The 107,871-nt window shown below is 43.1% G+C and overlaps 3 protein-coding genes across 3 annotated transcripts; 1 reads left to right on the top strand and 2 right to left on the bottom strand.

Moving 5' to 3' along the window:
* The first annotated feature begins 11,017 nt into the window (after nt 1-11,017).
* On the top strand, nt 11,018-17,119 carry LOC121531932 (small EDRK-rich factor 2). The gene is made up of 3 exons (XM_041837502.2): nt 11,018-11,132; nt 15,840-15,945; nt 16,626-17,119. The coding sequence occupies exons 1-3, from the start codon at nt 11,126-11,128 to the stop codon at nt 16,696-16,698; spliced, it is 186 nt and encodes a 61-aa protein (XP_041693436.1). The 5' UTR covers nt 11,018-11,125; the 3' UTR covers nt 16,699-17,119.
* On the bottom strand, nt 16,797-27,786 carry LOC121531931 (ras and EF-hand domain-containing protein). Its single transcript, XM_041837501.2, has 17 exons — nt 27,294-27,786; nt 26,972-27,124; nt 25,866-25,956; nt 22,658-22,753; nt 21,163-21,240; nt 20,939-21,054; nt 20,763-20,831; nt 20,481-20,562; nt 20,288-20,352; nt 19,983-20,178; nt 19,788-19,898; nt 19,521-19,665; nt 19,347-19,428; nt 18,702-18,816; nt 18,041-18,154; nt 17,873-17,949; nt 16,797-17,780 (listed from the first exon to the last, which is right to left on the bottom strand). The coding sequence occupies exons 1-17, from the start codon at nt 27,602-27,604 to the stop codon at nt 17,678-17,680; spliced, it is 2,004 nt and encodes a 667-aa protein (XP_041693435.1). The 5' UTR covers nt 27,605-27,786; the 3' UTR covers nt 16,797-17,677.
* An 8,366-nt stretch (nt 27,787-36,152) lies between these two features.
* LOC121531930 (semaphorin-4B) lies at nt 36,153-100,156 on the bottom strand. Its single transcript, XM_041837498.1, has 15 exons — nt 99,971-100,156; nt 72,642-73,068; nt 59,244-59,404; nt 55,370-55,432; nt 54,695-54,793; nt 53,324-53,435; nt 52,656-52,772; nt 52,139-52,296; nt 41,018-41,199; nt 40,505-40,655; nt 39,707-39,917; nt 39,480-39,595; nt 38,952-39,109; nt 38,492-38,583; nt 36,153-38,202 (listed from the first exon to the last, which is right to left on the bottom strand). Exons 2-15 carry the CDS (start codon nt 72,760-72,762, stop codon nt 37,427-37,429), a joined length of 2,517 nt encoding a protein of 838 aa, XP_041693432.1. The 5' UTR covers nt 72,763-73,068; nt 99,971-100,156; the 3' UTR covers nt 36,153-37,426.
* Between the last annotated feature and the right edge of the window lie 7,715 nt (nt 100,157-107,871).

Here is a 107,871-nt window from a genome sequence, read left to right as displayed (position 1 = left end):
CCTTGCTGTCGGTCTCTCCGATTTCAATATTGAAATTCGATCTCCAGCTGTCCCATAGTAATGAACGTGTCGGGAGTCGGGACGAGACAGACAGGCAGGCAGCTTTTCTTAGCCAGTGTAAATCATGAATCAGCTGCCATCATTTTTATGGATGTATAAACTCAGCAAAAAAAGAAACGTCCTCTCACTGTCAACTGCGTTTATTTTCAGCAAATTTAACATGTGTAAATATTTGTATGAACATAACAAGATTCAACAACTGAGACATAAACAGAACAAGTTCCACAGACATGTGACTAACTGAAATTGAATAATGTGTCCCTGAACAAAGGGGGGGTTAACCATAGACTTAGATAGACATCATATCATTGTATCTGTCCCATTATGGCGTCTGTGAGCGCATAGGCAGCGCCATTGAGACCATCTCCATTTTGAAGTAGTCCATTTTCTTCTTCTACTACTTCTATGAGTTGGCAAACAAACAAAGGGTGCACATCGGCATATCTATTTATTGTGGCCATCGAGATGTTAGCTATTAAAATCAGATCCAACAATAATATCAGGGGATTAGAAATCCAGGGCTTAAAAACAAAGCTGTCATTGTACGCTGATGATTCATGTTTTCTTTTAAATCCACAACTAGAATCACTCCACAGCCTCATAGAGGATCTAGATCCATTTTCTAACCTCTCTGGATTACAACCAAATTATGACAAATGTACTATATTACGTATTGGATCAATAAAAAATACAATTTTTACATTGCCATGTAGTTTACCAATAAAATGGTCTGATGGTGATGTGGATATACTCGGAATACATATCCCAAAGGAAATAAATGATCTCACTTTAATAAATTATAATAGAAAGTTAGCAAAAATAGATAAGATCTTGCTACCATCGAAAGGTGGGTGCCTGTCAATTTGTGGAAAAATCACCCTGATTAACTCTTTAGTATTATCCCAGTTTACCTATTTGCTTATGGTCTTGCCTACACCTAGCGAACAGTTTTTTAAAAATTATATACGAAAAAAATATTCAATTTTATTTGGAACGGCAAGCCAGACAAAATTAAACGGGCCTATTTATGTATATATATATAGCATTAGACCTATCACTAAAAGCTTCAGTCATACAAAAGTTATACTTAAATCCGAACTGGTTCTCTAGCAAATTAGTAAGATTGTCTGACCCAATGTTCAAGAATGGCCTTTTTCCCTTTATTCTGTTATTTGAAAAGGAAATAATCTCCCAGATATCACTATTTCTAAACAAGCCATAGAAAGTTGGTTGCAATTTCAATTTAATCCCCCAGAAACGACAGAACAAATAATGCAACAAATATTGTGGTTAAACTCAAATATACTAATTGACAAAAAAACTTTTTCTTTTGACAAAATTTAAAAAAAATGTATAATCTTCGTAAATGATATCATCGGTAGGACTTAAGAGAGTTATGTCGCACATGCAGCTAACAAAAACATATGGAAATGTCTGCTCTACCCAAAATTACAACCAAATAATTGCAGCCTTACCGCAAAAATGGAAGAGGAAAGTAGAAGGAGGAGAAAGTAAGGAACTTGTCTGTCGGCCTTGCATTAAAGAACATACAGTGGGGAAAAAAAGTATTTAGTCAGCCACCAGTTGTGCAAGTTCTCCCACTTAAAAAGATGAGAGAGGCCTGTAATTTTCATCATAGGTACACGTCAACTATGACAGACAAAATGAGAAAAAATAATCCAGAAAATCACATTGTAGGATTTTTAATGAATTTATTTGCAAATTATGGTGGAAAATAAGTATTTGGTCAATAACAAAAGTTTCTCAATACTTTGTTATATACCATTTGTTGGCAATGACACAGGTCAAACGTTTTCTGTAAGTCTTCACAAGGTTTTCACACACTGTTGCTGGCCCAATTTTGGCGCATTCCTCCATGCAGATCTCCTCTAGAGCAGTAATGTTTTGGGGCTGTCGCTGGGCAACACGGACTTTCAACTCCCTCCAAAGATTTTCTATGGGGTTGAGATCTGGAGACTGGCTAGGCCACTCCAGGACCTTGAAATGCTTCTTACGAAGCCACTCCTTCGTTGCCCGGGCGGTGTGTTTGGGATCGTTGTCATGCTGAAAGACCCAGCCACGTTTCATCTTCAATGCCCTTGCTGATGGAAGGAGGTTTTCACTTAAAAATCTCACGATACATGGCCCCATTCATTCTTTCCTTTACACGGATCAGTCGTCCTGGTCCCTTTGCAGAAAAACATGATGTTTGCCCCAAAGCATGATGTTTCCACCCCCATGCTTCACAGTAGGTATGGTGTTCTTTGGATGCAACTCAGCATTCTTTGTCCTCCAAACACGACGAGTTGAGTTTTTACCAAAAAGTTCTATTTTGGTTTCATCTGACCATATGACATTCTCCCAATCCTCTTCTGGATCATCCAAATGCACTCTAGCACACTTCAGACGGGCCTGGACATGTACTGGCTTAAGCAGGGGGACACGTCTGGCGCAGCAGGATTTGAGTCCCTGGCGGCGTAGTGTGTTACTGATGGTAGGCTTTGTTACTTTTGTCCCAGCTCTCTGCAGGTCATTCACTAGGTCCCCCCGTGTGGTTCTGGGCTTTTTGCTCACCGTTCTTGTGATCATTTTGACCCCACGGGGTGAGATCTTGCGTGGAGCCTCAGATCGAGGGAGATTATCAGTGGTCTTGTATGTCTTCCATTTCCTAATAATTGCTCCCACAGTTGATTTCTTCAAACCAAGCTGCTTACCTATTGCAGATTCAGTCTTCCCAGCCTGTTGCAGGTCTACAATTTTGTTTCTGGTGTCCTTTGACAGCTCTTTGGTCTTGGCCATAGTGGAGTTTGGAGTGTGACTGTTTGAGGTTGTGGACAGGTGTCTTTTATACTGATAACAAGTTCAAACAGGTGCCATTAATACAGGTAACGAGTGGAGGACAGAGGAGCCTCTTAAAGAAGAAGTTACAGGTCTGTGAGAGCCAGAAATCTTGCTTGTTTGTAGGTGACCAAATACTTATTTTCCACCATAATTTGCAAATAAATTCATAAAAAATCCTACAATGTGATTTTCTGGATTTTGTTTTCTAAATTTGTCTGTCATAGTTGACGTGTACCTATGATGAAAATTACAGGCCTCTCTCATCTTTCTAAGTGGGAGAACTTGCACAATTGGTGGCTGACTAAATACTTTTTTCCCCCACTGTAATTGGTTCAGGAAAACTGTGATAAATAAAAAAGTATATCAGTTTCATTTAAGGACCAAAGGATTGACAGCCGTCCCATATAGATTGCAAAATAGTTGGGAAGAGATTTTTGACGTATCGATCCCATGGCATAGTGTTTATGAACTGATACGCAAAACGACACCAGATTAAAAACTTAGAATCTTTCAATTTAAATTATTATATACAATTCTTGCTACCAATAGAATGTTATTTATATGGGGGATACAATCTTCCCAGCTCTGCAGGTTTTGCTGCGAAGAGACAGAATCATTAGATCATTTGTTTTGGTACTGTCCATTTGTAGCTTGTTTTTGGACACAGGTCCAGGAATGGCTAAAGGATTGCAATATTTACCTGGAGCTAACCCTGCAGATAGCACTACTGGGTGATCTGAAAAGTCATAGTCAATCGATCAATAACATAATAATACTATTAGCAAAAATGTTTATTTTCAATTCACAATCTGTAGAAACAATGAGAATAGAAAGGTTCAGAACTTTTGTAAGACATCACAGTACAGTTGAAATATATATGGCAAATAGAAATCCTATATGGATGGTGTTAAAAGATAGATGGGAGATGTTGAATGGAATTGAAGGATGGAACTAATAACAACTAACAACAAACAATAACAAGATAACTAATAATGTAGGCACGCTGTGTCCATAATAAGTGTATGGGTTGTAGGTTGGGAGCTTTTGTGAAGGAGCACAGTTAGAAAGATATGGCATATAGAAGCAAACCGGATGGACATCATGAAAATGACCGGAGAGGTTGAGAGTAGAAGAAGTTCAGGAGAAAGAACAAACAAAATGTAATTATTGTAAAATTGACTGTGTCCATAAAATGTAGATAGTGGGTATGGGCTGGAAGTAGAAGCCTAGGCGTTGTTGTTCACTAGTTTACTCCAAGTGGGAAAAGGGTGGCAGGGTTGGAAAGTAATAAAGGGGAATATATATACAGTGGGGAGAACAAGTATTTGATACACTGCCGATTTTGCAGGTTTTCCTACTTACAAAGCATGTAGAGGTCTGTAATTTTAATCATAGGTACACTTCAACTGTGAGAGACGGCATCTAAAAGAAAAATCCAGAAAATCACATTGTATGACTTTTAAGTAATTCATTTGCATTTTATTGCATGACATAAGTATTTGATCACCTACCAACCAGTAAGAATTCCGGCTCTCACAGACCTGTTAGTTTTTCTTTAAGAAGCCCTCCTGTTCTCCACTCATTACCTATATTAACTGCACCTGTTTGAACTCGTTACCTGTATAAAAGACACCTGTCCACACACTCAATCAAACAGACTCCAACCTCTCCACAATGGCCAAGACCAGAGAGCTGTGTAAGGACATCAGGGATAAAATTGTAGACCTGCACAAGGCTGGGATGGGCTACAGGACAATAGGCAAGCAGCTTGGTGAGAAGGCAACAACTGTTGGCGCAATTATTAGAAAATGGAAGAAGTTCAAGATGACGGTCAATCACCCTCGGTCTGGGGCTCCATGCAAGATCTCACCTCGTGGGGCATCAATGATCATGAGGAAGGTGAGGATCAGCCCAGAACTACACGGCAGGACCTGGTCAATGACCTGAAGAGAGCTGGGACCACAGTCTCAAAGAAAACCATTAGTAACACACTACGCCGTCATGGATTAAAATCCTGCAGCGCACGCAAGGTCCCCCTGCTCAAGCCAGCGCATGTCCAGGCCCATCTGAAGTTTGCCAATGACCATCTGGATGATCCAGAGGAGGAATGGGAGAAGGTCATGTGGTCTGATGAGACAAAAATAGAGCTTTTTGGTCTAAACTCCACTCGCCGTGTTTGGAGGAAGAAGAAGGATGAGTACAACCCCAAGAACACCATCCCAACTGTGAAGAATGGAGGTGGAAACATCATTCTTTGGGAATGCTTTTCTGCAAAGGGGACAGGACGACTGCACCGTATTGAGGGGAGGATGGATGGGGCCATGTATCGCGAGATCTTGGCCAACAACCTCCTTCCCTCAGTAAGAGCATTGAAGATGGGTCGTGGCTGGGTCTTCCAGCATGACAACGACCCGAAACACACAGCCAGGGCAGCTAAGGAGTGGCTCCGTAAGAAGCATCTCAAGGTCCTGGAGTGGCCTAGCCAGTCTCCAGACCTGAACCCAATAGAACATCTTTGGAGGGAGCTGAAAGTCTGTATTGCCCAGTGACAGCCCCGAAACCTGAAGGATCTGGAGAAGGTCTGTATGGAGGAGTGGGCCAAAACCCCTGCTGCAGTGTGTGCAAACCTGGTCAAGACCTACAGGAAACGTATGATCTCTGTAATTGCAAACAAAGGTTTCTATACCACATATTAAGTTCTGCTTTTCTGATGTATCAAATACTTATGTCATGCAATAAAATGCAAATTAATTACTCATACAATGTGATTTTCTGGATTTTTGTTTTAGATTCTGTCTCTCACAGTTGAAGTGTACATATGATAAGAATTACAGACCTCTACATGCTTTGTAAGTAGGAAAACCTGCAAAATCGGCAGTATATCAAATACTTGTTCTCCCCACTGTGTATATATATAAACATGGGGGATTGGAAGTGATGCAGACAATTACATTGATGGAAGTTACAATCTATCTGCAATATTAAGATGATCTACTAGCTGGCCATAATATTATGCTAAAACGAAGAATCGTATTAGTGGAAACAAAAACCTCCCTCAGAACTCTGCGTCGCTGATTGGTCAGTTTACAGTGCTGTTAAACCCTAGTTTCTGATTGGCTAACTTCACAAGCCTGTTGCAAGATGGCGCCGACAGATGAGGCAGCTCTGCTTCTAGCTCCTAAGCAACTTTGCAGTATTATTATTTTTTTGTGTGTTATTTCTTACATTATTAGGCCAGCCGGAAAGAACTCTTGGATATCAGAGTGGCGGTAACTCACCAGCATTAAGACCAGGAATTTCCCGAATTGGATCCTTTGTTTGTACCCCCCCAGGGCAAATGAACTAATTCCAGAGGCTGATCCAAAACACTGCCGGTGGAGAAGAGGTATCCGGAGTGGACTTCTAGTCCGACTCAGGAGGCGCGCACACCATCCACCGCTTCCGAGTATATTACTCGCAAATGTTCAGTCTCTGGATAATAAAGTAGACAAGCTCAGGGTGAGAAGGCGGGGGTGTTTGTTTCATGATTAACTACTCATGGTGTGATTGTGATAACATACAGAAACTCAAATCCTTTTGTTCACCCGACCTAGAATACCTCACAATCAAATGCAGACCGTATTACCTTCCAAGATAATTATCTTTGGTTACAGTCACAGCCGTGTATATTCCCCCTCAAGCCGATACCACGATGACCCTCAAAGAACTACACTGGACTTTATATGAACTGGAAACAACATATCCTGAGGCCACATTTATTGTAGCTGAGGATTTTAACAAAGCAATTTTGAGGAAAACGCTACTGAAGTTCTTCCAACACATTGACTGCAGCACTCGCTCTGAGAAAACAGACCACTGCTACTCAGCTTTTCAAAATGCCTACAAGGCCCTCCCCCGCCCTCCCTTCGGCAAATCTGATCACAACTCCATTTTGCTCCTCCCTTCCTATAGGCAGAAACTAAAAACAGGAAGTACCCGTGCTAAGGACTATTCAGCGATGGTCTGACCAATCGGAATCCATGCTTCAATATTGTTTTGATCATGCAGACTGGGATATGTTCCGGGTAGCATCTGAGAATAACATCGACGAATACACGGATACAGTGACTGAGTTCATCAGGAAGTGTATAGGAAAGGTTGTACCCACTGTGACTATTAAAATCTACCCAAACCAGAAACCGTGGATAGACGGCAGCATTCGCGCAAAACTGAAAGCACGAACCACCGCATCTAACCATGGCAAGGTGACTGGGAATATGGCTGAATACAAACAGTGTAGTTATTCTCTCTAAGGCAGTCAAACAGACAAAACGTCAGTATAGAGACAAAGTGGAGTCGCAATTCAACGGCTCAGACACGAGACATATGAGGCAGGGTCTACAGACAATCACAGACTACAAAGGGAAAGCCAGCCACGTCGCGGATACCGACATCTTGCTTCTGGAAAAGCTAAACACCTTCTTTGACCACTTTGAGGATAACACAGTGCCACCAATGCGGCCCGCTACCAAGGACTGTGGGCTCTCCTTCTCCGTTGCCAATGTGAGTAAGACGTTTAAGTGTGTTAACCCTCGCAAGGCTGCTGGCCCAGATGGCATCCCTGGCCGCGTCCTGTTTGCGGACATATTCAATCTCTACCTATCCCAGTCTGCTGTCCCCACTTGCTTCAATATGTCCACCATTGTTCCTGTTCCCGAGATAGCAAAGGTAACTGAACTAATTGACTTTCTCTACCTTACCTGACATCCTGGACCCACACTTCAATTTGCTTCCCGCCCCAATAGATCCACAGACTATGCAATCGCCATCACACTGCAAACTGCCCTATCCCATCTGGACAAGAGGAATACCTATGTAAGAATGCTGTTCATTGACTATAGCTCAGCATTCAACACCAGAGTACCCTCCAAGCTCATCATTAAGCTCGGGGCCCTGGGTCTGAACCCCGCCCTGTGCAACTGGGTCCTGGACTTCCTGACGGGCCACCCCCAGGTGGTGAAGGTAGGAAACAACATCTCCACTTTGCTGATCCTCAACACAGGGGCCCCACAAGGGTGCGTTCTCAGGCCCCTCCTGTTCTCCCTGTTCACCCATTACTGCGTGGCCACGCATGCCTCCATCTCAATCATCAAGTTTGCAGATAACACAACAATAGTAGGCCTGATTACCAACAATGACGAGACAGCCTACAGGGAGGCGGTGAGGGCCCTGGGAGTGTGGTGCCAGGAAAATAACCTCCCACTCAACAAAACAAAGGAGCTGATCGTGGACTTCAGGAAACAGCAGAGGGAGCATGCCCCTATCCACATCGACGGTATCTCAGTGGAGAAGGTAGAAAGCTTCAAGTTCCTCGACTTACACATCACTGACGATCTGAAATGGTCCACCCACACATATAGTGTGGTGAAGAAGGCGCAACAGCGCCTCTTCAACCTCAGGAGGCTGAAGACATTTGGCTTGGCAACTAAAATCCTCACAAACTTTTACAGATGCACAATTGAGAGCATCCTGTCAGGCTGTATCACCGCCTGGTACGGCAACTGCACCGCCCGCAACCACAGGGCTCTCCAGAGGGTGGTGCGGTCTGCCCAACGCATCACCGGGGGCAAACTACATGCCCTCCAGGACACCTACAGCACCCGATGTCACAGGAAGGACAAAAATATAATCAAGGACAACAACCACCCGAGCCACTGCCTGTTCACTCCGCTATCATCCAGAAGGCGAGGTCAGTACAGGTGCATCAAAGCTGGGACCGAGAGACTGAAAAACACCTTCTATCTCAAGGCCATCAGACTGTTAAATAGCCATCACTAGGAGGCTTCCACCCGGTTTCGTAACCCTGCACCTTAGAGGCTGCTGCCCTATACAGGAAAAAAGTATTTGATCCCCTGCTGATTGTGTACGTTTGCCCACTGACAAAGAACTGATCAGTCTATAATTTTAATGGTAGGTTTATTTGAACAGTGAGAGACAGAATAACAACAAAAAAATCCAGAAAGACGCATGTCAAAAATGTTATAAATTGATTTGCATTTTAATGAGGGAAATAAGTATTTGACCCCCTCTCAATCAGAAAGATTTCTGGCTCCCAGGTGTCTTTTATACAGGTAACGAGCTGAGATTAGGAACAAACTCTTAAAGGGAGTGCTCCTAATCTCAGTTTGTTACCTGTATAAAAAGACACCTGTCCACAGAAGCAATCAATCATTCAGATTCCAAACTCTCCACCATGGCCAAGACCAAAGAGCTCTCCAAGGATGTCAGGGACAAGATTGTAGACCTACACAAGGCTGGAATGGGCTACATGACCATCGCCAAGCAGCTTGGTGAGAAGGTGAAAACAGTTGGTGCAATTATTCGCAAATGGAAGAAACACAAAATAACTGTCAATCTCCCTCGGCCTGGGGCTCCATGCAAGATCTCACCTCGTGGAGTTGCAATGATCATGAGAACGGTGAGGAATCAGCCCAGAACTACACGGGAGGATCTTGTCAATGATCTCAAGGCAGCTGGGACCATAGTCACCAAGAAAACAATTGGTAACACACTACGCCGTGAAGGACTGAAATCCTACAGCGCCCGCAAGGTCCCCCTGCTCAAGAAAGCACATATACAGGGCCGTCTGAAGTTTGCCAATGAACATCTGAATGATTCAGAGGAGAACTGGGTGAAAGTGTTGTGGTCGGATGAGACCAAAATGGAGCTCTTTGGCATCAACTCAACTCGCCGTGTTTGGAGGAGAAGGAATGCTGCCTATGACCCCAAGAACATCATCCCCACCATCAAACATGGAGGTGGAAACATTATACTTTGGGGGTGTTTTTCTGCTAAGGGGACAGGACAACTTCACTGCATCAAAGGGACGATGGACGGGGCCATGTACCATCAAATCTTGGGTGAGAACCTCCTTCCCTCAGCCAGGGCATTGAAAATGGGTCGTGGATGGGTATTCCAGCATGACAATGACCCAAAACACACGGCCAAGGCAACAAAGGAGTGGCTCAAGAAGAAGCACATTAAAGTCCTGGAGTGGCCTAGCCAGTCTCCAGACCTTAATCCCATAGAAAATCTGTTGAGGGAGCTGAAGGTTTGAGTTGCCAAACATCAGCCTCAAAACCTTAATGACTTGGAGAAGATCTGCAAAGAGGAGTGGGACAAAATCCCTCCTGAGATGTGTGCAAACCTGGTGGCCAACTACAAGAAACATCTGACCTCTGTGATTGCCAAAAAGGGTTTTGCCACCAAGTACTAAGTCATGTTTTGCAGAGGGGTCAAATACTTTTTTCCCTCATTAAAATGCAAATCAATTTATAACATTTTTGACATGCGTTCTTCTGGATTTTTTTGTTGTTATTCTGTCTCTCACTGTTCAAATAAACCTACCATTAAAATTATAGGCTGATCATGTCTTTGTCAGTGGGCAAACGTACAAAATCAGCAGGGGATCAAATACTTTTTTCCCTCACTGTATGTGTTAATTGTTGGGGTGCCCATGTGGCTGGGGATCCGAAATGTCCGTGGCGAGAGAGGCAGGTTGAGGTTTCTAGGGTTAGAGTTGTGCAGAAGTTGTCATATGCTGAGGCAGTGAAGAAAGTAGAGGAAGATGGGTCAAGGGGGAGGGATCCTGAGAGGAATGGTGTGAGTAGTAGATATTTACCAGTACAGAGGGATAAACCAACAAGTGATATGTTTCAGTAAGATTGGATTTTTGGCATTTATAGCAATGGTTATCAACTCTACTGCAGTGATGGAACGTAAGTTGCAGAAAATAGAGGTTGTGGTGGCAGCTGCAGAGAGGTATTTGGGTGTGCGAGACTTGACATCAGAAGAGGTGTGTTAAGTGGTGGTGTCCCATCCCTTCAGGCTGTTGGCCTGAAGTAGGAATAAATAGATTGAAATAGTGGAGTAGGGTAGTTATTATATATATATATTTGTTTTAAATGTGAGTGTAGTATTAGATGGTAGGGTATTTGTCGTATTTTTTTAAGCAAAGTATAAGGGAGTTATACTCCAGTCTAGTAGGTGGCGGTAATGTAACATTTATTGGATGCCAACCGCCGTTAAACCTCATCGAAGAATCCTCTATAGCTACTCTCGCGATGTCTTGTATCAACGCGTTCACTTACCGTGACGTACATCGAAAATTGTCGGTGCACAGCTGGCAGGCTTGGTTGCTTGGCATCCTTCTCCACGCCGTCAGCTAGAACCCATAAACAACAAAATGACAAGTGAGTAACGTTATAACCGGTGAAAAGTATATATATTTTTATGATTATGTATTACTTGGCTAACGTTGTGCTCGTTGGTAGTTTGGCTAGCTAGCTACGCATCTCGCTTTGTTTCTTGCGGCCTGTCAAGCAATGACTTCGGAGACAACGCTACTGTAGCTAGCAAACTGTTTTAAAATGGATACGTAAACAGTTAGCTAGATAAAGTATAGCTAGTCTAACATGGTTTTGTAGTTAGTGTTACCATACACTATTTTTTTTTAAATTAATGCCATGAAATGTAGCTATACTTTTTCGATAATGACCTGCTGACAAGGCTCTGATTTGTATAGTTAGCTACAAGGATACTGTAACTAGTAGAAGAGTTACACAAATATTCGGTCGTTAGCTGCCTAGTAAGTTAGACCATTCAAGTGGCAAGCACAATAACAAACCTTGCTGAGCAGTGGCCTAGCGTTATGCTTCCTCTCTCCCTACATCATAGATTAAACCATTATTTTCGTTTTATCTAACTATTAGGCCAACTACTGTAGTAGGTTAGCTAGTTAAGTTAGCTACCAAACTGTCAATAACGTACAGGGTTGTAGTAGCCACTAGTTTACCACACTGCCCGCGTTGCAAAATAAATGTACATGCTGTCTTTTTTCCTGGGTCTTTGTAGAATGTTTACCCATTTTGAATCACACAATCGTGTGTTCTCTACTCCGAGATTTAATCCACAGATAAAATGGGAAACTAATAGTTTATAGTAAATGTCCATGAATGTTTAATGTATTTCGACCTGTCCCCAAATTAATATGTACGTTAGTTGGTTACGAGTTCGTTTTGATATTTCAACCTGCATGTCCTGATTTGCGTCTGGTGTTGATGGACAAAATGTGTGTAGTCAGCATGTAATGCTTTGAGTTGCTGAGTAAACTCAAATAAGTCCATATCAGTAGACATGTATATAGCTAGCTAATCAAATCAAATGTTATTGCTCACATGCTTGTGTTCCTAGCTCCAACAGTGCAGTAGTAGCTAACAATTCACAATACACACATCTAAAAGTAAAATATTGGAATTAAAAAATATAAATATTAGGAAGAGCAATGTCGGAGTGGCATTGACTAAAATACAGTAGAATAGTGTGTATATGTATATGTACAGTGGGGAGAACAAGTATTTGATACACTGCCGATTTAGCAGGTTTTCCTACTTACAAAGCATGTAGAGGTCTGTCATTTTTATCATAGGTACACTTCAACTGTGAGAGACGGCATCTAAAACAAAAATCCAGAAAATCACATTATGACTTTTAAGTAATTAATTTGCATTTTATTGCATGACATAAGTATTTGATATCAGAAAAGCAGAACTTAATATTTGGTACAGAAACCTTTACATTTACATTTTAGTCATTTAGCAGACGCTCTTATCCAGAGCGACTTACAGGAGCAATTAGGGTTAAGTGCCTTGCTTAAGGGCACATCGACAGATTTTTCACCTAGTCGGCTCGGGGATTAGAACCAGCGACCTTTCGGTTACTGGCACAACGCTCTTACCCACTAAGCTACCTGCCGACCCTTTGTTTGCAATTACAGAGATCATGCGTTTCCTGTAGGTCTTGACCAGGTTTGCACACACTGCAGCAGGGATTTTGGCCCACTCCTCCATACAGACCTTCTCCAGATCCTTCAGGTTTCGGGGCTGTCGCTGGGCAATACGGACTTTCAGCTCCCTCCAAAGATTTTCTATTGGGTTCAGGTCTGGAGACTGGCTGGGCCACTCCAGGACCTTGAGATGCTTCTTACGGAGCCACTCCTTAGTTGCCCTGGCTGTGTGTTTCGGGTCATTGTCATGCTAGAAGACCCAGCCACGACCCATCTTCAATGCTCTTACTGAGGGAAGGAGGTTGTTGGCCAAGATCTCGTGATACATAGCCCCATCCATCCTCCCCTCAATACAGTGCAGTCGTCCTGTCCCCTTTGCAGAAAAGCATCCCAAAGAATGATGTTTCCACCTCCATGCTTCACGGTTGGGATGGTGTTCTACTCATCCTTCTTCTTCCTCCAAACACGGCAAGTGGAGTTTAGACCAAAAAGCTATATTTTTGTCTCATCAAACAACATGACCTTCTCCCATTCCTCCTCTGGATCATCCAGATGGTCATTGGCAAACTTCAGACGGGCCTGGACATGCACTGGCTTGAGCAGGGGGACCTTGCGTGCGCTGCAGGATTTTAATCCATGACGGCGTAGTGTGTTACTAATGGTTTTCTTTGAGACTGTGGTCCCAGCTCTCTTCAGGTCATTGACCAGGTCCTGCCGTGTAGTTCTGGGCTGATCCCTCACCTTCCTCATGATCATTGATGCCCCACGAGGTGAGATCTTGCATGGAGCCCCAGACCGAGGGTGATTGACCGTCATCTTGAACTTCTTCCATTTTCTAATAATTGCGGCAACAGTTGTTGCCTTCTCACCAAGCTGCTTGCCTATTGTCCTGTAGCCCATCCCAGCCTTGTGCAGGTCTACAATTTTATCCCTGATGTCCTTACACAGCTCTCTGGTCTTGGCCATTGTGGAGAGGTTGGAGTCTGTTTGATTGAGTGTGTGGACAGGTGTCTTTTATAGAGGTAACGAGATCAAACAGGTGCAGTTAATACAGTTAATGAGTGGAGAACAGGAGGGCTTCTTAAAGAAAAACTAACAGGTCTGTGAGAGCCGGAATTCTTACTGGTTGGTAGGTGATCAAATACTTATGTCATGCAATAAAATGCAAATTAATTACTTAAAAATCATACAATGTGATTTTCTGGATTTTTGTTTTAGAGTCCGTCTCTCACAGTTGAAGTGTACCTATGATAAAAATTACAGACCTCTACATGCTTTGTAAGTAGGAAAACCTGCAAAATCGTCAGTGTATCAAATATTTGTTCTCCCCACTGTATGAAGAGTAAAGCAGTATGTTAACATTAAAGTGACCAGTGATTCCATGTCTATGTACAGTGCCTTCGGAAAGTATTCTGACCCATTGACTTTTTCCACATTTTGTTACGTTACAGCCTTATTCTAAAATAGATTAAAAATCCTCAGCAATCTACACACAATACCCCATAATGACGAAGCGAAAAAAACATTTAGAAATTTTGCAAATTTATTAAAAATAAAAACAAACCTTATTTACATAAGTATTCAGAACCCTTTGCTATGAGACTCAATTGAGTTCAGGTGCATCCTGTTTCCATTGATCATCCTTAATGTTTCTACAAATTGATCAGAGTCCACCTGTGGTAAATTCAATTGATTGGACTTGATTTGGAATGCACACCTGTCTATGTAAGGTCCCACAGTTGACAGTGCATGTCAGAGCAAAAACCAAACCATTAGGTCGAAGAAATTGTCCATAGAGCGCAGAGACAGGATTGTGTTGAGGCACAGATCTTGGGAAGGGTACCAAAAAAGGTCTGCAGAATTGAAGGTCCCCAAGAACACAGTGGCCTCCATCATTCTTAAATGGAAGAAGTTTGGAACCACCAACACTCTTCCTAGAGCTGGCCACCTGTCCAAACTGAGCAATCGGGGGAGAAGGGCCTTGGTCAGGGAGGTGACCAAGAACCCAATGGTCACTCTGACAGAGCTCTAGAGTTCCTCTGTGGAGATGGGAGAGCCTTCTAGAAGGACAACCATCTCTGCAGCACTTCACCAATCAGGCCTTTATGGTAGTGACCAGACGGAAGCCACTCCTCAGTAAAAGGCACATGACAGCGCACTTGGAGTTTGCCAAAAGGCACCTAAAGACTCATCTCAGACCATGAGAAACAATATTCTCTGGTCTGATGAAACCAAGATTGAACTCTTTGGCCTGAATGCCAAGCGTCACGTCTGGAGGAAACCTGGCACCATCTCTACGATGAAGTATGGTGGTGGCAGCATGCTGTGGGGATGTTTTTCAGCGGCAGGGACTGGGAGACTAGTCAGGCTCGAGGGAAAGATTAACTGAGCCAAGTACAGAGTTCCTTGATGAAAACCTGCTCCAGAGCGCTCAGGACCTCAGACTGGGCCTAAGGTTCACCTTCCAACAGGACAACGACCCTCAGCACACAGCCAAGATAACGCAGGAGTGGCTTTGGGACAAGTCTATGAATGTCCTTGAGTGGCCCAGCCAGAGCCTGGACTTCAACCTGAACAAACATCTCTGGAGAGACCTGAAAATAGCTGTGCAGCAACGCTCCCCATCCAAACTGACAGAGCTTGAGAGGATCTGCAGAGAAGAATGGGAGAAACTCCCCAAATACAGGTGTGCTAAGCTTGTATTGTCATACCCAAGAAGACTTGACTGTAATCGCTGCCAAAGGTACTTTAACAAAGTGCTGAGTAAAGGGTCTGAATAGTTGTAAATGTTTATTTTTATAAGTTAGCAAAAATGTCTAAACCTGTTTTTGCTTTGTCATTATGGGGTATTGTGTGTAGAATCCATTTTAGAATAAGGCTGTAACGTAACAAAATGTGGAAAAAGTAAAGGGGTCTGAATACTTTCCAAAGGCAGCAGCTTCCAAGGTGCAGGGTTGAGTAACTGGGTGGTAGCCGGCTAGTGATGGCTATTAACAGCTATGGACTAAGTTTAGTGTACTCACTACTCAGCAAGGTTATGATTTTAAAATTAAAAATGGACATTAACAATCACTAACAGTACTCACCTGGGTCTTTCAAATCGATTGCTTTGCAGGGGGAAATCAGCGTGACCTTGCTCGTGCTAAAAATGCCAAAAAGCAAGGGAATGACAAGGGAAAGAAGGCAGATGATGGCATGTCTGCAGCTGCGAGGAAGCTGAGGTAAGTCGTGTTTGTAGTGAGCAATAAACAGCCAATTGTTACTAGTTTTGTTTATTAGGACGTTTTCCTGGTATACTAAGGGGATGTCCACAATTGAGACTAGCCTGAAGACCGGACATTGAATTGCATAGAACTATGTCAGGCAGAATTTGGCTTTTGGATCAGGAAAGTTTCTTTCACAACCTTTACAAGCCAGAATGCTGAATAAAATCACTTTACTGGTTGTGTGTGGTTGGTCCTTTTACAGGTAGGAATGTGAGACTATATATCCACCGTAAAGTAAATTACATCAACTTTTGAAAGCGCTGGTAGTGCATTCGGATTTATCACCTGAAGCATGAGCACAAGATGAAAATACATGTACTAGACACATGCATAGTTGTAGAACTCATGCACATGTTTACATGGTTCTGCTCATGCTTCAGGTGATATAAATCTGAACACACTACCAGCGCTTTGGAAAGTTTAATTATATTTTCCGGTGGATTTGTCTCACATTCATATCTGCAAAAGGACCAACCGCGTGGACAACCGGTAAAGTACGTTAATCATTTTATTCAACATTGTCTTGTCAAGCTTGAGGACATTTTCCAAACAAATATGACAGACTGTGAACCAAAGGTATCAGTCTGTCAGACACATTTTTAACATGGATTTCATTTTGTTTTTGTCTTCCTTAGGGATGCAGAGATAATGCAACAGAAGCAGAAAAAAGCCAATGACCCTAAGCCAGGCGATGAGAAAGCCAAATAGCAGCAGGATACAGAGCCCAAACACAACTATTCTCAGATCAAGATGTTACCTATTATTCAAAGATGACCAGTTATTTTTTTGTCCCATGCTGTGGGGTACAGAACCAGTTTGTAATCTTTTGTGGTGGAGGTTGTACTGTATAGTTTGAGAAATGAATGGTTTTGAATGACTAATGCTTAAGCCTATTTCAATACAGGTCTAATGTTAAATCAGTATTTACAATGTAAAGAGCAGAAATGTCAAACTTCACTACTTAGAATTACAAAACAATCATATTTTTGTATCCCTCCTAGATTTTAAATAACTCATCTAGTGATTTTGTTAATGGTTGTCTATACCATGTTTATTCTTACTTTTATATTGAGGATGGGATATACAGTGCTGTAAGATGATAATCAAATAAACAAATGAAAGGATTCAATCTGGGGAACTTTTATTTAACAAATTATAATTCACACCTGTACAGAAACTTTAATCAATAAAAACACAAAATCAGCTAAAATGAAATAAATACTAAAAGCACCTAGGTGTAAAATGTGCTGATTAATTTCTGCATGTTTCTAACCACAGCAAGGGCATTGACCACTGCAGTCTCTTGACTGAGCTAGAACAACTTCAACTGTGCTTTTCTTCAATATATGAATGCAGTCAATTCCTGATGAGTGTACAACAGTCCCATCTCTGGAGATCTACATGCTCCAGACCAGTTATGTGCAATATTCAGGAGAGTCCAGGACTATTACATTTATCAGGAGTTGACTGTATTGCTAAAGATTGGACAATTATTAGATTAAAATACATTTAGTTAACTTTACAGTAATCTCAATTTGTTATACATTTTTAGCTACTCATTGCAGAACTACTACACAAAACAGATCTCCATCACAAAAGCTGTGGCGCTAAAATAGAGCCCCCATCCTCCCTAGTCTCCAGTCAGTAGATGCATTTCCCAATTCCATTTGGTGATGGGCCTCCATGGTTATACTCTGCAGCAGTTAGTCAGAGCTTTCTTTGGACCGCTTAAACTCAACTTTACCGGTGAGTCTGATTGCCGTCTCAGTTTCACATTTTTTTTAACTTCTCTGTTAGGAAAAAATTAAGTTCTTAGTTATAGTTTAGGTATTCGTGGTAGGGAAGTGGAGGGATTGGATGGAAGGGGTTTTAGGATTCTTACCTTGCCAGGTGAAGTACTGCCTCCACTACATTAGTTCCCACTTTGGCACTAGTTTCACAGAACAGGGCATTGTATGTCTGAAACATATGGTAATATTGTGATCAATATTTAGTTGATGGACCCATGAACATCTTGTTATTTTGACTGAAGAAAAAAAAAAAGTTGTACCCTAGCCAGCCTTTCCCCGTCGACAGTGCTGACACAGCTTCCCTCCGGTCGATCTTCTCGCAGGTCCACTTTGTTCCCAATCACACACATTGGGAGTTGCTCATCCCTGCATTCCTGGGATAAGGGAAGTTTGTTCTTCAGTAAGTTCCTGATTTATGCGTAATTGTTCTTTTTATATTGTATATTTCAGCAATAAGGTTTGTGGTATATGGCCACTATACCACGGCTAAGGGCTGTTTTTATGCACGACGCAACGGAGCGCCTGCTGGATACAGCCCTTAGCCATGGTATATTGGCAATATACCACAAACCCCCAAGGTGCCTTAATGCTATTATAAACTGGTTACTAATGTAATTAAAAGAGTACAAATAAATGTTTTTCATACCCGTTGTATACGGTCTGATATACCATGGCTTTCAGCCAAATCAGCATCCAGGAGCCAAACTACACAGTTTATTTTAATTTTACTTGACTAGTCAAGCCAGTTGAGAACAAATTATTATTTACAATAATCCTGCAAAGACCATTATGGCCTCAAAAAAATGAATTAACTCATAAAATCTGCCTATAATAAGACACCCATTTAGCAATTATTTTGGAATCCCATTCCAAGTTATTTAAATCCCAAGGACCATAAAACCCCTCAACTGTGACTGGTACCTGAATCTGGCCCATCCACTCTCTGACATTAAGGAAGCTGCTCTCAGAAGTGACATCATACAGCAGTAAGACTCCATGGGCTTTACGGAAGTAAGACCTGGCAATACTGCGGAACCTTCAGTAACAGGGAAATCCCATTTAGTTATTGACATTACATGATCATTTGGAATCTGTGCAGCACTTCAGATTAACAGCCACATCACCAAGACATTATGGGACCACACATTTAAGGCTTTTAGTATGTCAATGTGTCACAGCACCAAGTCAAAGCTATTCGCTGCTCTGGCACCCCAATGGTGGAACAAGCTCCCCCACGACGCCAGGACAGCGGAGTCACTGACCACCTTCCGGAGACACTTGAAACCCTACCTCTTTAAGGAATACCTGGAATAGTATAAAGTAATCCTTCTCCCCCCCCCAAAAAAAGTGGTTGTCCCACTGGCTATCATAAGTTGAATGCACCAATTTGTAAGTCGCTCTGGATAAGAGCGTCTGCTAAATGATGTAAATGTAATGTATTTTTTTTGCTTGACAGTTCAACTGAAAGGTGTGATTATTTTAAATCTGTCCAGCATTTGTTTAATTAGAGCAACACCATAAGGACTGTAACCAAGGCTTTTAGAATGTCAATATACAGAAACATACCGCTCTTGTCCAGCAGTATCCCATATCTGGAGGTTAGTTTTTTCTCCATCCACCAACATCTTCTTGATTTGGAAATCAACTCCTAAGAACAACATTATGTAATGGTAAGGGCAATGCACTTTCTGCATTAATTCTACCACTTTAAAAAATAAACTGTCCTGTTACTGTACTTACCCAACGTCGTCTGAATATCTCCCCTGAACTCATTGAGACTCAACCTCAATAGAAAGCTGGACTTCCCTGATCCTGCATCTCCCGCCAAAACTAACCGGTACATGTGAGCAGAGCCACCAGTGTCAACGATGTCTGCTTCGGTTGGCTGAGGACCAAGTAGCATCACATAGTTATGAAGAATAATGCATATGCCAATTCCACATAAACCTCCCTATACAAAATGTCTTCCTGCGCATCAAAACTGAATATCTCAGTTCATTGCCTTACCTTTATGGGGAAAGCAGACAAGCGTCTCCGAATGGACGAAGCGATGGAGCTAGGTTTTCTGGGAGCTACAGACAGTGTTGCCTGACTTGCATCTGATTTCACGTCTGATATCTGGTACAGAAATAGGTAAATTCATGTATTAGCATGTGAAATGTACTAATAAAATAGTTGGTCAAACCTTTCGGTTACCCTTACCTCAATGTCTGAGGGCACATATGAATAACTGTGGTGTACTGTTTCTGTAGAGACATCACTGTCAGACTCGCTGCCTGAGCTTTCAGTAGTGTCCATAGGCAGGGACACACCACTGTCCAGGTATCTATCAGCCCAGCTGGTTACATGGGAGTAGGTTGTTTTACTGGAGTCTACAGCTGTGTTCTCTCCCCCTGAACTGGACCAAAAATAGGAATGAATAAATAAGAACATGAGTTAAAAGTGGTCAATTCACATGATCAAATCAATAGGTCCAGATTTATAGGATAACGATATAGTATGTGTACTTTATAAGCGTGCTTTGTCGAACTGGCTTCATTCTTCGAGCTGCGATTTCACTGTTGGGGGATAGCTGTGGGATGATTTATAACACTTTTGTAAACAAAGAGAAACTAAAGCATTGTAGAGATGCCTTATAAATGCAAATGTAAGGGGAAATGTGAGTCTAACTTATCTTGAGTGAAAACAACCAAGACTTACCCTCCTTTTACTTGATGCCACATCATTGACTAAGGCAGAGCGCAAGTCATCATTGCTGTCATACAGCTTTTTGTTCATGACCCTAATAGGAAGGAGTCAATGTAGAGAACATGTCATATGCTTTACTAATCTTTTAGCCTGTCAACTTCTATTAACAATGAGCATAAGGTTTGCACTGCACGGATGTGCATGCATGACTCAAAGCTATGCTTTACTTCGATACAACAAAAACAATTGTCATGAAAGGACATACTAACCGACAATCGGGTCGGACAGACTTACTGGAGTATTTCAATGTGACTGGAGTAAGACTGGTACTCGATTACCATCTTTTTCAGGTCATCACTTTCTCTGGGAAAACAAAAATTTACAAATACATTTGTGCCCTGTAATCAACTAGTCCGTATTAACTGAGTTGGACTTGATCCATTGGACCTGAGAATGAAGTCTGATCTCACCTCTCATGTTGAAGTTTCTGGTCTGCATACATGTTCTTCAGCTTGTCCATCTCTACCTGCAGAATGGAGATGTTTGTCTGAGCTTTGACGAGAGAACTCCGTAACTGCTCATTTTCCTGAGGAGAGCATGCAATATGTAGAATATTACTGGAAAGTGTACAGGAAATAATGTAAATGGGACTCAACATACAGTTATGTGTCTATCTTGAATTGATCCAACGTACCATAGTCAGTCCACATATTTGTTGGTGTAGTTTGTCAACATCCTGCCTGGAATTGTTGAGTTCAGATTCATCTTGGCACTACAATGAAAATGTTTCCATTCATTTCAAATGAATAATAAATATGATTATTTATCACCTGAAATCACATTCACGCTTAAAACTGCCTGAAACTACATTGCTCAAAAAAATAAAGGGAACACTTAAACAACACATCCTAGATCTGAATGAATGAAATAATCTTATTAAATACTTTTTTTCTTTACATAGTTGAATGTGCTGACAACAAAATCACACAAAAATTATCAATGGAAATCAAATGTATCAACCCATGGAGGTCTGGATTTGGAGTCACCCTCAAAATTAAAGTGGAAAACCACACTACAGGCTGATCCAACTTTGATGTAATGTCCTTAAAAACAAGTCAAAATGAGGCTCAGTAGTGTGTGGCCTCCACGTGCCTGTATGACCTACCTACAACGCCTGGGCATGCTCCTGATGAGGTGGTGGATGGTCTCCTGAGGGATCTCCTCCCAGACCTGGACTAAAGCATCCGCCAACTCCTGGACAGTCTGTGGTGCAACGTGGATGGAGCGAGACATGATGTCCCAGATGTGCTCAATTGGATTCAGGTCTGGGGAACGGGCGGGCCAGTCCATAGCATCAATGCCTTCCTCTTGCAGGAACTGCTGACACACTCCAGCCACATGAGGTCTAGCATTGTCTTGCATTAGGAGGAACCCAGGGCCAACCGCACCAGCATATGGTCTCACAAGGGGTCTGAGGATCTTATCTCGGTACCTAATGGCAGTCAGGCTACCTCTGGCGAGCACATGGAGGAAAGAAATGCCACCCCACACCATGACTGACCCACCGCCAAACCGGTCATGCTGGAGGATGTTGCAGGCAGCAGAACGTTCTCCACGGCGTCTCCAGACTCTGTCACGTCTGTCACGTGCTCAGTGTGAACCTGCTTTCGTCTGTGAAGAGCACAGGGCGCCAGTGGCGAATTTGCCAATCTTGGTGTTCTCTGGCAAATGCCAAACGTCCTGCACGGTGTTGGGCTGTAAGCACAACCCCCACCTGTGGACGTCGGGCCCTCATACCACCCTCATGGAGTCTGTTTCTGACCGTTTGAGCAGACACATGCACATTTGTGGTCTGTGGTCACCACCTGCAGAACCACTTCTTTATTGGGGGTGTCTTGCTAATTGCCTATAATTTCCACCTGTTGTCTATTCCATTTGCACAACAGCATGTGAAATGTATTGTCAATCAGTGTTGCTTCCTAAGTGGACAGTTTGATTTCACAGAAGTGTGATTGACTTGGAGTTACATTGTGTTGTTTAAGTGTTCCCTTTATTTTTTTGAGCAGTGTATGTAAATAGAGTAGTGTAAAAGGATAAGATTGCCAAACATCATAACTTTTCAACACCAACAAAAACAGGTCAATAAGTGAAATAGGTAAAATAACCTGTTTCAAAGGAATGACACCTACCTTCAACAACCTGTCCACAGCAGTATGCAGATCTGCCACTTCATTATCATGCCTTCTCCGGAGTGTATCCATGACTCCCTCCATTTTCTTACGCTCCTACAGACATGAAACCCAAGGAGAGAACTTTGCTCATTGGCTCTGGATTAAAAAAGGGGCTTTCACAAAACTATATAGAGGGGCCTTTGTAAGTTTGAGCTGGCTGTTCTCCCTCTCCCTGTTACTTCCTCTACCACATGTGGATAAACACCTGTGCCGAGGCAAGGAGGAATGCTGCAGAAAGGAGTGTCCCTGGCCTAGCCCCTCTCTTTAAATGAAAACAGTTTCATCTTTATTTCCAACATACACTATACAGTGCACTCAGAAAGTATTCAGACCCCTTGACTTTTTCCACATTTTGTTACGTTAGCCTTATTCTAAAATTGATTAAATTGATTTTTCCCCTCAATCTACACACAATACCCCATAGTGACAAAGCAAAAACAGGTTTTTTGAAATATCACATTTACATAGCACCTTTGTCAGTGATTTCAGCCTAGAGTCTTCTTGGGTATGACGCTACAAACTTGGCACACCTGTATTTGGGGAGTTTCTCCCATTCTTCTCTGCAGATCCTCTCAAGCTCTGTCAGGTTGGATGGGGAGCATCGCTGCACAGCTATTTTCAGGTCTCTCCAGAGATGTTTGATCGGGTTCAACAGGAAGTGTGTTGGTGGTTCCAAACTTCCATTTAAGAATGGAGGCCACTGTGTTCTTGGGGACCTTCAATGCTGCAGAAATGTTTTGGTACCCTTCCCCAGATCTGTGCCTCGACACAATCCTGTCTCAGAGCTCTACGGACAATTCCTTCAACCTCATGGCTTGGTTTTTGCTCTGACATGCACTGTCAACTGTGGGACCTTATATAGCCAGGTGTGTGCCTTTCATGTCCAATCAATTGAATTTACCACAGGTGGACTCCAATCAAGTTGTAGAAACATCTCAAAACAGGATGCACCTGAACTCATTTTCAAGTCTCACAGCAAAAGGTCTGAATACTTATGTAAATAAAAAGGTATGTTTTTAACTTTTTTATAAATTTGCTAAAATTTCAAAAAACCTGTTTGCGCTTTGTCATTATGGGGTATTGTGTGTAATTGATTTAATACATTTTAGAATAAGGCTGTAACGTAACAAAATGTGGAAAAAGTCAAGCGGTCTGAATACTTTCCAAATGCACAGTATATACAAAGTGATGTGGACACCCCTTCAAATTAGTGGATTCGGCTCTTTCAGCAACATCAGTTGCTGACAGGTGTATAAAATCAAGCACACATTTACATTATTTAGCAGACGCTCTTATCCAGAGCGACTTACAAATTGGTGCATTCAACTTATGATAGCCAGTGGGACAACAACTTTTTTTAATTATTTTTTTATGGGGGGGTGTAGAAGGATTACTTTTATACTATTCCAGGTATTCCTTAAAGAGGTAGGGTTTCAAGTGTCTCCGGAAGTTGGTCAGTGACTCCGCTGTCCTGGCGTCGTGGGGGAGCTTGTTCCACCATTGGGGTGCCAGAGCAGTGAATAGCTTTGACTGGGCTGAGCGGGAACTGTGCTTCCGTAGAGGTAGGGGGGCTAGCAGGCCAGAGGTGGATGAACGTAGTGCCCTCGTTTGGGTATAGGGTCTGATCAGAGCCTGAAGGTAAGGTGGTGCCGTTCCCCTCACAGCTCCGTAGGCAAGCACCATGGTCTTGTAGTAGATGCAAGCCTCAACTGGAAGCCAGTGGAGTGTGCGGAGGAGCGGGGTGACATGAGAGAACTTGGGAAGGTTGAACACCAGACGGGCTGCAGCGTTCTGGATAAGTTGTAGGGGTATAATGGCACAGGCAGGGAGCCCAGCCAACAGCGAGTTGCAGTAATACAGACGGGAGATGACAAGTGCCTGGATTAGGACCTGTGCCGCTTTCTGTGTAAGGTAGGGTCGTACTCTACAACGAATGTTGTAGAGCATGAACCAGCCATGCAATCTCCATAGACAAACATTGGCAGTAGAATGGCCCATACTGAAGAGCTCAGTGACTTTCAACATGGCACCGTCATAGGATGCCACCTTTCCAACAAGAGTTCGTCAAACTTTTGCCCTGCTAGAGCTGCCCTGGTCAACTAAGTGCTGTTATTGTGAAGTGGAAACGTCTAGGAGCAACAACGGCTCAGCCGCAAAGTGTTAGGCCACACAAGCTCACAGAACGGGACCGCTGAAATGCTTAGCGCGTAAAAACCGTCTGTCCTCAGTTGCAACACTAAGCCTAAGATCACCATGCACAATGCCAAGCATCAGCTGGAGTGGTGTAAAGCTCGCCGCCATTGGACTCTGGAGCAGTGGTGAATCACACTTCACCATCTGGCAGTCCGACGGACTAATCTGGGTTTGGCAGATGCCAGGAGAACGCTACATGCCCCAATGCATAGTACCAACTGTAAAGTTTGGTGGAGGAGGAATAATGGTCTGGGGCTGTTTTTCATGATTTGGGCTAGGCCCCTTAGTTCCAGTGAAGGGAAATCTTAACACTACAGCATATAGTGACAGTCTAGATGATTCTGTGCTTCCAACCTTGTGGCAACAGTTTGGGGAAGGCACTTTCCTGTTTCAGCATGACAATGCCCCGTGCACAAAGCGAGGTCCATACAGAAATGGTTAGTCGAGATCGGTGTGGAAGAACTTGACTGGCCTGCACAGAGCCCTGACCTTAACCCCATTGAACACCTTTGGGATGAATTGGAACGCTGACTGCGAGCCAAGCCTAATCGACCAACATCAGTGTCCGACCTCACGAATGCTCGTGGCTGAATGGAAGTAAGTTCCCGCAGCAATGTTCCAACATCTAGTGGAAAGCCTTCCCAGAAGAGTGGAGGCTGTTATAGTAGCAAAGGGGGTGGACCAACTCCATATTAATGCCCATGATTTTGGACGAGCACAGGTCCACATACTTTTGGTCATGTAGTGTACCATATGCCCCAATATAAGCCCTATTACTTAACTTTTTCTCATTCCTTTTTAAATTTTCCAAAGGTATGTTTTCAATTAAACCAATGCATTCTTAATGACTCAGCTCAAGTTATTTGCTTGCTTTGTTTTTATAGTTCTTAAGTTGATATAGAGCAAATTAAATGTTTAATTTCTAGCACTGTGTACTATGCTGATGTAATGCAGTCCTCAGAATGTCACTTACCTCTTCTCTCACCCTGTCCTCTACACGGGAAAGCTGCTGCTGCATGTTCTCCTCCAGCTTTGTCAACTGACTTGTGTTGAGCTCCTCTGTTCTGTCGGCACACAGAGATACATACCATTTACATGTCTGCCCTGGATGCCATCAAGTGCAAAACAACTGCCCAAACACTAGTTCAGCAAAAGTGATGAGTCAGAAAATGAAGTTGAGGCATTGTTTGCAAGCCTTCAAAAACAGCAACACGGCACATAGAAGTACACCTTTAGGTTCCAATCATATCTGGTCCATTTGTATCCATTGCCCATGTGTTTTCATCTAATGGTCTACTTTGAGCGGGCAGGACTCACTACTCAGTTAAATGTGTTCTGTCATAATCAGGTGACAACACTTGGTCCAGCCAGTCATGAGTCAGGCGAGGCCCCCTAGGAGGCAAATGCCACAGGTTCACAAGACTGGGCTCTGCATAGTTTGAGATTTAATGAATGACAAATTGATTAAACATCTATATTTGTGTCAGAATTTTGGGTTTTACAGGCACATTCATTTGCATAAGTGAAGGGAATAGGCCTGAATGGAAATATATAAAGGGACAACTCAGTTTACAAGGAGATAATGATGAGATCAGGCAGAGCAACTCATTTAAGATTTCCTACTTCCTTGAGAAATGTAATCCCTATCTAATGAAATGCAGCCTCTGAACCACAAAACCGACTCCACCCCATCTAAGGTTACAATTCAGTAGTTGAATTCAGTAGTTGGAAACATGCAATTATGTGTGATGATCACTTTTCTGTGGGATGCATAGGTTACTGGCACAATCAACTCACATTTGTAAAAGTAAACTGATTAACAGCACAGGCCTGCTCTTGATTGGATCATTGTTGCACGGATATCCCACAACATGAACATTACATATGTGTATCCAGTAACACAAACAGACAAATGACCGAATTAACTGATATAAATATGTTCCATTCTTTGGAACCCAATTAGAGGGAGAAGATAACATATTCAGGCAATACATTTGGTAGATTTTTTCTCAATTTAGTGTTTCCCTCCACCCCCTGTGGAATCTGACCCAAGGTATGCTGCTATGACTGAATTGCTACCTTCTTAAACTGGTTTCCACCTGCTCGCTCTCAAGCCTGTGGTCCTTGCTCTCAGTGACAAGAGCATCAATAAATCCCTCATATTGTTGCAACATGAGAGGTTCTGAGGTGGAGTAAATGGCTTGGTACAGCTCAGCCAATTGATCACGCAGTCTGAAAGAGAAGAACGAGACTATGGACAACAGTAATTTCAAAATGTTACATATTTATAAAAATCAGAGGGATTAACGAATATCTACATATTGCACCCACATAGTCTACTGTAAGAGCAAGTCCAAATTTGTCAAACTATTCACACCAACCAACCACCAGACAGATTTACCTTCCTGAGAGGAGACCTGTTACATCGTCCATCCTGCTCTGGAACTCGTCCCAAGGACTCTCTTGACTTTGAGGAGACGCTCCAAAAGAGGCTAAATCCAATGTTTCTGAAACCTCTTGAAACCGAGAGGAGAAATTGCTGTAATTGATACATCCATCTGCACTAGCACCGAATTTGTTGAATAAAGTTTTGATTTCGTCTTCAGGCACATTGAGCTCTCGACAAACAACCGTAAAGTCTTCGAATTCAATCACACCAGATTTGTTAATGTCACACGCTGAAAACACTCTTTGGAGGCTGGCTTTGTCCATGGCTTCGTATTTCGAGTTTAAAAGTTACATTAAGTCCGCCTTGGGAAATCGATAGGCTAGCAACAGCTTGGACCATTTGATCCCCACCTTTATTTGTATAATGTTATCCAGCACCAGCATTCAGAATTTCCGCCCGACACTTGCCAGAGGTGAGAAGAGGAGGCGGTAATACTTTTCCCATGCTAATTATGAACTCTATTCACTACCGTACAATCAAAAGGCCACTGATTGGCTCAGCTGGCTCAAAATGGGCGAGACTGCGCAAGCATACCATACTTGCGTTGCGTTGTTTTGCGTTCATAACCAAGTGGGAAGTTACCATATACGACTGGGGAAAATCCAATTAAACGCCCCTCCAACTGGCAATTACTAGTGGGAAACTTGTCTATGATGAAATGTAACCTTTTATAGAATGGGTGGTTCAGAACCACTGGTTCTAATCCTGAATGATGATTGGTTAAAACCGCATTCCAGCAGTGGCAATTCCACAAGTTACCACCGGCTAAATCTATTACATTAAAATGCCTATTTACTCTGTTCCAGCTGACTGCGCAATCCATTGTCTCATCAGCCCAGCCAGGCAATTTATAAACTTGATCTCCACTATAAAACGCATCCAGACATTATCTCACATTTCTTTTAAACTAACATTTAGTTTTCAACAGCATTTGTATAAACCTTGTTGTCAGTCTCTCCTACATTTGCAACATTGTTTCAATATTCAAATTAGATCTCCAGCTGTCCAATAGTAATGAACATGTTTGGCAGTCTGGATGAGACAGACAGGCAGGCAGCATTTCTCAGCCAGTCAAAATCATGAATCAGCTGGCATAATTTTTATGGATATATACAATGAAATGTCAATTGAAAAAAGGTGAAACAAAACGGAGTGCAGATAGTTTGCAGTCTTTCCAGCTTCAGTTTGAAGTTATTGTGTTAGCTGTGTTGTTGGCTAGTTCCTCTGAACAAGTGAGCACATTTTCTTTGCCAGACGAAATCGCGCCTCATTAGCTCATTGTTATGTATGTTTCCAAATAATTGTCACTAGTAAACAGCTTGAACAAATGCAAATGCAGCTACTTTGCTGTTATTCTGGCTGCACTTTTTGACGTGACTGTAAATTAGCTGTAGTTGGCTAGCTAGCAAGCAATGGATAACGTTGCCAGCCAGTATGGCAATGGAACATTTAGAACGAACGACTGGGTCGCGTCCATAGATACAGAACAAAAAGACTGAAGGACTGGGTCATGTCTCTGGCAACCGAAGGATAGAAGGAACGACCAGTCGGCTTCGGTAGCAACCCTAGATTTGTGTCAGGACTATATCTTGTGAAAGGATGAAATAGTATGAATCAATTCATAAAAATAACGTTTTTAATGAAAATATGTCAATCCTTATTTTAATATGTTGGTAACCCGTTGTATAAATAGTAGGCTATATGATGCATTTGCACAGTCGGGAAGATTCTTTTTTTTATCCATTGGTAGGATATGGCAAGGATATGGCAAGGATCCTACCTATAACCACGTTTCCATCCACACTTTTTGTGAAAGTAAAGTCATCCCATATAAAAACATTTTTGCTACAGCTGTGATGGAAACAAGAAGTTTCGGTCCAATTGTATGAATGCCGTCATAATTTGGTCGTTGGACATGGTATCTTTTTGTGTTGGTAAAATTAATTACGTGAGAAATGACGGTGGAAACTCCTTTATGCGTAAATCTTGATATAACTAACCATCATATCGAAGTAAACTTGGAGTCACGCGATGATATGGTGTGTGGTCCTCCCACTACTACCACTCTGGAAACAATGCAATTTATTAGGCTACAGATGAAATAACGTATGATGAACTTCGCAGGGTGGTGAAGTGCATGGTGATGTTGAAGCTCCTTTCCAATAAATATCGAGGGTCTGATTCTGGTGACATGATATGATCGATGCTTGACTGCCGTTTGACAAATACAAATATTCTCACTCTTATCCATAATAATCTCATAATGTAGACTAGCCTACCCACACTGTATCTGCAAGCTGTTGGCTAGAGTTGAAAATGCGATGGAAACACATTGAACTTTAGAATATCCATCATTGAACTTTAGATTTATATTCGATACATGAAAACGTAAACGAACAATTACATTCATGTGCACTACATCATCACTCACAGATTTTTTTTTTCATCAACAAGTATTTTAGGTGGAAACACACCACTGGTGGGAAAATGCGCAACTTCTCTTTATGCGGATTTGAGAATATTCGCATGAAAATCTGTCTCCAATAGGATGGAAACCTAGCTTATTACACTAAAGTAGACTCTTTATCTATTGTCCTTTCAGGTGTGGACTGCACTCTTTATCAAGAATACTTGCCTGCCTGCCATTGTTGCACTGTGTGCATACGGTAATTAACTCCACCCTACCATGTGATATCCCTAGCCATACTACAGTTCCATGCCTTCACTATTGTGACAGAAACAGCTCTACAAAAAATACCGAACTAAATTATTGGCCTATTTGTTTTACATGACAATGCAAGAATTAGGCTCAAATAAAGTCTGAACATGTTCTTCGCTGTTCTTCACAGATGTTTTTATATGAGTCTGGTAGAATGCGTCAGCAAACACTGTTCTCCGCCTTAATGTGACTAATGTGTTGACAGAGAACACAGTCACTAACCACGTTTCCATCCACAGTTTTTATGTGAGTAAAATCATACCATATTTTTTAAAAATTAAGACAGCTGTGATGGAAATAGGAAGTTTCGGTACAATTGTATAAATGCCGACGGATCATTTGTTTGTTCGACATGGTGGGATCTTTCTGAGTCAGTACAATTAATTATGTGATAAATGACTGTGGAAACACTTCTATACGCAAATATTGATAAAGTAACCATCATAACAAAGTCAACTTGGAGTCACGCGATGACGTTGTGTGATCCTCCCACTACGACTAGTCGGGAAAGCATGCACTTTATTAGGCTACAGATGAAATAAGTTATGATGAACTTCACAGGGTGGTGAAAGTCAGGGGTCCCCCCCAGGGGTCCCCCCCACACACACACACACACACATTCTGAAATTGCATTTTTCTCCCCCCCCAGTTTTATCATTGGAATGTGATTCAAAACAAGGCAACGGTGTGCTTTAGGACCATGGGGACGCCTCCGAGCGGTCGGGTAGGCATTATGGAGTGTTTATCCAACTGGATAAAAAAAATATTAATAATAATATTGTGGCCACACATTGATAATGTAATAGCAGAATCAGGCAAGTCTGGAACTAGTCTGCTACACCAAGATCTGGATCCATTTAGCAATGACTGACCCTTTATATTATATAATTCGTTTGATGGGTGCTTGCTTTACAAACAAGTGCTTAAAGGCCCAGTGCAGTCAAAAATGTGACATTCCTGTGTTTTATATAACCTGAGTGTACAAAACATTAGGAACACCTTCCTAATATTGAGTTGCACCCCCCTTTGCCCTCAGAACAGCCTCAATTCCTCAGGACATTGACTCTACATGGTGTCAAAAGCGTTCCACAGGGATGCTGGCCCATGTTGATTCCAATGCTTCCCACAGTTGTCTCAAATTGGCTGGAAGTCCTTTAGGCAGCAGTGTTGCAGTTCTTGACACACTCAAACCGGTGCGCCTGGCACCTACTACCATACCCCTTCAAAGGAACTTAAATATTTTGTCTTGCCCATTCACCCTCTGAATGGCACACACACAATCCATGTCTCAAGGCTTAAGAATCCTTCTTTAACCTGTCTCCTCCCCTTCATCTACCCTGATTGAAGTGGATTTAACAAGTGACATCAATAAGAGATCATAGATTTCACCTGGATTTACCTGGCCAGTCTATGTCATGTAAAGAGCAGGTGTTCCTAATGTTTTGTACACTCAGTGTATATTTCCACACTATGAGGTTGGAATAATACTGTGAAATTGTGAAAATGCTCTAATAGTGCAAGAGATGTTTGAAAAGACCACCTGAAATTTCAGCCTGTTTAAGGGGGAGATGGAGTTTTGGCCTGCCAGAGGTGCATTCAGTTCGCTTAAACATTTGCTATGTTGCAGAACGGTTTGTACTGAATGACATGTTTCCCCAAAATGTTCTTGTACGTTCTTTAACATGCTTTGAGGTACGTTTGCTCCCGTCTGATGGTTGTGGCGAGGTGTGGCTTGAAGCAATAAGTGACGTATTTAAAGGGCAGTCGCCATGCTGACAGCGTTCCTCAACCTACACATCAACCCCTCCCAAGTTTTCAACTGGTCGTTCAGTACAGCACCGTTTCCGTTCAATTGAATGTTCTAGAACGTAAACACATACTGAATGCAGCCCTGGTGACATCACCATACAGTGCATTATTTAATAGACCAATAAGAAAGAGTTCCAAAACTCTCTGCCAATAACAGCTAGTTTTACGTTTTCCCCTCCCCACTCAGACCACTCCCAGACAGTCCTAGATAAATTCTTGCTTGAGTAATTGCTCTTTGCTAAGAAGCTATTTTTGTTTCATTTTGGCCATTTTAATTGAAAACAATCACAGTAAGGTACTTAATTGTTACCCAGAAATGATTTGATATTGAGATAAAAAACAGCTGCATTGGACCTTTAAGACCAATGTGACAAACACCATTTGTGTCCTAGATTCTTATTCTTTCTACATTGAGGTTATTCTATTATGCATTATAACTTTAGAGTTCATTAACCATATAGGAAACTAAATGTAACCATTTATCTTTATTTGAAAAATTAAAATAAGGTGCTTTTATGTACAGAACAACAAAAACAACTGAAACAGTAGTGATGTACAATACAAAAAATACAGTTCACAACAGCTTTTTACATTGGCAGCTCAATTTACAAAACATTTTTACATACAAACTTACAAGACAATTTGACACGAGTCAGAGAAACCTGGTGCACTGTCACAAATAGAAGGCTTGACTGAAGTGGTTCTTCAACTGAAAGAGGTTCCTTACTGCAACTCAGTAGAAGCTTATTACTAGTCTCAAAAACCTTATGCAAGTATATATCAATTTGGAGCAGTGATCAAACAAAATAGATTTGTATGCTGCATGTCTGAGCCTATTATGGTAGATATTCAGGTTGATTTTGTTCTGAGTTCTGCTAATGTATTATTGTTTAGATTTTAGATAACAACCACTTTACTCAACAGATCCAAGCTGCCATTTCTTCTTGCAATGTTTGTAACAAAATACAAATCATACATTTGAAATTCAGTTGTAAAGACAGCATTTCAAATTCTTCCCCTCAATTGTTTGTTACAACTGGAGTCTTTGAAATCCTGATGGAGCTCACAAGAGTTGTATAGACATTACTAGTATGATATTTCTGTACAGGTTGAGACTATAATTCAAAATGTATAGTCAAAAACAATGGTTTGCAATAGTGTCAACACATAAATACAAGGTGACTGAGGTTGAAGCCATTCTAACATAATTATTTGTACAGATACTGATCATAAGTGTTTTAATATCATTGTTGGGTATGCCCAGTACAGTTCTACAGTCTATTCTGTCGCACCTATCATGCAGGTGATGCTGCTGCTACCTGGTTGTCCATGTGATTGAGTAATATCACAAGGTCAGGCGTACACATTTTAGAACCCCAAGAGGCACAACTCTTGATTCCTGAATTTAGCTTGAAGGCATGAAAAAAATGAGTTGAATATGTAATACATAATTCTCAACAAAACCCCCATCTGTGTTCCAAACTAAGGCTTTCCAACATCCTGTGCAAAAAAAACGCATTCTGAGTCGAGATGTTTGCTGGTTCTGCACTTTGATCACAATGATACAACTTTCACTAGTCCACTCAACTACAATACAAATGTACATTATATACACTCAGCCACCATGGCAGTCCTTTAGCAGTATGCTTTTTTCACAGCTACTTTGTCAAAAATTGTGAAATTGTAAGGCCCTTGTACAAATGTCAATAAACTTAAATAAGACAACATTGTTTTACTTAGAAATAGTTTTGGAATAATTGTATCACTACATTCACACAACGCAATGTTGCAAGAGTTTACCATAATTTTGCACTGACATAGCTACATCTTTGGAATATGAAATCTATATTCTTAAATTGTACCTTTAGAATTATTATATCTTTCCAATCATGAACAGCTGAAAACGTATACCTGTTATTAGGTAATGCCTCAATGAAAGCCCTTGCTTTTGGATGAATATTTCTGCAGGTTCCATCCTTTCACAATATCTGTTTATTTTTGTTTTTAAAAGCCATTCCTCCATTGACTGGTCCATAACTGCTGTGATAGCCTTGGCTCCATGTTAGTAAAACCCAGTTTACAGTCATTAGTGTCATTAAACCAGAGGTGATGTTGGTAACAATGGCAGCTTTCATATACACTGAATGGCTACGTTATGAATGGTTTGATACATACTGTTTGATACATGCAGAATTAGTCAGGCCCATTAAACATAAGACATTGATTTGACATGACAGTTGTGTTGGAAAGGATGAAAACAGAATACACATTTTGGCACAACATAAATGAACACAGAGCATGGTTTCCTCTGGGTGTGAGTCACAATCATCAACACCAACAGCACCATACTCCACTGGCTGACTCTGTTGTGTTGCCACACTCTACATGTGGTTCTTCTAACCTCTGCTGTCTACTAGCCTCTGAATCACAGGGAAAGAGCTATCTAAGCAACGTGGTGAACAGGTTTTCATACAGTCTCAGCCCACTTTAACTCGGTGTCTGATGTGACTGAATTTGGATCGATGGAATCAGTTTCTGACTGACAAACTCTGAACTAGTCAGCAACCATTTTATACCAGAACCTCAGCCTGGCTACAACAACTCCAGGCCTAGTGATAGCCTCTCTCTCATCCCCTGCCTCGGACACAGAAAGGGCTCAAAATATTTTGCATACTAAATTGTATGTGAGTATAATGCCTCTGAATCTCAGTAATCAAGATTGTGCGGACACCTACAGTGCCTTGTAAAAGTATTAATCTCCCTTGGTGTTTGTCCTATTTTGTTGCATTACAACCTGTAATTTAAATTGATTTTTATTTGGATTTCATGTAATGGACATACACAAAATAGTCCAAATTGGTGAAGTGAAATAAAAAATAAAACTTATTTCAAAAAATTAAAAAAAAAAAATAACGGAAAAGTGGTCCGTGCATATGTATTCACCCCCTTTGCTACGAAGCCCCTAAATAAGATCTGGTGCAACCAATTACCTTCAGAAGTCACATAATTAGTTAAATAAAGTCCACCTGTGTGCAATCTAAGTGTCACATGATCTCAGTATATATACACCTGTTCTGAAAGGCCCCAGAGTCTGTAACACCACTAAGCAAGGGGCACCACCAAGAAAGCGGCACCATGAAGACCAAGCAGCTCTCCAAACAGCTCAGGGACAAAGTTGTGGAGAAGTACACATCAGGGTTGGGTTATAAAAAAATATCAGAAACTTTGAACATCCCACGGAGCACCATTAAATCCATTATTAAAAAATGGAAAGAATATGGCACCACAACAAACGTGCCAAGAGAGGGCCGCCCACCAAAACTCACGGACCAGGCAAGGAGGGCATTAATCAGAGAGGCAACAAAGAGACCAAAGATAACCCTGAAGGAGCTGCAAAACTCCACAGCGGAGATTGGAGTATCTGTCCATAGGACCACTTTAAGCCATTCACTCCACAGAGCTGGGCTTTACAGAAGAGTGGCCAGAAAAAAGCCATTGCTTAAAGAAAAAATAAGCAAACACGTTTGGTGTTCGCCAAAAGCCATGTGGGAGACTCCCCAAACATATGGAAGAAGGTACTCTGGTCAGATGAGAATAAAATTGAGCTTTTTGGCCATCAAGGAAAACGCTATGTCTGGCGCAAACCCAACACCTCTCATCAGCCCAAGAACACCATCCCCACAGTGAAGCATGGTGGTGGCAGCATCATGCTGTGGGGATGTTTTTCATCGGCAGGGACTGGGAAACTGGTCAGAATTGAAGGAATGATGGATGGCGCTAAATACAGGGAAATTCTTGAGGGAAACCTGTTTCAGTCTTCCAGACATTTGAGACTGGAACAGAGGTTCACCTTCCAGCAGGACAATGACCCTAAGTATACTGCTAAAGCAACACACGAGTGGTTTAAGGGGAAACATTTAAATGTCTTGGAATGGCCTAGTCAAAGCCCAGACCTCAATCCAATTGAGAATCTGTGGTATGACTTAAAGATTGCTTTACACCAGCGGAACCCATCTAACTTGAAGGAGCTGGATCAGTTTTGCCTTGAAGAATGGGAAAAAATCCCAGTGGCTAGATGTGCCAAGCTTATAGAGACATACCCCAAGAGACTTGCAGCTGTAATTGCTGCAAAAGGTGTCTCTACAAAGTATTGACTTTGGGGGGGTGAATAGTTATGCACGCTCAAGTTTTCTTTTCTTTTGTCTTATTTCTTGTTTGTTTCACAAAAAATATTTTGCATCTTCAAAGTGGTAGGCATGTTGTGTAAATCAAATGATACAACCCCCCCAAAAATCCATTTTAATTCCAGGTTGTAAGGCAACAAAATAGGAAAAATGCCAAGGGGGGTGAAAACTTTGGCAAGCCACTATATGCGCCTGCACAGTCTCAAGATGAGATTCTCGTTTGGTGTGACCTTGCACCCCACTTTACATTATGTGCTTTGCATAGTCTGTCGGCTCCATAATGAATAATATGTTAATACCTGGTCTAGGGTCTTCCCCAATGTCAGGGGTACACTTCAACCCAATGAATGTCAATCGAACACATAACTTAGGCACCATATCCTCCAATTCCTTGGGATGTACACACCCCTCTCCATTTGAGGGGATAGTGTTGTTTTTTCTCTATCCTCCATCACAAGACATGTTAGTCATTCAAGACTTAATCCTGTAAATTCCTGGTGGAGCAGAGCAGAGCAGAGGACCTCGACAATAACACCTCTCCAGTATTCTGTTATTCTGTTGTGTGCTCTTTTTCCACACCTCATGCCAGTTGGTCCCTACCTCTTTAATTCCTTCCTCATTGGTTCCTCTCCATGTCTCTCTGGGATGTTCAGCCCTCTCTTGACCAGTTGATTCCATTATAATGTCTGTCTGGTTATGCTGCATTGAGGTCTATCCACAGTTTAAACTACTTTGAATTAATATCTCTTAGACTGCTGTTATAACTAAGTCATCAGTGAAAGGCCTAATGATCTACTTACTATAGTGTTTGAATTAGAGGTTGTTTGTTATTCTACTATCCTCCATGCACTGAGTCTGTCGAATGTCTCAGTGCAGGGCTAAGCGCACACTAACTGTGGATGTAGGTGGGAGAGTTAAGGGTCAGCTGTGGACCCACAGAGTATCTCTCTACTTTCAACGCAAGGCCAACAGAACATTTGGACGGACTGAGTGGCAATGCATAAAAACAACATATAAAAACTGTTAAGAAGGACAATATCAGCTGTATGTGTCCAATGTCCACCATAAGCATCATTCCACAGTTTCAGTAGTCTGAAGGCAATCTGTATCAGCTTCCTCTTCATTGTGCTTCAGGTGCACCAGAGAAAGAGGAGTGACAATAAGGAAATGAGAACTGACCACAGGGACTAAATAAAAAAAACAAAAGTGCAAAAGCAGTGTAATGAAATGTCCCTCTGCAAAGAAGTTAACGTTTTTCAGTGTTCCTTCCTTTTGTGTTTTTATTTTATTTTAAGTCCCTCTTTCCTTACGGCTAATAGTTAGTCACTCCACATTAGGGTTTTATCTCCTGCTCAAGTTTATCAAAGCCGTCCTCACACAATGGAGTCTTTGATCTCTGAGCCCAGTCTCACCCGAGGCCGCGGGCAGATGGGCGAGATCTCTACAGTGCTCTCCTTCAAGTTCAGAGGCCTCTTTTCGGACTCCGAGAAGCTCTTGCTGTTGTCTGGTGACGAGCACTCGTGCGGCGGTGTGCTGCAGATGTAGTTGTCATTGAGGGTCTGGTAACCCTTGTGGTCTGACACAGACGCTGGCACTGTGCTGTTGCCATTCAGAGGCAAGTTTTCTGCTGGATTCACCACTATCCTGGGTTTCTTCTGCTGCATGTTGGGGCACTCACCCTCCTTTAGCATGGACTTCATGCGGTCGTGGTTCCTGTAGACCGCAAACAGGGAAAAGACCACCAGGGAAAAGCCCAACAGGGCACACACTACAATGAGCTCATTCCAGTAGGTCTTGGTGTTGATCTGTGGGGAGCGGGTCTCTCCAGGTAGGATGATTGGCTCCTCCTGTGAGACCAGAGGGGTGTGTGAACGGCCAATGAGGGTGGTGCTCTCCTTCCTGGCCTCTCCCCTCACACAGTAGTTGGCCAGGAGTTGCCTGAAGCCCTCCTCTACTGACCAGCACTCATAGGTCTCCTGTCTGTCAGCCTGGGCCACCACCACTAGACCTCCCTCAGGACTTGGGTACAGGAAGTGACCTGCACTCTCACTGTACTCCCACCTCCTCTCAGCCAGGTTGGAGCGCAGCTTACAGGGCAGCACTTTGAACATGTTGGCTGGGATCATTATCACCTGGCATGAAGACATCCCTGCGGACAACAAGAGAAAGGGCTTTTTCATTTGTGAAAGCAAGTCCATCTCAGGTAGATAAAACAAACTGCATTATTATATCAGTGTGGTATCTGAGTAGGACTGTGATGAGAATTAACAAATTAAATTAGCTTGGAATTGATAATCATGGTAGGGAACATTGGAATAAAATGTTCATCAAAATGTAAATGTGGCGTTTGCAGCAGTCCCAGAGTAGAGCACAGTGGTACAGTTTAGAGCTGAGAGGATTTAGTCCAGCAGGAACTAATGGTGTGGTACAGTACTTACGTGTGGGTGGGGGTTTAGCAAAGCGAGGGCTGGGCTGTGTCTTATTGCAGATAACGGATGTGTCTGCCTTGTCCACGTCCTGCTGCCAGTGGCTGAGAACACAGACACAATGGTAAATCAGACAAATGGGTGTCTCAGAACTGCTCAGAACCTCTAACTGACACCATCAATCTACACATAGCAGGTCTTAACAGACTACAGTGGGAGTCTGCACATACAGCATGTACTGTAAGCAGACAGTATTGAGCATTGTGCTGTATTGTCACTTTTTCTTTGGTGTGCTCTAATGTTCCGAAAAGTTATCAGTCATTATGAGAGCTTAGCATCTAACTAGTTTATACCATTATCTGGTATCATGCTAATACAAGGCTAGTATCTCTTTGATGAGCAACACCTACATGTCCATGAGTGGACCATGGAAATGTAATGTATGGAGGCTGGTGGTCTGGGGCAAACATACCTATCTGGTGGAGCCAGCCTGACATTCAGACACTGCCTCCCTTCCCAGGCACAGTAAGGGTCTCTGGACAGGACACACTCTCCACAGCTCTGGTAGTTGGAGCAGTTCGCCACAGGGACCTCCACCAGGCCAGAGTAGGAGGACACAAACAGCAGGTCCTGTAGAGGAGAGACCACCAGACAGTCAGTCAGGGGCCAGGGAGGAATAGGTATCTGGGTCACATATTCACAGACAGTTACCTCTCTTTAACACAATATCAACACCGTACCCTCGACGAACCCAATGCTGGAGGAACAAACTGAGCAACAATATAGAGTAACACAGGACCTAATTTCTTTCAGTTCCCCTGAGAGGAAGTTGCATGCAATTATCTCAATGAACGTGAGCTGAGCTCCCCTTTAGGCTCTGGCTCTCTTCACGGCTCATGGGACCCCTAAGCTGCCAGTGCTGACATTTAGTGAGCTCATTATTACTCCCACTATGATGACATGCTCCAGAAATAAACTGATTTCCTGCTCTGTACTGTACCTTTTCAGAATCCAGTTCAATGTGTTGTACAGGCTGGGGGTCAGTGAAAAGCACCATCTCTTCAATGATGTGCATCTTGTTGTTGACATTAATGGCTTTGTGGAGTCTCCCGTCATCTGCCAGAGACATATGATAGAGCAGTGGATGGTTAATGTATGCTATAGCTCTGCCTCTCATACAGAACAGGAAAGGGGATAAGTTATGTCGACTGAGCCTGTTTACAGTACCTGTTCCAATGAAGAGCACATTGTAGTGTTTGTGGATGGCCTGGACCCGTTGGACAGCTATCTGGGTGTAGCGGATGCTGCGTTTCAGCAGGAGGGGCTGGCTGCGGATCACACTGTCCATCAGGAAGTGGTCCTTGACGAAGTTCAGTACCTTGTCAGGCATATGCAGAGAGGAGGGGATGCCCTGCTCCCGGACTGCATTAGTGATGCACTGTACAGGGAACACAGGGAGTCTCATAAGCACACACTGGGCAACAATACACACTACACAAGCTTACTACTCGCCCCTGCCTATCCTCATCAATATGTGTTTGTAACCTTCAGTTGATTATTTGATTTGATGTGTCCGTGATAAGTCTGCCAGGAAATGAAAGCAGCCGTAGCAGCAGCAGCTTTGATAACATCAGGCCTTCTGGGAAGAGGTCTGCTAGTGACAGCAGAGAGACAGATAGCTGCTTAATCACTGATGTTCAGTCCAGATTGGTGATGTGACTGAGAGGCAGGCTAGAACACATCCGATCTGCAAACACATCGTTGGCTTAGTTTAGCCTCCTGCAGGTTACTTATACCAGTGGTTCCCAACCAGGGGTACTGGGACCCCTGGGGGTACTTGGCCTATCCACAGGGGATACTTGAGAAGACTCATGAGACCATACGCCTAATGGTAAAATGCACGAGGAGGTACTTTAGGGGCACTCCGGGAAGAGCAAAATTCAGTTGGTGGTACAGTGACCAAAAGGTTGGGAACCACTGACTTAAACTGTGTAAGCTGCCCAGCAGAGGGCAGTGGTAACTCACCGCTCCAGGCTGTGGCTCGGGGATAGGGTGGTTGTAGGTGTACCACTGCTGGGTCTCCCGGTTGACCTCCCGGTAACGGCCGCTGAAGGCCCTCTCCACCTGGTCCATGGTGAAGGCACACACTGCTGAGCTGCCAGAGGCCCCTTTATACCTGGGATAACACCACATCACACAGGAGTGAGGCTACTACATGTTCTTCTTCCCCCAAATCGCTTTCCCAAAGTCATCCTATTCTTTACTCTGACAGTGGTGCTGAACTAATATGCAGTACTTGATTAATAATGTCTCAAATACACCAAAGACGAACTGAAGGAATGGAGATGTGGCTGTTTGCCCATGACTGGGTCAATAATAATCTGCTATAAACTGACAGTGAGCTGTTGTTGTATAGAGAAATGTTTATGTGGAGATGAGTGAAATATTAACTCAGACACTGAAGCTTTCAATACCCAAAGCAATGGGCCTATACACTCTTGCATGCTGTGTAAGTGATCATGTTAACTCTGTCCTCACCACTGTGAAGTGAAGACCCCGTAGAACACAGTGTTCTTCCAGTCTTCTGGGCTGGGCGTCAACACAAACATGTCCTGGATGATGTTGAAGGGGAAGCCATCGTCAGGCAGCGAACACAGGAGCTGGGCTTTAAGGAAGGTGGTCCATTTCTTCTGCAGCACCCTCTCTCCTCCTTTGTCACCCTGTAATACAATTAGAGCTCTGTTACATGGACCCGCAGTCATAGTAACCCAGTGTCCAGTAGAGGGCACAAGCATGTATGTTTAAACTGTAAAAGTAGTGGAAATGGTGAGAATGCATAATAATCCCTACTGCAATAAACATCGGTCTGAATGATGTCATTGCAACCAACATGCCTAAAATTATTCTACACCCTGTTGTTTACCCCGAAACTAAACAAACAATGTACACAAACAAGGCACTGTTTGAATTGACTTAAATGAGAAACAATAATCCTATAGTTAAACCACCAGACTGAGTACAACAGATTGTGGACATAATACACATACCCCTGGGGCAATAGAATTATAGGTCAAGAAAACAATATAAGACATCACAACTGGATGGGAGGAGAACACTGGGGAGACCAAATGCTTTTCAATGAGAGAGAAAAGGACACTGCTCATACACACTACCTCTCCACTGACACTACTACTCTGAACATGTGCCTGTGGCACTACCCTGCCTGGTGGGCTGTGGTCATCTATGGGCGCATGATACCGGGTTGGCTTGAGATGCAAATAGAGCAGCACAGCTTTTCCATTAAGAAATATTATGCCTATACTTTTCACAGATAGCTGGCTGTACAGGAATTGTGTGGGGACATGCAATTGAAAAAATATATATAATTTGTCTGTTTACATACACTTGAGTCTGTGGCTCAGATTGCAGCAATTATTCCAATTCTTGTCTGGGACATAGATCTAAGGAGATTCAAAAGGCTGAGGGAGCAACGGTAAGTCATCTTCACAGAGCACTGTTCAGAGGACTAAAAAGAAACATAAAGAAGTCTAAATCTACATAACCCAGAGCCCTTTAACATGTGCCTTCATCCGAGTCCCCGTCAGCCCAACATTCATTAGAGGAAATGACATCGCTGAATGGGAAAGGGAAATGACACGTGACTAATGCTGAGTTTCTGAAGCCATTACTTGCTGTAGTAACCCAGCCAGATAATGAGCAACATATATTCCCTGCTCTGCTCCCCCTGGTCTACCTAGTTATTATTTTATACCAGAGAGAGTGTGTACCTACAGTCTCTTCCTGAATATTGGCCAGAAAGCACTCCATTTATTAACCCCTTACATAAGCCTCCCTTTCCAACACAGATGCATTGAGGGCCAGGTAGAATTTAAAGAATTTCAATAGTACCAAAGCTTGTTGTGTTTTTCTGTTTTCCACACAGCTGTATATTATTCCATAGCTGGCCTCACTGGAGCAGCACTTCTACTCTAAACACCTGAATAAACATCAGAGAAGGGACTGTGGCCAACAGAGAGAGTCAACTAAAGACAGAGAGAGATGGACTTTAAGTAATGGAAGATGCTCATGAGGAAGATGCAGTGTTGGTGGGGCTTACTATAAATGATGGGGCCAATGTGTGACACTGGGATATCTTTTTCAAAATGGTTTGAAACAAAAATAAAAAGCATTTTCATGCAGTTCAACATGTGCACTTAGAGGAATACAAGTGAATATATGAAAACTGGGTCATAACTCCACCTATACATCAACATAGGCCTAGGACTATACATCCTTTAAGCAGGGTTCATACAGACATTGGCAAGTCAAATTCAAGGATTTTCAGGGACTTTTCCAAGCACTTCATTGTAATTTTCATGGACCTCTATATTATACAATTGTATAATTTATATAACTGTCCTTATAGGGCCTAATATAGAACCAAAAAACATGCAAAAAGTGTCAAGAAAGTAGGCCATTACAACTTTAAGAATACATTTTTTTTTAGGCCTTACCAATGCATTGATATTCAAATTATTATTACATTGTAAAATGTGTGTGAATAATGAGGACATTACCTGACTAAATAGATTGGATGCATGCATGCCGATTTTTCTGTAGCCTATGTGGCCGAAGCAGGCACACAGTAGGCTTATAAAGCCATGAATAGTGGTAACATTAATCTCACCATCTCTGAGAAAGTGACCAAAAACCAGGTTCCTTTTTTAAAGGAAGGATTTTTATGGAAAGCCAAGTTGAAGTTGTCGTCCTCATAATAACCGCATGTGGTTTTACCGCAACAGAGTAGCGCAACACCCTTCAATTGAAGCGGCTGGAAACAAACTAAGTTCGCTGACGACACAACAGTGGTAGGCCTGATCACCGACAACTATGAGACAGCCTATAGGGAGGAGGTCAGAGACATGGCAGTGTGGTGCCAGGACAACAACCTCTCCCTCAATGTGAACAAGACAAAGTAGCTGATCGTGGACTGGAAAAGGAGGGCCGAACAGGCCCCCATTAACATCGACAGGGCTGCAGTGGAGCGGGTTGAGAGTTTCAAGTTCCTTGGTGTCCACATCACCAACGAACTGTCATGGTCCAAACACACCAAGACAGTTGTGAAGAGGGCACGACAACACCTTTTCCCCCTCAGGAGACTGAAAATATTTGGCATTGGTCCCCAAGTCCTTAAAAAGTTCTACAGCTGCACCATCGAGAGTATCCTGACCGGTTGCATCACCGCCTGGTACGGCAACTGCTCGGCATCTGACCGTAAGGCGCTACAGAGGGTGTGTACGGCCCACTACATCACTGGGGCCAAGCTTCCTGACATCCAGGACCTATATACTATGCAGTGTCAGAGGAAGGCCCAAAAAATTGTCAAAGACTCCAGTCACCCAAGTCATAGACTGTTCTCTCTGCTACCGCACGGCAAGCGGTACCGGAGCGCCAAGTCTAGGACCAAAAGGCTCCTTAACAGCTTCTACCCCCAAGCCATAAGACTGCTGAACAATTAATCAAATGGCCACCCAGACTATTTACATTGCCCCCCCTTTGTTTTTACACTGCTGCTACTCGCTGTTTATTATCTATGAATAGTCATTTTACAAATTACCTTGACTAACCTGTACCCCCGCACATTGACTCGGTACCGGTATCCCCTGTATATAGCCTCGTTATTCTTATGTAATTTTCTTGTGTTACTTTTGGATGTTTTAATTTTTTTTACTTTAGTTTATTTAGTAAATATTTTCTTAACTCTATTTCTTGAACTGCATTGTTGGTTAAGGGCTTGTAAGTAAGCATTTCACGGTAAGGTCTACACCTATTGTATTCAGCGCATGTGACAAATACATTATGATTTGATTTGATTTGACATTTCTCACAAAAACGTATAAAAAATGAAATTATGGATAAGGATTTGGACTTATTTAATTATTTGTACTGGCCAATGATTATAACGGCGATTCCAACACGATTCTTGCCTGAGAGGATAGAAGTTCAATATGTAGCAAGATGTAGTAGGCTAATGTTTTTGTTTTTGGTATCTTTTAGTTGTCACTGTACTATATTAAGCATAGGTGAGTTATATGTGAGAAAAAAATAACAGAAAAAAAAAACATATGGGGGATTGGAAGTGATGCAGACAATTACATTGATGGAAGTTACAATCTATCTGCAATATTAAAGCTGATCTACCCCCTATAAAAAAAAAAAAAAAAAAAAGCATAGGTGAGTTGATGATGTTGAACTGTTAAAGTTAAATGGTGCTGGAATATTGGAGGCAGCTCCTGATTTCTTTGTGAATTGCGGTAGCCTAACTCTCCATGGTTCTAAATCAATAGTTGTTTAATACTTCGAAACTGTTGGAAGCATTAACTTGCTTGACCATGCTGTAGGTCATGTAACTGTTTGTGGAATTCACCAGACAGATGTTGCTCTCTGGTTTTGTGATGAAACAAAGGTGTGGTTGAATTTATTCTGCCACAGATTTGTCTTTGTCTCGGCCTTAGGACTACAGTGCATTCTGAAAGTATTCAGACACTTTCCCTTTTTCCACATTTTGTTGCGTTACAGCCTTATTCTAAAATTGATAAAATAAGTGTTTTTCCTTATCAATCTACACACAATACCCCATAATAAAAAAGTGAAAACAGGTTTTTAGAAATTTTAGCAAATGAGGTGTCACTACAGACCCGGGTTCGATCCCAGGCTGTGTCACAATCGGCCATTATCAGGAGTCCCATAGGGCGGCGCACAATTGGCCCAGCGTCGTCCGGGTTAGGGGAGGGTTTGGCCTGGGGGGCTTTACTTGGCTCATTGCGCTCTAACGACTCCTTGTGGCGGGCCAGGCGCCTGCAGGCTGACTTCGGTCATCAGTTGAACGGTGTTTCCTCCGACACATTGGTGCAGCTGGCTTCCGGGTTAAGCGGGCGGGTGTTAAGAAGCGCGGTTTTGCGGGTCATGTTTCGGAGGACGCATGACTCGACCTTCGCCTCCTGAGCCCATTGGGGAGTTACTTATTTACATAAGTATTCAGACCCTTTGCTATGAGACTCGAAAATGAGCTCAGGTGCATCCTGTTTCCATTGATCATCCTTGAGATGTTTCTAAAACTTGATTGGAGTCCACCTGTGGTAAATTCAATTGATTTGACATGATTTGGAAAGGCACACACCTGTCTTTATAAGGTTCCACAGTTGACAGTGCATTTCAGAGCAAAAACCAAGCCATGAGGTCGAAGGAATTGTCCGTAGAGCTCAGAGACAGGATTGTGTCGAGGCTCAGATCTGGGGAAGGGTACCATTTTTAAAAAAACTTCTCAGTAAAAGGTACATGGCAGCGCGCTTGGAGTTTGCCAAAAGCCAGCAAAAGGGCTCTCAGACCATGAGAAACAATATTCTCTGGTCTGATGAAACCAAGATTGAACTCTTTGGCCTGAATGCCAAGCGTCACATCTGGAGGAAATCTGGCACCATCCCTACAGTGAAGCATGGTGGTGGCAGCATCATGCTGTGGGAATGTTTTTCAGTGGCAGGGACTGGGAGACTAGTAAGGATCGAGAGAAAGATGAACGGAGTAAAGTACAGAGAGATCCTTGATGAAAACTTGCTCCAGAGCGCTCAGGACCTCAGACTGGGGCGAAGGTTCACCTTCCAACAGGACAACGACCCTAAGCACACAGCCAAGACAATGCAGGAGTGGCTTCGGGACAAGTCTCTGAATGTCCTTGAGTGGCCCAGCTAGAGCCAGGACTTGAACCCAATCGAACATCTCTGGAAAGACCTGAAAATAGCTGTGCAGCGACGCTCCCCATCCAACCTGACAGAGCATGAGAGGATCTGCAGAGAATGGGAGAAACTCGCCAAAAACAGGTGTGCTAAGCTTGTAGTGTCATACCCAAGAAGACTTGAGGCTGTAATCGCTGCCAAAGGTACTTTAACAAAGTGCTGAGTAAAGGGTCTGAATACTTATGTAAATGTGATATTTCAGTTTTTGATTTTCTTATAAATTTGCAAACATTTCTAAAAACCTGTTTTTGCTTTGTCATTATGGGGTATTGTGTGTAGATTGATGAGGGAAAACGTAACAAAATGTGGAAAAGTCAAGGGGTCTGAATCCTTTCCATATGCATTGTATATATCATGGTGCCAAGGCATACAAACTAACAGGTTATAGAGCAAACAACACAATTATCACAATAACTTATGAAGCACCAAATTTAGGAAATGTCCGATTATCAAGGTAGGTCTGTTCCAGTACTTGAATTTCTGAGATCCAAATTAAAGTTCAAGTAGGCTACTTCAAGCCCCTTGTATTGTTTAAAATAGCAGGTCTAACATGGAAAGCAAAACGTATTTGTCATGTTATTTCATTACCAGATCATATTGTGAATAAGCCCACTAGGCTATGTAATTTGTTGTCATTATATCCAGAATAATTAACATGAACAGCGTTGGGTGTTGCGCAATAGTATATCCTACACAATTGCGCACAGTAGACTCAGGGCTCTATTTTAACAAACTTATGACAAAGGTACATCTAAGTGCAAGCAGTAGCGTTATAGGTTCAGGGGTGAGTCAGAAATATTTGTGCTATTTTCACTATCACAACTATCGGCGCACTTGCTGGCGTTGGCGCAAAAGGGATGGGTTTTGGCCCTCACTGGCCAATCCGAAATGCTCCATGGCAAAATATGTGGTTGCTTCAAGTTGTGTATTGACGGTCTTTTATGTATTGACTTGGAATCAACTACAACTACAATAATTTCTCCCCGTGGGCATATAATATTAAAACAACGCAGACATCCAAACTTTTCACAGTAGCTGGACAAAGATCCAATATAAAGAGAAAGGGAGAATGTCCACTCACTGTTATACTGCTCCCACCTAGGCCTATGTTTTATGAACATAATCGGAATCACACATCTCCAGAAGTTGCATAGCATGCACTCCACGGACATTGTAACCATAAAACCAGGAAGGTAAATAATTCTAATAAGATTGGTTGTAATAAAAAACAAGCAATCAAATGTTTGAAACAACAACAATAAATAGGCCTAAATAAATAAATGTAATGATATCATAAAATCACCAGGATAAAAAAGACAAACATTGCTGAACCAGCCTTCGTTATAGCAGGCCTAAGGGATGGCTTGTGTTTTGAACATATGAAACGCAAAACAAGCTATTTTTACAGATCACTTCTAAATACGAGGTTCACCGGTATTCACCAAGGTTCTCATCTCTCGTTTCATGATGGGCATGGGCACTTAGCCTACATCATGGAGGGGGTTTTACGCACATCCAAAACGGGACCTGCATGGCTAAAATAATGTGGGCCTGCCTACAGTGCATACATAAAAAGGAACATCAGCCTACTGTTTTAGTCCTCTCAAACTTTGTATTTTAATAAAGCTTTGGTGATTAAGATTTCTCAGGAGCCAAAACGTTTATCGACAGTCTTGACTACTTCGCGATTGCATTGGGCAGGACAAAAAAAGCCTTAATTGAGTGGAGGGGAGGCTACGCTTGGTTTTTAACCAAATAAAACAAAATGGGAAAAAACATTAGATTTCTATGTTTCTAAATACGTAGTATACAGGCACCAAAAGCACATTAGGCTACTCTTGTTCCATGCGCAGATGGGCAGTGTGCGTCACGGATGGATAGGCTGCGTTTCGTTTCGGCTGTCAAAATTCATGCCATAACCAACTGCGTTACCGCTAAAACCATTTTTTGGTTGGTCTTAAATATCCCTTTCAGCGCTGCATGTTTTTAAGGACACATCTCAAATATTTCCACCCCACCCATTCTGAGCGCAAGCGAGCTGATAAAAGAAAGGGAAATTGCCGTACCTGGCATTAGGGCTGAAAAATGCCAGTGCGCCAGTTTTTACATGACAAAATTGCAAACTAACATGCGTTTGACACTAGCGTCGCCTTAACACCAGCCGGAAATAGAGCCCTTGGTGTCCAATCCGAGGCACAAAAACATGAAACATTTGGAAAAGTCCTTCCTGGATCAGATGATGATGTATGAAAATATTGCGGCATTACTAATTAGCTGGACACCAAATGCGCCTCCAACAAGTATTATGCATAATTATTGAAGAACCACGTTAATGACAGTATCAGTTTAGGTTTTAAGTATCAAGGTAAGGTGACTCTTTCGGTTAGAAGCATTCGATTTTGCAAGGCATAGATTATTTGGGATTTGTGTACCCATGAAAACTGTTTTCACCCTGTAACATAAGGAGACACGAAATGTTACGTAGTTACATCTGATATCTCTATACAAAAACTGTCTGACAGCTAGATCCAGGATTCTTAAAGGGTTCAAGTTCAATGTCTAATTTAACTGATTAATGCTTAATATAACGACAACTTACACTGCCATAAATGCAAGGTCAGAAAAGCAATGTTTTATGTCACATGATTTCATCAAGAACCATGACCAGCCATGATAAAGTGTTAAACATAGGTATTAAATCAACTCTTGAATTGTATTGAATATAGCTATGATCCCCCTTATATCTTAATGTAATGGCATGAACAAAATTATTATCAATGACTTATCAACAGCTGTAACAAGTTCTCCATTGTAGGAAATCCTCACTGGTACCCTAGTTTATAGAAAGACCCTGTTACACTGTAGGAAAGTTATTGTATGTGACCATTTAACTTACATCCACAATTCTCCACCCATCAAAAGTGCTATTTTCAGTAATATTGTAATTCTGTATTTTTTTTTAACAGTTTCTTGTCTACAGTTTCACCAACACATATTGCACCACCCAAACCTAAAGATTTTAAAGGGGAACTCCCTAACATACACACTATAGTGTCTTGTATGGTGTGAGGATAGGACAGGAGCTAAGATACTCTGTACTCAGAGTTCAAACCTACCCTGTGATTGACAGCTGGCCTACCCACCACCATCCTGTGTTTTATTTCAGAGGAGAAGGAAGGGTGTGTCCTGCAGCCTCACTCTGACAGTGTCAGACACACTGGTGTCCATTTCACTGTCACTCAGTGTCAAGACAAACACCTGCAGATAGACTGTTACTGTAGAGAAGCCTTTCTGCTTGCAGCCTGCAGAGCCTGGAATGGATAGGCACTTTAGGTCGACAAAATTATATTACTAGGAGCTGTCTCAGCCAGTGTGTTACCTGTTTGAAAAACATAAACAAGGAAAAATATCCCTCCATTGGAACTGCAACATTTGGAGCCTCTTAACATGCAAAAAAACATGCCTCTGCTTAAATTTGTTTAGTGCACGTGTGATAAAGGAGGAAATTACATTTAAAAGGCACAGATGCAATTGAAAATGACTTGTGAGCTGGCCCAAAAGCAGAGCTCTATTTCACGTCTCCACATGGTTAAAATTTTCTAATTCAGTTTGATAATGGCCGTTGGTGAATTCATTACGCTTGTTTGCTATATGAAGGATGACAAGGTGCTGTCTGCAGGAGCCTTGAACTCAGTCACACAGCTCCTCCTTTCACTGTATGCCCCTCACTCTGTCAGCACTGCAATGGTACTGCTTATATCTTCATAAATTAAAAAACTAAGAAATGCAATGTTACAAGACACACATAGCCAAACATGACGCCAACACCATCATTACGTTTGCTGACGATACAACAGTGGTAGGCATGATCACCGACAACGATGAGACAGCCTATAGGGAGGAGGTCAGAGACATGGCAGTGTGGTGCCAGGACAACAACCTCTCCCTCAATGTGAGCAAGACAAAGGAGCTGATCGTGGACTACAGGAAAAGGCGGGCTGAACAGGCCCCCATTAACATCGACGGGGCAGTAGTGGAGCGGGTCGTGAGTTCCTTGGTGTCCATATCACCAACAAACTATCATGGCCCAAACACACCAAGACAGTTGTGAAGAGGGCACGACAACACCGTTTCCCCCTCAGGAGACTAAAAAGATTTGGCATTGGTCCCCAGATCCTCAAAAAGTTCTACAGCTGCACCATTGAGAGCATCCTGACCGGTTGCATCACCGCCTGGTATGGCAACTGCTCGGCATCTGACCGTAAGGCGCTACAGAGGGTAGTGCGTACGGCCCAGTACATCACTGGGGCCAAGCTTCCTGCCATCCAGGACCTATATACTAGGCGGTGTCAGAGGAAAGCCCAAAAAATGGTCTAAGGCTCCAGTCACCCAAGTCATAGACTGTTCTCTCTGCTACTGCACGGCAAGCGGTACCGGAGCGCCAAGTCTAGGACCAAAAGGCTCCTTAACAGCTTCTACCCCCAAGCCATAAGACTGCTGAACAATTAATCAAATGGCCACCCGGACTAGTTACATTGACCCCCCCACATTTGTTTTTACACTGCTGCTACTCGCTGTCTATTATCTATGTATAGTCACTTTACCACTACCTACATGTACAAATTACCTCGACTAACCTGTACCCCCGCACATTGACTCGGTACCGGTACCACCTGTATATAGCCTCGTTATTGTTATTTTATTGTGTTACTTTTTATTATCTTTTACTTTAGTTCATTTGGTAAATATTTTCTTAACTCTTTCTTCAACTGCATTGTTGGTTAAGGGCTTGTAAGTAAGCATTTCACGGTAAGGTCTACACCTGTTGTATTCGGCGCATGTGACAAAAATTGTTTGATTTGATTTGATTTGACATCAGCAGCCAGCTTTCCCTGAAGATTGACTGCTGGAAATGCAAAGCCTGGAAGGAGGGGTGGATACTATAAAACTGTCATCTATTATTTCACGCTGTCTTTGGATGGATTGGCCATACTACAGCTGTGATAAAGAAGAGGCCATGACCATGCTGTCAAAATGAGGGGAGATTCTCGGGTCACAGAGAATAGATGAGGTTCATGTTTAGACTGATCATATAATGATTGGAAACCATTCCTTTTAGGTTAAAATACTGGAAATTGTATTAAATGTTTCAGCTGCTTGTAGCATCTATCTAATGCGCAGGTTGACGTTTATTGGGATGAATCTTGTCCTGGAGGCCGAGTAGAGCGATTTCCACTAGATTGGCCAGCGGCAAAGTCAAAATCGTCTATATCGTAAAAAACATATTTTGGGTCTTAATTTAAGGTTAGGGATAGGTATAAGGTTAGCAGTGTGGTTAAGGTTAGGTTTGATGACTTTGTGGCTGTGCCAGCTAGTGTCTACCATGCAGAGCTGCCTCCAGTACAACACATCCTTGTCTGCAGGTTGGTGTAGGAAAAAAAGTGGAAAAGGAGAAGCCATTTTAGGTCTGCTTTGAATCCTGGCTGAATGCTAATGATTGTTGAAATGTGATAAGAGTGGAGTGGAGGAGTGGAGGAGGAGATGTGGAGAGGAGGGCCCAAACAGATGGAACTCACAGGAGGAATGTTTTTCTGTAACACAAGCCCCTGTGTCCCTCCCAGACAAGCCTGTGAACACAACCGCTCCCTCCCACACTTAAATCCCTCACCTCACACACACATGAACACACCACACAGAAGTACACACACACACATAAACTCACACACCCTTCTCCCGCTCTGATAGCTTCCAATAAAGTGAGTGGAAATGGGTGGGGGAGGTGAAGATGGGTGGCGTTGCTGGAGAGCCTTGCTCAAGGGGAAAAGACACTCTTTAGATAGGCCATCTCCGTTGAAGCGTCACTCACCTTACACACGCGAGCGATACGCGACACAATGGTGTTGTCAAAGAAATCAAACTCCTTTCCTGCTTCGCTGAAGAAGAAGTAAATCTTATCATCGTCGCCCACTGGGTTGCCTCTGGGCAGGCTCTCCTGGATGTAGGCAGAGCCCACAAAGGCTGGGTCTGGAGGAACAACAAAGAAACCACAGGGTGAAATGTCAACCTAGAACCATGTATTCTAGGACATGGACATGCCTTTTACATCCACAACGTCTTCTGGTGATTTCGTAATTTTGTAACAGGAATTCTGATAACTTCTGCATGTTGAAATTGACAAAATACCATGGGACACCTATATTTCTTCAGAGCTCAGGTCATTTTCATTTATCATGTCCAGCCTTAGGTCTTCAAATACTGATTGCATATGTTTAGGGGAAAACTGTTTACGCATGTATGTTTATCTTATCAGCTATGTATACAAACAGTAGAACATGGCATGAAGCAGCTACAAGATAGCTAGCTACCTGAAGACCTGAACTTACCTTGAAGCCAGTTCAAGGAGTTTTCTGTTTTTAGGGCTGCGCCTTGTGCCTGGCTCTTGTAAATAATAGGTTCATTTCCTTGGAAATTACTGACTGTCCCAGCATACAGCTCTCCATCTATAATGTAAGGAAGAATAAAATGAAGACAAACAATATCTGGACCAAGAGACAAGGAGCCTCTGTGTCACTCATAACATACCCTGGAATCTAGAATGAAAGGGTTGTCTCCTAATATGTTTACAGTATGGAACACACAATAATTAACTTTTGTAAGATATACATTCCAGCTATATAAACGTTGTTAACATTGATATATCTGTAATTAAGTATGTCCACAGTGTGTTGTCTATTATGTTTATGTATATATTGTATTGTATACAGTATGTATTGTGTACAGTATGTATTGTATACAGTATGTATTGTGTACAGTATTTATTGTATACAGTGTGTATTGTATACAGTATGTATTGTGTACAGTATGTATTGTATACAGTCTGTATTGTGTACAGTATGTATTGTATACAGTATGTATTGTGTACAGTATTTATTGTATACAGTCTGTATTGTGTACAGTATGTATTGTATACAGTATGTATTGTGTACACAGTCTTATGGAAGCCAAACATATTTCCCTGACAGTAAATAAGTGACCCTTATAGTGAACCTACCAGCCATGATGGCGGTGGACTTGTACTCAGGGTTGAAAGGGCAGCGGTTGCGTCCGTCCTCTGTCACTATCTCCCCAGTCTGGCTCCTCACCAGAGTGAAGTCAGCTGTGTTCTGGAGAGGACAGACAGAGAGAGAGAGAGAGAGAGAGAGAGAGAGAGAGAGAGAGAAAGAGAGAGAGAGAGAAAGAGAGAGATAGAGCGATACAGAGAGAGAGAGAGAGAGAGAGAGAGAGAGAGAGAGAGAGAGAGAGACTTGAGGAAAAGTAGGGCTGTAATCTACACTGACACTGATCACTGCCTGCTGGCCAGTGTTCTCTACTGCACTGTGGCCCAAATGATGGGGAGGGACACACTGGTTGGTCGCAGCTGGTCCCTTTGGGGTGGTTCAAACCAGGGTTGTTTCGAAAAGTGGTTTTGTCAAATTGTGTGGTCACAATGCAAAAAAAGCTTGTTACTACCCACTGCTATAGAGACACACTTGATAAACAGTATCTCTATTTAAGTAAATGTTATTATATGATTCCATTTAGAAGTGATCTGGTGATGGGGAAGATGAGGAGGGCTGCTTAGAGAAGGGATGGACATGACTGTCTGTATAAAATACTGTATATCTCTCTGTGTGGGCTGAGACTCAGTGGTTTTGATAAGAGAGACAGAAGGGAGACTTGGGAGGAGACGCTCAGGAATCCTGGTTCACAACCTAAAGTTCTGCCAAGAGACTTTCCCTCCTCCCTTAATGTTTTCTTTCCCATATTGAATTATTGCAGAGGGGATTTGAGATGTTCTTTGACTGTCAATATTTCTAAATGGAAATGTCAATGTTATTCTGTATTGCCTCAGAGATTTGTCTGCTCCATCAGCTGAACACATTTAAAGATGCACTTCCTCTCAAATGTGTGCTCCGAAAAGTCTTAATACAACTCAGAGCCACTCATGCTCACTAAACATCTGTAAAGGGTATAATTGCAATACACTGATTTGAGGAGAAATAAAGTGCAGTCTCCAGGGAGGAAATACTGTAACATAGAGAAGAAAAGCTGTACCTTGATTGACAGAGTGAATTATATGACTAATTACATCTCTCTACAGCACACAGGCATGGTGGTTCTCTCTACAGCACACAGGCATGGTGGTTCTCTCTACAGCACACAGGCATGGTGGTTCTCTCTACAGCACACCGGCATGTTGGTTCTCTCTACAGCACACAGGCATGGTGGTTCTCTCTACAGCACACAGGCATGGTGGTTCTCTCTACAGCACACCGGCATGTTGGTTCTCTCTACAGCACACAGGCATGGTGGTTCTCTTTACAGCACACACAGGCATAGTGGAACTGTATGCTGTATGCTAAGATATCAAACACATACTTACTATGTATGCACAGGTTGGACTGAAGGCGTAGGTTCCACACACGTATAGATGGGTACTGTTAACACGCAGTAAAATCTTGATGTAATTGAAGCAATCAGTCTGCATTAAAGACACAGGAGAGGAGAGAACATCGTTAATATGACTCATAGGTCCCCACAAACCATTCTGGAGGGAAAGTTCCTCAAGTTGAGTGGAGTAGCTCATTGGACGATCCTCCAAGCATATTTCCACATTACCAGAATGAATTGCTTTCAAATAGCCTGGGAGGCCTGTTGCCAGCAGTGTCCCAAACGTCTGAGTGACTGTCTCACACAGAAAACTGATTAGTGTCTTCATCAAGATCCTGGTCTATGAGCCTTTGTCCCCCAACCAATCAATCAAACCATAAATGAATCATATAATATTGCCATCTGATAATATACTGTACTTCTCACAGTATTGAGGTTTCACTACAATCACAGAGGGGTTGGTTAGATGGGATGCATAGCAATTTGTCTGGCTAAAAAAAATTAACTCAGGTCATCACTGCTGAATGGAAATGTACACCTTAAATGGAAACTTCCATTGCTACTGACAGTTCATTTTCAGTACTACGGCAAAAAACGAGCTTGAGAACTGGCATGGAAGTGTAAACATTGTCACTGGAGTTCCACACATACAGCACAATGTACTCACCTGTAGGTCTTTGCCTTTGAAACTGCACTCATCTCTCTTCCTCTCATGGGTGCTCCATGTAAGCTAGAGGAGAGGAGAGGTGTCAAGATACATTACAGACACAGCACAGAGCTGTAAAGAACACAGCTGTAGTCCTCTGTAGCTCACTTGGTAAAGCATGGTGCTTGCAACGTCAGGATAGTGGGCTTGATTCCCGGGACCAAGTGGGTAATCTGCCTCTACCATCAGTCCTATTAGCCAATGTACAATCATTGGATAATAAAATGGATGAGCTCCGATCAAGAATATCCTACCAGTGGGACATTAAAAACTGTAATATCTTATGTTTCACCGAGTCGTGGCTGAACGACGACATGGATAACATACAGCTGGCGGGGTTTTCGGTGCATCGGCAAGATAGAACAGCTGCCTCCGGTAAGACAAGGGGTGGCGGTCTGTGTATATTTGTAAATAACAGCTGGTGCACGAAATCTAATATTAAGGAAGACTCAAGGTTTTGCTCGCCTGAGGTAGAGTATCTCATGATAAGCTGTAGACCACACTATTTACCAATATTTTTTGTATCTATATTTTTACCACCACAAACTGATGCTGGCACTAAGACCACACTCAACAAGCTGTATAAGGCCATAAGAAATAAAGAAAATGCTCATCCAGAGGCGACTGTAATGCATGGAAACTTAAATCCATTTTACCTCATTTCTACCAGCATGTTAAATGTGCAACCAGAGGGAAAAAAAACTCTAGACCCCATTTACTCCACACACAGAGACGCGTACAAAGCTCTCCCTCGCCCTCTATTTGGCAAATCTGACCATAATTATATCCTTCTGATTCCTGCTTACAAGAAAAAACTAAAGCAGGAAGCACCAGTGACTCGCTCAATACAGAAGTGGTCAGATGACGCAGATGCTAAGCTACAGGACTTTTTTGCTAGCATAGACTGGAATATGTTCCGGGATTCTTCCGATGGTATTGAGGAGTACACCACATCAGTCACTGGCTTCATGAACAAGTGCATCGATGACGTTGTCCCTACAGTGACCGTATGTACATACCCCAACCAGAAGCCATGGATTACAGGCAACATCCGCACTGAGCTAAAGGGTAGAGCTGGCGCTTTCAAGGAGCGGGACCCGAACGCTTATAAGAAATCCCGCTATGCCCTGTGACGAACCATCAAACAGACAAAGCGTCAATACGGGACTAATATTAAATCGTACTACACAGGCTCCGACGCTCGTCGGATGTGGCAGGGCTTGCAAACTATTACAGACTACAAAGGGAAGCACAGCTGCGAGCTGCCCAGTGACACAAGCCTACCAGACGAGCTAAATTACTTCTATACTCGCTTCGAGGCAAGCAACACTGAAGCATGCATGAGAGCATCAGCTGTTCCAGACGACTGTGTGATCACGCACTCTGTAGCCGATGTGAGTAAGACCTTTAAACAGGTCAACATTCACAAGGCCGCAGGGCCAGACAGATTACCAGGACATGTACTCTGAGCATGCGCTGACCAACTGGCAAGTGTCTTCACTGACATTTTCAACCTGTCCCTGACTGAGTCTGTAATACCAACATGTTTCAAGCAGACCACCCTAGTCCCTGTGCCCAAGAACACTAAGGTAACCTGCCTAAATGACTACCGACCCGTAGCACTCACGTCTGTAGCCATGAAGTGCTTTGAAAGGCTGGTCATGGCTCACATCAACACCATTATCCCAGAAACCCTAGACCCACTCCAATTTGCATACCGCCCCAACAGATCCACAGATGAAGCAATCTCTATTGCACTCCACACTTGGACAAAAGGAACACCTATGTGAGAATGCTATTAATTGACTACAGGTCAGCGTTCAACAACATAGTGTCCACAAAGCTCATCACTAAGCTAAGGACCCTGGGACTAAACACCTCCCTCTGCAACTGGATCCTGGACTTCCTGACGGGCCGCCCCCAGGTGGTAAGGGTAGATAAATCGCTCTGGATAAGAGCGTCTGCTAAATGACTAAAATGTAAATGTAACAACACATCTGCCACGCTGATCCTCAACACGGGGGCCCCTCAGGGGTGCATGCTCAGTCCCCTCCTGTACTCCCTGTTCACCCATGACTGCATGGCCAAGCACGACTCCAACACCATCATTAAGTTTGCTGATGACACAACAGTGGTAGGCCTGATCACCGACAACGATGAGACAGCCTATAGGGAGGAGGTCAGAGACCTGGCCGTGTGGTGCCAGGATAACAACCTCTCCCTCAACGTGACCAAGACAAAGGAGATGATTGTGGACTACAGCAAAAGGAGGACCGAGCACGCCCTCATTCTCATCGATGGGGCTGTAGTGGAGCAGGTTGAGAGCTTCAAGTTCCTTGGTGTCCACATCACCAAGAAACTATCATGGTCCAAACACACCAAGACAGTCGTGAAGAGGGCACGACAACGCCTATTCCCCCTCAGGAGACTGAAAAGGTTTGGCATGGGTCCTCAGATCCTCAAAAAGTTCTACAGCTGCACCATTGAGCGCATCCTGACTGGTTGCATCACCGCCTGGTATGGCAACTGCTTGGCCTCCGACTGCAAGGCACTACAGAGGGTAGTGCGTACGGCCCAGTACATAACTGGGGCCAAGCTTCCTGCCATCCAGGACCTCTATACCAGGCAGTGTCAGAGGAAGGCCCTAAAAATTGCCAAAGACTCCAGCCACCCTAGTCATGGACTGTTCTCTCTGCTACCGCACGGCAAGCGGTACCGGAGCGTCAAGTCTAGGTCCAAAAGGCTTCTTAACAGCTTCTACCCCCAAGCCATAAGACTCCTTCAAATGGCTACCCGGAGAATTTGCATTGTCCCCCCCCCCACCCTTTTTACGCTGCTGCTACTCTCTGTTTATTATCTATGCATAGTCACTTTACCTCTAGCCACATTTACATATTACCTCAATTACCTCAACTAACCTGTACCCCCTGTATATAGCCTCGCAACTGTTTATTTTACTGCTGCTCTTTAATTATTTATTTATTTTTATCTTTTTTTTTTACTTATCACTTATTTTTCTTAAAACTGCATTGTTGGTTAAGGGCTTGTAAGTAGGCATTTCACTGTAAGGTCTACACCTGTTGTATTCGGGGCATGTGACAAATACACTTTGATTTGATTTGATTTGACCATACGTAAAATGTGCGCACGCATGACTGTAAGCTGCTTTGGATAAAAGCATCTGCTAAATGGCATTATATATATATATATATATATATATATATATATATATATATATATATATATATATATATATTCATATTTATTACTATAGAGCATTGTCAAAAAGAGCAGTGTACACAAGATGTCATACACCAACCATGTACATTATATAATTCCACACATCCTCACCCTTAGGTTACTGTTCATGCACACACACACACGCACGCACAAGCACACACACACACACAGTACAGTACAATACAACACTGTTGTGAAGTGTATCTGAGAGCAGAGGGTATTACATACCACCTCTAGAAAAACAACAAATATGTTTCAATAGTTCAGCTAGGGCTGCTGGGCTGTTGTGTCTACTTTGATTTGCACAATGTTTAGACTTACTGTGGTGAGCTGAGGTGGTGGCTGAGCGGAAGGTCAAGTCCTAAACCACCTCCGCTATATGAGATAATTATTTAGAGGTGCCATTCATATGCCATGTTGATACTCATTTCATTATGCATGTTGATTATTCGTTTTGAAGCAACTCCCAGATTAAACTTTTTTTTTTCTCACAGAAATCGTATCAATTAGGACTATGTCTAATATCCATTATTTATGAAAAAGAGGCTACCTCTTGTCTCTCAAAACACACAGACACACACTCATGCCCACTTACATTACGTTGTAGCTTGACTCTGCTGATATCCGAGAGGTTGAGGGCGAAAAGCTGCTCTCGTGCTCCAACATAGAGCATGTTATCTTCCCTACTGAGGAGCAGAGAGGTATAATTGAAGACCCCTTCCACAGAGAATCTCTTGGCTGACCTCTCATTTGCATCTGAGGAGAGAGAAAAACAGAAAGTGGAGAATAAATATTAACAAACTGAACGTTCTACTGCAATATGAGCCCCTAGAAAGCATTAACAGATTTGCCTGGACAAGAATTTAACGTCAAAATGGTAATAATGTCGGTGTTATTTTGTTTATGCATACATGTGTATCTACATGCATGTACCTGTATTTGTGTGTGGTCACATATCTTAATGTGCAGGATGAAGAAAGATGTTGTGTCTTAATCATTGTGGCTGCTCTCTGCTCCCATGACAACAACACTGTCTGGCCTAGCAGGCTGTCTATCTTTGCTGACTCCATCGCTACAGGGGAGCTACAATAGGAGAGATGGACAGAGCCTGGGCTCCTGAGCTCATAATGATGAATAAAACCGATCCAACCACAGGATGTATGGACTAAAAGCAGCAGCTGGAGGAGTGTGTGTGTGTTCAGCCTCCAGTCCTGTCCCCTCTCTCATCACCTCTGGGGAGGGCTTTCCTGACACCCGTTCAAAAGCCCACCCTCTGCCTGCAGCCTGCAGCCACATGTCACATCATTGACTCTCTCTCTAAGCCTTTAGCATTGGTGTTAAAGCTCCACATTCAGCACACTGTTGCAGAGTGGAGGTCTTCTGAGCTGGCCAGTCCAACATAAACAACATGGAGAACATTTTGTTATGAAAACATATGGTACTTTATATAAACGCCTACTATGTGATTCTCTGAAGACATCGCTGCCTTATGAGTTATGAGCCAACTAAAGATTTACTTTAATTTCAATCAATCAATTTACAGACTCAACATGAACTACTGAGTTTATACTATACATTTCCAATGCAAGATTTATAGTTTTAGCTTATCCGAGAAGATACAGTAGTCCTACCTCTACATTTCAATACAGAAACACATTTTAATATTTGAACATTTTTCCCATCGAACGGTCTATGTATTCTGAGTAGGGTGTGTGTGTGGTTACCTCCCGGCCTGCTAACCCCACCACAGAGGGCAGGTGAAACAACAAGCTAATAGCAGTGCTTCAACCCAGCAACAGGGGACCTTGTTACCGCAAAATCCTGCTATAAAACCACAAGAGGATCTTCTCTAGTGTACATAGCAAAGACCAAACCCACCAGGACTGCCCTCTCTCTGTCCGTGATCACAGGATGAAGTAGAGTGCTGCTTCATGCTAGTGAGCCATTTCCCCTCTCTCCTTTCCTCCATCTTCCCTCTCTCTTGCCTCCTTTCCTCACCTCTCCCCTCCTTTCCTTCCCTCTTCCCTCTCTCCTCCTTCTCTCCTCAGAGCTTTGGGCAAATTTAACAGTGATTTACCCATACAAAGACAAAGGCTGGAGCTTGAACCAAAACAAGGGCTTAGAGGGATTTCCACAGAGGAGGATATCTATACAATTACTCTCTTGAGTCAGATCACCACTGTCATATTCTCTGAACACTGCTGAGGGAGACACAATGAGGCGGGTAATTGTGTACCATTAAGGGAATCCATGTGGGTTTAGTAGTGTGATAATTTATTTTCATAGTTTCAACCAGTCATTAGTCAGGTTTCTATTTCCATTGTATCAAGCTATAGTGATAAGGTTTGCATACAGTGTTGTATAGCCTAACAATACTCCACATGGTTGTCCATTTACACTCCATGTCTGCCCGTTCCATAACATTGTGGTCAATATTACAAGGATCTGTGTGCCCAGAATAAAATTATTTTCATGCATCAGATGGCCTGCATTTATTAATTATTCTTGGCACAAACCAAAATCATTGCTCATAAATCCAAGATAATAATATAGACTGATCCAAGAAAATGTACCTGTAAAATGTATCACAGATTTGAGCAATTCAACACGTTTCCAGGAAACTGTAACATATGGAATGTGAGGCTTTTGGAAGAAGAAGTGCAGCTGCGAGGAGAGCTGTAAAAAAGGTCAACTTTTATTTGAAGAGTGCTTAATAACATCAGTTCATCTGGCACAAAAAATATCAAGAAAAATAAAGAAAAATATATCAGATAAAGATATAATACAATATATAATAAATATATTTTTACTGAAAACAAGTTAGGAATGGAGAGAAAAAGTGAATTTACACTCCAACGACAGGATTAGTGCCTTATTAATCATAAGGAGCCTGTCTGTCTGTCTGTCTGTCTGACAGAATGTACTGGTACTGCTGTTAAGGATTCTGTTTAAATGTGCTTTTACAATGGCATCATTTAGGAGGTAAAGATAACATGATTGCTGATCTCAAAGGGAAAACATATTAATTTATAGCCCTGGGACCACAAACCTCAATAATGAACAGGAATAGCTGTTGGTCAGTCAGTCTGTAGACTGTCTCCCCCAGGTCTCCATTACAGGGCCCTCCCTGTGTGTCCCATATGACCCTACTACCCTCCACAGACAGACAGACAGACAGACAGACAGACAGACAGACAGACAGACAGACAGACAGACAGACAGACAGACAGGCAGGCAGGCAGACACCAAAGTCTCTTTCAGACAGACTCCACTCCATTGTTGTTAGAGCGTCTGAGGTTGATTCCTGGGGGCCATCCCATGACAACGCAGGCAGCCATGGAAACGCTGTGCTGTAGTGTAATTTGGGAAGAGAAGAGCCCTGGCCTGTTTAGTGTTCAGAGGAATCAGAAGCACTCAAGAGCTGCTAGTGTCTATTGGAGATGTGGAGAGAGGGGGGTGTCTGCCGGAGCTACAGGGGGAGAGGGTGTTAGGGAGGGCAGGCAAGTGGGCACGTTGTAATGAGTGAAGAGGCACAACATATCATAACTAGTTTACCCTCACCTTGTTGAGCCCCTACCCCTCCCCCTCTCCCTACCCTGCAGGCCTGTGCTACCCTGCAGTCCTGTTCCCGGCAACCAATAGCTCCACACTGCTTTTATCAAAGGGACATCTCATTTATTCAAACAGCAATGACAAACAGCGGAAACCAAGCTAATAGAGGCTGGGTTCGAATAGCAATACACTTTCGTTGGAGAGGAGACATAGCTATCTAGGTTAACAACGTGTGCAAAGGGAACTGCATTGACAGAGGTTGTTAAAATGATCACAACACTGTTTTCTACTATCACTGCAGGGTTTGTCACTGTTTTGAACATTCATTTGGATAGACTCAGTCCAAGGACAACATTCTCTCCTATCACAGCTCCAAGTCTCCGCATTCAACACAGTCCTATTTAACCTGCTGGCTCTGACTGAAAGACACAGCCTCTGCCTGACACAGCTGCCAGTCACACCTTTCTCTTCCTGTCTGAGTGTGCCAGCTCTCTCACCGTATCGCTATACCCAGGCCCCCGTCCATCCATCCTTCCATCCATCCATCCATCCATCCATCCATCCATCCCACACCCTCAGAGAGAGCAGCTTTGTATGGCAGGGAGCACTTCCTGTTTGACCCCACACACCAAACCACACAGACACACCACACGGACACACCAGTGCTCAACCACGGCGGCTCAACCACGGGCAGCTGTAAGCAATATGAGATCATTACCATCATTATGTAATTAAATGTCATTTTTGCAAATGCCACTGCTAAATGGATTGTAATATCCACCCTGCCTTGTTCACTAATCCATTTAGGGGCAAATTAATGATGTGGGCTTTTAGGGAACCCTAGTCTACATTTTCTTGCAGTGGATTTCCCAACGGCTCCGAGTTCCAACAGCACAAAGTTAATTAGAAGCACAGAACATCCTGTCTAAAAGGCAAATGTGGAGTAATCTGTCCTTCCGTCAGGGAGATCAAAGTGCTTCATTTTGTAGGGCATCCAACTACGGCAGCCTGATTCACTAAATGGCCTCTCCTGTGAAGGGGTATCGGCTTTCTCAGCTGTGGGGTGAGGGGTTTGAAGTTTGCATTCCTCATTAGAGACACATGTTGTTCTTGTTTACTTGAATGATGTAGAACTAGCGGGAAACAGTGTTGGCCACTGGCAAGCCGTATATCTCCAGTACACATCACTGGATGGCACTGGAACAATACACAGCGAACTGAGCCAGATTCTGTTTATTTATGTTTGAGAAATCTAACAACAAAACCAGTATCCTAACAGAGGCCTTGAGTGGAGAAAAACGTTATATTTCAACATGATGAACGCTTTTCCCATTATTCAAATCATCACCCTTTCTCCTACTCAGGACCTTATTATTTGAGCAAATAGTTTAAAATAAGTGACAGCTCCCTATTGCTGCAATAAGATATGCTGTCTGTTCAAACAGCCATTAATTTGGTGCATGTCATACCAGCAGATGACCTGGAAACAATCTCATCCCCCTTAACTGAAATCAAGCAGCATGCTATAAAACAATCTTGAAGGGGACGTCTGATGCACCATTTCCAGCCGTCTGTCTAGAAACATGCCCTAGATTCTCCTGTGGAGGGAATCATGAAGAGACTTCTATGGCAAGAGGCCACTTTGGACAAAAGGGCTGAGCGTACTGTAAGCAGGGCAGAACAAGTATATTAGCAGCAGAGAGTTGAGAACAGCCCCACAGTCCCATAGCACAGCCACAGCCCCATAGCACAGCCACAGCCCCATAGCACAGCCATAGCCTAGTAGTGCAAATGGGAGCTGGGCCTATCGCTCACACACAGAGAGAGCACAACTCCACAGCCAAAACATACTGGAGCACAGGTCTCTGCAGCACACACCATATGGAATCTGTAGGACTACATAAACTAACAGGGCCTCCACAAGATTCAAGAGCTTATGGGGTTACATAAAGTTGACCCAAAAGATGTATATACACAGGCCACTTTGGCCATATCTCAGTAACAACTAATTGCAAGCAGATGATCAGGCCTCTGCTACTGTATTTCAGAGCTGGCATCGCAGTCTCAGGAGACCATAGATTTCTTGTGCCTTGAGGGGTTAGGTTTTAGCACAGTGTCTGCTGTGGCTGTGCTGTGTAAGCCATAGGAGAAAACTGTCACTATTGAACACATGCATAACAGGTATATGTCCATGAAGTCAAATGAAATAATAAGGCAGCTTAAACAAACACAGATAACAGAGATGAAAAACACTAACATTTGCATGCATTGTGTTCGAATTTTGCAGAGAGGGTAGTGTTTTATTATTATTTTACCTTTATTTAACTAGGCAAGTCAGTTAAGAACAAATTCTTATTTACAATGACGACCTACACCGGCCAAATCCGGACGACGCTGGGCCAATTGTGCGCCGCCCTATGGGACTCCCAATCACGGCCGGTTGTGATACAGCCTGGAATCGAACCAGGGGGTCTGTAGTGACGCCTCTAGCACTGAGATGCAGTGCCTTAGACCGCTGCGCCACTCAGGAGTGTAGTGGGAGTATGTTGAGTGAGTGGGGTTAATTGAGGATTAGGCTATAAGCTTTGGAAGGTGGAGTCATAGTGAGTTTTAAAAGAGAGGTTAGAGAGAAAACAAGGGCGTGGATGGCAGTGAGATAGTTTTACCACAGTCAGACCAAAGAGGACAGAGTATCATAAGGGCCTGAGTCTTTCTGTTCCACCTGTAGCAGACACACTCACTGCACTTTCATCTCACATCTCCACACCTATCTCATGTCTCTATCAAATCAAATTAAATTGTATTTGTCACATGCTTCGTAAACAACAGGTGTAGACTAACAGTGAAATGCTTACTTATGAGAGAAAAACAATAGAAAAATAATAACATGAGGAATAAATATTACAAATAACAACATAAGGAATAAATAAATACACAATGAGTAACGATAACTTAGCTATATACACGGGGTAAGAGTACCGAGTCGATGTGCAGGGTTACGAGGTAATTGAGGTAGATACAGTGCATTCGGAAAGTATTCAGAGCCCTTGACTTTTTCCACACTTTGTTACGTTACAGCCTTATTCTAAAATTGATTTTTCTTTACAAATATTCTAAAAAATCTACACATAATACCTCATAATGTCAAAGCGAAAACAGGTTTTTAGAATTTTTTGCAAATGTATTAAAAGTAAAAAATGTATTCAGACCCTTTTTCCATTGATCCTGTTTCCATTGATCATCCTAGAAATGTTTCTACAACTTGATTGGAGTCCACCTGTGGTAAATTCAATTGATTGGACATGATTTAGAAAGGCACACACCTGTCTGTATATGGTCCCACAGTTGACAGTGCATGTCAGAGCAGAAACCAAGCCATGAGGTCGAAGGAATTGTCCATAAACCTCAGAGACAGGATTGTGTCGAGGCTCAGATCTGGGGAAGGGTACCAAAAAATGTCTGCAGCATTGAAGGTCCCCAAGAACACAGTGGCCTCCATCATTCTTAAATGGAAGAAGTTTGGAACCACCAAGACTCTTCCCAGAGCTGGCCGCCCGGCCAAACTGAGCAATCGGGGGAGAAGGGCCTTGATCAGGGAGGTGACCAAGATCCCGATGGTCACTCTGACAGAGCTCCAGAGTTCCTCTGTGGAGATGGGATAACCTTCCAGAAAGACAACCATCTCTGCAGCACTCCACCAATCAGGCCTTTATGGTAGAGTGGCAGACGGAAGCCACTCCTCAGAAAAAGTCACATGACAGGCCGCTTGGAGTTTGCCAAAAGGCACCTAAAGGCCTTTCAGAGAATAAGAAACAAGATTCTCTGGTCTGATGAAACCAAGATTGAACTCTTTGCCCTGAATGCCAAGCATCACGTCTGGAGGAAACCTGGCACCATCCCTACGGTGAAGCATTGTGGTGGCAGCATCATGCTGACTGGGGCGAAGGTTCACCTTCCAACAGGAGAACGACCCTAAGCACACAGCCAAGACAACGCAGGAGTGGCTTTGGGACAAGTCTATTAATGTCCTTGAGTGGCTCAGCCAGAGCCCGGACTTGAACCCGATCGAACATCTCTGGAGAGACCTGAAAATAGCTGTGCAGTGACGCTCCCCATCCAACCTGACAGAGCATGAGAGGATCTGCAGAGAAGAATGGGAGAAACTCCCCAAATACAGCTGTGCCAAGCTTGTAGCGTCATACCCAAGAAGACTCGAGGCTGTAATCACTGCCAAAGGTGCTTCAACAAAGTACTGAGTAAAGGGTCTGAATACTTATGTAAATGTGATTTTTCAGTTTTATTTTTTTTATAAATGTGCTAGCATTTATAAAAACCTGTTTTTTCTTTGTCATTATGGGGTATTGTGTGTAGATTGATGAGGAAAAAATACAATTCAATCAATTTTAGAATAAGGCTGTAACGTAACAAAATGTGGAAAAAGTCAAGGGGTCTGAATACTTTCCAAATGCACTGTATGTGCATAGGTAGGAATAAAGTGAGTAGGCAACAGATAGATAATAAACAGTAACAGCAGCGTATGTGATGAGTCAAAAGATTACACACACACACAGCTCATAAATCTGTGTCATCACCATACTTGTTCTTACAGGATCCTCTGTTTCTTTTCAGATGGATCTGACCCAATATAAAAGAACAGATACAGAACATTCAATAACATGTTGTTCTACTCACAGAGGAAGTGGTCACCACCCAAATCCTGGGAAACAGTACCAGTAACTCCTAACACAGATAGAACTGAGCAACCCTTCCCACCTTCTAGAAACCACTTTCCCAATGTGGACAGACCGAGCTAGGAGCAAGGTCAGGTCACAACTTCCTCTTTCTTCCCATCGAATCCTATTCTCTGTGGACAAACAGCAGGAAGACCAAAACCACCACAGACCCAGTTCATTGTGGAGGAACACGCATGACATCAACATAACTAGAGTGGGAACTGAGTCATGCTCTGGGACCTGGTAGAAGTTATGATTACTATCCTGCTGAGGTGAAAAAGAAACATGAACTATGAGTGATAGAATGGTGCAGGGCCATGGTAGAGCAGAGACTGGGGCATCTGGAGAGCATTAAGACATCAGATCCACCAGGAGATTCATTAGGCAATCTGTGAGCCAGCTGTTTGTTTAGGTAAAGGCTTGGGTCTTGGCTCTCTCTGGTTAGCAGGAGACAAGAACTAGGCTACAACTCACACATGGTAGCATGAAGAAAACACCATGGTGATGCTGAGAATGCTGGCTAGTGTACACACAATCTATGTGAAGAGGATGCTGGTTGCCACAAGAGTGAACTGAAGATGTGCATATTCATGGATTGAAAGCTCAGTAGGCCATCTACAGAAAAATATAATTTTGCCTAATGAATAGCTTGGTATTCACTAGGCAAAGAGGGGCATAACAGATTTCATGGGAACCATAGCAACATTTATTAGGATAAATAATCTAATTAAACTGCTTATTTAAACAGGGAAGTGTTTCCAAAAGTCGTAAAGCCTGCAATTTGCAAACAACGGTGCACCTCGGCTATAATTAATTTTATTTCCACAGGAAAATAATGTTGTCCTTTCATGATCCTGGACCAGGTCTGCTGGTCAGATAGAGCATCCTGCTGTATGCTGCTGAGTGCTGCTGCTGACCCCGGTTCATCCTCAATATGGTGCTCCACTCCACAATGTAAACCAGCCTTGGCCTCAGGCTTTCAGGCTCAGGACCTCCTCATGACCCCTGCTGCACTACAGGGAGAGGCTGAGCATCAGCACCGTGTCATGACCTCATGTAGTCAGAGTCCTTGATGTGAGAGGCCAGCAGGGGGCTGATAAGACTGGCTGGCATGACTAGGCTACATACTGAGACGAGCACTTCACCAGACTAGACCAGACAGTGTGATGGGGTATCCCTTCCCACAACACAGGTAAGGAGATGAGGGAGGAAGAGGAGAAGGTGAAGGAGGAGGAAGAAGAGGAGGAGGGGGAGGATGAGGTGCAGCCATGAGGGTGTTTTCACAACAAGGCCTGTCCAGGGTGATTTATGAGCAGCTCCCTCCCTGGTGGACTGGAGAAAGTGGCTGTCTCTCATAAACACTAGTAACATCAACATCAATGTTCTTCTATTTATAATGCTATTAACAAACAAATACCACTGTGCTGCAACATCTAGTCTAGACTTTTGTATGAACAGGTAAAACAGCATGTTATCACACATTGTCACTAATAAAATATGGAAAACATCCATCATGTATCTCTTTTCATGGATGACATAATAATCAATGTGATATCTGTGGTCCAATTGGCTAGCAGTGTTCTTTCAAGAAGTGTGATATACCGTATCTAGACAGAAGCTCAGATGGCTCTCCATACTAAAGGCCTTTCATGGGCAGTCTGCATGTCTCTGCCAAGAGGCTGTGGTCTAATGGAGCATGTCTAAGCACCTACGACCAGACCCCTCCCATAGCAACACAGTCCACAGCCATGGACGGCCATTTCATGCATACATAAAGAAGAGTACGGTATAGTAGTTACATTGTGCTTGGTAGATTCCTTATCTCGCTTGACAAGATTGTCATTTTCAATCACTTCAACATGAGTGGCTCAACAGGCCTAAACACTGTCCTACAGGACAAGAATAAAGCACATTCTGATATACATTATGTGCTTAGCTACTTTCAAATGAATGATGTTCTTAAATTATTAGTGCTGTGGGCATGGCCACTACATGCTGATCTCTACCGTGACTGGCTGCACTGTGTTTAACTAACAGAGGGCTGAATAGATCAACAGGGACAGAGAGCCAATATAAACCACATATAGGTGTCCCTTTAAATAGCATTCTAGCACACTAAGCTTTCCGGCATGTTCTGCATTAAAGCCAGGAACAAAAGAGGGGGGCAAAGCAGATGTAGGCTCTCCTCCCTGAACCCATGATCCGTCCTGATAGGTGCATAATGAGAACCAGACCAATGTTCACACCATAACACACACAAATCCCCTTTCATTATTCATGGAAGTTTAGCCACTTCATTAAGGCGGAGAGTGGGACGGAGGGGGAGGGGAGAGGAAGGCTGTCCAGGATAATGTTGCTGCTGCTGGGCTGAGGAGGGACTGGGGAGGTCCTGGCTGGTCTGACCGCACCACAGACGTAAGGCTAGCAGGCTCACATATAACCAGACAGGACTGAGAGGTAGAGGGGGGTTCTGTATGGCCCAGATCCCTGAGGCTCACGGCATGGAGTGTTGCTTTGATACAGTAAACATAGAGTGACACAGCCCTTCAGCGGGGGGCCTGAGAAATGCCATCACACCGGCACTGACGTTAGCAGGCAACGGCAGCTCCCATTGTCAAGCCACTGGCAATCAGCATCCCTATCGCCATGAACACTTTGTTTTCTGTTCATGAGTGTTTGCTTACCAATTGAAAATATGTCACTACTGGTCACTAACATTTGCCTATTTCAATCCTTCTCCCAAATCTATGTTGCTGCAGCTGGTAAATGGTTAGGCCTACATGACTGTAACTGTTTCATAAGCGGAGAGCCAGTTTCTTTACTACTGAACCTCTCAAAGTTTTAAGAGCTGTAAGTTACTCCTGCTGTAGTTAAAGTAGGCCGTTGACCCGTTGAGTAAAAGCATGGCTCATCAGTAGAACAGTGGCAAGACTAAGAGGTAAGAGGTACAGTAATGTGATACTAATTACCTTACAGCTCAATTTAGCCACCGACTGGTTTATTCCTAATGGATGCTTCAGAAACAACGTATTTTTCCCCCTTTAAAAAACAAACAAAAAACGACTTATAGAGTACAGACACAAGAAAGAAAATAGAAACTTGTGCCTACTGTATATTCAGAATCTTGATATAATGTAGGCATCTTGACATGACTGACTAGGAAAGTGACATTTGGGTCTTACATGTTTTATGGTGTTCATTCAAGATTAGTGATTAACCCAAAACGCAAATCTTTTTTCCAGTCCAAGGAGACGTGTGAAGGAGCTGAAACTGCCTTTTCAGGTTGTGAATGTTGGTGTTTGCTATTGTGAAACGCTCCGTCAGGGCCGTGCTGGAGGCTTTGTGGAGGCTGGCAGGTGAGAGAGATTACCTGGGACTATAGAGGTCCAGCAAGAGAAAGCCAGGATGCAGGCTGGGACAGGCAGGACAGGCAGGACAGGCAGGCAAGTCTCCAAGCTGAGGCCTCCATGACCCATTTCAATCGTCTCCTCTCCTGGCCTCAGAAGAGCACACACTGGCTTAATCTAGTGTAGGTGTAGATATTATGACAACGCAATCTGAGCACACTGTTTCTATGCCAGTATGTGTTTAAAGACTATAGGCTGATCCTAAAAGGTGAGTCATTGGGATCAACAGTAAACTAACCCTACATGCCTGAATGTATGGGCTTGCATTACTACTATCCCATGTAAATAGCCCTAAAGGTTTTGTACTCCTATGAAAACAAATATTATACAGATTGATGAAAAGTGTAGCCTAGGTGGATTTCTAGTGCTGCCCTCTACAGAGCTGGACCCGCTGCCCCCCAAATGGCCTGTAAGACCTAAGACCATGTGTACTGTGATGAATTGGGTGGTAAATTACATTATCAATAGTTCACACCCAAGGGCATGTGAGCCATCCATAGCTTTAGCATTATGTGCACACTGTCATCAACCCTGGCAGAGCATTGGTACGTTGACAAATGGGCTGTATTGCCATTACATATCCTTTGCTTCCTTCTTCCAAAACCACAAATCAGGAGCCATTTTGAGGTCAGATAATGAGAGAGCACAAAGTCATACAACTCATGATCCCTACACTTCTTAGTTAAACATGCACTGCACTGACAGAATACATGTTTTGAAGAAATGTTTTGATATGGATGGTGTAAGTTTATCTTGCAAACAAATTATTAGCTACTACTTAAGTTAACTGTGTAAACAAACCATTAGATAAGAGGATGGCTGCAGAAGAGCAATACCTCCCGTGTTGATGGAAACTGTGTGTGTGTGTGTGTGTGTGACATTGTCCTGAGTAAGACAGAGTACAATGACCTGGTTCATGTTGTAATTACCTCTGACCTGCTATGATTTAACAGACCCACCCTGATGGAGCTGCCATTCATGCTCTGGGATTTAGCTGGCTTTCCTGCCATTAAGTTCTAGATGTGGGGTAGCACACAGAGCAACACACCCAGTCAAATGCATGGATTGGAATCCTTTCATACTGCTGAGCCATCATGAATGTTCCTTCATGGAACTGTCATTGACAGAGTAACTGCTATGGAATGTATTGAAATGTCTTACAATGATAGAATAAGTTAATCAACGGAAACACAAAAGCATTAAAGCAAAATGTAAAACCACTGACAGGAGCATAATTCTCACAATAGGTTACTACAGTATCTTGTACTGAGTAACAATCTATCACTAATACCTTGCAGAACATGTTTTCTCTCCCTTTCAACAGGAGAACCATTGGTAGTGTGTGAGGCACTGTCCTGAAATATAAGTTACTTTCCGGGAGCATGTCAGTTAGTGAAGGGGGAAAAAAATCTATACACTTAGTGTACACATTGGGATATTATTTTTGACAATATATCGTATTGTATCGTTTTGACAGTATCGCAATATAATTTTTTGCGCTAGTTGGCCGCACCTGTACCAAAACTCCAGTATTTTTCCTTCATAGCTTGTTCTCCATCTTCTTTTTAAATAGGGAGCCAATTTGTTTTCAGCACTTTAATTTCCATGACTGATCAAAACTCTTTCTCATGGCTCTCTCTGGTCAGCAATATGTTTGAAACATCGAATCGCAATAAAATCACAGTATCCAATCGCAATACATATTGTATCGGCACCTATGTATCGTGATAATATCGTATCGTGAGGTCCCTGGCAATTCCCAGCCCTAATGGCAGCTATGTAAATGCTGTGCTCCACACACTAAGCTCCTCCACAGGGCCACAGAGCTGGTTAGAGAGGTACAGCCTTGCTCCCATTCGTCTGTTTATCAACACCTTGCCAAGCGTCACTGTGCATGTTAGATATCCCTCAAAGCCTTGCCTGAGCCCCTGGCCCCTCCAGAGCTCTCCTCTCCTTAAGGCCAGATGGTTCTTCAAGATGTTAAAACATTCATCGATGACCAGCAGGGTCAGTGGTTATAGAGGGTGCAACAAATCAGCACCTCAAGAGTAAATGTCAGTTGGCTTTTCATAGCCGAGCATTCAGAGGTTGAGACAGCAGGTGCGGGAGAGAGAGTGACAGCAGGTGCGGGAGAGAGAGAGAGAGAGAGAGAGAGAGAGAGAGAGAGAGAGAGAGAGAGAGAGAGAGAGAGAGAGAGAGAGAGAGAGAGAGAGAGAGTGAGAGAGAGAGAGAGAGAGAGAGAGAGAGAGAGAGCCACAGCTATTCTAACAGTCAGGAAGGAAGGCGATGGATGACACTTACTGTAAGTGAAGCTGAGTCGTGGAGTGACATCGTCCTCGGTGGCAGCTGCTTGGACAAAGGCGTAGGCCAGTAGGAGAGTGAAGGCCGGGAGACAGAGCTGGGCCATGCTTATTGTCCACATGGCTCCCCTCCTCACGACTGCCAGCCAAATCACACTGTCTGTCTTTCACGATTTTGGGGAATTCATGAAGAGCGTCTTTTTCTCCCCTGTGTTTATTTCCTCTCCCTATCTTCCTGTAGGTCTGGGCTCCCTGAATGGGAGACTGGTGCTCTGTTGTGAAAGTGAAGACGGGCAGCTCCTCCGGGGCTACAGATGACTCTGGGCTCGGAATGATGACCTTTCACCTCACAACGAGCCTTCCAGAATGGACAGCCGCCTCTAATCAGCCTCCATGCACTCACACCACCCCAGGGGCTCAGCTGAGATCTGCACACATGGACAAAAGAACATTCATTAACATTGGTGTACAGACAGTGCAACACAGCTCACATGGTTCTTCTCTTTATCATGGAACATTGGTTTGGAAAAATACTCCATTCGCGCACATGTCTCAGGTCTAACAAAGGCTTTAGCCATAAGGCTACTAGCTACATTGGAGTTACTTTAGGCTGAGTGCTCTTCCCTGTGTTTGTATTTGTTGGGCATAACTGGATGGACGTAGATTCATTTCACAGCCTGTGGCCATGTCTGTCTGTTTTCAACTGGGCAGAGTGCATTCTTTACCTGGACCAACAAAAACACATCATCTGTCCTCTTAATGGGCACATCAGATCATATCTGACAGACTGAGACAAATGGAGCTGAGACAAAGACTCTCCTCTCTATGGGACTCTGACCTTTTCACTACATGATAATATCATAACATCACTCAGCATGTATGAGCTTTCAGTTTTTGTTTCAATTTGTAAACAAATAGAATACACAAAGAGAGATGGTTTGGTAATGATTCCCAAAATACTAAGCCATAAATTAGCTCTGCCCTAAGGCATGCATTTTTCTGTGTGCATGAGGTACTGAGTGAGGTCAGGTTAATTGAATGGTGTCACCTCCTGACAAAAAACCCTCAAGCTCCGAAAAGTGGTATCTCCATACGTATTAGTGCTGGTTGTTTGCCTGAGTGGTGCATAAATGCAACCAGAGTAGGCTATTTCTTGGAAACATTTGTTGCTGTGGGTTATAGTCCAAGACAAAGAAAAGGTGTGTCCGTATCAGATATTAGCTCATATTGCAGTTACGGTCAGAGGCATGGTGCACCTGAGGCACTGTCCAAGCATTGAGATTTGCTCATATCACACCAGAAAGGTTTTTCCAATTCATAATTGAAGTAAGCAGCAATATGAAACCACCCCATATTCTGGTTATATTGGTTGGAGATATGTTTAATTTGCATCTGCTTAATTTCAAGGAGTCAAGACACCCAGTAGCAGTAGTCAGTGAGAAAAGAGGCCTTGTGTTTATTCATAATTGATCATAAGATGTTCTGGTTTTCACTGTACATTAAAGCCGCTCTGCTTTCAATTATGTCCTCTTGTAAACTGTATTAGAGTAAATTGGAACAAGTGAGGAGTTTTGACAGCCATTTGTGGTGGGGTTTGATGAAAATGAAAGGACCAAATACCCACAGGAGAGGAGATGCCTTAGTGATTATACATGGTTGAACATAGCTACAACACTCCTCAACTCTCTATGGATCAATGATATTACATCTTTAATGTGCTTGCCAAGACCATGAGTGGACACCAATGATTTAGATTTATATATAAACTAGATGACTGACTGGAGCACTGTTTTGAAGCAACTGCGCCTCCATCTTGGCACTCCCCCACGTTGAGAAAAATACAGTATTTTGGAAGCTTTTGAAATGAATGTATTAATGTCTACATTTGTTTTTGCCATCTTTATTATATTACAGACACCTTAATGCATACTTTAAAATGATATTATGTGAGTTAAACATAAAAATGTAACATTCTAAAATATATAAAAACATTTTCCTTAAAGTATAATTTTTGGAAAGTATGTTACTGTCCGCACTACAAAAACAAAATACTTAAATACATGTATTTTTGGCCTTGAAACATTTTATTGATATACTGTAGAATTCCATTCATTCCTATGGAAGACTACTTCTTCTAGGGAGTGCCAATATGGCCGCCGGTGGCTTCAAAGCCTCTCATTGGCCAATACATAGTATCAGCAATCCAGGGTTTACATACAGTACATCATTGGTGGACACTGACTACCTTGTATGCCCACAGCTTGTCAATATGACATTTAAAGCATCAGGACAAAACCACAAAGCAGCTGTTTAAGAACATTATAAATGTAATGTGAACCACTGAAATTGAGAGTGTGGCAAAGGGCAAGGCCTCTATGGTAACAGAATGTAATGTGATACAGTATCCCAATTACGTTTAGGCCTACACAGCAGCACACTGGAGTGGTCTCCATTACAGCTCCGCAGCCACAAGGGCCAGCCCTTTAAATACTACCAAGACTCTAGGAGATTGAATTACACTTGAGGTCTGCCAGTCAATATAAAAAATGAGTAAAGTTATTGTTGGTTTATATTCAAGAGTCCCAGTCGATAATTTGCCTTAATGCCAGTCTAAGGCCCAAGCATCTGTCTATGTGGAACAGGTGAATGACAGTCAGAGGCAGAATACAGATTCAGAGACTAAGCTAAATCAAGAGGGAAATAAAAAATGGGGTTAATTTTACTGCACACCTGTGATCACACACTTGAGATTCCCACAGGGGAATCTTTTGCTTGAATCTCAAATTACATTTATTTTGGAATAGCACTGACACCACGGCTATAACTACAGCAAATGAAGTTATGAAGTTCCTTCTTTCCTGCTTGTGGCATTTGTCATCGTCTTAGTGTTAAACTGCTGTCATTATAGTTGTCGAGAGGCTTTGTTTACAAGTGGTGCTGAATAACAGATGATCAAAATGTATCAAATGTCAGAAAGCCCCTCAGGTTAAGAATATCTCACCACCACCTGGGAGCAGTGGTGTAAAGTACTTAAGTAGTACTTTCAAGTATTTTTACTTAAGTCGTTTTTTGGGGTATCTGTACTTTACTTTACTATTTATATTTTTGACTACTTTTACTTTTACTTCACTACATTCCTGAAGAAAATGATGTACTTTACTCCATACATTTTCCCTGACACCCAAAAGTACTCGTTACATTTTGAATGGTTAGCAGGACAGGAAAATTGGCTAATTCACACACTTATCAAGAGAACATCCCTGGTCATCCCTACTGCCTCTGATCTGGCGGACTCACTAAACACATGCTTCATTTGTAAATTATGTCTGAGTGTTGGAGCATGCCCCTGACTATCATATTGACTATATAATGAATTAACCAGGAGCATCTGGATGACACAGTATACATGTTTTACTCCAGGTGTCAACACTGCGGAAGGTGTCCCTTTTCCTGTTTCAAACGTATGTCTATTTTATCACCCAACTAAATCACTCAACTGTAAAATACATGCACAAATGCAAATATCTACTCATTTTCAAAACTCCAACCCAGCTATATTTCTCTCTAACCCCTTGTAGAATCCTAATTTAAAAAACTGGTTGATGAAAGAAAATAGACCACTGAAATTCTAAAGAGCACAAAAAGAGAAGCGTCAGAGAGTTGTGATGGTCTGCTTGGCTACACTGTAACTGTAGCTCCTGCCAAGTGCCCCTGTCCTTTGTGTGGACTGTTGCGTGCCATAGACAGGGCCATTACAGTGAGGGAAAAAAGTATTTGATCCCCTGCTGATTTTGTACGTTTGCCCACTGACAAAGAAATGATCAGTCTATAATTTTAATGGTAGGTTTATTTGAACAGTGAGAGACAGAATAACAACAAAAAAATCCAGAAAAACCCATGTCAAAAATGTTATAAATTTATTTGCATTTTAATGAGGGAAATAAGTATTTGACCCCCTCTCAATCAGAAAGATTTCTGTCTCCCAGGTGTCTTTTATACAGGTAACGAGCTGAGATTAGGAGCACACTCTTAAAGGGAGTGCTCCTAATCTCAGTTTGTTACCTGTATAAAAGACACCTGTCCACACAAGCAATCAATCAATCAGATTCCAAACTCTCCACCATGGCCAAGACCAAAGAGCTCTCCAAGGATGTCAGGGACAAGATTGTAGACCTACACAAGGCTGGAATGGGCTACAAGACCATCGTCAAGCAGCTTGGTGAGAAGGTGACAACAGTTGGTGCGGTTATTCGCAAATGGAAGAAACACAAAATAACTGTCAATCTCCCTCGGCCTGGGGCTCCATGCAAGATCTCACCTCATGGAGTTGCAATGATCATGAGAACGGTGAGGAATCAGCCCAGAACTACACGGGAGGATCTTGTCAATGATCTGAAGGCAGCTGGGATCATAGTCACCAAGAAAACAATTGGTAACACACTATGCCGTGAAGGACTGAAATTCTGCAGCGCCTGCAAGGTCCCCCTGCTCAAGAAAGCACATATACAGGCCCGTCTGAAGTTTGCCAATGAACATCTGAATGATTCAGAGGAGAACTGGGTGAAAGTGTTGTGGTCAGATTAGACCAAAATCGAGCTATTTGCCATCAACTCAACTCACCGTGTTTGGAGGAGGAGGAATGCTGCCTATGACCCCAAGAACACCATCCCCACCGTCAAACATGGAGGTGGAAACATTATGCTTTGGGGGTGTTTTTCTGCTAAGGGGACAGGACAACTTCACCGCATCAAAGGGACGATGGACAGGGCCATGTACCGTCAAATCTTGGGTGAGAACCTCCTTCCGTCAGCCAGGGCATTGAAAATGGGTCGTGGATGGGTATTCCAGCATGACAATGACCCAAAACACACGGCCAAGGCAACAAATTAGTGGCTCTAGAAAAAGCACATTAAGGTCCTGGAGTGGCCTAGCCAGTCTCCAGACCTTAATCCCATAGAAAATCTGTGCAGGGACCTGAAGGTTCGAGTTGCCAAACGTCAGCCTCGAAACCTTAATGACTTGGAGAAGATCTGCAAAGAGGAGTGGGACAAAATCCCTCCTGAGATGTGTGCAAACCTGGCGGCCAACTACAAGAAACGTCTGACCTCTGTGATTGCCAACAAGGGTTTTGCCACCAAGTACTAAATAATGTTTTGCAGAGGGGTCAAATACTTATTTCCCTCATTAAAATGCAAATCAATTTATAACATTTTTGACATGCGCTTTTCTGGATTTTTTTATTGTTATTCTGTCTCTCACTGTTCAAATAAACCTACCATTAAAATTATACACTGATAATTTCTTTGTCAGTGGGCAAACGTACAAAATCAGCAGGGGATCAAATACTTTTTTCCCTCACTGTATGAGGGACACATCAGCAGGGGAGGCAGCCACAAGCATCATTAGCCTTCTTTGTGAGGAGCAAATTGGAGTCAAGTCCCATCTGACCAATGAGCAGCTGCTGCTCCATTAATCCTTCTGTTGTGTGACAGGCAAAGGTAGAGTCCTACACTACACTACTGGCCCACATGTATCAGTCTGAGTTTTGCTGAGGCACGCCAACAGTTCAACTCAATGGGAGTAAGAGAAGGAGGCCCTCTCTGACAGCATAGAGATTGCAACTCTGTATTTCTCTCTCTAGTATGGTTTGAATGTACTGAATCATCTCATTGTCTCATCATCTCTTTCACAGAAAACACCATACAATTTGCTCTGGTCAAGATACCACCGACCATAGCAAACACATATGATACATCTGAATAAAGGATTTCATTCACATAAACATAGCCTACAGCTGTTTCTTTTTGAGTCCCTTTTCATTCAGATACAATCAGGTTGGAGGAAACCTTTCTGCTACTGTAGTAAATGTCAAGGTTGTGGCATTTAGGTTGGAATAACATCTTTGGCATGTCTCCTTGGACACAATGTAGAGAAAATAATATATCTTAGCAGAAACGAAAACAGCAGAGTCAAAAACATTCAAACACTTCACTTTCCAAAAGGAACAAAAACAGACATTCATTCTCCTTCCTCTCTATGCAGATGATGCCACGGTTCATTGTTGAGGTGGTAAGTGAGCAGGTCTACATTTTCTACTAGGCTACAAGTTTTCAAAGGCATAAAGATGCTTTCCTTCCAATTCATCACCAGTCTATCGTCTGCATGAGTACTAGTAATAGTTTTGGCGGTCCGGTCAATGCAATGGATTAGTGCTGAGCGATTAACCGAAATTCTATTTTTTTTGTGGTTATTAAACAACTAATTGACAGACATTGGTTCAGTTACTTGAATTCCATTTAGTTCAGGGTTTTTTTTCTCTAGAGGGAAATCAAATAATTCTCTAGATAAATCATGTCAAGAACTATGTGGGACGCTGGGCTAAAGTGAGTTGTAGTTTTCATTAAGCACATATTCAACCTAGTTCAGCGCAGAAACGTGGTAATGTACTACAATGACCATAGCCTGTTCTATCCAGCTCAGATAGAGATGGATAAACTTTTTACGTCTGCTACATTAGGTTAGATACACACAGACCGCATGTGAGAGGAATGTACACAACACAATGACGAGAGAAAGGAATAGAGACAGTTTGTGAATGTAAGCCTTATCTACTTTGAAGAACTAGTAAAATGATTTCGTCAGACAGCTCTAGAGGCATACTAGGAACACTAAAGACAGTACAGTATGGGGAGCACAGAGATACCATTGTCTGGATGGCTGGCTGCTACTGCCTGAACAGAGATGAGATGATGACTTTAAGGAATTAAAAATTATAAAATCATACAAATATATAAAAAAGTTATATACACAATAAATATGGAATGGAAACCGACCCGACTTAAAAAAACATTAATCGCTCAGCACTACAATGGATTAATTGGGAGAGGAGGTGACCCATTAAATGAACTGGAATTTCCCAGTCACCATCAGAGTCACTCGACTGGCCTTCCTAGTTACTGCCAGTCACTTTACTGGCCTTCCATCCTGGTCTCAGAGCATTTTGGTTAGGGTTAGGGGAAGGGTTAGCTAACATACTAAGTAGCTGCAAAGTAGTTAAAAGTAGTAAGTATTTACAAAGTTACTAATTAGCTAAAATACTAAAATTGTCCTTGATGAGATTCAAACACACAACCTTTGGGTTGCTAGACATTCGCGTTATACACCCACCCATCCACCCTCTTTTAGATATTGTCTTAAAGCTGCGACCAAATGCACATAGAAATGTGAGTTATAGATCTGTCATTCTCATTGAAAGCAAGTCTAAGAAGCGGTAGATCTGTTCTATGTTTTTGTGTCTTTTACTTTCAGTTTTGAACACCAGCTTCAAACAGCTGAAAATGCAATATTTTTGGTTATGGAAATGATATTTCACAGTGGTTTAAATGGTTCAATGATTCTTTACACTATATTTGCTTGTTTTGTCACATAAACTGAAATTCGGCAAAAAATTGCAACCAGGAAATGGCGGAACGATTTCTGCATAGTGCATCTTTAAGTAACCTTCTGTCTTATGTAACCATACCCAACATAACATATCATAGTAATTTGAGTGTCCCAGATTTACATTTACTATGTTACGTCTAGTCTATGAGACCAAGCTGGGCCTTCCTAGTTACTGCCAGAGTAACTCTACTGGCCTTCCCCTGCCCAGTTACTGCCAGAGTCCTATACTGGGAGAAACCAAAGCATGTGAGAACTGATTCATTCACAAGGCTGAGATAAAAATAAAACCAAGGCCCGTTGCAGCAATCCAATAGGGATGAGTGCTTATAGGGAGGCTCAGCTGCATCATACAGTGACGTGCCATTGTGCCAGGCAGCCACCATGGAGTTTCTTACTGGAATTGTTTATGGAAACATAATGTTTCAATTGCACTGTTACAGGGAGCTGGTGAAGTGGTTGAATGACAGGAGTTTATTCAAGGCAGAGCAAAGCCTTGAGGTAATCTAGACACATTAACTTTAACATTAAAAGGGTAATAAGAGCTATGACAAGTTCAGAGCAGGATAAACTGCTGCAATGTTATCTTTCCCACACTGAATTTTTTTTGCATAGAGGGGTCTGACGCAAAAGAGGGACAATTCCCAATACTCGGAATCAGTCATATCTGTCACGCTCTGGCTCCGGGACTTTGTATTTTGAGCCAGGGTGTGTTCGTTTGGTTGTGTTTTGTTTGGTTGGGTTGTCATTGGTTGTGTTTTCCTTGTTTGGTCAAGTGACTCCCAATCGGAGGTAACGAGTGTCAGCTGTCGGCTCGTTATCTCTGATTGGGAGCCATATTTAAACTGTCTGTGTTCACCTTGTGTTTGTGGGTTTTTGTTCCTTGTCAGTCATTGTCTGAGGACGTTACGTATCGTTTATTGTTTTGTATTCGTGTTTGCACTTTACTATTAAAGTATGTTCGCTCAACACGCTGCGCCTTGGTCCTCTCTAACCAACGATCGTGACAGAAAAACCCACCAAGACCAGAACAAGCAGCGTGTCCAGGAGCCATCGCTAATAGATCTCCGTGGCAGCTTCGACTGGGTCAAACCCATTGAGGAGCTGAGTGACGAGGGTTGGAGACAGAGGAGCGAGAGGTGGGCGAGAATGTTGGAGGCCTGGTCCACGGGGAGGAGAGACCCCCAGAGGATTTTTTTGGGGGGGCTCACGACGTCGGGGCAGCAGGAGGACGCTATGGAGCGGTCCAGCGGGGGTTGCAGAGGAGGCCGCCAGGTTACGGGGGCCACTGGTAGAAGAGGGGATGGAAGGTGTAGAGGCACGGCGAGAGGTACTGGCGTGTGTTGCCAGTCCGGTCCGGCCCGTTCCAGATCCCGGTGTAGAGCCAGTGGTGTGTGTCCCCAGTACGGTCCGGTCTATTCCTGCTCCCCGCACCAAACCTACGGTGTGCGTCGACAGCCCAGCCCGGCCCGTTCCTGCGCTCCGCACCGAGTCTGTGGTGCGCGTCGCCAGCCCAGCCCGGCCTGTTCCTGCTCCACGCACAAAGCCTACGGTGTGCGTCGCCAGCCTAGCCCGGCCTGTCCCTGCTCCACGCACAAAGCCTACGGTGTGCGTCGCCAGCCCAGCCCGGCCTGTTCCTGCTCCACGCACAAAGCCTACGGTGTGCGTCGCCAGCCCAGCCCGGCCTGTACCTGCTCCACGCACAAAGCCTACGGTGTGCGTCGCCAGCCCAGCCCGGCCTGTTCCTGCTCCACGCACCAAGCCTACGGGGTGCGTCGCCAGCCCAGCCCGGCCTGTCCCTGCTCCACGCACAAAGCCTACGGTGTGCGTCGCCAGCCCGACCCGGCCTGTTCCTGCCACTCGCACCAAGCTTAGGGTGCGAGTCGTCAGCCTGGTCCAGCCTGTTCCTGCTACTCGCACCAAGCCAAGGGTGCGAGTCGTCAGCCTGGTCCAGCCCATTCCTGCTACTCGCACCAAGCCAGGGATGCGAGTCGTCAGCCTGGTGAGGTCCGTTCGGCTCCACGCACCAAGCCTAGGGTGCGTATCGTCAGCCAGGTCCGGTCCGTTCCTGCCTCACGCGCTAAGCCAGGGGTGCGCGTTGTCAGTCCTGATCCAGCCAGCTGGGTCAGATCGGATCGGGGCCATTACGGGGGGATTGAAGTAGGGTGGTGGTCAAGCCCGGAGCCGGAGCCGCCTCCGAGGAGCAACACCCACCCAGCCCTCTCCTATTTGGGGTTTTGAGGCGGGTCGCAGTCCGCGCCTTTAGGGGGGGGTACTGTCACGCTCTGGCTCCGGGACTTTGTATTTTGAGCCAGGGTGTGTTCGTTTGGTTGTGTTTTGTTTGGTTGGGTTGTCATTGGTTGTGTTTTCCTTGTTTGGTCAAGTGACTCCCAATCGGAGGTAACGAGTGTCAGCTGTCGGCTCGTTATCTCTGATTGGGAGCCATATTTAAACTGTCTGTGTTCACCTTGTGTTTGTGGGTTTTTGTTCCTTGTCAGTCATTGTCTGAGGACGTTACGTATCGTTTATTGTTTTGTATTCGTGTTTGCACTTTACTATTAAAGTATGTTCGCTCAACACGCTGCGCCTTGGTCCTCTCTAACCAACGATCGTGACAATATCCTGTAATACAGTTCCTGTTGTAAACCCTGGTGTACTGTATATCACTGTATTGCAAAGTCAGTCAAAGGATAGTTCTAGATATAAACGTGTGTGACTCATATAAATAGTGGTGCTTGTAGGCCTACTACTTGAACAGGTGCTATGACTATCAGGTTTGCAATTCGAGCAGCACGGGAGGGGTCAAGGCTTCCTGAATTCCACTGTGGAACTGTTGACTGGAAAAGTGTTGATTGATATAAATAGCTAAGGTCCCCCTTGGCATGCCCATCATCTATAAACACACACACCTGTAAACACAGGCACTGGCCACCTGCGTCACACACAAACTGTACACCACCTGGGCAGCCTGGGTCACATGCTCCCAGATGTGTCCTTCAGCCTGTGTTGGCTCCTCCCCCCTCCAGTACTTTGCTCTGGTAAAGCAGGTTCAGATGTGATGTGTGAAGGAGCAGATGGGATGTGTGAAGTGGAGGATGTGATGTGTGACGGGGATGATGTTATGTGTGACGGGGAGGATGTGTCATCTGTCAAGAGGGGCTTTAATGGGAGATCGGGAAGCAGACACATAGTATGGACCCTGGGCCTGATTCATTGGCCATCAAGCTAGGAGGCCAGGGGAGCAGTGTTGACACAGTCCTACAGCAACACGCATAGGTTATGTCACAACCAGTCACACAGATCTAAAGATACCACAGTTGAGGAAGATAAGGAGCTGCAGAAGCACTTCCGAGTAGAGCTGCAGAGCTCCAGTATCGGAGCCATAGTAACTAACTGACAAAGCAATTTAGGAATTTCAACAGAGAGGGAGATATCGTCACATTATCCTCTGGAGACTACTTCCATTCCGCTGTAGCACATCATCGTTGCTGTTGAGATTACCCTCTATAGTTCCGTTAGTGAATGGGAACTCTGCAGCCAGCCAGTCTGTGTGATGAGGTGACCGAGGGGCCTGGAAAGGCCACATCTCTCTGCCCATTTCAAAGTCTTCTCCCCAGGCCCAGTTTAGAGTAATTAATGGCTCATTCCTGAACGAACCATCCAGCAGTAATTATGACCATATGCTATTTCAAAGACCTTTAATTGCCTAATTAAAATCGTATTAAACTCCTGATCAGAGATGGGGACATTTTGAACTTCAGGTAAAAAAATAAAATAAAAGAATGTATGCACTCACTAACTGTAAGTCGCTCTGGATAAGAGTGTCTGCTAAATGACTAACCACGGCGTCTTATCACAGGAACTCCTGACACATGGTCAGTAGCTGGTCATTTCATCACTGCTGACTGGATGAAATGCCTACTTTGTTAGGAGGATATCAGATGTGATATCTCTGTGAGCTCAGCTCATTGATAGATTAATGTAATATATGGCTGTGAAAGTGGATGAGAATATTTCATCACCTCTGTCTTTGAAACCTACGTAGCAAACTGCCTAAATCAACCAGCTCTTAGAAGTGAAACTATTTGAAATGGTATTCCATTTCATATCTGTGCTAAATATCCATAACAGATGTGGAGCCAGCAGAAGCACCTAGCTGGCTGATGAAATGTTAAGTAGCTGTCTGTAGCCAACCCTGCTATCACTATCATGGCTGTACCTACTGCATTAATACCCTACTCTACTCTACTGTAAAGTGGGGGAGGGAAGGAGAACTAGAACTCATCTACCTGAAAGAGGAGAGCAGTATGGCAGACTGTTTCCCCCTTTAAAGGTGAAAGTATCCAATGTGCTGCCTGCAGAAGACATCATCATGACATTCACAACGCCAATGTCTAGGCATATTCCTTGTTTGAGTAATGACAATCATATCAGTAGATCTTAGGAGTCATTTCTTGTCAGTTCTGACTTGAAAAAATAAACTAGTTAATATTGAACATCCGGGAAAATAAACTATATTCCATTGAGATGTGTGGTTTTGTCAATTTTGTGCTGTGAGCTGTGAGCTGTGCTGGCCTAACTGAGTGCGAGAGAGCTGGTGCTCACAGCCTCCCTCCTTCTTGCAGCCAGGACTTTTTTTCCGGGCACTGGGGCCAAATCTCCCTGTCAAAACACATCAGTCAGGGTCTAAACCAGGCGTATTCAAACCTCTAGTGTGTTGTCATGAAGAAAGTTTCATAAGACGGTGAATGCAGAGGGATTGAGGAAAACTTGAAAAGTCAAACAGAGACCATTTCTGTATTCGTTCTTCAACTACTCTTGAAGAACTCTACTGTAAGCTCATCTACTTTTAGGAGGCCCCTGTTGATTCAGTTGAAGTCTCCTGATTCTTTTCTACAGTATGTGCTGCTCTTGTCACACACTGTATTGTGCATAGGAACACCTCTACTTCCGCCTCACTATATCACATTATATACTGAAAAAATATATAAACGCAACATGTAAAGTGTTGGTCCCATGTTAAATGAGCTGAAATAAAAGATCCCCCAAATTTTCCATATGCACAAAAAGCTTATTTCTCTCAAATTTGGTGAACAAATTTGTTTACATCCCTGTTAGTGAGCATTTCTCCTTTGCCAAGATAATCTATCCATCTGACAGATGTGGCATATCAAGAACCTGATTAAACAGCATGATCATTACACAGGTGCACGTTGTGCTGGGGACAATAAAAGGCCACTCTAAAATGTGCAGTTGTGTCACACAACACAATGCCACAGATGTCTCATGTTTTGAGGGAGCATGCAATTTGCATGCTGACTGCAGGAATGTCCACCAGAGCTGTTGCCAGATAATTTAATGTTAATTTCTCTACCATAAGCCGCCTCCAACGTCGTTTTAGAGAATTTGGCAGTAAATTTCAACCAGACTCACAACCGCAGACCGGGCAGATGGCAGACAGAGTGTATGGCGTCATGTGGGCGAGCGGTTTGCTGATGTCAACGTTGTGAACAGAGTGCATTTTATCGATGGAAATTTGAATGCACAGAGATACCGTGACGAGATCCTGAGGACCATTGTCGTGCCATTCATCCGCCGCCATCACCTCATGTTTCAGCATGATAATGCACGGCCTCATGTCGCAAGGATCTGTACACAATTCCTGGAAGCTGAAAATGTCCCAGTTCTTCAATGGCCTGCATCCTCACCAGAAATGTCACCAATTGAGCATGTTCAGGATGCTCTGGATCGACGTGTACGACACCGTGTTCCAGTTCCTGACAATATCCAGAAACTTCGCACAGCCTTTGAAGAGGAGTGGGACAACATTCCACAGCCCACAATCAACAGCCTGATCAACTCTATGCGAAGGAGAACTTTCGCGCTGCATGAGGCAAATGGTGGTCACACCAGATACTGACTGGTTTTCTGATCTACGCCCCTACCTTTTTAAAAAAGGTATCTGTGACCAACAGATGCAGATCCATAGATTAGGATCTAATGAATTAATTTCAATTGACTGATTTCCTTGTATGAACTGTAACTAAGTCAAATATTTGAAATTGTTGCATGTTGCGTTTATATTTTTGTTCTGTGTATATGGGACTACTGGGGTGAGAGGAACAGTCCAGTGGGCTTTCCGGAAGGTGATTCTGAGAGCACATAGGGGGATGATAATCATTGTAAAGATTATCCTGGGTGTTAAGGATGCACTGTGAGTTTAACATGGGAACACTGCCTTGTTCAAAATCCATCCACAAAAGCAAACCAGTGCAGGGCTCTTCAGGAACAAATGAGATTCCTCACTTAATATCCAACACTTGAGGGATTACATGCTCTATCCACAGATCTCACTATTATAATGCATGGCAGAGTTGTTATTGTTGTCTTAGCAGTGTATGGTTAGTAGGACCCCTGAGAAAGCTGAAATAAAATGTTTACCATACATAATTGCCTGGGTAAATATTTCATGCTGACATTTGCTTTGATACACAATGCAAGGAGAATACGATTATACTGTTAACAACTTTACTAATGCAAGGGGACTGTATAATAGGAATCAGATAAATTAATGAATGGTTGAGAGGAGTTGTTCAGAACCAGACACAGGAGACTACTCAAACACAAATATACCTTGATTAGATGCATATTCACCCCCCTGAGTCAAAACATGTTAGAAAGATCTTTGGCAGCGATTACAGCTGTGAGTCTTTTGCGTAAGGCTCACCTGTATTGTGCAATATTTGCCCATTATTCATTTGAAATTCTTCAATCTCTATCAAGGTGTTGGGGATCATGGATAGACAACAATTTTCAAATCTTGCCATAGATTTTCAAGTAGATTTAAGTCAAAACTGTAACTTGGTCACTCAGGAACATTCCCTGTCTTCTTGGTAAGCAACTCCAGTGTAGATTTAGTCTTGTGTTGTAGGCATTACAGAGGGTAGTGCGTACGGCCCAGTACATCACTGGGGCCGAGCTGCCTGCCATCCAGGACCTCTATACCAGGCGGTGTCAGAGGAAGGCCCTAAAAATTTTCTAAGACTCCAGCCACCCAAGTCATAGACTGTACTCTCTGCTACGGCATGGCAAGCGGTACCGATGCACCAAATCTGGAATCAACAGGACCCTAAACAGCTTCTACCCCCAAGCTATAAGACAGCTAAATAGTTAGTTAAATAGTTAACCAATAGCTACCCATACTATCTGAATTGATCCTTTTTGCACATAAAGTATATTTCTTTGCCATGTTTTTTTCCTCACTATTACTTTAGAATATTTTTATTCTGTATATTTATATTATTCTTTTCACTCTGTCATTTAGGTCATTATTGTGGAGTCACTACAATGTTGTTGATTCATCCTCAGTTTTCTCCCATCACAACCATTCAACTCTGTAGCTGTTTTAAAATCACTAATGGTCATTGTGACATCCCTGAGCAGTTTCCTTCCTGTCCTACAGGTCAGTTTAGAAGGACGACTGTATCTTTGATGTGTCTAGGTGATTTAATACATCAACCTCAGCAGAAATATTAACTTGACCATGCTTAAAGAGATATTCAATGTCAGATTTGTTATTGTTACCCATCTACCAATCACTGCCCTTCTCCATGAGGCTTTCGAAAAGCTCCCTGGTCTTTGTAGTTGAATCTGTGCTTGAAATTCAATACTTGACTGAGGGATCTTACAGATGTTGTATGTATGGGGGACAGAGGTCGGGGCAGTCATTCAAAAACCATGTCAACCCCTATTATTTCACATAGAGTCCATGTAACTTATTATGTGACTTGTTAAGCCAAATTTTACTCCTGAACTATTTTAGGCTTTCCTTAACAAAGGGGCTGAATACTTATGCAACAACTATATTTTTGCTATTTAATTATTCTGTAAAAATGTTGAGAATTTTCTATTCACTTTGACATTATGGAGTATATTGTGTAGATCAATGACACCAAATCACAATTCAATCTATTTCAATCCCACTTTGTAACGCAACAAAATATGAAAAAATCAAAGGGGAGGTGAATACTTATGATACCCACTGTACATCATTATCAACAGCTGTTAGAGAAGTCATAACACTTCCATCACAGAGGATCTGTTGAGCCTCCTGGCTCCCAGCACACACAGGGCTGCTCCACATGCAATTGCACAGGGCTGCTCTACATGCATATCATCCCAAATGTGTTGCACAAGTACTGTTGGGACAATCAGGAGATACAGTACTGTATGCTAAGTGCTGGGGTGGGTATACGCTCAACCCAGGCAGTCCTCCCTTCTCTCCCCTCTCACTCTATTATTGACTTGCCCTTGGAGCAGGGTTTTGTGTGTGCTGAATGGAGACAGATCCTGACTATCTAATTATGTGGACACCCAGTAATGAGATGCACATGCAGCCCTGACAGTGGGATGATGTGCAGTCTTTTCCATTACACATACAGACAGGGAGCCTGCAGGATGACTCACAGGGGTGCTGCTGTCTTCATTACAGCCTAAAGGAGACCCTCATATGATTACAGTCACACCAGCCTGGCAGGCTGCCGACACGCTTAAACACCTCCTGGACCATTTGAGCTTGAATGTCACATATTGGAGCATATGAAAGAAAAATTCCAGAAAATATAAATAAGCAAATACAGATGTTGGGTACTATTTGGATTTCCATTAGGAAAACAGTACAGAATGGCATCCATTTAACTATACAATCCACTCTGAAATGTGCTACTGCAGAATAGTTCTCGAGCCCACTGTCAGCGAGCTGTTTAAGATATCAAGCCGTGCTCTGTTTATGAGGGGTCACAACGTCTGTGAGACACAGGTGAGGAGCTGTAAAAGTCATGGCTGCTGAAAGTAGGTCAGAGCAGTCCAAACTGCTCCCGCTCTAAATGTTTCCAATTGTTTGGAATTATCTCACTGTATCCTTCTTTGTGCATTTACTGCTGGGGCAATATTGACCCTGATACGCTAAGCACTGATAAGCTTGTTACAATCTGCATGACTTTGTATCTCTATCTAGTTTCTGTTTTGCTTCAGTTCTGTCTGCATGTGGTAGATTGTTTTTTAATGGAAAGGGCCTATTATTGTTAGTTCAAAAGTACACTGTGGATGTATGCCTTATAAATGACTAACACATCAGGTTTTACGAATACATAGCCTAAGTGCTTTCATTAACATTTCGTTCAGTTGTTTAATTTGTAATTGAATGGTCACACAAACAATCAATAGTGCATAGATAACATGAAGACATTTAAATGATTCTTTAACAAAACTCCCTTGAGACTAGGAGAAAACTATGAGGTAAAAGCTTTGCAAATATAACACATAGAAAAACATGTGAGACTAGAAACAAGCAGACTAGGCTATTTCAGAATGTGAGTGAATAAGGGTGCATGCCCCAGTGCTCTATTTGAATCTCTATTTGAAATCACCAACTTGATTCAACCAGCTGGAAAATGTATTCAGATTGAAAATCGTTTAAGATGGTCTGAATTCTTGAACTGCTGTAAACAATGGTGTGTGGTTGTCCCCTCTGGATGTCCATAGAGAAAGGTTGCACGCATTCCAATAGCTTAGAGGCTTAGACAGATGCTCTGAGCGCTGGCCAGTGCAGGGCAGTGTGCTCAGCCCATCCATCCATCACTGTGTAGGGCCGATAAAGGGCTCAGAGTCACTGCTCCTACACACTGACACACAGCCCCCATAGTCAACCACATCTCCTTCTCCTCGTCCATCCCCTCCCCCTCCACCCATGACCTGTTACTGTTACTGACAGATGCCTGCACCCCAGGGTCCCTCAGAGAGCAGGTCCGAAAGCCCTTACCCTCCCCTTGCCCATCACTCTCCCTCTTCCCAATCTCTTCTCTATGCTGCGCTCTGGTCAGCAGCACTGCACATCACCTTCACTCAATATCAATCACTGAGCCCAACACATCTCCTATTAATGCCGTGTCTCAGTAAATGTCTGTACAGGGACAGGAGTCTATCAATGACAGGGCACTCCTCCTACATTGTTATCTGCGTGTGTGTATTGTTCTACCTTAACATCTAATAGGCTACTTGTGGCCAGCTCATAGCAAACCCTGCACACGTTTACACATAGCTTACTGTATGAAGAACAGAGAAACGGGCTACAACTCTAAATGCATTATGCATAATATGACCTAGAGCAGTGGTTCCCAACCTTTTTCGTTTACTGTACCAACAGCTGAATTTTGGTCTGCCCGGAGTACCCCTGAAGTACCCCTTAATGTGCATTCTACCAGTAGGCATATGGTCTCATGAGTCTTTTCAAGTACCCCCTGTGGATAGGACAAGTACTCCCAGGGGTCCTAGTACCCCTGGTTGGGAAACACTGACCTAGAGGATAACATTGATTATTTATCCTACATGTCTGAGAGGAGCAAGAGGAGATTATGCATACGAAGTAGTCATAAAACTGGCCTCAGTAGAGTACCAGAAACAGGAGAAAAAATCTGCAAGCAATAAATACATACATTCAAAACTGATGGCGATAACAGCCAACTGGGGGGTGACATTAACGTTGTCCCTCTTTCATGTACTTCATAGCTGCTCACTATTTGACTGTGACCATGACGTTCATCCTACAGGCTTGCCTGTGGTCTACCTCTTCCATGCACCAGTTTGTATGTAAGCTGCTCTTATTTGATATGGGAAGATTGTAAATTGATATTTCAATGCAGGGTTTGTACCAGTGTTGTGGAAGCTACTCTGAAATCGTAGTTTACCAAACTACCAATTACTTCACACAAGAATAAGTTAAGCTACTCTAAAGCTACCCTTCAGAAAAATATAGTTTACTTTGAAAAAGTAGTACACTACATCCAAGCTTCTTTGTGAAAAATGATTACATCTAAATCTGAAATGTCATAGACAGAAAAATTGCAATAATAGATGTCTCTGGGGTCAGGTGTTAACAGAATGTGTAATTTAGCCTATTAAACACAAACTATGTTTCAAGTGAGAATTAGGCAGGTCTGATGCAAAAGAATAAAAGGACATTCTCGCCTACTTCACCCATATTTTCTCATCTTTTGCAAATAAAGTAGTGTGTAGTTCCAGTAGTTAGCTACACCGCTACATGGCAAAAAAGTAATTAACTACTGAAAGAACCACCAAGATTAGAATTTCGTTCAACTACCACCAAACTACAGCAAAATGTAGTTGAATTACTAGTTGAACTACATGTAGTTCACTACTCCCCAACACTGGTTTGTACTGTAGTAAACCTTAATCTGAGCATCCGTTTAGCGCATTTGCATACTGCAGAAATGGCATAATGATCATTACGGCAGTAATACTAAATATCATAGGTCTCCCAGTTCAAACTGAATGCAGAGGTTGCCTTAACATGCAGACTGCTCTGCTCTACCTTTGTAGTCAGGCTGTGCTCTGTGTGATAAGAGCCTTCTCTCTGGGCTGCAGACGGGAGAAAATGCTCCCCAAACATTTTGAGGTGGAATTCTAAACCCTGTTACAGTGAAAAGATTGCCTATCTGATATTCTTTTGCCAATCAGGTTAACAAAATCTGTTTTACAGAGATATGTAAATCAAGTGCTACTGATCCTGGGGCAACAGCAGCAGCAGACACTGACTTGCTGATGCCTGTGGTTCCTCAAGTTCCTCTTCTTGTCTCTTAGCCTTGAAATGAGTGGGGGATGATACCAAGTACCAACCAAAGCCCTCTGGTTGTCTTTATCTAGCTTTATCTAGCAGACAGACCTTTTTTTTTTTGTGGCGTGTCACTTGCAGTGACTTAAAGTCGGAGTGATCGATAGCCTGCTACTTATTCCTAAAGAGTCACCAAGGCATTGGAATCCCAGTCATCCCAGCCATGTCATCAATCCTTTAGAACACAGATATTTAGGGTACATTCCAATCAGTGGCACCCAATCAACCTAGACACTCTAACACACACATTCTTTTTTTGTTGTTGTATTGTTTGTATTATTATTATTATTGTTTGTGTATTGTTGTATTTAAAATGTGTGTGACTGTCCTTGTCTATCAGTGTCTTAGTGTTTTGTTACTTGTCAAGTTTTGTGTTTTTTGTGGACCCCAGGAAGAATAGCTGCTGCCTCTGCACTCTCCGAGTGTCAACCTGATAGCCATGGAACGCTAAAGCGTAACACAGCTCCTACTGTAACTTCTGTTTAAAGCTGCCATATATAACTTTTTGGGCAATCCGACCAAATTCACATAGAAATGTGAGTTATAGATCTGTCATTCTCATTGAAAGCAGGTCTAAGAAGTGGTAGATCTGTTCTATGTGCGCTATTTCTATGCTTCCTGTTCTTAAGTTTAGTTTTTGCTTCTTTTACTTTCGGTTTTGTAAACCAGCTTCAAACAGCTGCAAATACAATGTTTTTGTTTATTTTGATATTTCACGGTGGTTTAGATGGTACAATGATTCTCTATTGCTTGTTTTGTCACAAAATGAAATTAGGCGAACTATTAGAATTTTTGCAACCAGGAAATGGCGGAGCAATTTCTGCATATTGCACCTTTAATACTAAAATGTATAATTTTTGGTCTAATTGACGATCATCTCCAAAATGACCTCTTCATATTGGAGGGCTTGTTCTATGAAGTTTTCCCCTGAACCTGTTTTCTTCATATTTCTCAGTAAAAAGTTGTGCTGGGCTAGATAAGTTAAAGTAAGGCTGACTGACTGCCCGCTCTATTTAACCAGACAAGCATAATAAGGGGATTAACAGCCTATCAGATGACACTGTTCAGTGCAGCTGATTGTAGGTACATACAGACAGATCTCTTATGTGACATGGTGCGGTTAACTAGCACTCTGAAGTAGTACAGTGCAAATGAAACTTAATGTCTGAGAAAAAGGGTAGAAATTACATTTCTGCTTTTCATTGTCTCCAAGCAAAGATACATACATAACGTGCATTAAAATGCATAAGTTGATCAACTTTATATCACATTTTTGCTAGTGGGAGTTAGCTTTCAATTCGCTTTCACTGGCTCTGCAGAGGATTGTTGGTTAATGTAGTACGGAGTGAAGTGAACTTCAAAAGGACCCTTGAAGTTCCTGTGGCCTTTGTTTGCAGTGAAGGGCTCAGCCATACAGTGCAGTGGATGATGCGTGTGAGATCCAATCAGAGTCCTGACACGTCCATACAGCTCAGGTCTGTGAAGGGCCCTGCGGCTGCAGGCATGGAGGTGAGAGCTGATGTCATGGAGAGATGGCAGTGAAATGATCTGTTACAGGAAAGCTGAGCCTCTTCAATACCATATTAGAGCCAAGCCCACATAGAATTTCCTCAGCCATCTTCACCTACTTTCAAAACATAGGGGTCAGGGCATGTCATACAACAGGTCAAGCCCTCTGATGCAATCTCCTTTCCAGACATGAGCAGAGAAAGACAGATGCTGATTTAGTGTCAGTCTAGAAATATGAAGAAGGAAGGTGTGTAGCCATACATTTCCAATATACACAGAAGATGATGTGCAGAACTGGAACAATGATAACCTATTTTATTATCTGAGACATTTTGTAGGTTAATCTATGAGGTAGACTAAATGCAGCTGGGTAGACTAGACGACTATCAGGTTGTAAAGAGCTTGCTTGACCTTAGAGCTGGGTCTGAACAAACCAAAGGTTTTCTTTTTGCCTGGATCTAGAGTAAACTGATTAGAGAGAACAGCAGGAAGACAGTCATTTGAAGAAGACATCATTCAGACAATGAGCATAACATATCTCTCAGGAGCCATATAAGGTAATCTCCCAAAATACCGTGCAACTTCAGGGTGAACTGTAACTTGAAAAACTAGGCTCTACTGCTTTGTTGTTCAGTACAAAAGCAAACACACAGAGTAGCTCTTTCTTTTGGGCAACCCCATCGCAATAAATAATACAGCATCCTCCAAATAAAGCACAAGAAGGTCCCTTTCCCTACTTTATTAATTCAGGAGCATGAGGAGCAGTCTTTTACAGACTAAAGCAGAGCTGTGTAGATGGACAGCATGAAAATATCTATATGACCTGAACCAATTAACCAGCAGCCCTCTTTCTGTTCCTCTGTCCCACCGACCATGCTGGCAGCAGTGGGGAAAATGAGCATCAATGCATCAAAAGCGTTAGTTCCTTCTAGTGAGCTGCTACCTGCATGTTAAGCAGCTCCATTCCCCCAGATGTCTGAAAGCCCTGCTGGACCCCAGGCAGCATCAGCAGCAAATCTGTAACTGTCTCCCTCCCAGGCTGCCCAGAGCTGAGTAGCCAGGCAGACAGTTGAGTGGACAGGTGCCAGGGTAAAGAGAGGGAAGGACAGTTATCTGAACCCTGCAGTCAGTCACACCACGAGAAAGCACCGGGATAAGATGTTAGCATCTTTAAAAAAGCCACCGGATGCCTTGCCCTAGCTCTTCATATATCACATTTTCGATCCAGTTCCATTAATTATTCAGACTGGACTGTGCCTACTGTGTCTCTCACCTCAAACACCTGTACTGCCTGCCTGCATTACAGTGTTTCCATAAGAGGCTTTTAGACTGCCACTGTCTACTATCAGTCATCCAGTTCACCTCACTCCTCATATTCCATATCTGTAGTGCTAAGTACAGACTGTGCAGTGTAGATAAAAATAACAGTACAGTATGTTATCATGTTGTTAAATGATCACGCTGTAAAAGGAGTGTGTAAAACAGTTCGGTAGGCCTATATTTTATGAAGGAAAATGCTGCTCTGTGAAAAGTTTTGCTAAGTGGGTCATGACATGAGCTGTCATGTGCTAACCTAACACAAGGCTAACTACAGTGAGGGCTCGCCTGCATTAGCATAAGAAAGGCAGAGCTGGCAGAGCCTTTGACTTTCGGCGAGGGGTTGTAAAATGTTACAGCTCTGGTGTGCGTCATGCTCATACAGCGAGACGAGAAGCGAGGCAGAGAGCAGCGCAGGTCTTCTTTCATGACTGCACACAGCCATGGAGAAGTGAACTAGGGGGATAAAGCCAGCATACTCCCCTCACTCACTCCTTCGGTTGTGGATTCCAGCTACGCATGAAATGGCCAAATACCAGCATCTCTCCTCCCTGTTCTCCTCTGTGCACGCCTCCCACTACTAACTATCAGCAGGGATTCCTGACTGGATAACATGTGACCAACATTCCCCATTAGACACTTGGTAGGTTAGAGGAGGACAGAATCATCCAACAACACAGTAATGAACATGTGACTTCTCAGCTAGGCCTAGGCTAAATGTTCAGTTAGCCTTCACATAATTGGGTAATTGATAAAGAACATATTATCACAAAAAACTAGGCCTATTACTTGTTTTTAGTAGAAAAACAATTAAAAGCCTTCTATGATCAGTGGTCTGCAGTTGGAATGTCTGGGAGGGTCAGCAGCGCCATTAGTGGCGTAAAGGGCAAAACCTGGAATGCTGGGAGATCATGATCAAATGACTGCAGCAGGGGAGGGGAGGGGGAGGCTGCCATTGGCCAAGGCTGATTCCATTCATCACATACAGGAGCTCTCACACTGGTGTCAGAGAGGAGCACACCAACACATCTCACAGTGACAAACACTTCATATAGACACATTTGGAGTACGCAGGTCACACATTTAGCTCCCCTCCAGGTCGAGCATTAGTTAGAGAGGTACAGACGCTCACATTCTCCAACTCACCACTGTAAAATAGAACGGTATAATGCTTAAAACACAGACATGGAAGAAGAACAGGTGTGAACCCCAGGGTGACGGACAGTGTGCCCTGAAAATACAATTTTGCCATTCTCACATGGACACATGAGAAACGCTGACCCACGTGTAAACATATACCAAATGTCTTCTCAAAACTATTCCACTGGCAATTGTAACGTTACAGTTAAAATAAGGTGGAAGCCTGAGGTACTTCGTAGTACACATGTGGGGTGTTTCTGTGCACTTCTCATACTGGTTAAAAGACAGATCTGAGGCTCTCTGAGACAGTCAAGCTAACACAGGGTTCTGGCTAGGATCCATGTCCACAGCCATTTCCCACATTGCCACGGTGACTGCTCTGCTCTGGACTGGGACAACACTGGAGACTGCTAGCTGAGCTCCCTGAAAGCCTATTTGCAGAGTTCCCATCAGTAAGTACACAGCAACAGCACTCCCTGAAGGCCCATGTTTAACCTTCAGGTTACAAGTGGCTGGCCACTCCACATCCCATCCCCCTCTTCCTGCTATTAACCCCTCTCTCATTCATGCAATCCATCCACCATCGCCACAGCAGAACTGAATAGCTCTCTCACATTAAGACCCTTGCATTTATTATAGCACCTCAGTCCAAGCTGGGGTTGACAACCATCAAGTAGCAGTCAGTCACCATAATAGGTAGGCAGGTAGCCTAGCGGTTAAGAGCGTTGGGTCAATAACTGAAAGGTCGTTGGTTTGAATCCCCAAACCGACTAGGTGAAACATCTGTCGATGTGCCCTTGAGCAAGGCACTTAACCCTAGTTGCTCTGAATAAGTGTGTCGGCTCAACTGTCAAACGTAATAATGGTGGATGGTTCCTCAGAGAGACAGTGTTTCAGATCACTCACATTACTTAATATGATTCCTCATTTAACTAAGCTCATGGCTGTTGCGAGGGGGATGGGTTGAGGGAGGTTTGAAGTGTATTTACATTCCTTGTTTTTACGACCAGAACGAATTGCATGATCCATTTCACACACGTGCAAGCAAGTGCGTACACATGCATACATGAACACACACACACACTCAGACAGGTACTGAGTCACTGTGCCTAAGCCAACAGATGAAGAGGAATCAGATTAATGCTGAGAAAAGACCCCTGGGATTATGGTGAGTGTGATTGGAAGCATGTGCTAGAGGTGGGGCTAGGGAGGGTTGTGCTAGAGGTGGGGCTAGGGAGGGTTGTGCTAGAGCGGGGCCAGGGAGGGTTGTGCTAGAGGTGGGGCTAGGGAGGGTTGTGCTAGAGCGGGGCCAGGGAGGGTTGTGCTAGAGGTGGGGCTAGGGAGGGTTGTGCTAGAGCGGGGACAGGGAGGGTTGTGCTAGAGCGGGGCCAGGGAGGGTTGTGCTAGAGGTGGGGCTAGGGAGGGTTGTGCTAGAGGTGGGGCCAGGGAGGGTTGTGCTAGAGGTGGGGCCAGGGAGGGTTGTGCTAGAGCGGGGCCATGGAGGGTTGTGCTAGAGGTGGGGCTAGGGAGGGTTGTGCTAGAGGTGGGGCCAGGGAGGGTTGTGCTAGAGGTGGGGCTAGGGAGGGTTGTGCTAGAGCGGGGCTAGGGAGGGTTGTGCTAGAGCGGGGACAGGGAGGGTTGTGCTAGAGCGGGGCCATGGAGGGTTGTGCTAGAGGTGGGGCTAGGGAGGGTTGTGCTAGAGGTGGGGCTAGGGAGGGTTGTGCTAGAGCGGGGCTAGGGAGGGTTGTGCTAGAGCGGGGCTAGGGAGGGTTGTGCTAGAGCGGGGCCAGGGAGGGTTGTGCTAGAGCGGGGCCAGGGAGGGTTGTGCTGTGCAAAGATCCTACAGTATGATGTATTTCTTATTTTCTTGTTTCTCTGAGCCCAATCACTAATCTGTAACAGGTTGTCCATTGCGCTCACATTGCGAAGCTTCAGTGCACAGAAGCACTGTTTTTCTTTCTTTGCTTTGTGCCCCTCTCAGCTGCTGGAACAGCAAATCAAAAAAGGCCTTCCACTGTGCAGAGGGAGAGCTGGGTATTCTGGATGTAGTGGCTGTAGCTAAAAACAGCCATGAAATAATATTTACTTTAGGCCTTACATTATCAATTAACGTTATTGCCAAAGCACAATATCCAACCTAGATATTTACTCTGTACTCATGGCATTGAGAATAACACTATATAAACCTCAATTTAGGCTACAGTTCATATCCAAGGGTATAGAATCCATCCATTAACAGTATATAGAATATCAAACAATGAGATGTCCATCTCCCCATGGGATGCTAGAAGTGAGTAGCTAGTGTGTGGATTTGAGGTATTGATATAACAGGCACCGTCCTTTACCAACGAGCCAAACTCTTTGTGACAGCGTCATACAGGCAGCTCATTGTCAAGGCTTCTGTACCCAGAATGCTGTTGCCAGCTGTTGTCTTTACGGATCAGACCAAAAGAAAACACCAGGACAAGGTCATCAGTACAGGCAGGCTTTTCTTCTGCTAGCAAATCTGCATCAGTCAGGGAAATCGACACGTTTCCAAATGAACTAGGAAACAGAATTCACTCTGTTTAAATAATATATTAACTGTTATGTCCTCTCATTCTGAGAGGAACTCCCTTTGACTGTTTGTTGTAAAACGCTTGAATATCTCTACTGTAGTTCTACAGTTTCTGTTTTTGTTATGTCTCCTATAGCATGTCCATGTTTGGGATGGCTATCCTATGTCCAGCTGTCCAGACACATAACTGGACTACACCCCCAGGCTAAAATGAACTGGCCTCTGAGAGATACTTCACATTCCATAGTGGTTCATATTGCACTCCAGTGATACTGTATCTATGCTATGTAGTGCCGAATAGGTTGATATTGACACCATATTGTGACAAAAAAGTAGGCACTGACCAATGTGCTCTAGTAACATAAAGCCTGCCCCAGAATGAACTACACACAACTGGTAAGTGGTTGGGAAATCCTCCCTCTCCAAAGAAAGGCACACAGTGTAACAAAGGTTGGCTTGTTTACTTCTTCATAGAATACATTCAGTTTCCATTTCTGTAATAATGAACACACCTAACACATTGGCAGGCATTATGTCAAGACTGTGCTGCCAGCAGAGTGAGGGTGGGAGGTTTGAGATTCACACAGTAACACCTGCAGCCTCTGGCCTAAAGATGCCCTGCAAGACCCACAGCAAAAACACCTGACTGGCTCACATCACAACCCCAACCACCACAACAGTCCTGCTGCACAGCACAGCTCTCAACCACTAAGGGAGGAAAGGCATAATCACACCAACACACTCTCAAATGAGACCTGATGTCGTTTTTTGTTTGTTCATTCCCTTCATTTACAAAGCCAACTTTACCACATGCCACAGAGTTCACGGAAAGTTCCAGTGCTGGGAAAGGATGTGAGTGCACTGGCTGCCACAATCGCTCACTCCTATCTGTAGAGAGAGGCCCCATTCCCTGTCACACGCTCTCTGAGCTGGAGAGACTGAGCCGTCAGCTCCACTAGAAAAACCACTGCCTTACTATGGACACTGACGCACAGGCCAACATGCCTTTAATGTGAACACACCCAGGTAAATAGCTGTGTTTGAAAAATAAAAAATATATATATTAAAATAAAAAAGAGTTCAACACCAACATCTCTTTAGGCAGGAGGACCTAGGATAAACACACCCAAGCCTATAGAAGAAGAAGAAGAAGAAGAAGAAGAAGAAGAAGAAGAAGAAGAAGAAGAAGAAGAAGAAGAAGAAGAAGAAGAAGAAGAAGAAGAAGAAGAAGAACAAGAAGAAGAAGAAGAAGAAGAACAAGAAGAAGAAGCTCTTTAACGACCCCTCTGCCCTGCTATCACCTTGTTATTTAAAACAAATACTGTCAGCAGCACACACCCACTCTAGCCCTGTGTAAGAGAGAGAGAGAGAGAGAGAGAGAGAGAGAGAGAGAGAGAGAGAGAGAGAGAGAGAGAGAGAGAGAGAGAGAGAGAGAGAGAGAGAGAGAGAGAGAGAGAGAGAGAGAGAGAGAGAGAGAGAGAGAGAGAGAGAGAGAGAGAGAGAGAGAGAGAAGGACACATCAAGTAGCCCATAATGCAGAGAGAGGCAGGAGAATGACAGCAGTGTCCATTTCATAAGGTAACCAAAACCCCAGTAGACACATCAATGATTAACTGAGGCAACGCTCAGCACTCTTAATGAATATAGGGCTGCCTCTGTATTAGTGGGTTGTACTTACTCTCTTTCCAGCACAGCTCTGTGCCAAAATGATCTTCAGATTAAGAAAAGGTTCCTTTTAGGGTGACTCAGAGAGAAATGTCCTTCAGGGAATGGGTAATAGAATAGCGAGTAGATTATCCATGTAGCGCCGTTAGAGTAGCAGTAGTTAAAGGGCTCCTGCTGCCTGCTCTGTGTCTGTGTCTGCCTTCTCTCTCTCTCTCTCTAACAGTCTGACACGCTGTCATAGTACAGCCTGCCTCTCCTCTGGCCACTCTCCACTATAGCCCCTCCCCTCCCACACTGCTGCCAGAGAGGGAGGGAGAGAGAGAGGGAGGAAGCGGAGGGGGCTCTGATATACTGATTCTACAGAAGTGGGAGAAGAAAGAGAGGAGGACAGGATACACCCACAGAACAGTTTGATTTCTGTTTCTATCTGATGCATGAATCGGGCTTAACTAGAATTACCACTCTAAACAGTGGAACCATTAAGAAGTGGGTTGAAGAGGAAAAAACATAAGCCTGTTTGATTCAATCAAAAGGTCCCTTTGTATTTGACTTGCTACATATACGTATCTATGTAATTGTAATTTGACTAAGCTATATAGTGCTAAGTCCCCTGACAGTTCAATATTTCACACCAAATGAGGCCTACTATTAAGAAAAGTCAGTGCATGACATCGGTGGGTTAAGGTTACATCCATTAAAAAAAATACTGATCATATCTTGAAAATTCTGTTGCCCAATTTGTTTTGAGTATCAGAGTATTCATTGGAAGAAGTGAACTGGTTAAGAGGCACCACTTGAGTGTATTCTATATATGACAAAGGGGCGGCATGTAGCTTAGTGGTTAAGAGCGTTGTGCCAGTAACCGAAAGGTCGCTGGTTCTAATCCCCAAGCCGACTAGGTGAAAAACCTGACGATGTGCCCTTGAGCAAGGCACTTTACCCTAATTGCTCCTGTAAATCGCTCTGGATAACAGCGTCTGCTAAATGACACATTTATTTATTATTTATTTATATATTAATCATAGGAAGCAGAGGCAGTGTATGAGGCTATCCCTGACAGGATGGTGTCACGATGCACTATTAAAATAATACACAACCCACTGCCAAGGACTTCAGGCCATGACACTGAGTTCCACAGAACTGGTGACGCTAACAAGTCTCGGTGGGAATTTAATTCAGAACTAAGAGACCATTTCATACGCTGAAAAGGGGCCACTGTCTTCTAGTGCAACCGCATACTGGCCATGCTAAATAGACACAGCTTGGAGTTAGCTCTCGGTTGAATGGCATTAGTGAATGCTGTTATTCCTGCGTGAGTGCCTCAGAGAATGCTGAAATGGAATTGAAAATTGACAAATCATATCACTCAGCCATCACATGCTTTCTTCCTTTATCAACCAAAACAACCATGAGCACCTAGTGGAAAACAGGTGCATTTAATACAAATGGAATGGAAGCAGTCCAATTTCACAATTAGTGTAGGATTATTATGTTTTTGCATAGTCTATGATGTGTAAAATAACTTTTGAAACTATAAAAAGCTATCTATGTGAACAGTGGTGATTTTAGCACGTACATCTTGGTGGGGCAAACAAATAAAAAAAATGTGGGATGCATGCCAGCAAAGCCACTACACAACACAACACTAAACAATACATGAATTGCACTATAACGGTAACAAACGGTGCCCACAAACTGTTAGGGCCTACATAAAGCTGTCCCAACAGCAGAGTCCCAACAACAGTCCGAACACCTTACCACTGCTACACCTGGCAATCAGCGGAGCCTTGTCTGGCAGCGAAACAGTTCATTCAGCCTCATTTACTGCCTTAAAAAAAACATTGCTGATATGGCTGACTTGCTTAAACAAATGTGGTTTCTACTGACAATTGAGATGTACAAACTATGGCATAAGGGGACAACAAGCGGATAAGAGGCAATCCGTAATTTCGATTCAGACATTAATGAGCGAGCTAGGACGGTGTCACGGATTCAGCCGAGGCTGCTCCTCCTTCTTGCTCGGGCAGGCTTCGGCGTTCATCGTCACCGGAGTACTAGCTGCTACCGATCTATGTTTCTGTGTTCTACTTGTTTTGTCTTCATTGTACACACCTGGTTCCCATTATGTCTATGATTTGTTCCCTATTTAACCCTCTGGCTCCCACTGTGTTGTGTGCGTGTTTGTTCTATGTTTGGTGTTATCGACTGGTGAGCGGGATTGTCCTCCCTGCGTGGAGTTTATGTTCATTTGTTATTTACGAGTAAAGTACGTGTTCTACTAGCTCTGTGTCCTGCGCCTGACTCCGTCCTACCGCTACACACTGACACCTGACAGACGGACATAGTCAATATAACTATTTGTTCCGAAATTTTGAAATGTACAGCGACAGAATTCAGAACATGGGCCGTTCTTACAGTGTTCTCCCTGTACACCAAGTCAGAACCATAGGATAAATAAAGGGGACATATAAGCAGACAACGAAAGCTCTTACAATATTTGATGATTACATTTCTCTAAAACAGGTTATAGGCTACATGTGCACCACCAAGTCAGAACAGTAGGAGAAATTAAGAGGGGAAAATAGACCACATTATTAGGGTGAGGCACATGGGCTACTAACAGCTTACTACACAACATACACTTAGTATTACTTTCTTAGCTACAGTATACATATCTCCCTGGCATATTACATCATTTATGCAGCAGCATACAATACATTTTTGGACTCACCTTGTTGTGCTGTGTTCACTTGAACAGGAAGGTGGGACAGCGGTCCGTCGTGGGCAAATTTTGTCATCAAACTTTGTCATCAAAGTCTGGCATTTTCTGGATTTATGGTGCTTTCAAGACAACTGGGAACTCTGAAAAAAAACAAGGTTGAACGAATCATGATGACATCAGTGATCTTCAGGTCGTAGCTCTAGAAAGAGGCCCGAGTTCCCGATTTACAATTCTGAGTTGGATGACCCAATTGTCTTGAACTCACTGAAGTCAGATTTCGCAGTTCTGAGTTAACAGTTGTTTTGAGCGCGGTACAAATCATGCTTCATTGACAGCATGGCCAATGTTGAATGTTTATCATTTTAAACTTGGAAAAGAGACCCTTAATCCCAGACTTCTGACCATACAGCCACTCCACTGAATAGCAGGCTAGTGATTGCTTTGCAATGCTTGCAGTTAGCTACTGATTCCTTCCAAACCACTCATTGTTGAATTTGCGATTTCCAACTTGTTGTGTAATGTTTATGTCCAATGGCCGATTAGCACCGATACGTTTTGTCTATAATTTCACTTCATTATTTCTTTTCATATGACAAGGATTAAAAACGATTTGCCAGTAGATTGTCAACTTGATTCATGACGATGACTGCTAGCTAAGATTTTGAAAGTATGATGTTGACATGATCAGTCCAATCAAAGCTACTGTAGATATAACGTGATTTGACGTCATGTTATCTGTGGTCAATGACCTTGAGCCTTCTTGGATGGGCACTTCTAATGTAACTCTATGGCAGCACCCAAGGGGCTTGAATTTTCGAGCTCTATACTTAGACTTGGCGGTGACATAGTGTCACCATGAGTGACAAAACACTGAGCCAATCAACTAGAAAACATTACCAACCCCTACGCTCCGTATTTTCCGCTGGCTGCCCCACCACCACAGAAAGCACTGAGCTAGGCTGAAACACCTGCATTTTGGAGCTGCCTTACTCAAGAAAGCAAAAAAGAGACCATGTTTGTATGCAGCTTTATTAACTCAATGAATATTATATTTTTTTTTACATTGTTTGCAAACTGATATGTAACACCTATTAATGTCAAAATAACATGCAAAACAGGCAAGCCCTGAATGACGGTTCACCACTGCATGTGAACACAGTGAGGTGTAAGACAGCAGGCTGTTGAGAGGGGGACGCCTGTTTCTAAACTAGTGGGTGCTAATATACTTTGGGCTGCAGTGCTAAGGAGGCAGACGGAATGCTAGGTTTAGAGGTGTCAGGAATGGGAATGCCAGTTCTGGGCATCTCGATGAGAAGGTATGTGGCTGAGATTCCATGATGGTCACATGACGACTACTAGGACTACTATGGCAAGGCTAATCTACAGCCATCTTATTTACAGACACTGGACACTGGCTGGTTGTTACACGTTCAGTCTGTCAGTCCTGTACTTTAAGAAGACCGTCTACACTGCAGCACATACTGAAGCCAGACAGACAGTCTACCTCTATAGTTGAGTTAGACCACCTGTCCTTGCCTATACCAGACGTTTCTGAAGTAAACAGTCCACAGTCAAGAAGGAACCCCTCACCGTGGCCGGCAGACGTCTAAACATGGATCAAACTAGTTAAACAAATAGAGACAGATGTGATCATGAGGGCTCTTTCTGTTGTCTGGGATCCCATTAATAGATTTCACCAGTTCTCGCTGGACTCCATCTGGAGTCGTTCCAGTCTACATATGCTACTGTATGGAGGGAATGCAGATAGGCTAACCAAAATACTAATTTCACATAACGGTACTTGTGAAATAGAAGGCATAAAACATATTAGTAAAATATTAGTTTAAGCCTCTTCTTCTATGCATCTCACACCCAGAGGAAGTGCTGACAGGTCACTTTATACAAATTAATTACAAACAGTGTACAAATTACAGCACAATGATAAAAGTCTGTGTTACACATATTAGCCTAATGAGAAAACACCAGATAACAGGTCTCTATTTCACTAATGCGGCTGACAGGACTAATGAGACAAGAGAGATAGGCTAGCTGCTCAATGTTGTTACCTCTGTGCTCAGGGATTATTTGATGATATTCAAGACCACATCATCCTCAGGATAGGGTTTGGGTTTCACCTCCAACCACACAATATATACAATATATACATATATACATCTGCTCCTCCAGTGTTACAAAACACTGATATTTTTATCTGGAGAAACTTTGGTGATTGATGTGGCGTGAACATGTTACAGACAGCTGTGTAGAAACCTCTCTCTCTCTGTCCCTCCATCTCACCTTGCCTTCAGCAGACACACATCATCATCATGGTGTTGAATTTAGAAGGTCTTGGTCTGGTGTGCACTGAATATGAATAACTTGTTGTAATGATTATAAAACTTTCAACAATTAGCAGCAGGGAATGTTATGGAATGCTCCTTTAAAAGGAATGTGCATCCAGAAGAGAGCCACCCTAACTCAGTAATCCTAACCTCTATAGACAACGACAGGTACTACAGCCTCAGTAACATGGCACCACTTGACCTCCCCTCAGTATCCATTCAGAAAAGAAAACCATACAGAAATACATAACGTCATTGAATGATATACCTGTCTTGATACAGATACTATGAACCCAAGGTCTTTAATCACACTCTCTCTGTTCTCAGGTTAAAACTTTATGGCAAAACCGTCCTTTAGATCACATCTGAACTTTGAAAAGAGTGATGGTTTGCCTCTATTCACACTATACCAAGAAACAAAGTATTGAATACTTTAGACCGAATTAGTGTATGGTAAAAACACGTGTAGAACATGATTTTAACACAAAAGTCTATTTGCGACTGAACCTAAGCCATTCTTCTCACAGGTCAACGTTATTACTGTGAACAGAGATGTTTTTGTTCTCTGGAAAAGTACAGACAGGTGTGGCACTGTATCACAATGCTGGGGGTGAATGAGTCATCTTAACCTGAGAGGCTGTAGACAGTAGCCAGTCACGTTAGAGTGGCATAAACAGTCATATACTTCTCAGATGGCTGATGATTTCACAGGGCTAGGTGAAGGGGAATGTATGGCCTGTTTCTGCTCATGATGATGAAATATCACCTTGAGCTATTTTGGAAATTCACTCTGATGAATCATTGAGCTGTACAGTATTAACCTAATAACATCAGTATGGTGACATGGCATAGCCTGTCACAAGCCATTGAAGCCAAATCCTCCATCTACCCAACAGCATTATTATAATCTAGCATTATAAAACAATAATTCCCTGACCAGAAGCCTTATTCCACCACCAATAATGCCACTGTATCTCCTAAGTATGTGTGTAGTGTGGATCACGATGCGTGCCTTCTAGCAGGTTGGCAATCGCACTGCTCCATCCCAGGATGTGTTGTGAGAGAAGGTTTATGATAATCTGTGTGACTCGCTACATTACATGTCCTTTCATTAGAATGCTGATTCCATGCATGCTCCTCTGTCTCACAATACATTATGTCACTCCCATTACTCATCAGTCTAACCTCCCTCTCTGTCTCCAGCCCTGTCTGTCATCTGCTGAACATATCAGCTGTGTGCATCATCCATCTCTATCAAACGTTCTCTCTCCTGCTCTCTGTTTCATCATATATAGAGCATCTACATTTGTGACATAATCACTACTGTGTAATATTGAATAATCATGAATAACAAACAGTTAATCGAGTTGGTAGTCAAACTCCTTCAGCATCTCTCTTTGTCAGTATTGAGAATCTATGTTCTGGCTTCACTAGAACAAGCACCTGTTCAATATTCAGAGGGGTATTGGGGAGAGAAAAACTCCTTTGCTCCTCAGGTGGCCCTCCATGTCCATATCAAAGACAGCAGTGGCTCCCTTTCATGTCTCCTTTCTAATCCCTCTGATGGCATGCAACAAAATCGCATGTCCTCCTCACTCCAATAGAGAGAAATTAATTAAGCAAATCGCTCCGCTCTCTCATGGCCAGTGATCTGATACTGTACCACAGTAGTTATTATTAGAGCCAGGGATGTTACCTGATCATGTGACTTGACCAAGGACAACTCCTGGCTCTAGTTATGATGCACTTTTAAAAAAATGTTTTAAAATGCTATTTAGAAGGAAAAAAATGTTTTAAAGGAGTGCTGACTATGACTCGGCAGAAAGATTTTCTCCTTTTAAATACTTCAAATGAGTGCAAATCTTTCCCTGGCGGTGGGTTGTGTGGGACTGCTGAGGTGCTCTACTCTGAGGTGGGTGGGGGCCAACGAGGGGCGGCTGGGGAGCAGGGGAGTTCAGCGCTTATGAGAAGGTCTGGTGAACCCTGGAACCCAGCTGCTTCATAGCAAACGGAAGTCTCTAATACAAGGCAGGCCTCTGGGGGCCTGAAATAAAACACTAATTAACTCTGACTAATGAAAATAAATGACTAACTTCCTATATTCAGCACAACAGACTGATGTGTAGTCTGAAGCAAAAAGAAAGCGAAATAGTCCTAAAAAGGCTCTGTAAAGAATGAAGTACAGCATATTGATTCTGCTGCTGGAGTTCAGCTTGTAAAATAGTCATTAGATTGTGCCTTGAAATAATGGGCCTGAGAAGCCAATTCAACTACTGTTTAAAGGTCAGACATATTAACTTCATAAATGTTATACTAGTGACCACATACAATACCATATACATTATTATGATTTATAACATTTTTAGAATAAGGACATAACCTCAGAATAAAAGTGCAGCTCTCTACAATATCCAACCCTCAACCTTGAGTTGTAGGCTATATAGTAAAACTGCTACAGTAGTAAGATACTACACCATCAGGAGTCAACTGTCTGAGCAGCCCCTATGACCACACCAGGCCTTCTCCATGACTAAGGTATGAGTATGTGTAAACTGTAGTGTAGAGTAATCCACCACATCTCAGAGACCGACAGGTCTTCCCTTGCTACTCTCTTAATTGGAAAGCATTTCCATAACAAGACTATTTATGGTTTCACTCCTTTCCCAGGAGCAGTTTCACACAAAAACACCTGCTGTCATGTTGCTATATTCAGTTAACAAGTGCAATGAGCAAAGCCCTTCATTTACAGAATCACCTCCTTGGAAGAGATCATACTGGTGTAAGATCAGCATTTTTTTTAACCCACAGATCAATAGTGTCACCTTCTCTGCATAGGGGTGGTGATTTTTG

This window comes from Coregonus clupeaformis, chromosome 19, assembly GCF_020615455.1.
Source record: "Coregonus clupeaformis isolate EN_2021a chromosome 19, ASM2061545v1, whole genome shotgun sequence".
NCBI classification, from domain to species: domain Eukaryota; kingdom Metazoa; phylum Chordata; class Actinopteri; order Salmoniformes; family Salmonidae; genus Coregonus; species Coregonus clupeaformis.
The sequence above is the reverse complement of the archived record's forward strand: the minus strand, read 5'-3'. Positions and strand labels throughout refer to the sequence as shown.

Bases quoted from the DNA above. Each gene is read 5' to 3' on its own strand.
- LOC121531932 (XM_041837502.2), top strand. The intron at 15,946-16,625 runs GTAAGTCGTGTT...TGTCTTCCTTAG, and splicing joins GCAGCTGCGAGGAAGCTGAG to GGATGCAGAGATAATGCAAC.
- LOC121531930 (XM_041837498.1), bottom strand. From the start codon at position 72,762: ATGTGGACAATAAGCATGGCCCAGCTCTGTCTCCCGGCCTTCACTCTC. The intron at 59,405-72,641 runs GTAAGTGTCATC...CTCTCTCCTCAG, and splicing joins ACGACTCAGCTTCACTTACA to ATGCAAATGAGAGGTCAGCC. The intron at 54,794-55,369 runs GTGAGTACATTG...TCTTTAATGCAG, and splicing joins TCAAAGGCAAAGACCTACAG to ACTGATTGCTTCAATTACAT.
- LOC121531931 (XM_041837501.2), bottom strand. From the start codon at position 27,604: ATGGACAAAGCCAGCCTCCAAAGAGTGTTTTCAGCGTGTGACATTAAC. The intron at 21,241-22,657 runs GTAGGTGTCATT...TTTTCATTGTAG, and splicing joins CTGTGGACAGGTTGTTGAAG to TGCCAAGATGAATCTGAACT. The intron at 20,832-20,938 runs GTGAGATCAGAC...TTGTTTTCCCAG, and splicing joins CAGAAACTTCAACATGAGAG to AGAAAGTGATGACCTGAAAA.